At 35.8% G+C, this 144179-nt stretch overlaps 1 long non-coding RNA gene across 1 annotated transcript; it reads right to left on the bottom strand.

Annotated features, from left to right (window-relative positions):
- Nucleotides 1-90290: 90290 nt before the first annotated feature.
- On the bottom strand, nt 90291-141405 carry LOC102724214 (uncharacterized). The gene is made up of 3 exons (XR_932105.3): nt 141075-141405; nt 139083-139162; nt 90291-91122 (listed from the first exon to the last, which is right to left on the bottom strand). It is a non-coding gene; the product is annotated as an uncharacterized LOC102724214 (long non-coding RNA).
- Nucleotides 141406-144179: the final 2774 nt, after the last annotated feature.

Raw genomic sequence — 144179 nt, 5'->3', positions numbered from 1 at the left:
TGGTCAGTGTTGTACACCTCATTTCTAAAAAGTTTATTTCCACTCAGATAATCAATACCATTGCCCCTTGGAGTATGAAAATAAAATTAAAAATAAAAAGCATAAGCATAAATATTCTTTGAGACATAAAGTCTTAGGTGTTATATTACATTATTATTCCTTATTTTCTAGATTCTGGTGAAATATGCTTCTTCACTATTTGTTAAAAGTTATAAGATAAAAATTTGACTTTTTTTTTTTTTTTGAGTGGGTTCTTGCTCTGCCACCCAGGCTGGAGTGCAGTGGCCCAGTCTCTGCTCACTGCAACCTCCACCTCCCATGTTCAAGCAATTCTCCTACCTCAGCCTCCCAAGTACCTGGGATTACAAGCGTGCACCACCATGCCTGGCTAATTTTTGTATTTTTAGTAGAGATGGGGTTTCGCCATGTTGGCCAGGCTGCTCTTAAATTCCCGACCTTGAGTGATGCACCCGCCTCGGCCTCCCAAAGTGCTCACAGGCATGAGCCACCGTGCCTGGCCAGGATTCTTAATTCAGAACATTTTCTGGTTAAGAACAGAAGACCAAAGATCTGAGTGTTAACATTTTGTCTCTTGTTTGGATCCAACAACTGCAGTTGACATGTTATCCTGAGGTCATTATGCTCTTATTCCAACTCCTTATGAATAAAGAATGTATTTATTTGGTGGTTATCATGATCTTTGCAGTGAGTGAATCTTCATATTTTGTCATATATTTCCTTTGAAAATCCAATATTATAGTTGATTGCAAAAGAAATCCAAAGCCTCAAAGGCTTATAACAATCAACCAATCATAGAGGCATATTTTTGCAGAGGATTGAGAAAGCAACTAAACAACAATTCATCGTTTCTTTTATCTTCTGCTGCATTTTTAGGGTTTACCTATAAATTTGGATTCTAGATGAGGAATTTCATTTTGCCTTAAAGGTGGCATAGGAATATCAAAAAAATAAAATTTCATAGCAAAAAATAATTTTCGTATTTTTCTTGTTGTAAATTTAAATTTTGCATGTTGTCATTTTTTGGTCTATTACGTTAATGTATTCTTTTGTGATACCTAAATGTATTTTTTTAAATATATAACAATTTGTAAATTATATTGTCTTCTTGAAAAAAGAACTTCTGTGAAAACAAAGACGAAGAAGGAAAAAAATAACTCACAGAGAAAGAAATATTTCTCCCCTCATCTTTTTCTGATATTATCGATCACAGTTTTTTACTTGAGCAATGACGGAAATGTGATTTCTCTTTCTATTCTTAATATGATATTTACTTTCAATGTGAGTTCACAGTTAATTAAGCACAAATATTTTACTCTTGCTCATCATATTATTTCACTGTTTAAGTACATAAACCCTTCATTACAAGTTTAGACAACATTGCTCATATTCACCATTACTATTTTTACTCAGATGAAAAAAGATATTAGATTTTCCACCCATTATCTTTAGTGGACTTAATCCAGTTTTCATACCTTTTGTACCTTGTATGTCTTATGTGTCTGATCTTACAATGCTGTAATAACACAAGCTAACTTTTTGCAACATTTTGCTTTATAGACATATACCTTCCCCCATTTCTTCTTTTGTTGTAAATTTTTAATCTAATCATAAGTAACCTTAAGCACAAAAATGACCCCAAATATTCACCTGTCCCTGTGAATACACTCGTCAAGAGGTGGAGATATTTTGAATCTGGATTGGCCCTGTTAAACTGTGACTTCTATTCATCTAATGTCCAGTTCTGAGTCTAAGCCTTTAAAGATCTTATATACATATCCACCCTTTTTCTTACTCTTCTTCGTTTACTGAGAGAACATACCTGGACTAATCTTCTAGATGACAAGATGCAAATGCCCATTTATCCACATTGTCTCATCAGACATTTCAGTGAGCCTCTAGCCTAGACCAGAAGAACCACCAGCTGAGCCAAACCTAATCCTGTACCCCACAATATTGTGATCCAAAGAATTGCTGATTGCTTTAAGCCACTATTCATGATATATTTTGCTATGCAGCCATAGTTTTAGATTCAATTAGATTTAGGTTCATTGTTTTTTGGCCTTTTGGTTAAGATCAAATATAGATTTAGATTCAAATAGATTTAGAAAGAAAAAAATGGACATCAATTATAGTCAATATGGAGCTATCTACGTGGTAAAGGAGCTTTTGATCCAGTTGACACTGTTGTGCTTTGCTCTACGATGCTCTTTTTGGGGGGCCTACAATTTATTTGCCAAGGTTATTCTTTTAAATGAATATATATTACTTATCTTCTCCAAAATTAGCTATTAGTGTCCAGAAAGGGTTGGTAAGGACAGGGAAGAAGATTTTCCTTTGAGGGTCTCCTTATTTTTAATTTGAGTAGTGATCACCAATATTTTGTAATTAAAACAGATAGTTTTTTGCTTTCAGTTTTTCTGTGTTCTTTATTTTCTTCATAGATGGCTGTTTGATGTCCTTGCTTTATAAAATTAGGCAAATTAAAATTTATTTATTAACTTATTTTACATTTAGCAGTACATGTGCAGGTTTGTTACACAGGCAAATTTTGTGTGACAGGGGTTTGGTGTACAGGCTATTTTATCACCCAAGTAATAAGCATAGTACCTGATAGGTAGTTTCTTGATCCTCACCCTCTTCCTACTCTCCATCCACAAGTAAGCCCCAGTGTCTTTTGTTCCTTTCTTTGTCAGCATATGTACTTGATGTTTAGCTCCCACCGATAAATGAGAATATGTGGTGTTTGGTTTTCTGTTTCCGTTTTAGTATGCTTAGGATAATGGTCTCCAGCTCCATGTTGCTGCAAAGGACATAATCTCATTCTTTTTTTATGTCTGCATAGTATTCCATGGCGTATATGTACCACATTTTCTTTATCCAGTCTACCATTGATGGGAATTTAGGTTGATTCCAAGGCATTGCTATTGTGAATAGTGCTACAGTGAACATACAAATACATGTGTCTTTATAATAGAATAATTTATATTCCTTTAGGTATATACCCAATAAAGGGATTGCTGGGGCAAGTGGTAATTCTGTTTTAAGTTCTTTGAGGAATCGCCAGACTGCTTTCCACAATGACTGAACTAATTTACATTCCCACCAACCATGGTGTATAAGTATTCTTATACACTGCTACTCCACAACCTCACCAGCATGTGCTATTTTCAGACTTTATATGATAGCCATTCTTACTGGTGTGAGATGGTATCTCATTGTGGTTTTGATCTGCAATACTCTAATTATGAGTGATGTTGAGCATTATTTCATAGAACCATTTTTGTGCCCTTGGTGTGTTATCTCTTGGGACTTCAAGCTTAAAAACTTTTAATACTCAGAGCCATGGCAACTGGCAGATGAAAATTTGCAAGTGTACCATTAAATATAATCATGAGAGGAGCTACTCTTCCTTCTATCCTTTAATTCTTATACTTACAAATTCTAAATATGGGAGAAAAGACACTATATGTTGGTTAATGGTTAAGAGCATGTACTACATCCTACAGGACAGAACCTCAGCCTTCCAAGGTGTGGCTCCTCAGTTGGTTGTCATATCTGAATCTTTGGTGGGTAATTTCCCCAGTCTATAAGATCAGCTGCTTCTAGGTGATAGGCAACAAGAGAAGACCAGTGAATCCATTGAGTACTCACCCATCATCTCATTTTATCAATGTAAAGTGAATCTTTGATGAGAGGTAATACTTGTAGGATACAATGATAGGATATAAAGCATTCAATAAGTAAATGGATGGCCTTCTTTTAAAAGTATATTAGATCCCATTTGTCAATTTTTGCTTTTGTTCCAATTGCTTTTGACATTTTCATTTTGAAACCTTTGCCTGTGCCTATGTCCTGAATGGTATTACATAGATTTTCTTCTAGGGTTTTTATCATTTTGGGCTTTACATTTAAGTTTTTAATTCATCTTGAGTTAATTTTTATATAAGGTATAAGGAAAAGGTCCAGTTTTAATTTTCCACATATGGATAGCCAGTTTTTCTGACACCATTTATTAAATAGGTAATCCTTTTCCCATTGCTTGTTTGTATCAGATTTGCCAATGATCAGATGGTTGTAGGTGTGTGGACTTATTTCTGGATTGTCTATTCTGTTCCATTGGTCTATGTGTCTGTTTTTGTACCAGTACCATGCTGTTTTGGTTACTGTAGCCTTGTAGTATAGTTTGAAGTCAGGTAGTGTGATGCCTCCAGCTTTGTTCTTTTTGCTTAGGATTGCCTTGGCTATACGGGCTCTTTTTTGTTTCCATATGAATTTTAAAGTAGTTTTTTTCTAATTCTATGAAGAATGTCAATGGTAGTTTAATGGGAATAACATTGAATCTATAAATTACTTCGGGCAGTATGGCCATTTTCACGATATTGATTCTTCCTGTCCATGAGCATGGAATGTTTTTCCATTTGTTTGTGTCCTCTCTGATTTCCTTTAGCCGTGATTTGTAGTTCTCCTTGAAAAGATCCTTCATGTTCCTTGTTAGCTGTATTCCTATGTATTTTATTCTCTTTGTAGCAATTGTGAATGGGAATTCATTCATGATTTGGCTCTCTGCTTGTCTGTTGTTGGCATATAGGAGTGCTTGTAATTTTTGCACATTGATTTTGTATCCTGAGACTTTGATGAAGTTGCTTATCAGCTTAAGAAGCATTTTGGCTGAGATGATGGGGTTTTCTAGATATAGGATCATGTCATCGCAAACAGACAGTTTGAAAAAGCTATAATCAGAGCAAACAGACAACTACAGAATGGGAGAATTTTTTTTTGCAATCTATCCATCTGACAAAGGTCTAATATCCAGAATCTACAAGGAACCTAAAAAAATTTACAAGAAAAAAAACATTAAAAAGTGGGCAAAGAACATGAATAGACACTTCTCAAAAGAAGACATTTATGAGATCAACAAACACATGAAAAAAAGCCCACCATCAGTGATCATTAGAGAAATGCAAATCAAATCCACAATGAGATACCATCTCACGCCAGTCAGGATGGCGATTATTAAAAAGTCAAGAAACAACAGATGTTGGCAAGACTGTGGAGAAACAGGAATGCCCTTACACTGCTGGTGGGAATGTAAATTAGTTCAACCATTGTAGAAGACAGTGTGGTGATTTCTCAAAGACCTAGAACCAGAAATACCATTTAACCCAGCAATCCCATTACTGGGTATATGAACAAAGGAATATAAATTATTCTATTATGAAGATACATGCACGCATATATTCTTTGCAGTCCTATTCACAATAACAAAGACATGGAATCAACACACATGCCCATCAATGATAGACTGGATAAAGAAAATGTGGTACATATACACCATGGAATACTATGCAGCCATGAAAAGGAACACAATAATGTCCTTTGCAGGGACAGGAAGGGAGCTAGAAGCCATTATCCTCAGCAAACTAACACAGGAACAGAAAACCAAATACCGCATGTTCTCACTTATAAGTGGGAGCTGAGCAGTGAGAATACATGGACATAGGGAGGGGAACAATACACACTGGGGCCTGTTGGAGGGTGCCAGGGGAGGGAGAGCATAAGGATAAATAGCTAATGCCTGCGGGGCTTAATAGCTAGGTAATGGTTTACCTAATAGCTAGGTAAACCATAGCACACGTTTACCTGTGTAACAAACCTGCACGTCCTACATATGTGTCCCAGAACTTAAAATTAAAATATATATATATATATATATATATATATATATATATATATATTAGGCAAAGCAAGCAATTCCAAACTCAAAATAGGTACCTATTTTAGTGAACTGGAAGAGGTTCTATATATATAATTAACTTGCCACCTTCCAGGTAGTTAGTTGACTAGTATCCTGTGATGTATGACAATATATTAAGGTTCTGGGTTGGTCATAGTTTCTTGCAAATTGATTTCTTCAGCAGTGATGAAAATTAGGTAATAGGTAATTAGCCTTGGTAAGGGAAGTTCATGTTTTTGGGTATCCATCCTTGCCCTCTTCAAGGGTTCACTGACCAGGCATTGGACCAGTTGAGAAGAAGATTTATTTATGGCCAGATTTTCTTGTCCTTTTAATTGTTATGAGACCCCTTTAAACTGAGGCCTTTAGGTCCTCATATGGGATGAAATTGTTTTTATATTCTGGGTTTATTCTGAGGTATCTGTGCATATATCTGTTTCTCAAACATTATTGGCACCAATCCTCCAATCTTGTCTCTCTACTTAGCCAGCCAAACTAGTATCTATTATAATTTGGTGTAGGGATAAGTATTCATCAAGACAAAGTTGCATTTAAAATACTGAAAGTTTCATATACTGAGAAATTTTTTTTCTCAACTGTCCTTCAGGGGCTCCTTAGCGGGCAATTGCAGTCTACTTCTGACTGATACCATGCAATCATGTGGGGTCATTTATGTGCCAGGCTCAAATATATTTCTTTGAGTCAACAGGATATAGATAATTGTTTGTAAGGTCATAGATAGGAGTCAAAGGAGAACTGGCAGTTCTATAAGTGTCAGCACGTGGCACTGTGTGTAAACTACTCATGGAATTTATTCGGGTTCAGGAACTACCTGCACTTGGTCAGATATATATTACTTTGACCTGATGATGGAGTTCTGAAGTGTATATCTGGCTTTATGACTGATTTACATCTAATCTATATCATCTACTTCATATATGTGGCTTGGGTCACATGATCACCTCATGTGCCATCCTCATGAGGACCATCTTAACAGAATTCACGACCTAACCAAAAGTTGCTTTTCAAGAGTAGCCATTCCAATGAAGGAATGGATGGTGAGGTTTTGCCTTCTCTTGGTTCCATATCAGATACCAATTTACCACACATACTTTGAGCATAATTTAGTCTTTGTATCATTGGGGATGAATGGCAATACAACCTGGAGCAGCTGGAGTGACTTTTTTCTCCAGACCCCACAGAAAGGAGGTAACCTTTAAGGTCCCTGCTGTAATAAAACAAGGCAACGCACCGAAATGTTGCGTAAGCTGCAACAGTATTCAAAGCACTCTGTCTCTTTCTTGGTGATACAGAATGTAATTCATCATTTATCAACATGTTTTTCATTCCGGAAGGGTCATTCCAGGTAGTGAACATTTCTTAGAATTATTGGTTCTTCCAATTATTGGATGTTTCATTATTTAACCCCAAAACTTTAGGTGGCGGGTCCATGATTTTCATGGGATTTATCTGCTTCACTTAAGTGTGTCAGATTGCTTGCCACTTACTGCTCTTCAGGTCCTATCTGCATTATGTCTTCAATGTAGTGAACCAGGGTGAGATCATGTGGCTTGTTGACATAGTAAAGGTTCCATCAGACAAAATTCAGCCAAAGATTAAGAGGCTAATGTGATATTGAGGCAAGATTTGAAGGTATATTGATGTCCCTGATAAGAAAAGCAAATTGCATCTGGTGCTATCATTTATTGGAATAGAGAGGCAAAAACACTTGAAAGATCAATTATTATATGCCAGATGACATAGACTATATAAATTAGCTTTGTTATCTACTTTAACTATACTGAAATATTAAATGAGGGAACTGACCACAGTCATCACTCCTTCATCTTTCAAATCTTGGATGATGCACACAGATCCTTGGAATAAACCCAGAGATGTAATTTTGCTTTAAATTTTTAGGAAATGGTGATATAATTACTTTTATTTCACCATTTTAAATGTATTATCCCTATTCTGTGAGCCAGGGAGCTAATGTGAGGATTATGTTGGTGGCTGAGTTCATCTATCATAACTCTGTATTCCAGAAAATGGGAAACAATTACAGAATGGTTCTGTTTCTACTGCCTCTGCTCTGCCTCTGCTCTAAGATAGACTTTGTTCAAAATTTTATTTGTTGCCTGATTATCATAAATCTCTTATTTTAGGCTGAATTGGGAATTATGTCCTCCAATAAATTACCTTTAAGCAAGCCTCTGATTCAAAGGCTGATTCAAAGGCTTGGATAAAGGTAATCTACTCGGGGACATAACTCTTTGGGAATAGGTGTTGGGAATGAGAGAAGAATGTATAAAATATTTACAATATTTAGTTGGTCACTATTGTGGGCAATGGGACTCAGTTCTGCTAGGGCCTTCTAAGTGGCTTTATAGAATGTACCTCAGAAATGTCCACCCACATATTTTAAGAAAGTATTTATGCACTTGTTCACTTCTCCAAATATCTGGGTTGCCCTGTGGCATGGTAAGTCCCTGGTGCTTTCAGTTCATGTATGTGTGAAGGTCAAAATAGTTCACACAAGTGTTCCACCATGTTGCCAGACTAATGCTAGTCCAGAAAGTAAGAACAATACATGGACATGGTACAGCTGTAGTGTCAGATGACACCTCCATGAAGCTGCTGCAATAGTGACTGGGGAAAAACACGGGAAAAGAAGATGAAAGAACACAGTGATGTATTAAAGGCCCCTTCTCTGACCAGTGGCATTATGGGTCCCCAGAAACTAGTGAAAGCATATTAATAATTCCCAAAAGGTCTATGTTGTTTTTCTTGGGATCTATCACAATGCTTACTCATAGTATTATTATTGGAAGCTTTTCCTTAATAGTATCTGGCCTCTCCTTTGCTAAAGCTTCTCTGGATCTGGGAATTGACTCAAGTAAGGGAACAGGTTGAGGAAAACTTGCTTTGCATTTTGGTAGTTAAAACTAAGACTTTATTCACTAGATCTGGAGTTTTGATTATACAAAGAAAGTAGGACCTGAGTGAATTTCTCATCTATTTCATTTGTAGGGATCTCATGGTAACTAATCACCACCAAAGGTATCTCCAGTTTGGAACATTATAATCATCACTATGGCCTTGCTGCTTATTACAGTAATCATGTGGTTAAATGTTCCTGCTTGTCCATGGGATCCTGCCATCTCTATTGAGGTTATCTTACCAAGATTTCTTTGAGAGTCATCTATAGATTCTCTTGGGAGATATAATTAGCTTTTTGGAAGGTACATGACACATGAAAAACCTACTCCAATATTTCTATCTTTTTCGTTCCTTGGATTTCATCTTCTGTTTTTTTGTTTGTTTTTTTGAGATGGAATCTCTCCTTATTGCCCAGGCTGGAGGGCAATGGCATGATCTCGGCTCACTGCAATCTCTGCCTCCTTAGTTTAAGCAATTCTCCTGCCTCAGCCTCCTGAGTAGTTGGGATTACAGGCACGCACTACCATGCTTGGCTAATTTTTGTATTTTAGTAGAGACGGAATTTCACCATGTTGGCCAGGCTGGTCTCAAACTCTTGACCTCGTAGTCCACCCGCCTCAGCCTCCCAAAGTGCTGGGATTACAGGCATGAGCCACCACACCCGGCCTCATCTTCTGTTTTAAACCAAGAGATTTATGGCATTTTGTCTTAATTTAAAGGCGTTTATTGTTTTAGAAATTATCCCCATTCTTAATAAACCAATTAACACATCTATAATAGCTCAAATAAGCAAATTTATTTTATAAAATAAGGTAAACTCAAAATCTGTTCTTTTCTCTATCATGCTCTGAATCTATTTCCACACAAACCTCAAATTTCAAATACCTCCAAATAAAATCATGACGCTCAAAAACTTACTTGGAGTATAAGCCTTCTTTTTCTGGGTTTGACTTTGTAATTTCTTTCTGAGGATTTCTGGGTTCTGATTTAATTTATAGTTTAGGAGATGGTAATGGAGAATTATGTGTGTGTGCGTGTAGGGGGGGTGTGGGTGAGGGAGCGGGGCAGAGAAGAACTGATTTCTTCTTAATAGATAACTCCCTCAGCGGAGGGTAAAAGAGTCCCCAAGGAACTCTGGATTGTAACTGTGTTTAAGTTCAACTAGGCTCAATAACCAGTCCAAGGTTCTCCTCATTTCCTTGAGGTTCTCTTGTCTGCATCTGATTTCCTCTTAGTAGTCAAGAATTGTATTCCTGAACAACAAAAACTGACTGTGATTAAGTTAGTCAGGAAAAGACTTTATAGCTATCTGGTAACTCACAGAATCCATAGAAAGGCTGGAGAAATAGTCAAGGCAAGGTACAGCCACAATCCCACATCCAGACGCCACAGCCAGCATCACTGAATATTTGTTGCTATCATTGCTGCCCCTGCAACCACTTGGTATTCATGGCCATGTCACTAACTTCTCTCTTTTTAAAAATAAACACTTTATTTTAGAATGGTTTTAGATTTACAGAAAAATTGAGGAGATAGTAGAGAGAGTTCCCATGCTGTCCTTGCAGTTTCTCCTGTTATTAAGATGTTACTTTAATATGGTGTGTTTGTCACAATCAATGAATCAATATTGATCCAAATTAGCTAAAGTTTATCACTTACTCAGGTTTCCTTAGTTCCTACTTATGCCCTTTTTCTGTTACAGGATCTCATCCAGTATAATACCTTATATTTATTTGTGATATCTTTTTAGGCTTCTCTTAGCTGTGACAGTTTCATAGATATTCCTTTTAATAGCCTTGACAGTTTTCAAAAGTAATGGTTGAGTATATTGTAGAATGCCCTCCTATTGGAATTTGTCTGAGATTTTTCTCATGATTAGACTGGGGTTATCAGTTTTTGAGAGGAAGACCCCAGACGTAAATTGCTATTCTTATCACATTATATCAAAGGTACCTACTATCAAAATGATTTAAGACTGTGATGTTAATCTTGATTGCCTGGCTAAGCTAGTGTTTGCCAGCTTTCTCCACTGTAAAGTTAATATTTTCCCCCTTTGCCATTTATACTTTATGGAAAGAAGTCACTATGTGCAGTGTCTTCCTAAGGAAAAGGGAGTCATATTGCTCTCCTTTAGAATGGAGTATCTATAGATGTTGTTTGACACTCTTCCGCACAGGGGATTTGTCCCTCATGCCCAATTTATTAAGTTGTTTGATCACTCATTTATAGCAATATGGACTCACTGGTATTTATTTTATTCTTTGGGTTATTACCTAAAGCTATTTTCTTTTCTTTTCTTTTTCTTTTTCTTTCTTTCTTTTTTTTTTTTTTTTTTTTTTTTTTGAGATAGAATCTTACTCTTCACCCAGGCTGGAGTACAGTGGTCTGATTATGGCTCACTGCAGCCTTGACCTCCCTGGGCTCAGGTGATCTTCCCACCTCAGCCTCCCAAGTTGGTTGGACTACAGGCACATGCCACGATGCCCGGCTAATTTTTGTATTTTTTGGTAGATACGGGGTTTCACTATATAGCCCAGGCTGGTCTCAAATTCCTGGGCTCCAGCAATCCACCAGCCTCGGCCTCCCAAAGTGCTGGGACTACAGGTGAGAGCCACCATGCCTGGCCTCAATACTTGATATGGTTTTGCTGTGTCCCCACCCGAATCTCATCTTGAATTGTAGCTCCCATAATCCCTACATGTCATTGGAGGGAACTGGTGGGAGGTAATTGAATCATGGGGACAGGTTTTTCCCATGCTGTACTTGTGATAGTGAATAAGTCTCATGAGATATGATGGTTTTATAAAGGGCAGTTCCCCTGCACACTCTCTTGCCTGTCACCATGTAAGATGTGCCTTTTCTCCTTCTTTGCTTTCTGCCGTGATTGTGAGGCCTCCCCAGCCATGTGGGATGGTGAGTCTATTAAACCTCTTTTTCTTTATAAATTACCCAGTCTTGGGTATTTCTTCATCACAGTATGAAAATGAACTAATACAATACTATTTTCTTTACCTCATTACTCAAATTTTTCCAGCTTTGGGAGCTCTTTCAGTTGGCTCCTGTGTCCATTTGACATCTCCCTGTGAATATGTGTGTGTGTTTTAAGCACTTCCTTACTTTTTGACACTACAGAATGCTCTGTGTCATTTTATTTATTTCCTGCTCCAGCCCTAGAATCAGCTGCTTCTCCAATAAGTCTTGGTTACTTTTATTAGAAAATGGCGTTAGAAACCAAGATTTGGATTCTAGATATGCTTATGGCTACTGGGATATCATTTATTTTCGGGTATCTCAGCTGACAGAGCAGAAAAATATATGTGTATAAACTAACCCTTGTATATGTACATTTATCTATATATGTTATATTTATCTGTGTAACCATCCATAACTATAGTATGGTAAACTTGAGTTTTCTGATACCAACAAATCTAATCAATTACTGCATAAATATTTCTAGCCTTCTCCCTTTGCTTATCTGTAAATTCTGACTGCAACAGTGAGAAAACTGGCTCATACCCATCCATTTACTTAATTGTTCGATTCTCATATACATGTAAAATAATATCAATTTTTAACCCATTTCCTATTGTACATTTATCAAATACAGTGCTTATATGTAGTTCCTTTTTTTTAGTCTTACAGATTCTGCTCATTTCCAAAATTACTTACTTCAACAACTTTTCCACTCACCTTCTTCAATGAGATTCTTTGTTATCTTTGTAATACATTTGAAATCTCTTGTCACAGTTGTCTTCATTCCTTCCTGGAATCCCTGATCTTCTAAATGATTTTTAAAAAAATATACACTAATGTTTACTTCTGGTGTTATAAGGTTTTATGTTGTTGGTTTTTGTATGTGTTTTCATGGTTTTCTTTCTTTTTCTTTTTCTTTTTTTGAGGCAGATTCTTGCACTGTCACACAGGCTAGAGTGCAGTGGTGTGATCACAGCTCACTGTAGCCTTGACCTCCCAGGCTCAAGCAGTCCTCCGGCCTCAATCTCCTGAGTAGCTGAGACCACAGGCATGCACCACCACTCCCAGATAATTTTTTTATTGTTTGCAAAGGTGGAGTCTCACTATGTTGCCCAGGCTGGTCTTGAATCCTGAGCTCAAGCAATTCTCCTGCCTTGGCCTCTCAAAGTGCTGGGATTACAGGCATGAGCCACCATGCCTGGCCTTTTATGGGTTTTGGTAAGTGCATAATATCATGTACTCATCCCTGCAGTATCACACAGAATAGTGTCACCACCATAAAGTTACCTTGTGCTTCACTGATTCATCCTGCCTTTTCCTCCTTGATAACCACTCATCTTTTTTAATTTTAATGTTATTTGTAATAATTGCTTCTCCTAGAGCAGGGCTAAGCCATAGGCAATGTGTCCAGAGTTGGCCCACTAATCTTCTTACTGTCTCTATAGTTGTCCTTCTCCAGAATGTCATATAATTAGAATTATATACTGTGTAGCCTTTTAGACTGATTTCTTTCACTTAGCAGTTTGCCTGTATTTAATATTCTGCCATGTCTTTTTGTGGTTTCATGGTTCATTTCTCTTTATAGATGAATAATATATTATTATATGGGTGTATCACAGTTTGTCCATCTACTCACCTATAGAAGGGTATCTTGGTACTTCCAGTCTTTGATGATTATGAATAAAGCTGCTGTAAACCTTTACTTGTGGGGTTTTATGTGGACATAAATTTACAACTCATTTGAGCAAATAGCTAAGAGAGCAATTGCTGGATCATATAATAATAAGACTATGTTTAATTTTCTAAGAAACTGCCAAACAGCTTTCCAAAATGGGTGTACCATACCTCATTCCCACCAGCAATGAATGAGAGATCCTGTTGTTTCATCCTTGTAGCATTTGTTATTTTCAATTTTTTGGATTTTAGTCATTCTAATAGGTGTGCAGTGGTGTCAGACTGTTGTTTTAACCAACAATTCTCTGATGACAAATGAGGTTGAGCATCTTTTTACATGTTTATTTGCTATCTGGATATCTTCTTTGAATTGATGTCTGTTTAGAGCTTTTGCCCATTTAAAAATAGGATTGTTTGTTTTCTTATTATTGAGTTTTAAGAGTTCTTTGCATATTTTAGATATTGTATCTAAAACACACCAGATATGTGTTTTGCAATGTTTTTCTTCAGTCTTTGGCTTTTATTTGTATTCTTTTAACAATATCTTTCACACAGCAGAGGTATCTAATTTTAATAAAGTCCAACTGACCATTTTTCCTTTCATGAATCATACTTTTGGTGTTGTATCTAAAAATTCATCACCAAACCCAAGGTCACCTAGATTTTCCCCTATGTTTTCTTTTAGAATTTGTATATTTTGTGTTTTACATTTAGGTTTATAATGTATTTCACATTAATTTTTGCAAAAGATGTAAAATCTATGTCTAAATTCATTTTATTTTTGCACATAAACCTCCAGTTTTCTAGCACCATTTCTTGTAAAGACTATCCTTTCTCCATTGAACTGCCTTTGCTCTTTTGTCGATGATCAGTTGACTAAATTTGTGTGGGCCTGTTTACAGGCTTCCTATTCTGTTCCATTGAGTCTATTCTTTCATCAGTACCACACTCTGTGGATTACTGTAGCTTTATAGTAAATCTTGAAGTTTTGGGATGTCAGTCCTCCAACTTTGTTAGTATTGTGTTGGCTATTCTCAGTCTTTTGCCTTTCCATATAAACTTTAGAATTGGCTTGTTGATAGCCACAAAGCACCTTGCTGGGATTTTGTTTAGGATTGCATTAAATCTATGAATAAAGTTGGGAAGAACCAATGTCTTAACAACCTAAGATTATCCCAGTCTCTGAACATGGAATATCTCTCCATGTATTTAGGTATTCTTTGATTTCTTTCTTCAGCATTTTGAAGTAGTCTGAATGCAGAGCCGTATTTTATTAGATTTATACCTGAATACTTTAATTTTTGGTGCTGTTGTAAATGGTAATTTTAAAAATTAAAATTTTAATTATTTATTGCTGTTACATAGGACAGTAATCGACTTTTGTATGTTGTGCAAGTCTGCTATAATTGTTATTCTTGTTCCTCTAGGTAAGGTGTTTCTTTTCTCTGATCCTCAACTTTTTTCATGATTTTCTCTTTGTCTTTGGCTTTCTGAAATTAGAATATTACATGGCCAGGTGTGTGAGTGTGTGTGCACTTATGTGTGCATGCATATGTGTGTGTGTATTGGGTATATTTCCTGTTTGGTGTTGTCTGAACTTCCTGGATCTATGGTTTCTGTCTGTCATTGATTGATTTTGAAAAGTTCTAAGCCACTATTACTTCAAATATTTATTCTGCTCCATGCTCTTTCATTTCATATATTCCAATTATGCATATTATAACTTATTAAGTTGTTCCACAATTCTTGGATGTATGTACACTATTTTTAATTATTTTTTCTCTTTGAATTTCAGTTTGGGAAATATCTACTTACTTTTAAGTTCGCTAATTCTTTTCTAAGCTGTCAATTTTATTGATGAACTCATCGAAAGCTTTCTTTATTTCTATTATAGTGTTTTTTGTTTCTAGAATTTCCTTTCAATTATTTCTTAAAGTTTCCTTATTTCTTCTTACTTTACTTATCTGTTCTTGCATATTGTCTACAGTTTCCATTAGAGCCCTTAATATATTAATTGTTGTATTTTAAATTCCTTCTCTGATTATCCTAATATCAGTATCATGTCTGAGTCTGACTCTGGTGCTTGCCTTTTCTCTTCAGACTGTGTTTTCTCTTACCTTTTAACAGACTTTGCAAATTTTTATTGGAAGCCAGGCACGTGGACTCAGGTAATGGGGACTAATGTAAATAGCCCTTGTAGGAGTTATGTTAATGTGACTAGGACTTGTGTTGTGTTAATGTTTGCTGTAGCTGTAGGTGCTAGAGGCTTCAAATTCTCCTGGTATCCTTGTTTATCTCTTCCCTCTTAGGGCTTCCCTAAGTATTCCTCTTCAGAGATAGTGTGTGTCTGGCAGTTTGCTCAGCTGTAAACCACTGTTATTTTACTGAAGCCCTATTGTGGTTGTGAATTGTGGGGGAGAGGGAGCATCCTATTCCAATTAACACTCAGTCTTTTTGTTGGCTTGTGTCTTAAGGCTGACCTTCACAATCTTTTTTTAATTCTATTTTATTTTTTTTTTTTGATGGTACAACTTTTACCCCCTGCCTCCTACTTCTTTCTTGGTGGCAGTATTTCCTTTTTATATCCTTCAGATACATGACCACAGTTGAGTAGTTTTCTGCCTCCTGCTGAGGTGAGATAGAAATTTGAAGAGAGAGAAAGTAGCAGTAAAAATTATTATTATTATCAACTAACTAATCTTCTCTCTTCAAGTTTCCCAATGGTTGAAATGAACCATGAGAAAATGCCTGAAAACCACTGATGGTGGAATGGTTCCCTGGGCCAGGTTTGTGGTGATCTTGAATCTTCTGAAGTCATCTCAGGATGTCATGTTTGAAGATGGCCTTTGACAGCTGCTTTTGATGAGCATCCCGCTTCACTCACTTGTGCCACAAGCATGTACCTCACAACTGTGCTTTTAATAATATAACTGTGCTTTTAATATAACACATGGTTTAATTAGAGACTTAAATCCAGGAAACCTCTCAAGTGACTACATTGTATTAGGTGTGTTCTTATATATTATCCCATTTACTTATCATTAAAAGCTTAATTGAGTAGGCATCATTATTTCCATTTTTTACAAATAACAAAACTGAGGTTTAGGGCGATTAACTACAAACTGTCTACAAATTCTTTCCTTCTAGCTGAGAGAATGCTCCAGCAAAGTCTTTTCCTCTGGAATACAGGTCTTGGTTATAACAAAGCTGTGGGCATATTTCACGATGATTACTCTTCTCTTTCTGCCAGATTCAGGAGGGCATCTTTCTCAGATCTTTACCATAAAAACCTTTTAGACTCCCTGGAGATAAAGCTGACAAAAACATGGGAGCACCCTTAAACCTGTGGCTCCCAGAATTTTCTCACTCTTACAGTAGCCTCAAACTAAGCCTCTATTCCTAGGTTAAAATTACCATTTAACTGTTTCTACCAGTTAATGACACGAGCAGCTTCTGTTCTGGGTAAGCAGATCTCAGCTGCGATTGCCTGGATATGCCTCCAGATTCTGTTGCAGCTGTTTACATGGAGACCTAAGTTCTCTGATAGATATGAGAAATAATTCATTTTCATTTGTCCAGCTCTTTTTTGTTTTAAGGACAGAATTAAGACTGCCATGCTATTTCTATGTCAGAACTGAAACTGTAAGTTCGTCATTGAACTCTTGGATCCATTGAAATAATTCCTGATGATTATATAGTAAACTGTCGTGTCACTTGGTCAGTATAGAGTCCTCCCTTTCAACAGGCTTCTCTAACAACAGGACACTGAGCTCTGCCTCTCACATAAAGATTCCTCTGAAAGAGCAAAGGTGTTTTGGTTCTGCCAGCCAATCAAAAGACTGTCTACAAAATGTTCGACAGCAAAATTCCAAGAATGTTTCCTCCAGTTGAGTATGTACAATTAAATCAATCCACTCACAGTGCTGGCTGTTGTAAAATATCACTGAGTGATCTTTTAGATGATGTCACACCCCAACCTAAATAAACATAGTTGCTCCTCATTTTTTTAGGACACAGACCAAAACCCTTAGTCAGGCAAATGAGTTATTCCATGATCTGCTCCTGACTCCTGCTCCGGTCAATTCCACTGTTCCTTTTATTCAATAACCTGTATCCATACTGGCCTCCTTAAGTCCTTAAACATCTTTTCCCATTTCATAACCTTCACATGTGCAGTTGCCTATGACTATAACATTCCTCCTTTCCCTGGGTAACTTTAGTTCATACTTAAACTTGCAGCTTACTAGTTTTTCAGGGAAGGCTTCTTGGGTCTTCAGATCAAGATTAAGTCTCCTTCATTGCAAGCGTTCACAGAACACTACATATTTTTTGGCAAGTATCACAACTGTCATTAATTATTTACATTATCATGTAATTCTTTGTTTAATATCTATCTTTTCAATGGACTATAAACTCCAGGAGGTTAGGGACTGCCTGTCTTGTTCACTGTTGTACCCCTTGTACCAGCAGAGTTCCAAGACAATATTTTTGAATGGATAAATGATGAATAAATAAATTCAATCTTTAATTACATTTATGGAAAACTAAATCCTTGATTTAGAATTAGAAGCTACAGAAACATATAGAGGCAATAATGAAATGAACAAAGATTGCCAAGGAGAAAACTAGGAGAAGATATTTAATATGAATAGTAATAAAAAATTTCTCCCCTAGAGACACTCAATTAATACTTGTATGGAGACTAGATTTCTTACAGTTTTCCAGAGGTGGATGTGACTTAATATTTTTGGATACCAAAGGAAAGGATGAACTCAGAATGGTGGAGAACTCATGGCCACTCAGATTACAGCATCAGTAAAAATGATTACTATTATTATTATCAACTAACATCTTTTCTCTTCAAGTTTCCCAGTGGTTGAAATGAACCATGAGAAAATGCCTGAAAACCACTGATGACGGAATGATTCCCTGGGTTTATGAATGTCACACTTCACTCACTTGTGCAGCAAGCATGCACCTCACAACTGTGCTTTTAATAACACATAACATAAATGGTTTATTAGATAGCAATTTAAATCCATCAAACTTCTTAAGTGACTACATTGTACTAGGTATTCTTCTATATTATCATATTTAATTATCATTAAGAACATCATGAAGTAGGCATCATTATTTCCGTTTTTTACAAATAACAAAACTGAGGTTTAGGATGATCAAGTAGCTTAGTCATGATCATATAGTTAATTTAGTGTCATGAAGAATATATGAATCTTAGCTTTCTGAGACCCTTGAGATTATAAGCCTCATTTTGTGAACAGCTTTATAGTCATTATCAGTATCTATCGCATTTCTGGAATTATGTTATTATTTGGTACTGCCTTTCATATGTAATTACTGCCCAAATTACCTTAAACAATGATGATATTAAACCTGTGCATTCACTGAGCAGTGACACAGATGGATACTGTGTTTTTGTTTCCAGTTGTATAACTATTGTCCCACACCCAATCCGAAGAAAGAATCCTGGACTCTCAAAACCAAAGCTCTTCATAAACGTATATTTAACAAGAAAAAAAATGGAAGTGTGCAGGATATTACGGTTCTGCAAGCAGCTGTTATGCATAGAAAGTGAGCATACTTTATGGCGGTTTTTAGTATCTACTCCAGCTGCAAAAGTGTAATATAATCTAAAAATTATACAGAGTAGTATTCATTGAAATGTGTAAACTTTATTGACAAGAAGACAGCTTCAAAAGAAATAACAGAGCCCATTTTTTTGTCAATTTTGTTTGGAGGGATTTTTTTGTAAATAACAGAACAGAGCATGATAACTTATATGACACTTTAAATTGCATCTCAGGGCACCCAGCCAATTTTGCAACTTGCATAGCATGAGAAGAAAGCAATTTTGTCAAACCAGAACACAAGACAATCTTAATAAATGTGTTATGAGTTGTTACTTATATAGATGATGTGTATATGTATTATACATACTTGTTACATAGATATAGGCACATACACACATACATACATGCACTCACACACAGTTTGTTTTTGTTGTAACGAAAACCAAGTGAGAATGCAGGTGACACAGGGCAAACCATTACTGGAATAAATGGAGAGTTTATTCTTAGAGCAATGAATATTGTACCTCACAATCTATTTGGTATGTGACTGTTTCCACACTGAGAAATTTTCCTTTTACTGGTTTGCTAAGTTTTTTTCTGTTGTGTATATATTGAGATAATCATAATTTATCTTCTTAATATATTAGCATCATAAATTATTTTAATAGGTAGTTTTTCATCTTTGCATAAAATAGGAATTACATATTATCTGTTCCTTGAATGATTTATTGAATTTACTTATAAAACAATTGAATATAGGTTTTGAGGTTATTGGTCTATGCTAATAAACACTAATCCAAATTTTTTTTCTTCTTGGACTATTTTTGTAAGAAGCATATTATTTCTCTCAGTTTTCAAACTTATTAGCCTATGGGCTTTTGATAATATTATTTTTATTATTTTAGAACTACCTTTTTGGTCTGGAATTTTTTTTTATATAATTGGAATTTCTTTCATTTGCGTCTTCTTTTATTTTTTGTTGAATCTGTCTTGCCAGAGGTTCATGTGAGTAACTTTAAGTCTCAGTTTTCTGTTTTACAAATATTCTCTACTGTTTTTTGTTCTGGATTTATTAATTTTTCTTTTATCTTTATTATTTCTTTCATTTCTATTTTTAGTTTTTCTCTGTGACTATCATTTAATCTTTTTGAGTTGAATGGTTAGCTTCATTTTATTTTATCTTTCCAGTTTTTCAACTTTGTATATGTAACACACATTGTGGATTGCAGGGTTTTTACTATTTAATTCTAAATATTTTATTTTTTCTTTAGTATTTACTTTTAAATGCAAAGAAGTATATTACTTATATGTCATATATATGGGACTTTTACTTAGATTTTTTATATTGATCTACAGTACTGTCTTCAGAGAACATAAACTGTATGATTTCATCCTCTGGAATTTTTTTTTTTTTTTAAGAGACAGTGTCTTATTCTGTGCCCAGGCTGGAGTGCAGTGGCAAGATCAGAGCTCGCCTCATTTAATTATCATTAAAAACATCATGGAGTAGGCATCATTATTTCTGTCTTTTACAATAACAAAACAGGTTTAGGATGATCAAGTAGCCTTGAACTCCTAGACTCAAGCAATCCACTTTAGCCTTCCAAGTAGTGAGGACTGTAGGCACATGCCACCACACCTGGCTGATTTTTTTTTTACTTTTTTTGTAGAAATGGGGGGGTCTCGCTATGTTGCTCAGGCTGCTCTTGAACTCCTGGTTTCAAGCCTTCCTCCTGCCTGGTCTCCCAAAGTGTTGGGTTTAGAGGCCTGAGCCACTATGCCTGACCTTCTCTGGAATTTATTGAAGTTTCTTTTGTGGCCAAGTTCAGAACCAATTTTTGTAATGTTTTGTGTTTGCTCAAAAATAAAATGTGTATTCTATATTTTTAAGTAAAAATATTTTAATAAATAGTATTTTGAAGTTATTAATTGAATTATTTAGGTGGTGTATATCCCACCTAGTATTTTCTTGGATTTATCTATTTTTTTCTGAGAGGGATACATTAAAATCAACAATAACAATTATTGATTTGCGTGTATATAATTTTTTAAATTTACATATTCTTTTTGTCTCTCTGTTAATTTATTTTGTTTTTAATTTTTTCTTTGGTAATTTCAACTTTTATTTTAGATTCAGGAGGTACATGTGCAGGTTTGTTACCTGGGTATGTTGTGTGATGCTGAGGTTTGGGGTATGAATGATCCTGTCACCCATATGGTGAGTATAGTACCCAATAGTTAGGTTTTCAACCCTTGCTCTCCTCCCTCCCTCTGCCCTCTGGTATCCCGAGTGTTTACTGTTGCCACCTTTATATCTATGTGCGCCCGTTGCTTAGCTCCCACTTACAAGTGAGAACTTGTGGTATTTGGTTTTCTGTTCCTGCATTAATTCACTTAGGATAATGGCCTACAGCTACACCCATGTTGCTGCAAAAGATGTGATTTTGTTCTTTTTTGTGGCTATGCAGTATTCCATGGTGTATATGTCCCACATTTTCTTTATCCAACTCACTGTTGATGAGCACATTGGTTGATTCCATGTCTTTGCTATTGCGAATAGTGCTGCGATGAACATACAAGTACATTTGTGTTTTTGGCAGAAAGATTTATTTTCTTTTGGACATATACCCAGTAATGGGATTGTTGGGTTGAGTAGTAGTTCTGTTTTAAGTTCTTTGTGATATCTCCAAACTGCTTTCCCCAGTGGCTGAGCTAATTACATTCTCACCAAGAGTGTATAAGCATTTCTCTTCTCCACAGCCTTGCCAGGATCTATTGTTTTTTGAATTTTTAGTAATAGCTAATCCGACTTGTGTGAGATGGTTTTGATTTGCATTTCTCTAACGGTTAATGAGGCTGAGCATTTTCCTATGTTTGTTGGCAGCTTGTGTGTCTTCTTTTGAGAAGTGTTCAGTCATGTCTTTTGCCCTCTTTTTAATGGACTTACTTGTCTTTTGCTGTTGAATTAAGTTCCTTATAGGTTTTGGATATTAGACCTTTGTTGGATGCATAGTTCATAAATATTTTCTCCCATTCTGTAGGTTGTCTGCTTCCTCTGCTGATAGTTTCTTTTGCTGTGCAGAAAGCCGTTTGGTCTCACTTGTCAATTTTTGTTTTTGTTGCAATTGCTTTTGAGGACTTAGTCATAAATTCTTTCCTAAAGCCAATATCCAGAATGGTGCATCATAGGTTTTCTTTTAGGATCCATATAGTTTGAGGTCTTACATTTAAATCTTTAGTTCATCTTGAGTTAATTTCTGTATATTGTGAAAGATAGTGGTCCAGTTTTATTCTTCTGCACATGGCTAACCAGCTATCCCAGCACCATGTTTTGAATAGGAAGTTCTTTCCCTATTGCTTATTTTTGTTGACTTTATTGAAGATAAGTTGTCTGTGGGTGTGCAGCTTTATTTCTGCGTTCTCTATTCTGTTCCATTGGTCTATGTGTCTGTTTTTGTACAGTGCCATGCTGTTTTCATTACTTTAGCCTTATAGTATAGTTTAAAGTTGGGTAACATGATGCCTGGGGCTTTGTTGTTTTTGCTTAGGCATGCCTTGGCTATTCTGGCTCCTTTTTTGGTTCCATATGAATTTTAGAATAACTTTTCCTAATGCTGTGAAAAATGATGGTAGTTTGATAGGGATAGCATTGAATTTGTAGATTGCTTTGGGCACTATACCTGTTTTAATGCCATTGATTCTTCCAATCCATGAGCATGGAATATTTTTTCCATTTGTTTGGGTTATCTATGATTTCTTTCAACAGTGTTTTGTAGTTTCCCTTGTAGAGATCTTGGTTAGATGTATTGCTAGGGTTTTTGCAGTGTGGCTATTGTAAATAAGATTACTGCGTTACATAGTCTAAAACAATATTGTGAGGTGCAGGTATGTTACTTTTACTCCATTGTTTCTTTGACCAGTAAGTAACATATTTTGTGCTTTATGATACCTTTTTGCCTTGAATTCTATTTTGTGAGAAATATTCACTACTCCAACTTTCTGTTGACTTATGTTTGCCCGACACATTATTTTCAGTCTTAAGTTGTCAACTTTTTGATATTCTTTAAGTGTGTACCTTAAAGACCAGTGCTTCTCAAACCAACTGGGGGAAAATCCAGGTTTTCTAAATTTTCTATTCTATTTCTGTATCTTCCTTTGGTAAAATGCAATAAGTATGTTTTCTAAAAAAGAAAATAAGTAAAGCCATTCAAAATACAAGCCTACTTGTTATTATTAGCTTAGACAGACATGGAATTACTTTGTCAAATTTCTGTAACATTTAACACATTCTAACTCAATTTCTACAGTTATTTTGTCACAGATTAGTAACAAATAGGTTACAGACAGTTACTAATCTGCATGTACTTTGTATAGCCCCTTTGTGGGAAACTATTGCTAGATCTTGGTTGTTTTGTTGATCTAACTGGAGAATCTGCTTTAATTGGTGAGTTTAATCCATTTAAGTGCATTACAATTACTATTATGTTAAGATTTATTTCTGCTATCTAAAGTCATAATTTTTATTTACCTTTAAAATTATAAATATGACAGTTTCCAATTCAGACTGATATGTTATTGTATTTGTGACTCAAATACCACAAATTGTTTTACTGATGCAATATTTTTAAAATAGTTAATAATTCTGGGTAAAATTGTGAATAAAAGAAAGCATGCTTATTCCTGGAATATATCAACATATATTTAAAGCACAACCATACTTTATTTTTATATAAAACAGTTATATTCTGGGCTCAGATAATCATACCAGTGACTAAAAGAGATTAACGCTGATTCACAGAGGGAATGAGAGGCAACAGAGAGCCAGACTGTATTGATATTTCCCTGCCCTTCCCTTGATTTGGTGACTTTCGTACTTTTTGCTTTAGTTGGTTCTAATTGAATTTCTGTTTCTTGCTACTAAAACAATCTGAAAAATAATATGGTTATTTATCAGCACAATATTATTTTACATCAAGGATAATCAGGTATCATTACAGGATGCTAGAAGGAGCAGAACAAAGATGTTTAATAAAGCCAAAATAATGAAAATTATAGCAAACGGAAAATTATTTAAAATTACGATGGATTATACTATTAAAATAAACTCATAGGAACACTCACTGTGTGAAATTGAAACCTCGTGTATGTATTTTTAAAATGAAAATAGATTAGATAAAGAAATTGTGTGCCAAGTTTAAGTATTAAAGAAAGTGTCTAATCATAACTAAAACATTAAATCTATTCCATGTAAATTCCCTTTCTGAATGGAAAACTAGGACACTTGCTTATCATATAATCTTTACTGGGTATTATTAGGTGCTCTCTGACAAGACAAATGTTTTCATTGGAAATGGCTACCTTATGATATAGTAGATGTTTTCAGGATACCAGCGTGTAATAATTTTGTCTTTGGTTCAGCTTTGGTGTGGATGTTCTTTGTAAAGTCTGCAGAAGAAGAAATTTCCATTACAATTGAATGTTTCATTATATAGAGGTCAGGTATAAAATGTGTGCTAAGATGTCTCAGGTAATGGAACATTAATTCAAAACAATGAAATGTTAAAGAATGCTAAATACCACTACTTCTGTCTTGTGTTGTTCCTTCAGTAGAGTATGAAGCATGTGCTCTTTGATAATCAACTATAGTTAGAGATGAAGGACACGGAAATTAAGATGTAAGAGGACAATCATTTAAGGGAAACTTTAATGAATAAATCAATATATTCTCTCAGTTTTTAAAAGTTTTTAAGTTTTTAAAAATATGTGATACTCATATACATGCAAATATTGATGCATTGAGCCTACAAAGTAAAAAATAAAAGCTAATATATGTTTAATTTTTGGCTAATTTATCCCTTTTTTTAAATTACAATTGCTCTTTGTCATTATGGGAACCACCAGTTTCCCAACTCTCCCCTGTTCTGATCCATAACAGTTCTCCTGAGTTCATTTGCTGGTCCACCCAGCCTGGATCCCAAGGTTAAATTTTTAGAATTGATAAACGAAGAAGCAAAAGAAAAGTCAGAAAAATAGTAGGTGTCAAAATGAGGACTCAAGATCAAGTGCTACTGCTACCAAGGCCTTAGTAAAGTCTGCTATTACTGCCACTTCCTTCCTTAATATAACAATATATTATAGCGTTAACTTTAAAATAAGAACTTAGTATTCATTTTTATCTTTTTCTTAGAGCAGAACAAGCACCTGATATATACTGTAGTAGGAAAAAATACATATTTTGTGTATGAGAATGATATTGCCTGTTCTCTTTTAAATGTACACTTTATTAACATTTTTTGATGTTGATTAATAATCAAGTTCTGATTACACAGACACAAGTGTATATATATTCATTTTATCTACTAGAAAATTTATTAATACTATAAATTAAGGCATTGGATTATAGAGAAAAGTGCCTTTATTTATTTAGCAATGGATTATGAAGATAAAAATAATATTCTAGTAAAAGTGCACATATAAGCTTTTAAAAATGTTAGTTAAACAGGAAGGAAAACAGGAGCAGTATAGGATCCATACTGCTCAAAAATACTAAAACGGATATATTATCAAATTTGGTGGTAGAAAAGCAAAGCAAAAATAGTTTTAAATTATTTGCTTTGATAGAAAGTGTTATTCTCTTTTATCTTTCATCAGTTTGTTTGCTTCTCTATGTAATCCAATGAAACCAACAGTTTTTATTGTGTGTCAAACTGACATTCAGGTAATGAAACAAATCTGCAATTCTGCTGGAAGTTATGGTCTAATTCTTGAACAAAGAGCATTTTAAGTCTCATTATGTATTTTACTGAATTGTTGATTAACTTTTAAAATTTTATTGCTGTTATTAAGTATAATACAGAATGATTTGCAATATTTCAACATAACTCTATTTACTACAAACAATTGGAAATTATATGAATCAATATATCCTGTATATTCTTTGCATTATTAACAATGTAACATAAAGAAAAATCATAATGACACAGGATTTTCTTCTCAGTCACTGCAAGCCAGGGACCTCTGGCTGGCAATGCCTCACCTGGGCCTCACTCAGCCATGCTGCCTGCTGCAGGAGATAGCCACCCACTTGGCCCACCTGGTCTGAGTCTGGCCTGTGCACTGGCTCCCAAGTTCTTGTCCCACGCCCAAGAAGAATGAGGATGCACTGACAATCAAAGCATGAGCAAGGTGGAGAATTCTATTGGGTGATGAAACAGCTTTCCATGGAGAGAGGATGCAGGGGTGGTCCCCCTACCTCAAGGTGTAAAAGTCTCCTTAACATGGCTGAGTGCATGGCTTTTTATGGGCTCAGAATGGGGGAGGGGTAGCCCATAGTTAATATTGAAAAAGGCAACATTCAATTGGTTAGAAGGCATTATTCAGAAAGAATCAACTGGGAAAGGGTGGGCAAACAGTAACAGAAGTTCTCACTCTGGGTGGCAGGTTTCATCTGGGACCAGCAGTCTGGTCTCTTTCAGCATTCAGGCTGTTTTTGGCTTGAAGGTGGGGTTTCTCTGGGGATGTTCCTATCTGCCTAGGCATCTGGCTGCCTCCTGCCACTCTCAATAACAGTGAAAGTATCTAAATAGAATGACAAAATGACCAACCATCATCTCAATTTTAAAATTTATGGCTCAGAAATAACACCACACATCTACAACCATCTGATCTTTGACAAACCTGACAAAAACAAGCAATGGGGAAAGGATTCCCTATTTAATAAGTGGTGTTTGGAAACGGGCTAGCTATATGCAGAAAACTGAAACTGGACCCCTTCCTTATACCTTACACAAAAAATAACTTGAGATAGATTAAAGACTTAAATGTAAGACCTAAAACCATAAAAACCCTAGAAGAAAACCTAGGCAATACCATTCTGGACATAGGCATGGGCAATGACTTCGTGACTAAAACACCAAAAGCAATGGCAACAAAAGCCAAAATTGACAAATGGGATCTAATTAAACAAAAGAGCTCCTACACAGCAAAAGAAACTATCATCAGAGTGGACAGGCAACCTGCAGAATGGGAGAAAATTTTTGCAATCTATCCATCTGACAAAGGGCTAATGTCCAGAATCTACAAAGAACGTAAGCAAATTTACAAGAAAAAACAAACAACCCCATCAAAAAGTGGGCAAAGGATACGAACAGACACTTCTCAAAAGAAGACATTTATGTGGCCAAAAACATATGAAAAAAAGCTCATCACCACTGGTCATTAGAGAAATGCAAATCAAAACCACAATGAGATGCTAACTCATGCCCGTTAGAACGGTGATCATTAAAAAGTCAGGAAACAACAGATACTGGAGAGGATGTGGAGAAATAGGAACACTCTTACACTGTTGGTGGAAGTGTAAATTAGTTTAACCATTGTGGAAGAGAGTGTGGCAATTCCTTAAGGATCTAGAACCAGAAATACCATTTAACCCAGCAATCCCATTACTGGGTATATACCCAAAGGATTATAAATCATTCTACTATAAAGGCACGTGCACACATATGTTTATTGCAGCACTATTCACAATAGCGAAGACTTGCAACCAACCCAAATGCCCATCAATGATAGACTGGATAAAGAAAATATGGCACTTATACACCACAGAATACTATGCAGCCATAAAAAGGATGAGTTCATGTCCTTTGCAGAGGCATGGATGAAGCTGGAAACCATCATTCTCAGCAAACTAACACAAGAACAGAAAACCAAACACCACATGTTCTCACTCATAAGTGGGAGTTGAAGAATGAGAACACATGGACACAGGGAGGGGAACATCACACACCAGGGCCTGCTAATTTTTGTATTTTTAGTAGAGATGGGGTTTCTCCATGTTGGCCACACTGGTCTTGAACTCCTGCCCTCAAGTGATCCACCCACATCAGTCTCCCAAAGTGCTGGGATTACAGGCATGAGTGAACACGCCTGGCACCCCTATCTTCTAGCTCTTCTAAACATTCCCCACATCTGCTTTCTCTAGTGGCAACTTTAATGATTAGCCCTCACTGGCACCACTGTGTCCAAAAGAGAGAAAGTAAATGGCTGGAATAGGAATGAGGGACAATAAATGAGAAGAGAGGCAAAAATACAACACATTTTCTTAAAAAAAAAAAAAACAGATAATTTCATTCCTTTCAACAAATTATGGGCTATTTGCCTACCTAATTTGATCTTCCTCCAAGACCCCAAATTCACTCACACTCATTAATCATTTTTGAAAATAAAAGAAAAATGCATACTAAATACACACCAAGTCAAGTTATGTTGATGTTTTTCTCTCTTCACTCCTGTAACTGATTTTGGCACCTTAATACAGTGATGATAACACGCAAATCCTTATACAATAACCTAGTTAGTATTCCTACAATAAATAATTCCCATTTCCATCACTTTTAAAGCATCATTGCAAAAAGTAGAGCACAGCAATGTGGCCTTATGTTTCTTATTTTCCAGATCAATTTGTTTTTTTTTTAATTTATAATCAGCACAACTGACACTTCCTAATCATATCAAACATGCCAATCCTTTCAGAAGCAAATCTGATTTAACATCAAGGAGCCTGGCTTGTGCTCACAGAGGAGATTTCCCCTGACTGATCTCCAGAAGTTTTTGGCTGCTACTTAACACATTTACAGAGTTGAGATTCAAACCAGTTTCCTAATACTTGACGGGGAAAAATCTCTTTCGACTGAGCCAAGGAATCTACTCTCTGGTCAGCATAACAGAAAGTATGTGCGGGCAGGTGACATTGGAGTTTCTTGTTTGCATTTTTGGTAGAGAAAAGAGAATCATATGCACACAAACGGAAATTGATACTGAAAAACTCTGGAATAAAATAGAAACTGCTGCTTTGAGGGTAGAGATGTATTCACCTTAAACTTTCAAAGAGATATATGGAGGGGAAAAGAATATAGGCTTACCTTCCTATTTTGTTTTGCATCTCAGAAGAGTTTAACCTAACAGACAAATACCACTGATCCTATCTTAAGGGATACATAATTTTCCAATAAGGCACTTTGTGGGTATTTTTGGCCTATAAAACAGATAGTGGATGAGCTCTCCTTGCTAGCTGCAAGCTGGAGCTTGTGTCAGGCTTCACTAGGCACACAAGGCTCTGATTTTGTATCATTAAAGACTCATTATCTCTTTTAACTTCTGTTGAAAGCATTCATCCATAGCTCTAGCTACTACCGAAACAATAGAGACTCCTAGCACAGTAATAATGCCTTTTTTTTTGGCCAGTTTAAAGAGACTTTAAGGGATGGTTTGGCTTTCACAACGCAGAAACAAAAAGCTACTGCTCAGGAAAATATGAGAGGTTGTTTCTATAAGTAACTTCAATTTTAAAGAGTGGCAGAAAATCTTCTGATGTGAGTGTCTCAGAGTTAGGAGTCTGCGTATACCTGAATGCTAAATTCCTATTGGGGAAATATTACGTTTTCCAAGGAAGAATGGCATGCCTTACTTATGCTTAACCTCAAAGAGAAAAAATACTTTAATAAGAATGAAACGGGCTTGGTGTATTGATCTTGCCAATTTGTTGGATATTAATATATATTTGGCAGTGAGCTAAACTCTCCATTGAATTCAACAGTGGATTATATGAACAGTAATTTCTACATTTGCCAGCTTTGTTTACACTTTCATTATACCTCTACTGCATTATCTGATGCCTTCATACAGTTTTCAATCTTATAGCCACTTTAATCTCCTCCTGCACTCAGCATATCTCAGTGAGTTTGTTGGCATAAGGGAATTTTGAAGGTTATATTACAGTACATGAATCAACGGAAAATGAAATGCACTGGAGACACGATCAGCCGGTTTTAATTCATTGCAGAAAGTTATAGATACCAAAATGCATTTAATGTAATCTGATCTCTTTATTCAGTCCTGAATTTATGAGCAATTCACCAGGAGTCAAATGACAACTTTGTTTTAAAAATAGTAGTCTATATTGAATGCCATTTTAATATATCTCTGACATATTTACATTTAAAAAGTGGGAAAAGTGGGATGTTTGAACATAAATTTCTCTTTTCATAGAAAAGAAAAACCTGAGACAGATGGTACTTTTGTTCATTGAAACATTATCTGTGATTATGACATAGGTCAGCTTGGTGATAACAATTAAATAAATCCAGCTCATCAGTCCATCTGATAAACAGATTAGAAACCCCCAAGATTACCAAGTGTTTCATTCATTATAAGGAGGAGGCCAATTGCACCATTGTACTCGGCTCTATAAACAACATTTATGGAAACAAGACTGCTCTTTGCCTAGAATGATCAAATAATGTTCTTGGTTCAAACTGGTCAACAAGAAGATATGGAAAGGGGTTTCCCAAACAGCTTCTCCAACAGCGATGTGAATAGATGAGAAACTTCAGTCAATTATTGTTTGGTTACAAGATGTGGCCCTTCATTCTACATCCTAAATCATTTTTGGTAATTTTGACCCCATCAAAATCACTAGTCTTACCTGGGGAAAAAATAAGGTAACCTTTTCTGACTCATATTTGAGAAATCTCCTTTTCCTATATACCATAGCACAGGCATTTAAGTTGAAGGAAAAATGTGAAAATTCTACTTGCTATTTATATTTCAATATACAAAATTTGTCATCTACTACAAACAAATAAATTTCCCAACTTGTGTCTCTGGAAACTTCTTATTGTTTATATAGAAAAGCTATGTAATTTTAATAAATCCAAGGAAATAATGCTATTTGTTGTAACAACTATACTTACAGAATTTTAGCTTATTAAATGTGGAAATTGTTATATATTATTGTAAAATAATATATAGTACTTATAGAAAATAAAAATATATTTTATGTATTCATATTATTTATAAGTATAATTGTATAAATATATTTTTTACTACATATGTGAAATAAAAATTGAGGTTTTACCATAAATTTTATGGAATAACAAGAGCATTTGAATGGAGGGTGTTCTGAGTGGTTGGTTGAATAGAACACTTTTGTAATTAGAACTGAATTCTGTATTACTTTAGAGTTACAATAATCATAGTAAACATTTTCTTAACAAGGCTCAAACAGCTAGTTCTTATTTAATAGATACAAATTTCCATTCCAAGAATATTCCAAACTACAACTGGACCACATTTAAATACTCTTATTTACTCAGTTCATTTTACTCTGTCAAAAGAATGATATAGTACATTTTCCTGATGTTTGTTTTAAAAGTAGGTCAAAGAAATGGTAGGAGAAAAAGGAGATAGAGGGTTAGAAGGGGAATAACTTATTTTCAGAATCAAGGACCAGATGACTTAAAATGTTTGGTTCATAGAAATCAGGAGTAAAAACAATTTATTAGAATCATCTACCTACAGTTGTCCAAATAGGCCTATACCCACAGAGGGAAGCTTGAGCCAATCTAGTTTAAATGAGGTAAGAAAAAGAGTTTCCACCATTTCCTTTGAAAGGGTAATTTTCCCAGACTCCAACAAACCTCAGTGTTAGGAAATACTTCTTAATATACAACTTAATATTCTCTTGCTCGATTTCATTCAATTATTCCCAATTATTCACCCTCTGCTACATTTCTTATGTGTTTATTTCTTTTAAAAACTAGTTGCCTTCTCATACACTCCCTTAATGTCCACCCATTCAAGCTACATTTAGTCCTTTATGATTTCATTATGATTGAATTCCTCCAGTCAAAGGTATTTATTTTTCTTATATCAAACTGATTTTTTTGGTGGAAGGTAGAGCTGTGAAGTGAGTGTTTTAATTATGCTCTTATAAGTTGTATGAAGAAAGTGTAAACACTGAATGTCTCACATTGTAGCCTAAGACAACATACTCCTGAAAATCAGATACTGAGAGCTTTCTAATGTTAACCATTTGTTACATCTCTTCCTTTTGAATATTCAAAGACTTTGAATTTTTGGTGTAAATTTCAAGTGACCTTTGTTGTGCAAAAAGTGCAACTTTTCATGATGATGCTGGGTTTGCCAAATAGAATGAGAATTACATGTTATTTGCCTTTGAGCTGCTATTTTTCACAAGCTTTGTAACTATTTCAATTATATTTAAATTACAAAAATGATCACAACAAAAATACAATACACTTAATGGAAAACGGAAGAACTAACACTGTCTTTGGGTGCACAGGCTTACAATAAAACAATAAATGGCCGGGCGCAGTGGCTCACGCCTGTAATCCCAGCACTTTGGGAGGCCGAGGCGGGTGCATCACGAGGTCAGGAGATCGAGACCATCCTGGCTAACACGGTGAAACCCGTCTCTACTAGAAGAAAAAAAAAAAATAGCTGGGCGTGGTGGCGGGCACCTGTAGTCCCAGCTACGCAGGAGGCTGAGGCAGGAGAATGGCGTGAACTCGGGTGAACCCGGGAGAGGGAGCTTGCAGTTAGCTAAGATGCGCCACTGCACTCCAGCCTGGGCGACAGAGCGAGACTCCGTCTCAAAAACAAAACAAAACAAAACAAAAAAACACACAATAAATGACTTAAATTGTCATTATTTTGTGTTAATAGAACCTTGGACTGAAATGACAAAGATAGTATTCGAAATTGATTTTCTTTTACTTCTAGGTAAGAAGACTGGTGGTGCTGCTGGAATAAAAGGAGTGATGGAAGACAGGTGAGGGTGTGAGGAGAAAAGGTAAGAACAAAGTCTTTAACAGCAGTTTGGAGGATAAAATGCCCTTTACTTAGGAGCGAGGTCTTAGAACGCTGAAATCAGTGTTTGCAAAGGACAAGAGACCCAGAGGAGGTCCGCTTAATGCTATCCCAAATCCCAAGCCAACAACCTCCCACCCGCTTGATATCTTTCAGCATTCTTTCCTCCTTCTCAGCAGTTTCTTTTTTTTACCTGTATTTGGAGCTGGCTTTTAAGAGATTGAAGTTTTATCCTTTGTGGGAAAGTTCAAATTTTAAAACATTTTGAAGATAAAAAGACTTCAAGTATACAGAAAATACCTTTAAACAAAATGTTATTTATGTAGATAATTATATAGATAATTACAGTGTTGTTGGGGGTGGCTTGTATTAGTTAGGGTTCTCTCGAGAAAGAACCAATGGGATATATATGTGTGTGTGTATGTTTGTGTATATGTGTATATGTATATATACACACGTATATCTTTTTGTGTGTATGTGTGCTTTTGTACACACACACACACATAGACACACACATACACAGACATATATGTATATATACACCCAAAGATATTTATTATTAGGAACTGGCTCATGTGATTCTGGAGGCTGAGAAGTCCCACAATGTGCCATCTGCAAGTTGGATGCCCAGGAAAGTGGATGGTAGAGTTTTAGACCAAACCCAAAGGCCCAAGAACCTGGAGAGCCAATGTCTAAGGGCAAGAGAGGATGAATGCATTAGCTCAGAGAGCAAACTTGCCCTTCCTCTGCATTTTGTTCAGGCCCTCAGTGGATTGGATAATGTCCAGCTGTATTGGTGAGGACAGTCTTCTTTATTCAGTCTACCAGTTCAAATGCTAATCTTTTCTAGAAACACTCTTATGAACATGCCCAGAAATCAAGTTTAACAGTTCTTTGGGCATTCAGTTAAGTTGATACACAAATTTTAACCATCACTTGGGGTCAGCCCACCTCAGCCACCCAAGTTTCAATTGTCTCCTAAATGTCCAAAGTTATATATATAATGAAAAAAATGTCTGCAATTGTCAGAAATGTGTAGAACTGATTTCAGTACATGAAACCTGATATGGTTTGGCTCTGTGTCCCCACCCAAATCTCATCTTGTAGCTTCCATAATTCTCACATGTTGTGAGAGGCACCCGGTGGGAGATAATTGAATCATGGGGGCAGGTCTTTCCCATGCTGTTCTCTTGATAGTGAATGGGTCTTACAAGATCTGATGTTTTTAAAAACAGGAGTTTCTCTGCACACACCCTCTCTTTGCCTGCTGCCACGCACGTTAAGATGTGACTTGCTCCTCCTTGCATTCTACCATGATTGTGAGGCCTCCTCAGCCATGTGGAACTGTAAGGCCAATAAACGTCTTTCTTTTGTAAATTGCCCAGTCTCAGGTATGCCTTTATCAGCAGTATGAAAACAGACTAACATAAAACCAGTTATGCAAATTGGCAAGTATGTTTGAGTAAGGATTCTTTGTTTCCCTAACAGTCTTAACATTGAAACTTTTTCATCTTGGTAGGAAATGGAAGCAAGAAAAAATTATGAGGATCAACTTTTTTGAAAGATCAATCATTGTCTTGTCCTGATATTCTTTGCCTTCTTCAACAATTTTTGTTTTGTTAAACCTCTGCAGTAGTATACTATCACAACCCTTAAATTTGCCATATGAACAAATTTATTTATGTCTCTTCTTGAAAATCATGAGTCTACTCACCAGAATAAGTATTAAGAACAATGGTGCTTTTGAATCGAATGAATAGTGCAATATTTTACTGGTGACACTCATAATAGGGTGAGCATTGCAAATACTACAAACATTAATATAACCTGTGGTCCTCACACTACACTTTGAAATTTGTTTTTGCAATTCACCAGTAATTGAATACAATCAATCAATCATGTTCCATTACATATGTTAATTCAAATATTTGTAACTTTATTGCATTTTGAAATTTGCTGTCTAACTAGATTGCCAGTGCTATCCCAGAATGCACAAAGAAAAGAAAGCACTGATACAGAAATCAAAATAGAAAGTAAAAACTCTGAGTGTAGTTGTGGCTGAGGGTTAGGGGGCAATAGTGTAGAAAGGAAAGCTGGGATAGAAATGGTGCATGTTAATTCATATAGCAACTGCATTCATCCATTTGAGGTAATGCAAACTCATGATAAAAGTAAAATGACCAAATCCAATTATATGCATCAATTCTATCTTCTTGAGCAATTATCATTCTTTTGTAAACTGCAATTTTGGCCACTTGTGTGTACCAACCCTTAATTGTCAGTAATTCTCTAGTTTTCTAGCATTTTGTAATGAGATATTTAGCACACAACACTGCTGCTGCCAGCTATTTACATCGTGGAATTGAATTATCGAATAGACATTAAAAAAAACCATGGGAGGCAGCCACTTACAGCATTCTTAAATATTTTATTCTTTTATTTGATATTTAAAGACGGCAGATTCTTGCCAGAATATGTAGTGATCTTAAGGTCCCAGACCATAGCTGCTACCTTCCTTTCCATGTCACAGTCTCATCAAGAATTACAGAAAGTTCTCTCTTTTATTAAATAATCCTGATACAGACAGGGAAAATATGACTGCATCTACTGGTTATTTACGTATTATTAAAACTCTTCATTTTTCTCAGAAATAGTAGGAATAGATACTGGTCATAATGTACAAACCAAGCTTTCAAAAGGTGTCTGTATGTACTCCAAAGGACTGTAGTCTTTAATGTGTTTCTCCATATAATTGAGTCAGCCGATGGGTGAAAATGTTGAGGGATTACTAATGTCATGGGAATCCAGGGTGGGTATGGTGGGGAAGATTACCTAGATGATTTCACATTTTCTTTCAAAAGAAGGCCGTGTCACCCATTCTTCTCAAAGACACCTAATGACTTTCCAAGAGCCACTTTCAGTGGCATTTTAAATTGGTTAGTAAAAGTGACGCTGATGGTAGTGGAGGAGAGCTGGTCCTGGGCATGGGACATTTGGCTTCTCCTGTGCCTCTGCTCCTCGCTAGCTATGCAATTCATTTACATTGCCTGGGATGTGAGTTTGATGTTGAAGAGATTGAGTTCAATTTGTAAATACTTTCAAATCTCAAATTTTCTTAACTGCTAGTAATCTATGAGTTGTGTATTTTCGTAAGCATTTCCCAAGCTTTCAGATGAGCTCGTGGTTACTCGAAGCTAATTTTGTGTAGTCCTTACCATTTTCTGATTGCCCATTCTTGTGTTTGTTGCCTTTTTTAAAGTGAATTTTAAAAAGTCTGAATATGAGCGATTTTGGAATTAATCCTTTTCTTACTTCTTTTATTGTTTGACCCTATTTTTTTCTCCTATTATTTTTGGACTGCTAAATTGAAAACACATTTAAAAATTTTTTGTTTCCTGATCTCTCCAAGTTTGGAATGCCTTATGTTAGACTTTGATCTTGTTTGCTTGATCTCATAATGTTCCATTTTGTCCATGGTCATCCTGAGAAGATCTTTCTGAAATCAGCATTCTGCTCACCCTATTCTTTTTGCATTTTCTTTATTGCATATTCATCAAGGCCTAAATTCTCTATTCAGATTTGGAATCTCTTCCAACTTACATTGTAATTCTTATTTATTTCTTAGGTTTAAATAACATTCCATTTAGTCCATTTATGTCTGGATGTCCACTACCTTATGTCCAGAACTAAATGTATTCCCTTCCCTCCCATGACATATGGTTATATATATTGGTTTTCATCCACGGTTCCTGGCTCATAACTTCCATAGCCCTTGTTGCAGTCTGTTGTAATGTTGGGGGCACTTTAGGCCCCAGAAGGAGGCCTTCGAAAACATAACCTCTCTCTCTCTAAACTTTTGCTGCCCTCCTTTTGCTTGCCCAAAGCAGGACTCTAATCTTTCTCTGACTTTCTGATTGTGAGTAATAAGACCCTCATTTCAGAAAGGGTCCTTCCCATGCCCCAGAGGAAGAAATGCTGCATAGAGAGGCCAAGAAGAATCTGGACAGAACTTGCTGGGTTTCCCCACTCAGCCTATGAACATTAGATCATACCCTTTTTGTTCAATCATTTCTATGCAGTGGTCAGTCATGCCTATCCAATGAGGTCTCCATAAAAGGTCCTGGAGTGTGGTGTGCCCAGGTGCATAAAAGCTCTGTGTCCCTTCTCTCATACCTCACCCCATGCATCTCTTCATGTGTATACTTTGTAATAAGCCAGTAAACATAAGTGTTTTTCCTGAGTTCTGTGAGCTGCTCTAGCAAATTAATTGAACCCCAAGATGGGGTCATGGGAACCTCAACTTGAAGTAGGTCAGTCAGTTCTGGAGAATGCAACTGGTACATGCAACTGGTAGGAAGTGAGGTAGAGGACAGTCTTGCAGGACTGAGCCCTCAACCTATGGGATCTGACACTATCTCCAGGTAGATAGTGTTGGAATTGAATTGGAGGACAACCAGCTGGGTGTGCTGCAGAACTGATGGCTTGCTTGGTATATGGGGAGAAACCCCTGCATTCAGAAGTCTTTTGTGATGATTTTTGTGGTGTGAAAGCAGAAGAAAACAGCTCATTTTCTTTTTAATTTTTTCAGACTACCCCAACATTTCTTTTTTTCTTAGATAATAATATCATTATCCACAGTCTTTGCTGCTAGAAATTTTGGCAGCACCCTCAGCCTCTCCTTTCCTATTCATCTTCCAATGGGTCAGCATCCCCATTGCCACAGCCTTGGCTTGTACATTCCCATTTCAATTCATATCCTTCCCTCACTTCCAGAGATGTAAACTTTATAGAGTTAAGCTGTGTAAAGGGAGTTCCAAAAGATTGAAGATGCTTGTGGGAGGGATGTTGGCATCTCTTTTCTCAGCTGGTCATTTGGCCAGGCAGCTGACTTGTTCATTTGCCCTGCATCTACCTGGGCAGAGCAAAAGTAATTTGAGAGAAAGAGATGACAGCACAGAGCAAAAGAAGAGTGGCAGAGCAGCCATCACGAAAGTGCATGAGTTCTCTTTGGGTCAAGGGGCATCACAGAGGCCCGGAGGCTGGAGCAAATGACTCACAAAGGGACTGTGATAATTTGATGGGGGCAGGAGCTAAAAGATTTGGAAGACATTGAGATGGAGCTGTTTGGTGTCTGTACACAGAGATTCACAACAGCCAGAGGAACAGAGACCAGCAGCCCCAAGAGATGTATATAGAATTAGGCCTTGAAAAGGGAAGGTGCAGGATGTGTCTGTGGGTGGAGCTGTGTCTCTGAGCATATCATAGCCCCAGAAACAAGATCAAAAAGGGGACTTAAGCTTTCCTTCTTCAGGTCTCTGCAGCCATACAGCTGGGCTGCAGTGGATCTCTTTAAATGTGGTAGAAAAAAAGAAGTTTTAAACTGAAAATGAAGAATTGTAACTTTAATAACTGGAAGTGCTTGGGAGATTTTGAAATCTGCCCAAGATGTGATTTAGCATAGGTCCACGAGATAGGGAAACTTGACACAGTGCGAGGAGCAATGATAAAGACAAAAAACTGTACTTTCACCCCACCATTCTGAGACAATTGAAGAAACTATCTAGTTATCACTTAACCACACTGTATGACGTTTTTTTACTTACGTGTCTATTTCCCTAGCCAGGGTCTCTGTATCCCTAGTACTTTGCATTTCATATATGCTCAAAAATATCTATTGAATTAATGGGGGATAACATGTACAAATAAGTCACTCTTTGAATCAGTATACCAAGGGAGATGTGAGGGACACAAAAAGGGGAATAATTAGGCAAAAATGACCTGCAATTTTTAAGGTGATAAGTGCTATTTAAGTAGTGAAACATGTATATTCATAGCTAAAAATGACATTCATAATTAGTTGACTGTATGTATCCCATCCTTCTTCCCTCTCTATCTTCACCTCCCTTTTAATCTAAAATCTTCCACCTCTACAAAAGACATGCAATTGCTATTATGCTTTAGAATGCCATTTACTTTGGTTGTAGTCTCTTGACTGGCTATTTTTGTATGTTAACCAACACTTACCTGTGTGAAGATGATATGTAAAACCGAATTAAAAGAGGCCATTGTTTCTTCTAGGTCAACATTTTCCCTTCTTTACATTTTTTAATGCAATATTCTCAAATCATCTGACATAGTTCCCTTATTTGGTTTTGAAACTGCAAATATGAACTTTTCATGATTTTAGACTCATGTCTGTGTGAAGCTCTTTCAGAAGATCGAGTATATGTTACTTTTCTTCTTTAAAAAATTGTACTTTCCATTGCTTTCTGCTTTAGAGCAGCAAACCAATACTGCCATCCACTGTTTCTTTGAATAATCTTTTCCCCACAGTTCTCACCAAGATGTTTTGAAGAAAAACCTGACAATAAAATTAAATCCTTTGCAAGGAAGGGGAGTTTGTTAATTTTGAGCAAGCACTGCCTCAACTATCATAAAGGAATCAAACATGACTTATCTTCTTTTTCCAAATACCTCCTTGGAGGAGAAACATTAAAAAATGTGACCAAGACCACGAGCAGTCTGTAGAGTCAACTTTTTTCTGGGTAGCACAGGAGGGAAAAATTACCTAGTTCCTCTTTGCTCACTGTTGAACTTTGCTTCATTCACCCCCGGGCTCAGGGCCATCTCTCACCCCAGTCACATTCTAATGCTTCAGGAGGAAAGCCAGTCTTCTCCAAGCCAGCAAACAGGGTGCCTCTGTCTGTCTTACATTCCCATCAAAGAGGTTCCAGAGAGGAGCACATATTCCTCATATATAAATGTCTAACTGATTTTATTCCTTTCTGTTCTGCTCCACATCTATTCCACCTTTACTGTGTATCTCTTTTTAGTCTTAGTCTTTTCATTTCAACTAATACATTTGTTACTAAGATTATGAGAAATTCTTTATTTTCTTCCCATATGAAATAGAATGGACCCTTTAAATGACACAGCTCAACTCAAGGGGCCAAGATTTAAGGCAGATAAAGTCATTGCTACAAGGCCTTGAGATGACCCGGTCCAATTCCCTGATTCTACAAGTGAAGAAACTGAGACCCAGAGAGAAGTGAAACATCTAGAGCCATGGAATCAGTCAATAGCAAAGCCAGTAACAAAACCTGCCTCTCAACCCGTGGTCAAATATTATTTTCCTGCAAAATGCACCTTCTAGAAGCACAGTTCATATTTCTGCCCCTGGGCTACAGACATTTTAAATGGCATTTAAAAAAACATAAACCTCCCTGCAGGCATCTTTGTTCCTCCATGCCTCTCATCACTCCTCTTGCCTCTCACCTCCTGAAAAAGCAAGTTGCCTAGGTTGAGAAAGGATCGGCAACAGTCAACTTCTTTGTCCATTTCCCTCAGGAGAGGAGAAGGTATGGGAACTAGTGGCCTGGAAAGGGGAACAGGGAGGAGGACTGTCTGTCTTTTTGTCCTGTTTTAGTAAGAGGACAATTGAATGTTATTTTACTTATCTAGATTTATAGCTTCTGCTCTAGGAGACATCAATTCCTTCATTCACTCAGGCACCATTTACGTCCGAACTGTTCTTTAGATTTATGCAGGTCATATCTCCTTATTATCTTTGAAATAGCCCTAAAGCAGGCTGAGTGGTAATACTAGAAAGCTGAGCATCTCACTCAGTGTTTATTCAATGTTATTCATTCAGAAAACATAACCTGCTTTAATAAACACACAAATATGTGTTTCCTGTTCCCATCAGATGCCCATTCAGTGAGGGGTTACAACTTTTGTCTTTATGGATTGACGTTGTATGGATGTGAGACTGAGCCATACAAAGCTTTACTGCAAATGATGATGGGACTGGAGTGCTTTAAGAAAAATCATTGTTTTCTCTTAACAGTTTTTTCCTAAATAAGTGAGTATTAAAGATGAAAGTGATTTAGACAATCTATTGGAGGCTGGTAGGTATAAAATACATTGTGAAAGGACCACAGTGGGTAGAAAAGGGCACCAATTAGTTTGGTTGTAAGGTAAAAGGTAGGAAGAAAATGACTATTTACCAAAATCCTATTATGTACCAGGCATTGTGTAAGAAATTTTGAACATGTTATCCCATTCTTCATAAAGCTGTGGAAGTCATTCTAATTATATTCACTTTTCCGATGAATAAACTAAGACTAGGAGAACAAGGGACTTCCTTGAGGTTACTTAGCAGATAAGAGTCAAGATGAGGAACGTGTCCAGGTGTGTCTAAAGAGATGGCTTACAGAAGCAAGTGAGCTTAAGGCACACACTGGCAACAGGAAGTCAATTTACTTGTCTGGAGGGGAGATTTCATAAGGAATATTGAGGTAGGGGCCTAGTAAGATTGAAACCCTGAATGCTACATTAAAATTACTTGATTTTATTCTGTACACAATGAGGAATTATTGGTGCTTTTTAAGATTGGAAGGGTCATCGAAGTTGTGTTTTAGGGAAAGAAGTCTGGGAGTCTTGTGCAAAGTGGACATTGCGAACAATAAGACCAAGTTAAATACTATTACAATAGCCCAGAAATGATACAACAGTGGCCCCCCTTATCCATGGTTTCGCTTCCTGTGTTTTCAGTTACCCTTAGTCAACCACAGTCTGAAAACAAGTGACTACAGCAGAATAAGATATTTTCAGAGAGCGAGAGAGGCAATGAATTTCATTACAGGATGTTGTTATCATTGTACTGTTTCATGATTAGTTATTGTTAATCTTTTATTGTGCCTAAATTAAACTTTCTGTAGGTATATGTGTATTGGAAAAAACATAATATAAACAGTCAACTCTTTGTATCTGTGGATCCTACATCTGCAGATTCAACCAACTGCAAATAAAAAATATTTTTTAAAAAAATTCAGCAATAAAAATCATACAAATAAATAATACAGTATAACAACAATTTACATAGCATTTACTTTGCATTAGGTATTATAAGTAATCTAGAGATTATTTCAAGTATTTGGGAAGATGTACCCTAGGCTATATGTAAATAATATGCCATTTTATATAAGAGACTTGAGCTGTTTTATATTTTGGTATCTGCAGTGGGGGGGTCCTAGAACCAGTCCCCTCCCCAGGATACTGAGAGAAGAATGTATAGGGTTTGGTACTATCCTTGATTTCAGGCATTCACTAGGGTCTTGGAATGTATTCCTAACACATAAAGGGGGACTACTATAATAGGAAGATAAAAAGAAATGATATAGGGTGACCTACTTCTTAGTTTGTTGAACCTGCTATAACAGAATACCATAGACTGGGTGGCTTATACACAATGGAAAACTGTTTCTCACAGTTCTGAAGGCTGGGAAGTCCAAGAACAAAGCTCCAGAAGACTCAGTATCTGGTGAGGGCAAGCTTCCTGGTTCATAGACAACTGTCTTCTTGCTGTAGCTTACATGGCAGAAGGGGCAAGTGAGTTCTCTGGGGCCTCTTTCATAAGGACACTAATCCCACTCATAAGGGCTCTTCATGACCTAATTCCCTACCAAAGGCCCCACCTCCAAATATCACATTGGGCCTTAGGATTTAACATATGAATTTTGGAGGGACACAAACATTCAATATAGCACCTTAAATTAACACATAATGACCTGACAATGTCATTAATTAATTAATTCCACAATATTTATCACTGTTGTAGGTATTGGCATCTTACACTTCAATAAGGAACCTATTTTTAAAGATTAAACATTTTATTTTGAAACATGGATCTATATGCAAGTTATAGGAAATAATGAAGAGAAATTCTGTTTCCTCTTTTCCCAGTTTCTCCTAATGATAATATCTTGCAAAATTATTATACAATATCACAACCAGGATACTGACATTAATACATTCTCATGATCTTATTCGGATTTCCCCAGGTTTACTTGTACCCCTATGTTTTTTTAAAATTCTTATTTATTCTACAGGCCTAGTACTTGTTACTATGTTTAGTTAATCCGTTTCTATCATAAATCCTCATCAGTTCTCTAGTTCACCACAAAGAGAGTCTAAGAACCTTGTTAAATGCACCACTGATCACCCTTTCCTTCACTCAGGTCCCAAACCAATATTCTCAAACTGTGTTTAAAACTTACTTCTTGTAGTTAAAACCTGCTTCTGCTTTCCTTCAGCTGGTTTTTATCTATCCTGAAAGTTTTGGAAAACTTGTTAGGCTTTTTCCTGTCATTCCAATAAATACAATCCGTTAATTTACTGGAATAGTGTTCATCTTAGAAAGCCATGTATTCTCTTGGTCTCAAGACACATTCTTCTCTCCTGCAAGGATCTGTCTATATTATGGCCTCCAAATGCAACATACCAGACTGATAGATGTTATTTCTTATTCAAATTGAGCATTGTGACTTTGGGTGTTATTTCTAATGTCTCTGGGCCTCTCAATATTATTGCCAGATTTTATTGAGGTATAATAGGCAAGTAGCAATTTTATGTATATATGTAAAGTAGACAATGTGATATTTTGATATACACATACATCATGAAATGATTACCATTATCAAGATAATTAACATATCTGCCACATGACAAAATGCTTTTTTTTTGTGGTGACAACATCTAAGATCTACTCTCTTGGCAAATTTCAAGTATACAATACAATGTTATTAACTATAGTCACTATGCTATACATTACATGTCCAGAATTTATTCATCCCATACAACTTTGTGCCTTTTGACCAACATCTCCCCCTTTCCCCAACCCAGCTTCTATTAATCACCTTCATATTCTCTACTTCTGTAAGTTCCATTTCTTTAGATTTCACATGTAGCTGTGATCATGCAATATTTGTCTTTCTGTGCCTCACTTATTTCACTTAGCAAATGTCCTCTAGTTTCATCCAAGTTGTCAAAATGACAGGATTTTCTTTTCTTAAAGCTAAATAATATTGTATTGTGTATATATATCACATTTTCTCCATCCAGTCATCCACTGATGGACACTTGGGTTGATTCTGTATCTTGGCCATTGTGAATAATGCTGCAATGAACATGGGAGTGCAGATATCTTTTCCACATGCTGATTTAGTTTCCTTTGGATATAAATCCAGAAGTAGGATTGCTGGATCATATGGTAGTACTGTTTTAAATTTTTTGAGGAACCTCCATACTGTTTTCTATATTGGCTGTACTAATTTACATTCTCATTAACAGTGTACAGGGTTCCCTTTCTCTACATACTCACCAACACTTGTTAGCTTTTGTCTGTTTTCTAATAGCTATTCTACCAGGCATGAAGTGGTGTCTTACTGAGTTTTCAATTGGCATTTGCCTAGTGATTAGTGATGTTGAACAGTTTTTTCATATACCTATTGGCCAGTTGCATGCCTTCTTTTGGGAAAGTTTGGTTAGACCCCTTGCACTTTTTTAAATTGAGTTTTTGTTTTCTTGTGATTGAGTTGTTTGAATTCCTTACACATTTTGGATATTAACCCCTCATCAGATGTGTGGTTTGCAAACATTTTTTTCCCTATTTTGTAGGTTGTCTTTTCAGTCTCTTGATTCTATCCTTTGCTGTGGTAAGTTTTTAGTTTGATGGAATCTAATCTGTCTATTTTTGCTTTTGTTGTGTATGCTTTTGGGATCATATCCAAAGTAATCATTGCCCAGATCAATACTAATAAGTTTTTTCTTATTTTTTTTTTCTAGTAGTTTTGCCTTTTTAGGTCTTACATTTAAGTCTTAAATCATTTGGAGTTGACTTTTGTATATGATGTGAGACAAAGGTCCAGTTTCATTCTTCTACAAGTGGATATTCAGTTTTTCAAAAATATTTATTGAAGAGACCGTCCTTTCCCCACTGTATGTTCTTGGCATCTTTGTTGAAGATCAATTGATAATAAATGTGTGGATTTATTTCTAGGCTCTCTATTCTGTTCCATTGGTCTATATGTCTGTTTTAATGCCAGTATCATGATGTTTTCATTACTATATCATCATAGTATGTGTTTAAATTAGGTGGTGTGATACCTCTAATTTTGTTCTTCTTGTTCAAGATTGCTTTGGCTATTATGCATCTTTTGTGGTTCTATATGAATTTTAAGATTTTTTTCCCATTTCTTTGAAAAATTTCATTGAAATTTTTATAGGGGTTGCATTGAATCCATAGATCATTTGGATAGTATGGAAATTTTAATATTAACTGCATAAATTCTTAGAAAATTTCAACCTACCAAGACTGAATAATGTAGAAATAGAAAATATGAACAGAACAATAATGAGTAAGGAAATTGAATCAATAATAAAAAAATCTTTCTACAAAGAAAATCCCAGGAACTGATGGTTTTACTGGTAAATTCTGCCAAACATTTAAGGAAGAAATAATCCAATTCTTCTCAAACTCTTCCAAAAAATTGAAGAAGTGGAAACATGTCCAAACTTATTTTATGAGGCATCACCCTGATACCAAAGGCAAACAAGGACATTACAAGAAAAGAAAATTATAGGCCAATATCCCTGATGAACATAACTACAAAAAATACTCAACAAAATACTAGCAATTCAAATTCAACAGCACATTAAAATGATCATACACCATAATCAAGTAAGATTTATCCCTTGGATGCAAGTATGTTTCAACATATGCAAACCAAGAATTGTGATACACCATAACAATGAAGGATAAAAAATTTTATGATCATTTCAATAAACATAGAGTAAGTATTTGACAAAATCCAACAAACTTTCATGATTAAAAACTCTCACAAATTAGATATAGGGGAAATGTACCTCAACATAATAAAGGCAATAGTGACAAGCCCACAGCTAACATCATACTTAGTGGTGAAAAGCTGAAAGCTTTTCCTCTAAGATCAGGAGCAAAACAAGGATGCCCACTCTCTCCACTTCTGTTCAATATAGTATAAGAAGTCCTAGTCAGAACAATTAGGCCAGAAACAAAAAGACATCCAAATTAAAAAGGAAGAAATAAAATTATCTGTTTGCAGATGATGTTATTTTATATTTAGAAAATCCTAAAGATTATACAAAAATTGCCAGAACTAATAAACTAATTAATTAAAGTTGCAAGATGAAAAGTTAACATGTAGGCTGGGCGCAGTGGCTCACGCCTATAATCCCAACATTTTGGGAGGCCGAGGCAGGTGGATCACCTGAGGTTGGAGTTCGAGAGCAGCCTGACCAACATGGAGAAACCTCGTCTCTACTAAAAATACAAAATTAGCCGGGCGTGGTGGCACATGCCTGCAATCCCAGCTACTCAGGAGGCTGAGGCAGGAGAGTAGCTTAAACCCGGGAGGCGGAGGTTGCAGTGAGCCAAGGTCACGCCACTGCACCCAGCCTGGGCAACAAGAGCGAAACTCTGTCTCAAAAAAAAAAAAAAAAGTTAACGTGTAAAAATCACTTGTGTTTCTGTACATTAACAACAAACTACCGTCTCCTCCCAAATTAAAAAAAAAAAAACCTACCCCATTTGTAAGCATTAAATAATTAGGAATAAATTTAACCAGGGAGGTGAAAAATCTGTATACTAAAAATATCAAAATATTAATGAAAGAAATTGAAGAAGACACCAATAACTGGAAAGCTATTCCTTTCACTCAAAACTGGCATGATGCTGTGGGGCACTGACTGCATCTTCCACCCTTTCACTCTTGTTTTCTACTACTTTTTGTCCCGTTCATCATCCAAGGCTCTCATTTTTCTGCTGATATCTCCTAAGACCTTCTTTTCAGAGAGGATCTACAGGCTCCTACATGGTTCATGCAGCTAACAAAGAGAAGCAAATACATGGAACTGGTGGCAACTAGGGTTTCCTGTCTATGGGAAGCAGCATAATGTGAAGAGGACTAGTTCAGAAAGCAGACTGTCTGGATTTGAACCCAAGCTCTGGCACTTACTGGCTATGTGATCTTGGGCAAATTAATTTCCATCTCTGAGGCTCATTTTCTTCATTTGTAATATGAGGATAAGTAACAATACCGTCCCAGGAGCATTAATTTAAATATTAGATAAGCAAATATAACTAAAGCACATAGCATAGTGTTTGGTACAAAATAAGCATCAACTTTTGTTGTCAGAATTTTAAGTCATAGATATGCATGTCATATGACATTCATATGGCACCTATAGGCCTCCCGATGGCTAGATTATTTTTAGAAATTGTCTTTTCTTATTTACCAAGTCTTTTTTACCCTGTGTCATAATTGCTGCTTTGCTAGATAATATGGTAAGATTTTTTTTTTCTGTAGAGAATTTCAGATTGGAATTTTTTTTTCTGTCCCTAGCTTAATTTTATTTTATTTATTTATTTATTTTTTTAATTTTTATTTATTTATTTATTTTTTATTATTATACTTTAAGTTTTAGGGTACATGTGCACATTGTGCAGGTTAGTTACATATGTATACATGTGCCATGCTGGTGCGCTGCACCCACTAACTCATCATCTAGCATTAGGTATATCTCCTGATGCTATCCCTCCCTCCCTACCCCCACCCCACAACAGTCCCCAGAGTGTGATATTCCCCTTCCTGTGTCCATGTGATCTCATTGTTCAATTCCCACCTATGAGTGAGAATATGCGGTGTTTGGTTTTTTGTTCTTGTGATAGTTTACTGAGAATGATGATTTCCAATTTCATCCATGTCCCTACAAAGGACATGAACTCATCATTTTTTATGGCTGCATAGTATTCCATGGTGTATATGTGCCACATTTTCTTAATCCAGTCTATCATTGTTGGACATTTGGGTTGGTTCCAAGTCTTTGCTATCGTGAATAATGCCACAATAAACATACGTGTGCATGTGTCTTTATAGCAGCATGATTTATAGTCCTTTGGGTATATACCCAGTAATGGGATGGCTGGGTCAAATGGTATTTCCAGTTCTAGATCCCTGAGGAATTGCCACACTGACTTCCACACTGGTTGAACTAGTTTACAGTCCCAAGAACAGTGTAAAAGTGTTCCTATTTCTCCACATCCTCTCCAGCACCTGTTGTTTCCTGACTTTTTAATGATTGCCATTCTGACTGGTGTGAGATGGTATCTCTTTGTGGTTTTGATTTGCATTTCTCTGATGGCCAGTGATGGTGAGCATTTTTTCATGTGTTTTTTGGCTGCATAAATGTCTTCTTTTGAGAAGTGTCTGTTCATGTCCTTCACCCACTTTTTGATGGGGTTTTTTGTTTTTTTCTTGTAAATTTGTTTGAGTTCATTGTAGATTCTGCATATTAGCCCTTTGTCAGATGAGTAGGTTGCGAAAATTTTCTCCCATTTTGTAGGTTGCCTGTTCACTATGATGGTAGTTTCTTTTGCTGTGCAGAAGCTCTTTAGTTTAATTAGATCCCATTTGTCAATTTTGTCTTTTGTTGCCATTGCTTTTGGTGTTTTAGACATGAAGTCCTTGCCCATGCCTATGTCCTGAATGGTAATGCCTAGGTTTTCTTCTAGGGTTTTTATGGTGTTAGGTCTAACGTTTAAGTCTTTAATCCATCTTGAATTGATTTTTGTATAAGGTGTAAGGAAGGGATCCAGTTTCAGCTTTCTACATATGGCTAGTCAGTTTTCCCAGCACCATTTATTAAATAGGGAATCCTTTCCCCATTGCTTGTTTTTCTCAGGTTTGTCAAAGATCAGATAGTTGTAGATATGCGGCGTTATTTCTGAGGTCTCTGTTCTGTTCCATTGATCTATATCTCTGTTTTGGTACCAGAACCATGCTGTTTTGGTTACTGTAGCCTTGTAGCATAGTTTGAAGTCAGGTAGCATGATGCCTCCAGCTTTGTTCTTTTGTCTTAGGATTGACTTGGCGATGCAGGCTCTTTTTTGGTTCCATATGAACTTTAAAGTAGTTTTTTCCAATTCTGTGAAGAAAGGCATTGGTAGCTTGATGGGGATGGCATTGAATCTGTAAATTACCTTGGGCAGTATGGCCATTTTCACGATATTGATTCTTCCTACCCATGAGCATGGAATGTTCTTCCATTTGTTTGTATCCTCTTTTATTTCCTTGAGCAGTGGTTTGTAGTTCTCCTTGAAGAAGTCCTTCACATCCCTTGTAAGTTGGATTCCTAGGTATTTTATTCTGTTTGAAGCAACTGTGAATGGGAGTTCACTCATGATTTGGCTCTCTGTTTGTCTGTTGTTGGTGTATAAGAATGCTTGTGATTTTTGTACATTGATTTTGTATCCTGAGACTTTGCTGAAGTTGCTTATCAGCTTAAGGAGATTTTGGGCTGAGACAATGGGGTTTTCTAGATATACAATCATGTCGTCTGCAAACAGGGACAATTTGACTTCCTCTTTTCCTAATTGAATACCCTTTATTTCCTTCTCCTGCCTAATTGCCCTGGCCAGAACTTCCAACACTATGTTGAATAGGAGTGGTGAGAGAGGGCATCCCTGTCTTGTGCCAGTTTTCAAAGGGAATGCTTCCAGTTTTTGCCCATTCAGTATGATATTGGCTATGGGTTTGTCATAGATAGCTCTTATTATTTTGAAATACGTCCCATCAATACCTAATTTATTGAGAGTTTTTAGCATGAAGCGTTGTTGAATTTTGTCAAAGGCTTTTTCTGCATCTATTGAGATAATCATGTGGTTTTTGTCTTTGGCTCTGTTTATATGCTGGATTACCTTTATTGATTTGCGTATATTGAACCAGCCTTGCATCCCAGGGATGAAGCCCACTTGATCATGGTGGATAAGCTTTTTGATGTGCTGCTGGATTTGGTTTGCCAGTATTTTATTGAGGATTTTTGCATCAATGTTCATCAAGGATATTGGTCTAAAATTCTCTTTTTTTGTTGTGTCTCTGCCTGGCTTTGGTATCAGAATGATGCTGGCCTCATAAAATGAGTTAGGGAGGATTCCTTCTTTTTCTATTGATTGGAATAGTTTCAGAAGGAATGGTACCAGTTCCTGCTTGTACCTCTGGTAGAATTCGGCTGTGAATCCATCTGGTCCTGTACTCTTTTTGGTTAGTAAGCTATTGATTATTGCCACAATTTCAGATCCTGTTATTGGTCTATTCAGAGATTCAACTTCTTCCTGGTTTAGTCTTGGGAGAGTGTATGTGTCGAGGAATTTATCCATTTTTTCTAGATTTTCTAGTTTATTTGCGTAGAGGTGTTTGTAGTATTCTCTGATGGTAGTTTGTATTTCTGTGGGATTGGTGGTGATATCCCCTTTATCATTTTTTATTGCGTCTATTTGATTCCTCTCTCTCTTTTTCTTCATTAGTCTTGCTAGCGGTCTATCAATTTTGTTGATCCTTTCAAAAAACCAGCTCCTGGATTCATTAATTTTTTGAAGGGTTTTTTGTGTCTCTATTTCCTTCAGTTCTGCTCTGATTTTAGTTATTTCTTGCCTTCTGCTAGCTTTTGAATGTGTTTGCTCTTGCTTTTCTAGTTCTTTTAATTGTGATGTTAGGGTGTCAATTTTGGATCTTTCCTGCTTTCTCTTGTGGGCATTTAGTGCTATAAATTTTCCTCTACACTCTGCTTTGAATGTGTCCCAGAGATTCTGGTATGTTGTGTCTTTGTTCTCGTTGGTTTCAAAGAACATCTTTATTTCTGCCTTCATTTCGTTATGTATCCAGTAGTCATTCAGGAGCAGGTTGTTCAGTTTCCATGTAGTTGAGCGGTTTTGAGTGAGATTCTTAATCCTGAGTTCTAGTTTGATTGCACTGTGGTCTGAGAGATAGTTTGTTATAATTTCTGTTCTTTTACATTTGCTGAGGAGAGCTTTACTTCCAAGTATGTGGTCAATTTTGGAATAGGTGTGGTGTGGTGCTGAAAAAAATGTATATTCTGTTGACTTGGGGTGGAGAGTTCTGTAGATGTCTATTAGGTCTGCTTGGTGCAGAGCTGAGTTCAATTCCTGGGTATCCTTGTTGACTTTCTGTCTCGTTGATCTGTCTAATGTTGACAGTGGGGTGTTAAAGTCTCCCATTATTAATGTGTGGGAGTCTAAGTCTCTTTGTAGGTCACTCAGGACTTGCTTTATGAATCTGGGTGCTCCTGTATTGGGTGCATATATATTTAGGATAGTTAGGTCTTCTTGTTGAATTGATCCCTTTACCATTATGTAATGGCCTTCTTTGTGTCTTTTGATCTTTGTTGGTTTAAAGTCTGTTTTATCAGAGACTAGGATTGCAACCCCTGCCTTCTTTTGTTTTCCATTTGCTTGGTAGATCTTCCTCCATCCTTTTATTTTGAGCCTATGTGTGTCTCTGCACGTGAGATGGGTTTCCTGAATACAGCACACTGATGGGTCTTGACTCTTTATCCAATTTGCCAGTCTGTGTCTTTTAATTGGAGCATTTAGTCCATTTACATTTAAAGTTAATATTGTTATGTGTGAATTTGATCCTGTCATTATGATATTAGCTGGTTATTTTGCTCGTTAGTTGATGCAGTTTCTTCCTAGTCTCGATGGTCTTTACATTTTGGCATGATTTTGCAGCTGCTGGTACCGGTTGTTCCTTTCCATATTTAGCACTTCCTTCAGGAGCTCTTTTAGGGCAGGCCTGGTGGTGACAAAATCTCTCAGCATTTGCTTGTCTGTAAAGTATTTTATTTCTCCTTCGCTTATGAAGCTTAGTTTGGCTGGATATGAAATTCTGGGTTGAAAATTCTTTTCTTTAAGAATGTTGAATATTGGCCCCCACTCTCTTCTGGCTTGTAGGGTTTTTGCTGAGAGATCTGCTGTTAGTCTGATGGGCTTCCCTTTGAGGGTAACCCGACCTTTCTCTCTGGCTGCCCTTAACATTTTTTCCTTCATTTCAACTTTGGTGAATCTGACTATTATGTGCCTTGGAGTTGCTCTTCTCGAGGAGTATCTTTGTGGCATTCTCTGTATTTCCTGAATCTGAACGTTGGCCTGCCTTGCTAGATTGGGGAAGTTCTCCTGGATAATATCCTGCAGTGTGTTTTCCAACTTCGTTCCATTCTCCCCATCACTTTCAGGTACACCAATCAGACGCAGATTTGGTCTTTTCACATAGTCCCATATTTCTTGGAGGCTTTGCTCATTTCTTTTTATTCTTTTTGCTCTACACTTCCCTTCTCGCTTCATTTCATTCATTTCATCTTCCATTGCTGATACCCTTTCTTCCAGTTGATCGCATCAGCTCCTGAGGCTTCTGCATTCTTCACGTAGTTTTCGAGCCTTGGTTTTCAGCTCCATCAGCTCCTTTAAGCACTTCTCTGTATTGGTTATTCTAGTTATACATTCTTCTAATTTTTTTTCAAAGATTTCAACTTCTTTGCCTTTGGTTTGAATGTCCTCCCGTAGCTCAGAGTAATTTGATCGTCTGAAGCCTTCTTCTCTCAACTCGTCAAAGTCATTCTCCATCCAGCTTTGTTCCATTGCTGGTGAGGAACTGCGTTCCTTTGGAGGAGGAGAGGCGCTCTGCTTTTTAGAGTTTCCAGCTTTTCTATTTTGTTTTTTCCCCATCTTTGTGGTTTTATCTACTTTTGGTGTTTGATGAGGGTGATGTACAGATGGGTTTTTGGTGTGGATGTCCTTTCTGTTTGTTAGTTTTCCTTCTAACAGACAGGACCCTCAGCTGCAGGTCTGTTGGAATACCCTGCCGTGTGAGGTGTCAGTGTGCCCCTGCTGGGGGGTGCCTCCCAGTTAGGTTGCTGGGGGGTCAGGCGTCAGGGACCCACTTGAGGAGGCAGTCTGCCCGTTCTCAGATCTCCAGCTGTGTGCTGGGAGAACCACTGCTCTCTTCAAAGCTGTCAGACAGGGACATTTAAGTCTGCAGAGGTTACTGCTGTCTTTTTGTTTGTCTGTGCACTGCCCCCAGAGGTGGAGCCTACAGAGGCAGGCAGGCCTCCTTGAGCTGTGGTGGGCTCCACCCAGTTGGAGCTTCCTGGCTGCTTTGTTTACCTAATCAAGCCAGGGCAATGGCGGGCGCCCCTCCCCCAGCCTCGCTGCCGCGTTGCAGTTTGATCTCAGACTGCTGTGCTAGCAATCAGGGAGACTCCGTGGGCGTAGGACCCTCCGAGCCAGGTGCGGGATATAATCTCGTGGTGCGCCATGTTTTAAGCCCGTCGGAAAAGCGCAGTATTCAGGTGGGAGTGACCCGATTTTCCAGGTGCTGTCGTCACTCCTTTCTTTGACTAGGAAGGGGACCTCCCTGACCCCTTGCGCTTCCCGAGTGAGGCAATGCCTCGCCCTGCTTCCGCTCGCGCACGGTGCGCGCACCCACTGACCTGCGCCCACTGTCTGGCACTCCCTAGTGAGATGAACCCGGTACCTCAGATGGAAATGCAGAAATCACCTGTCTTCTGTGTCGCTCACGCTGGGAGCTGTAGACCGGAGCTGTTCCTATTCAGCCATCTTGGCTCCTCCAATATTAAGATTTTAAAAATATAAATTTGTCATCTAAAGGGTAATAAAACACACATTTGCAGGGCTTTTCTAATAGATTGTCATGCTAGAATGATATCTGCATGTGTTTGTGAAAAAGGGAATAAGTTTAATTGAACAGGTATTATGTGTAGTCTTGTATTAACATTATAAAACTGTTATCTCAATCTTTAAAATAACACTTCAGAGCCGTATCAATTTTTTTTCCTAATTTTATTTTTAAAATTTGATTTTTTTAACTTTTTAAACTATTTTAGGTTTGGGGATACATATGCAGGCTTATGATGCAGGTAAACTCGTGTCACAGGGGTTTGTTGTTAATCAGAAGAGGATACTAGGATGGAATAAATAACTTTCCCTAGGTCATAGGTCTAATTTCTGGCAGACCAAAAGTAGAAAGAATACAGTGATCTTTATACCTTAGTATATTCCTTTCTCTTTTTATTGTGTACATTCTTGGAGAGTCTGTAGTAAAAATAAGTGTCTTCTACTTCTTCCAACAAAAGTGATTAAGAAATGATGGGTTAATAAATATATTAATGTAATAAAAAAATGAAGATTTTGGTCGCCAAATTCTTTTATGGGAAAAGAGTTTTTAGAGGATCATTGGAAGTGAGTCTTCCAAGCCTAAATTTTCATTGCCAATTCCAGAAAAAGCTCAATTAAGAGCCTTAAAATAATATTAACTGTTTTTAAAAATTCTTACTTTTTTAGTGTTTTAAGAGTAAATCAAACTAATCTTAATAACTCAATGAAAGTGTTTGCCTTTAATATTTTTGTCTTTCTTTGCATCTTATATCTATGTAGCTGTTACAAAATAATATTTTGAGACAGAAAGTGAAAACAGTAGAACCAATGATTTGGCGGTCTTTAAGAGTGCCAAAATGTTGTCAACAAAATGTTGATTCTCAGTGTGTCTAGTCCTCTTCCTATTCCCCACCCATCTAGATTTCTCTGCTAACAATCAAGCTGGCTAAAGTTGGGAAGATTACCAGATGCAGCAAATGCCACCAAAAAAACAAAGAACAAAAAACAAAAAAAAACAAAACCCTGAATTAATAGCTAGGGAAAATGTCCTCTGAATAAATTCTTGTCAAAGGCAGAGGGATTCTCAGTTCAGGGAGGGTAAAGGTCCCTTGAAGAAAGGAATGGAACAGCCAGCAGTCCCTGAATCCATACCTCAAAAGGCCACAGCCCTGCTTTCAATCACAGACAAGCACTATTTATCTACTTGTCTAAGTTCTTATTTCTGGAAGTTCTCAGCAGCTTTGTCCCACTTATTAATGATTGGTTCTTGTGCTTTGATATGGTTTGGCTGTGTCCTCACCCAAATCTCATCTTGAGTTGTAGCTCCCATAATCCCCACATGTCATGGGAGGGATTCTGAATCATGGGGGTGGGTCTTTCCCATGCTGTTGTCGTGATAGAGAATAAATTTCATGAGATTTGATGGTTTTATAAAGGGGTGTTTTCCTACACAAGCTATCTTGCCTGTGCCATGTAAGACACGCCTTTGCTTCTCCTTTGCCTTCCGCCGTGATTGTGAGGCCTCCCCAGCCATGTGGACCTGTGAGCCCATTAAACCTCTTTCCTTTATAAATTATCCAGTCTTGGGTATGTCTCTATTAGCAGTGTGAGAACAGACTAATACAGGTTCTGATACATGTTTTCTTTCCCCATTGATTATTTCATCTTTATTTTTTACATATGACCACTGTATTTTTCATATATGACCACTTAATTTTTCATGTATGACTTGATGACCACTGGTTTTGGCTATTTGTTTTATAAATGACAGAAAATCAAAGCAAATTCAATTTTGTGAAAAGAATTTGTTGGGTTTATGGAATCTAAGGAAAAGTTGATCAACAATTGAACTTTGAATCTAGCTGAGAATCCACGGGATTCAACAGTCACATTTGAGTTACTTACTGTATCTTAAATATTTAACTGGTAGAACACAGTCTGGCTAAGATTTCTAGGAAAATAAATAAGTAATATGTTGCTTATTTATTTAGCTGGTTTGACATAGTATTCTAATAAGGTCTAACCAATTGCCAGCTACCACCATCATGTCATTGGCCAAATGTCTTGCCACATGATTGAGATCTCAACATTTTTGTCATATGTTCAAGCTTAATTTAACTGAAGCTCCACACGTAGTTAAACGACATTGATCCATGGCTGTGTCTTCAAATTTAATAATAATGAATTTATTTAGTCATCTTACATCTGGACTCCTGCTTACATATCTAATTCTGAAAAATGCCATGAATGTGTGCCCATTCAATTATTGCTTAAGAATGTTTAGTCCACCTGACCCCATAGCTTAGTTAGCACCTAGGAAAGCTAAACTGCTAACACATATTCAGAATATAAGATGATATTCTCACAAAATAAGCCTTTACTTCTGCAAATGCTTTTGCTGCTGCTCTGTAAGTGAGTGACAAAGTAGAATGAAAAAGAATGAGAGTTCTTGACTTCTTTACATTTTTGTTTAATATTTAATTTTTAAAAGCTCATTACTTTTGAGTTAAAAAAAGAAAATATTTTACTACCACTGTACATTCCACATCAATATTTCATTTTCATATGGACAGGCATTATCTGCCAAGTTTTCAAATAAAATTTTATATTTTAATGAAAAGGTATTTTAATTCATTCAAAAACATTATTGTATGGGCTTCCATATATGAATAAGTGGAATAGGTGTTGCCATACCAAAGCTTCCACCAAAAACAACTAGAAAAAATAGATTCATTAAAATATCACATGTTTAACAGCATCAGAGAGCTGTTGAAATGATAAGAATAAGGGAGCTAAGGAATATGGGGAGAAGAGGGTCATAGAGAAGTAGGCTGGCATTTTGCAGTTTCTTTTCTATAGTTATATTTGCAAACTCTGGGTATGAGCAAGAAGTCAAATTTCTGGACTTTGCCCATGCAGAAATCAGCAGCTGCTAAATGGAGAAGTCAACCAAGCATTTGACAGTCTTGCAGGACCACATTAACAAAATTTGACACTTGAGAGACCTTAAATTTATGGTTATTTTTCCTCTAAAGATATTTGCTGAATTCTGAAATTTGGGGGTGTGAGAAAATCAGAATAAAATGGGAAAACAGTAGAGTTTTCTTCAATCTCCTGGCAAAGAGATAAAGACTTCATGTCCTGCCAGGGAAAATGACTCTCATTTGAAAGCCCTGTAGAGCTATGCCACGTAAAGAAGTGAATGAAAATTAGACTGAATTCAGTTAACTCCCAAGCTGGTAAGTCTTCACACTGCCTAGCTGAGGAGAGGGTGAAACCACTCTGAAGGATGAGCTCATCCATAGCCTCTGCAATGTCTTTATGAAAAATGTATGGCATTAAATCAAAAGTCATTAGGCCTGTTAAAAGATGAAATCATGAGACTAGAAATCAAGAGAATAATCAGAATATAAGAAACATAACCAAAAAGCAATCTATCTATTGATGTTAGCAGATGTGAACTTTAAAGTTAGCAAAGATTAACAGTTTCAAGGACATCAATAAAACAATGAAGAAATATGGATTAAAAGAAAGGGAATTTTATGATAGAATTTAGAATATATGAAATAAAATAAATAGATATTCTAAATATGAAATCACAGTATCTGAAATGAACTCAACAGTTATATTTAGCTGCATATTCAACACAGCAGAAGGCAGGATTTGTAAACTGAAAGATAATTTAATAGAAAATATCCAAATTGGAGCATAGAAAGACAAATAATTGAGAATATGGAAAAGAGCATGAGAGACATTAGGACAATTTCCAAAACTCCAGTACACATGTAATGACAGTACCTTAAGGTAAGGAGGGAGAGAATGAGGCAGAAGCATTATTTGAAGAGCTAATGGTGGAAAATATTTCAAAACATACTAAACATAATGACCCACAAATTCAAGAAGCCCAGCAAAACTGCAAGCAAAATAAATGCAAAGAGAGCCCAACTCAGGAATGTTACAATTAAATTGTTTGAGACCAAAAATAAAGATAATATTCTTTAAAATATGCAGAGAAAAAAGACATTACATATAAATAACAAGCTTATAGTTGACTTCTCGACATGAACTATGAAAGCTGATAGAAATGGAAAGTGCTGAGAAAAAACTGCCAAATCCTTCATCAGAAGTAAAAATAGAATAAATGTAATACAAGGTCTATCAATTGTGAAAGTAAAATGTAAAATTATAGTTGAAAAGGTCTTCTTATCATTAATGACATGTTTTCTCAAGAAAACAAAAATTCAGAGATATTTTCACCAGTAAACTTTACTAAAAACAACTACTAAAGGAAATTCTTTGACTAGAAAAAAATTGTCTCAGATGTAAACATAAAAATGCAAAAGACAGGAAGGAGATAAATAAATGTAGTATATTCTAAAGTTCTAGCATTTGCAGACAGAGGTAAAAGTAATAATTTGCAATATTTTGTAGTAGGTCAAGAATATATTAAAACATTACATTCTTTAATATCATCACTAAAATGGTAATTAAAAATACATAGCAAACAAATTAATATTGCAGGATGAATAAGAAAAAATTGATTAATCCAAAGGAAGACAAGAGAAGAGAAAAAAACATAGGACAGGTAGGTCAAATAGAAGACAAGTAACAGAATGGAAGAAATAACTCTAAATATATCAGTGATTACATTATACACAAATAATATCTATAACTCTGTAAGAAAAGGGAAAACAACCCAGTAGGCAAATGAGCAAAATGTTCAAGTAGGCACTTCACAAAAGAGAATTAACAAATGTTGAAGAGACATAAGAAGTTCTCAATTTCATTAGTCATTATGGAAATGCAAATGACAAGTACATTGAGATACCATTACACATACTATATGAATGGCTAAAGTATAAAAAAGACAGGTAAGGCCGGGCTCGGTGGCTCACGTCTGTAATCCCAGCACTTTGGGAGGCCAAGGTGGGTGGATCATGAGGTCAGGAGATTGAGACCATCTTGGCTAACACAATGAAACCCTGTCTCTACTAAAAATACAAAAAATTAGCCAGGCATGGTGGCGGGCACCTGTAGTCCCAGCTTCTCGGGAGGCTGAGGCAGGAGAATGGCGTGAACTCAAGAGGCGGAGCTTGCAGTGAGCCGAGATAGTGCCACTGCACTCCAGCCTAGGCGACAGAGCAAGACTCCGTCTCAAAAAAAAAAAAAAGACAGGTAATATTAGGGATTGATGACAACATGGAGAAATTGCAATTCTCGTTCACTACTAGTGGGAATGTAAATTGGCAAAAGCAATTTAAAACCTTTTTCTTGTAAAACTAAACATACGAAATTACATTAAGTAGTAAATATAAACATAATAATTCACCAATTCCTCTCCCATGCTTATATTCAGTAGAAGTGTGTATGTGTGTGTATATTTGTGTGTGTGCATTCACCCAAAAACATGTTTAATAATATTCAAAACAATCTATTCATGACAATCCAAATATCTATAGAATGGATACATAAATTGTGCTATATGCGTAAAGTGGAATAATATACAACCGTATGAAAGCAAAAAACAAGCCCATGGTTACATGCAAAATTATGCATTAATATCACAAATACTTGAATGAAAGGAGCCAATCCTGAAAGAGTACTTATGATATGATTCCATTTATGTAAAGTTCAAAAACAGGTAAAAATTATCAATGCTATAAGAAGTCAGGATACTGGGTTATATTGATAGGGGTGTACAAGAGCGGCTTTTTAGGTGCTGATACTCTGTTACCTCATCTGGTTGCTGACTACAGATGGGTTTACTTAGTGATCATTCATTGAGCTGTGCACTGGAGGTACCTGCATATTTCTGTATGTCAGTTATTTTTCAATAGTTTGCTTATAAATTATTATGTAAGCACTGAAAACACAAGACTGAACTATGCAATTCTCCTTTATAAATTGCTTTTTAATTATAAGTACTCTGCTAGTAACTGCCAATTGTTACATGTACTGAAAACTGAAGTGCTCAGAAATAATGGCAATGACATTATGTCAGTCACCATACTGTGAGATTTTATATATCTCTCTCCAAATCTCATAACAATTCTGCTTTTAATAATATTACACAAAAGCAGTTTGTTTCATCAGATAGTTAAAGTTATCTGAAAGTTAACTTTAAATAAAGTAAGACAATAAAGAAAGTAAAGAGGACAAAAATTTTAAAGAAAATAAGACAAAATAAAACAAATATTTTATAACAAAATAATAAACCACACCACACAGAAGCTGTATGACTATTCAAAAGGTTGAAAGCTACTAAACCAAGTAGCCTAGCATTTAAAAATTTGTGAATTGCATCTTTTTCCAGGCACTTAAGGCATTTAGAATTTATTGAAAATTTACTAGGTGTCAGACATTTCTAAGAACCGTGGAAGTTACAAAGGAAACATATGCCTTGGTTTCATCCCTCAAGAATCAAACAATATACTCAGGGATATAAGAGTTAAATCTGCAAAACAATGAAGAGAATAACACAAAGAAATATAGTTTAAACTACTAAATTATCTCAGGTATTCCATGGGTAGTCTAAAATGAAAGATACTGATGCAGGATGGAGTGATTGGAAGGCTTATTGGAGGAGGTGGGGCAGGAGCTGGGTTTTGTGAAGGTGATTGACTAGCAAAGTTTCTTGGAGATCTAATTAACACATGTTGTGTTGGACAGCTGAAGATTACCTGTTCTATAATAGTATGAATTGATATCATAAATGGTTCTGATGCCATTATGATGTATCATGTGTGAATAATTCATGCATAGACTAATGGAGCCATACAATGGAACTGCAGGGGTGTTACAAATTAGAATTTATGTGCATTGACATAGCAGTGGGTAGGAGCTGGTATAGTGTTTGCCCCCCTCACTATTCCAAGCTGTGCATTGAATTCACAAAAATCTTTCTCAAAATCATTTATACAAACAGTCTTACAATATATGTCCAAAGGAAAATTGGAGGAAGGGGGCAAAATCACTTGATTTTGAGTTTTACAATGGACCCAACTTTCTGAACATTATTTTTAAACTTTTCTTCAGTTGAAATTTTAGTTGATAATATGATTTAATTATCTTGAAATTCTAAGTGTTACAGTATTAGAATATTTCTTGAATAAGCCCACTGTTCCTTTGCTATTGCCATTGGATTTTTCTTTTTTGCCTCTGAAATTACCAAAATTAATACACAGTTGGCCCTCCATATCCATGTGTTCCAGCTCTGCCCATTCAACTGACCACAGATTTAAAATATTTGGGGGCTGGTTATGGTGGCATATGCCTGTAATCCCAGAGCTTTGGGAGGTTGAGGTGGGAGGCTGCTTGAAGCCAGCAGCTCAAGACCAGCCTGGGCAGTATAGCAAGGCCTCATCTCTACAAAAAACAAAAACAAACAAATAAAAAAAATTAACCAGGCATGGGGGCATTTGCCTATAGTCTCAGCTACTCAGGAAGCTAAGGTGGGAGGATTGCTTGAGCCCAGGAATTTGAGGCCACAATGAGCTATGATCATTGTTACTGTATTCCAGCCTGAGTGACAGAGACCTGTCTCAAAAAAAGGGAAAAAAACACAATAAAAATAATACAAATTGAAAACATTATGTCAAAAGAACTGTTTACATAGCTTTTACAATGTATCTAGAAATAATTTAAAGTATATGAGAGGATGTGCATAGGGTTATTTGCAAATACTATATCATTTTATATCAGGAACTTGAGCCATCCATAGATTCTGGTATCCTCAAGGGGTCCTGGAACCAAACCCCCACAGATACAGTGTATTAGTTTTCTAGGCCTTTTATTGGGGGCAGGGGTGCAGCATAATTTAACCTATAACTAGTTACTAAATAACTAGTATTTAACAAGTTACAGTGCTTTGTGTTTTAGTTTCAACTGCTACTTGCATGTAAATGAGTTTATTTAAAATAAAGAATTTATTTGACAGAGCATTTTGAAGATAACTTTTACCTTTGTCCAATCATTATTGCATACCTGGAAGATGGACCCATTCACACTTTGTTATTGTCATGTTCACTCAGTGCTTCAGAGTCTTAGAATTGAAAGGGACTTTAAAGGTTCAATAATTCTCACATGATGATCAAGCAACTCATACTAATCCATAACAGATTTTGCTGTTCTATACCAAACTGAGAAAAATAAAACCCGTGTCATCTCTTGATTTAGTTAGCTAGATATTTACTTGGCAAAGTTAGAAACTGTTTTTTATTTTTTTTTGCAAGACTGCCCTTAATTTCAATATTCAGTATTCAGTATTCAACTTCCTATATTTTTCTTTAAAATATGTTTATTTTATGAGATGATTCTGGACATTGGTATTGTTTGAAAGTCTTTACTGGGCATTATAAAATTTTAGTAAGCATTTTTTTCAGTTTCCGATTGAAAAACATTCCTGGTCTATGAAATTTATGTCTGGGAACCATTGACCTAACCTAATGACCCTTTTATTACTGAAATTCTCTCCACAATATGCCCAGCATATTATGATTAAGACATTCTACCACTTCTTAATATAGTCCTTTCCATTGTCAGGCAATTTTTTAGAGAAGACTTTTTTTAAAAAAAAAAATTCACTGAGATTTTCTTAAAAATTTTCCTGTCTGATTTTTACCTCTGAAATCATATCAAGAAAGTATAATTCCTGTTCTAAATGTGGCCCAACAAATATATAAAGTATTATTTCCCCCATGACCATACAACCCTGTTTTCTTTGACTTCCTCACACAATATTATTGCAAATTACTCAACTTCCTTCCTGTCCTCTAAATCTGTTTTGTCAGTGATACTCAAATCCTGGATACTCAAGAATGAATACTGTATCTAGTAGAGAATAACTCATCTTCAAATCTCTAGATCTTACGTCTTTGTTAGTACATCTTACTATTTAATTAGACAGTTTGTCAATCATTTTGAATTTTGAATTTAATGTTTCAAATATTTTTTCTACCTGTGGCTTACTGTTCTCACTCAGAAAACCAGAAAGTAGCATATTAAGAAATAGCAGGTAAAAATTTACTTGTAGACAACTCACTTCAGGCAAATTATAGAGCTTTCATTTAAAGAAAAGATAAAAACAAAACAAAAACAAACTCTTCCTTCAAAGTCCAGTACCTCCTGAATGGTCATCTTGTTAAATTCAGTTCTCTGTAAGGAATAATACTGATTGGTAGTTAAAGAGTTAATTCTTCTGTGGACTGCTCCATTTTAGCAAAGATAGAACCATAAAGTAAGTTCAGCAAAGTTCAAAGTTTATAAATAAAGTTTTATTGGAACATAGCCACACCCATTCATTTTGTGTTATCTGTTTACTTTAGCAGTATAATGGCAGAGCCAAGTAGTTGCTACTGAGGTCATATGACCACAAAGCCTAAAATTTCTACTATCTAACTCTTTAGGAAGTTTATTAACCTCTGAGTGACAGGACTATTTCTACTATGCATTTTGGGGATAAGAAACAAGTCAGAGAGAGTTGAAGGGAATAAGAAAAGGTGAGAGAAACTTTCATGGACACCTGTAATTAGAGCAGAGCTAGTTCTCAACCTTCTCAGCAAGAGGTGAGTACTGGTTGGGAGGAGAAATGAACAGCACTGACCTGATTATTATAGATTTGACATTTGCTTGAGAAAAGATTAGTTCCATATGGTAAGGCTAAAAAACTAGATGCCACAGTGCTGAATTGCTGCAGAGGAGTAGGCAATTTTGCAGTAGTATATGTAATGTTATTTATGCATTACATTAAAGCTCTTTTTGTCACGATGTTCAGACCCCTCTCCTCCACCTTAAGTTTGAAAATAAGGCAAGCCAAAGGATCCTATATTTCACTATGTAGTATTCACCAAAGAGGAGATTTTAAAGAGCTGACTAAACAGATTCAAAAAAATTAAAATAACTTTCATATATACCACACTGCTTTAGGAGCAGTGAAATAACACCTGAAGAGAAACCACCATTTGTAGTGAAATTAGTTTCTGTTTTATCAAATACATAGCAACAGGAGGCTGATCGTGCAGATGTAATTCATATCTTGGTGGTGATTTAAATCCTTTTATATTATAAGAGGTTTGTTTTTGTTTTTGCTTTTAATCTGGAAAACAAAAGAGAAACCAAGCAAACCTCTATTTTTAATGTGTGTGAAACATGTTGGGCCCCCACAAAGGAGATTGAAGAAAGAAAGAAAAAGACAAAAAAGGCATCATTTCAATGTTAAAAATGTCTGTGTGGTAATTTTTCATTTGTGAATTAACAAACAGACAAATGAGAAACTATTTTTGTTGTGCAATGAATTTGCATGGAAGACCATAAAATTTAATCCACAGTGCTGTGCAAGATGCTTTTGCGTGTCTATGGTGCTGCTGATCAGGCTTGATCTCCTTATGGGTTCTAGATATTTCTTTTTCATCAGAACTCTCTGCCCTGTGTTACATTCACTCAAAGCTTCAGGATGATGTCATGGATCCTGCTTAAGAAACTTCAGAAATAAAAGCCCATCTGTGGTGTCAACTTTACGAGAAAACCTGAAAACTCCTACTCCTACTCCCACAGAATACAAGATACCTATATCATATAATGTACCTTGACTGGAAAGGTTACTGGCCTACGATGCCCTTCTGAGCCCTGTTGGAACCTAAGCAAAAGGGAAACTACGCGCTTCTATCCACTTACCAAAATATTTTTTTCATAACTTGAACCAAGTGCAAAAGTTAATAGAAACTACATTTCTAAAAGTGAATATATGTAAAACACTGTATTGCCAATCTCTTTGCACACTATTGTTAAATTAACCTGACTGGAGGGGAATGTGATCACGATGTGGACAAGGAATCAGGACTGATCAGAAATAACTGTTTTCATTGCATACTAATGCAGGATCATAAGACAAACCAATGAAATAACATTTGACTGATTTTAAATTAGCCTTTATTTAAAATTTTGATATTTTGTTCATCATGGATTTTCATACATAAATTTTGGTTTTAAAAAAATGTTGCAATACAGTATTTTTATTTTGACTACTGAGCTTTTTGTCATTTCTTTAAATGTGGTTACTGAGATGAGTACCTCACTTGTGTCATCCTAATCCTGGACCTGTTAATCTGTTATTCGGATTTTTACCTAAGATATGATGTTGCTCTTTAAGAAGCAAAAATGTCCCGGGTAATCTTCTCCAGTACATGTATCTAGTCTAGAGTTTTTCAAATGTCCTAGAAACACTAGAATTTCAGAGATATTAATAGGTTTTCCATGAAAAATAAAGGCATTTTTTTGTCAAAGAAGTTTAAGAAATTGCATATTACATCTGTCTCTCTTTCTCTGTGTCTCTCTCTTTCTCTCCCTCTGGAAACTGACAATTATATTACCTTTTAAGGTTCTGAGAAGTCCCATGATAAAGATAGCTGCTAAAACATGCTTAACCACACTTACCTGACTTGTTTCATAGAGCATCTGTTATCATCTTGGGGGATACCCATGTATTATTTAACTATTACTGCACAACAGATGACCCTAAAACGTAGTGATTTAAAATGACAATCAGTATTTACTATTCTTACAGTTTCTATGGATCAAGAATTTAGAAGCAGTTTTACTGGATAATTTTAGCATGGGCTCTCTCATAAGGTTCAGCCATGATGCTCACCATGACTGTAGTCATCTGAAACCTCGATTGGGGCAGGAGGAGCAGCTTCCAAGGTGACTTCCAAGGTAACTGGCAAGTTGATGCTGACTTTTGGCAAAAGATTTCAGTTTAGAAAGATTTACATGTGGATCTGGCCACAAGATGCTTGAGTCGTCATGACATGATAACCGGCTTCTCTCAAAGCAAGTGATAGGAGAGAGACAAGCAGAAACTATCCTTTTTTTAATGACTTAGCCTCAGAAGTCAAATAGTATCATGCTGACAACATTCTGTTTATCAAAAGTGAGTCATGAGGTCCAGCCCACCCTCAAGAGGACAGAATAATGGTCCTCTGTTGGAAGGGAAGAGTGTAAAAGAAATTGTGAATCTATTCTTAAAACATCATAGAACATAATCTGGGAAATTTTGCTGCAATCTTCTGTTTTCTACCCAGATATTTTTACTCATTGAGGGCAGAAATCCAAGCTTAATCCTAGACTCCCAGCTGGCTAGCTATGCACTGTAATGTACAACAAGCTTAGGTAATTGTAGGGAATATCTGTTGTTTTTGCCTACCTTCCTCTCTGGTTACAGCAATTCACTTTTCTTTTGAGTTCCAGCCATCCACTTTTCCACAACTCCATGTGGGTTTGGTGAGAACATCAGTCATGGTGCCACCAGTGCCACCATCATCATAGAGGTGGGCATAGGACCAGGTGGCCAATCAGAGACCCCCTTCTCTTGTTTCCAGTGATTGCATTAGTGATAGGCACATGATCCAAGAAAGTTCTCTAATAGTTTATATTTGTTGCTGAGGAATAACAGATGCAAAATCACAGAGAGGAAAGCATCTGTAGGAGACATAAAGAGAGCCAACAGAGATGACAAACAGAGTAAGAAAATCCTAATGGTTTACTTTAGCCACTGGATTCAATTGTGCACGAAGCCATATAAGTTATGTGGACCAAGACATTTGTCTATTTTTAAATCTAGTTTGAGTTGTTTTTTGTTTTGTTTTGCAACTGAAGGAGTTCTGATAGTTCAGGTATGATGGCTCAGCATAGATAATTTTTTTTTAACAGTGCCTTCCAAGCATTAGACAAAACTAAGAAATAAATACAACAAATTTATGGAACAAACTGGTGTATTAGAGACAAAATTCCAAAAGTGCTTTATTTCTTTTTTCAATATCATTTGGAGCTGCTTGTTCATTTTTCTCTACCCATGAGTTATCTCTTGCAGGTCCTCTAGCTTTTCCAGTCACTCTCAGGTATGAATAAACAGTAACATATTTTAGTTAATAGAAAGAGTAGTTCTGTTTAATATTCCACACCCAAACTCTCATTCGAATGAACATTTCTGATTTCTTTGCTTCCCTATCTTAGGGAAGACACAGTTCAACTTTTACCAATGTCCCCACTCACTTTTCCACACTTTTTTTTTTCCAACATCCTGGGCCACTGGCTTCTCCAAAGTTGGAAACAGGTTCAGAGAGAGATTTATGAGACAGAAGTGACCTTTGGGTTTTATTGAATATTCAAATCATTGCCTTCTTCCCTGAATCTTTGGGGAAGTTTTTGGAGACTCACACACACATGCACACACTGTTACACATTTCCTGAGACTTCTCACTGACTTTTTCCAACATAGGTGCTGCCTCTTTTGGCCAGTTGCTTATGACTTGATGCCTGAATTCTGGAAGTCCACTTCCACAGATGTTATTTGTTGGATTCACATTGTCCTGTGGCTGTTACTTTCATGCAAAGTCCAAGAGAACCAAAGTCTTCTTTGAGGTCACCCTTTCCAAAGGAACCACCCATTGTCCTGCTGCACCAAACTCTGGCAGTGTAGGTTTTTCCTAGGGTAGGTGATACCTAGGAGTCACCAAGGCTGTTTGGAGTCTCCTTCTGTGAATGCCTGCAAGGACTCTGCAACTCATTTTAGAATGTGAGGGTACTTAGAGTTCTTGGCTCTGGAATTTCAGCCCAAATTAGATAGCAAGAAAGGTTCTCATTTAATATACTTCACAAGTATGTCAGCCATAGTTTTTAGGATAGATTTTGAGCAGAGGGCTTTGGTCACCACTTCTCATGATACTCTTTTTTTTATTAACCCGTCAACATCTGCTGCTTTCAAGGCCGGGCCTGGTGGTGACCTGGCTAAGCTAAATGTATGAGTCAGGAAAATGTGTTTTAAACATACTTTCAGAGAAGTTGACAAGAAAGCAGTTAGCGTTCTTGAACTTGAGTCGTTTATTGTCAAATGGATGTGGCAGAGCTATCACGAATGGGTTCCTAGGAATAAGACTGACAGATGCATACATACAACCACCTGTAGCTCACCTATAAAATATATTCTTTAGTTGAAAGGGGAGAAATGCAGAACAAAGAGTCAGAAAGCCTGAGATTTAAAAAGCTTCTTGAATGAATATAGTACAATTCAAAGTAGGCATTGTTAGCCTACCTTGTACAAGGATATGGCATTAAATTTTATAATTTATATAACACAAGAGATCCTTCTCCTAAGAAGTTTATAACTGCATGACAGTTAGACTGTTGATAAATGCTTGAGGGGATGGATACCCCATTCTCCATGATGTGTTTATTTCACATGGCATGCTGTATCAAAACATCTCATGTACTTTACAAATATAAACATTTAATATCAACGCATAAAAAAATTTTAAAAATGATAATAAAATTTATACTGTTCAATAGCTTGCAAGAAGGGACATCAGAATTACAACCACAGGTAAAAATGGATACATTAGGGATGAATTTTGGAAGAAGCAAAAAAATAGAAAGCAGTTAGAAGGGGAGCACATAAATTAGGCATGAATTGTTATTAGAAGATAACAGCATGTAGTAAAATATAAATAAAAATATAATTTTCACATTAAGTATCAAAATTTTTAATATAGCTTGCTTCTTTAAAAAATGACTGGAGCAGATCATTAATGCTTGATTTTAGACTCTAAATTGTAGTTATTTGCTTTATTTTTAAAAAGGAGATGGAACCACGCTTTTTACCTGTTAGGGCAGAGGCTTCTGACTTTTGAACTGAATCAAATGGTCTTCCCTGAAAGTTCCTGAAAGCTACTTGGTACAAAGTGTTCTTTTATTGATTTTTAAAATGCTTTAATCAATAGCATAAACCATTCATACCTAATTTAAGTGCTCCCCTTATAATTGCCTTCTACATTTTTATTTCTTCCAAAATTCACCTCTAATATATCAATTTTTACCCGTGGTTATAATTCTGGTTTCCCTCCATGCAAGTTATTCAATGGTATAACTTTAGTGCAATCAATGAATCAGTTCTGTAACTCAACAAATGTTACCCTGAAAGATGACATTCTATAGTATTATCATTGTTTTATACATAAATATCATTTTATTTTCCAGTGTCACTGTTGCTTAAACTCTTACTCAGATAACAGATAAGATTAAGTCACAGAATTTCCAAATTCATCAAAATTACTTGTTTTTGTTTTTTTAAAGCAAGTTTTCTAAAGGTGAGTTTTAAATGCAAGGTCTAGCTTTATGATATAAGTACAAACTTAAAATTTTAGGAATTTTGTTGGAATAATGTTCAAAATCTTAAATGAGGCCCACTAGGTCTTGTGCAATAGAATATGATTCTTTTGTGGTAGCGAAAGATGGTCAATGATAAAAGAGACTCAAGATAGGCCTAGAAAACCAGTTTCTCTCCTGCTTCAGAATCTTCACTTAGGTCAAGTGCAGGCATTAGTGAAAAAAAGCCAATTAGATCTGAAGGGAGCATGCATGCAGTAGGAAGATCGTGAGGTAGGTTGGGGTAGGATTGTGTCAGCATTCAAGGAAATGCCTGAGTGTGGTCTTCATCCTATAGGCAGTAAGTTGCATCCAAAGAATTCTGAGCAATGGTGTGGCGTGATCAAATCTGTGTCTGACTGCAACGTAGAAGAAAGATCTGAAAAGTACAAATTTGGGGGCCCATAACCTAGTGAGGAGGCTGTTATAATTATCTCACTTACATAGGACATGTTATTTAGTAGAATGTTTCCCTGAATTCTTAGTTGATAATCTAGAATCAAAGCACATGTCAGAAAGTTTTACTGGTAGTTGTTAGGTCAAGTATACTTAGCGGCATCCCAGAAGATTGTCAGTGGCTGCATTTTGTCTGGTGCTAATGGCTGATGATAGTCCATACTTGAGTCAGAGATTCCAAGGCTAATTCTGATAAATCTTGCTTCTATCCAACCTCTCCTGGTATCCTATGCTTGGCTTCCAAATTTCATGGTCACAATAGTCTAGGCAATGAGAAAGTCAAAAGTCAGGATATTTTATTCACCTAAAATCTGATAAGTTTCAGAGTAAATGTCTCCTCTAAGGAATATTTGGGGTTTTAAGGTTACACATAAGAAAAATCTGAAAACCTGGAAGATGTGTATCAAGTATTTTATTGATAGATGGACACAGTATTCAAGTGGTTAAAAGAAGTCCTATTTTTGGCATAGATTCCTTTCTGTTGTGGATAGCGGTCTACTTTTATTCAGTTTTGTGCAATGATCACCCAAAGGAGTGTTAAGAGAAACGTGATTTAGAGAATGATAGAACAACCTTCTGAAACACACAATGGATATGGCTTTAATATTACAAATATTATGGATCTAGATAAGGCACTTAAATAATAATGAAGGCTTCAGATTCTCATGCTGAGTGATTCAATGAAGCACTATGAAGTCTCAGGATATTCTGGCTCTTATCACTCAAAGTTAGTAGAAATGGTATTAGAGAGATTCAGGTTTTGGATTTATACTCAAAATCGTTGAAATTTTATCTTCCAAGAATAAAGAGATTTAGATTCAAGTGTTTAGAAGGCCTGTGATATGTGTGTGTGTGTGTCTGTGTGTGTGAAGTATCAGCTTTTAGTTGGTAAAATACTGATCTTTGATGAGGGAAACCAAAATTCTTTCAAATTATATGTAATAGACATCAGTTGCCCTACACAACTATTTTCCAGTTTGGTGAGTTACCTTTTTCCTTGATTCCTGTTTATACTTTCCAGTCCAGCTAGGGAAAATGAGATGGATCCTATTCGGCTAGAATTCTCTCCTGAAGTCTTACAAACTCAGAGGTTTGTTAATTGTGCACTAACACAAAGCAAACCAGTTTGTCTGTTGGAACATTTCTAAGCGGGCTTCATCTCAACTCTGTTCTATTGAGAGGACCCATAGGCATTTTCAAGGAGTGTGGATTTTATGACTGCAGCTTGAGTGCAGCTGTGTCTTTTCCAATCTAGGGCCAAGAGACAAAATGCAACATGAGATTTTTAAACATTCCAAGGCCCATCTGCCATGTAACCCACTTATCTTTGTGGCTGCAAGTTCTTTATTGATCCAAAATGGTAAAGAAAAAAAAATGGTAACAAAGGGGGAAAATGCAGGGGGAGAGAAAAGCCATAATTCCTTTCTTTTGTTGTTCTTCCAGCAGCATCTGTGAGCAATTGTCACAATTACTAGTCAAACTGTATTTGACTTGTTGCCAACATGAATTTTCCAAAAACCCAGTGTAAACAAACTCTGCAAGTACTTCCTCATTTGCCAAGCCAGTAATTATTTACTTTGTTTGGGCCTAGCATTAATGTCAGTTCAGCTTTACAGCCTGTAATGTGTTTGTTAATGAAACTGTGAGGTCTAAAGCTACATATTAACCTTGCCACCCTTCAATTTTGAGCTCAATAAAGTTGCACCATGGTTTTGTAAACTAGTGTTGGGGACAGGCAAATGATTAATTATATTTTTTCCCTTTTCCTTTATCCAAGCAAATTGTTAATCTTTAAGCCTGCCTTGCATTTTAAAGTTAACAAACTAAAATCCAGCTGCTGGGAGATATGATATTATTTAGACAAGTCTCTGTGGCTGTTTTGATGCCATATTTGGAAGTCCTCAGCAGTGATGCTTGTGTTGATGTTTAGTAACCTTGCAGGCACTGTGTGCTTCTTGAAAGGAAGGAAAATGCCTTAGAAAATCTGGGAATATCTATTTGGTAAAAAAGTGATGGAATGCATAGCTGGGACCCAGTATTCATTTCATGGAACTAAATCAAAGTCAGGTGTTTTGAGGATATTCGGGTAATTCAGCTAATAAAATAGACAAAAATTCCTGATAGGGGAGGAAGCCGAGAGCCGAGGGAGAAGGAGACTTCTGATTTTAAGGATATGATATTTTTCCCTCAGTCACAGTGGAATCTGCTCTGTCTCTGGTGTTAAATATACACTGTGCAGTGACTGCGCTCTGGAATACAACAGAAGGCAGGTAAAAAGCTCGATTCTCATAGAATTTCTATTCCATGGGAATTGGGAGGACAGATAGTAACCAAGAAAATAAATAGGCAAATTCATTTCAGATCAGGATAAATATTACAAAGTCAGTAAAATAAAGGGATAAAGCATGAAGTCACTGGTTTGGGTGGTCAGAGAATGCATCTTTGAAAGGGAGACATTTGAGCTCATACCTGCATATTGTGACACAGCCCCCGTTAAATGTATGGGGATAAAACTTTTCAAGAAAAGGGAACAGCAGCAAGTATTTGAGCCCTTTGCTAGGTACCAAGAAGAGGAGGAAAGCTGGTGCTGGTGTTGCTACCCAAACAACTTTAGATGTGAAAGGAAAGAAGTGATAGATTTTAGGATTACACCTTCAAGAACAGAAATTCTTCTGAAGATTACTGGGGTAGCCTTGATTTGTTTAGGAGAGGGACAAACATGAAGGGGAAAGCACCTGGCTGATACTAGATAAAAATTCCCTGTAAAAATATCCCTTTTTATAAGCGCCTTCATGACCACCTCCTTTTCCGAGTGTTTGAAGGCTTAAAAGCCTCAGTAACTGTCTACAGATTTGACTTACAGATGAAATTTAGTTCTTTACTGGGGAGCTATGACTATTTGATTTACCTGACATGGAAATTGACTCTAGATAGAGGTGTCTATTTTATCTAATATAAAACTGTAACGTTTCAGGAAGTTAGATGATTATTTTCTCCTTTATCTCTGGAGAAGGTGTGAGTAAATCCCCCCAAAGGAATAATTTTGTTTAGCATCAGAAACTGATGGTTGTGTTTGATTATGTAGTTCTGAGCTCAGAATAGGCATTTTATGCAAAAATCAATATGAATTATGGAAAGAATCTAGCATTTTAGTTACACAGTGTAGAATTTTATAGTTAGCTACAGTGAGGAAGGAAACTACAGAAGGCAATTTCAAGAATCTTTCAGGAATCCTTTTTCTGGGGAAATACTTTACACTTAACAGTATAAGTTGATGAAAAATGCACAAATTGGATATTCTCAAAATAAATGATGAGAGAGAAAATGTAAAGAATCTTATGAAAAATGTCAATTCCTTATGAAAAATTATATTTTAACTTCCTTGTATGCCCAGAGTCCTTGCATTCATATCTTATTTATTTTATTTAACATATTTTTTTGAGGCAATCTTAGCTTATGAGCTAAAAATTTCAACTTGTCATACCAAAAATATTTTTAAAATAACAATCCTCCAACCCTGGTTCACATAAATCACAAACAGAACAGAAATTGGTGGATAATTGGATTGAGCTCTGAGCTTAAAGATGAAGGAGACAAAAGCATGCCCCAAAGAAGCATTTGATAGTCTTATCTGTGGATGTTTTACACCAGGCGTGGAGGCAGTATTGTTTACAATAATTTGTGCTATCTGCAGTGACATTTTATTTGAGCTGGTATCTTGTATCTAAGCCAGAACATTCATGTATAAGGGTTTGTTTTGCTCTCTCTCACTTTGGTTCAAATGTGGTACTAAAGCAACAACGCCTCTTTTGAAGGCTGAGCTGGCAAGCTGAGGAGCTTGTTTCTAATACAGGGACACAGGCTGTAGAGCAAGAATGATAACAGAAGACAATGACATGTCATGGGAGCTTTGCAACAGCTGTAGTCTTCAGAAGGTCAGAAACAGTGCTGCAAGCTACCTTTGTAGATAGAGTGTACAGAACTTAATAAACTTAAACTCACTGGATTTGGAGTAATCGTAAACCTGCTACCCCTCTGCTCATGCTTCTCAAATAAATCTCGTAAATCCCCAGCGATAGCTGAGTTTTTAAGAGTGTCATCATTTGTGATAATAATCACTGAAAGATACACAGAGGCTCTTCCATATTGTTTATGGCTGGAATTTTAAAGAGCCACTACATAGACGAAGAATGAGGTATGTTTCCTTGTTAATGATCCAATGAGCCACACGTGTTTTCATGCATATAATTTAGCCATTCTGCGCAGATGCACACTGAATAATGTTCCAGGCATTTCCACTTTTTTCTTGTTCACAGTCTTCCTTCTCCTCCTTTCTCTCAGCCCTTGTTTCTAGAATGTGCTCTTCTACGTCAGTGATGATGAAGTTGAGACTAACTTCAGTAGACATTGTGAAGCTGAGTGCTCAATGAATTGTTTTTAAAATACTTTAATTTATGCCGATGACTGCAAATAATTTTTTAAAATTTATTTTTATCTATTTGTAAATGTTTGTGCCCATCTCTGCAGAGTTAGGAATATGGAACAGAGAGAAAGGTTCAAAAATGTGGAAAGGATACTATAATAAAAAATAAAATCTATTCAACAAAAATGCTTGCTTATTTTAAATATTGTACTTGTGGAAAGCAATGATGACACTCATATTTAAAGTAGATTGAGAGTCATCCCAAGATCCCAAGATTGTAACCTACTGTATGAAAGACAAGGACTTGGTTTAACCAGTTTTTTAAGCTGGAAGAAACTTCTGGAGGCAATATAGATATTTCAGACTTTTTTTTTTATTTTGGCCTATGGATTTTACTGATAAACCTACATGTAGTTTAATTACTTTATGGTTATTTTAATATCAGGGTGATGGAACAATATATCTTATTCACCACATACTCCAGTTGTATGTTTCGTCCGTTCATTTGTTGATTCATTGATTCACTTTTACTAAGTGTCTGCTATGAGAAATATTGTGAGGATGAAAGGAGAAACAAGATTGAGCCTCTATCCTTGAGACCTCCTTAGGGCACATTTGCCTGTGCTCACACATACATATTCACATACACTTTCACACATACACAGGTTGACAAAGTATTTCATGTGCCAAATAATGACCTTGCCTGTCTACTTGGAATCTGGCGGTCAGAGTATGAAGAAACACTTATTTTCAGCCTGAGGCCCAGAGAGTCACTGAGATTTCTCTGACCAGATACAAAACAGTAATGAGGATGACAGAAATAATTTTTTTATGCTTTTAGAATAAACTGTATTGAGCCTAGTAAGTTGGGTAAAATCTCAGTTTTCTTAAACTATTCAGTTCTCAACAATAAACTTTAATTGTAGATGTTAATAAGCCATTACGTCCTTCTCTGAATGCAGGCATGGCACACAGAATCCCACTCCCAATTCTTCTCTACAACCAATAGGAGAAGAAACCAATATCTCAAATCCCACAGATGTCCTCATTGGTATTTTGTGATTTTCATAGTCATTTTGTGTATACCTTCTGAATTGCAATTTAGAATTAAATTATCTCTTGTTATTACTGGTGACCCAATGTTCTGAATAAAAATTTCTTTTGTTCAATTAAGTGACAAATATATTGAGAAGTACATTTGAAGTACTACTCAAATATTTCTCAAATATTTGAGAAGTATATTTGTTTATACTTTGGATTCCTCCAAGTAGTATTTGAGGATGCTGGGCTAAGAACAATCTTTAGCTCATATTATGCCTATATCTATTTAGGTAGACACCGTGGCTTCTCTGTGGATGTGCTTGTGGGTTCATTTGATTTTAAAAGCCAAAGCATCAGCTCATGTTTTAAGATGAATAACCTTGTAATCATACCTTATGCTGTATTATATCTCTACTTATACCATCAACAAGACAGTGAGCTTCTTGAGGACCAGGATTATTATTATTTATCTTTATAGCTTCAGTCCCTAACACTGCTGAACTATAGGAAAGCCTTGAATAAATAGGACTTAAAACAGAGATGAGGAAGGGTCAGTCATGAAGGTGGCAGCAAAGTGTGATTCCAAATGCAAAGCATATTTTTGAAATGCAAATGCATACTTTCAATTTCTGAGAAGGAAATTCACCCTGGAAAATAACATCTACTGAACATACAGAATTTAAATATTAGCTACCATTTATTGAGCTCTGAGTGTGAATTAGAATCTGTGTGCCAGGCTCTTTGTATACAATATCTTATTTTATCCTTGCAACCACAGGAGTGATAGGTAAAAGCAACTACCATACAGCAAAATAAATGTGATTGTGCGATAGAAACTACCTGGGAACAAGAATGCTTTCTGTTTCCTATTCTGTTACTGATTTGTGTCTCTGGTATTAGAACCAGGCACCGTTCTAAGTACCAGAAGTGGATTTAACAAGAAGGAAAATACTGTATTTGGGGCTTAAGGTGAATCTGAAATGAGTAAGACAAAGTGTCTACCCTAAAGGCCTATAAAGAGCTTGTTTAATGTATTTGGCATTTGGAAGAGTATTTGTACACTTAGTGACAAAAGTTGCATCAGAATATTTGGGACTAAAGCCAGACTGCAGTGGAGTGAGAATGAACACAACCTATGGAAGTGAGCAGAATATATGACATGTTCTTCCAAGAGGTTGATGAAAAGGACAAGAAAGGGAAGGGTAATCTGGGGGAAATTAGGGTTGAGGGAAGGTTTTCTTTCTGCTTGTTTCGTTCAGAAGAGTTGAGTCCACCATCATGCATAAATAAGATAAAGAAATGACAAAGAGGAATGCTCTTATAGTAAAAATATAAGAAAGGTAGAAGGCAGGTACAGAAATAAGCAAAAAGAAATGAATGCAGGATAACTGATGTACAATTCTGTACATCTTTTTGAAAATTTGAATAAATTTCCCCTTTTTTATGTACATGTTGAAATTCTATGTGTTACCTAGTGGAATGCTTTGCTTAGACTTCTAATCCAGTTCTCATTAAGCTTATTATTATGTTTTCACTCACTTTTCCAAGACAGTTAATATTCCTTTAAACAATCTTGTATTATAAATAACATTACTGACAAAAGTAATACATGTTAATTGTAAATAATTTGGAAAATACAGATGAGCCAAATAATTTTGTATTTTAAGTTCATTCTAAATATACTCATTATCTTTCCATCAGTAGGAATTATGATGATCATGGCCACCACTGAATCAGTCTCTCTCTTTTCTATATTTTGAAAATGTATATTGCTTTTTTTGAAATACAGGATCACATAGCCAAAACTATTATAAAATCTGCATTTTAAAACAATATTTCTTACCAATATTTCTTTTCATGTCATTCCTATAAATATGTCTCAACATTTTATTGGCAAAAGATAATTCAATTGTAGGAATTTATTATAATTCATTGAATAATCCTTTACTGTTAGATAAAATTTTAGTGCTTTTAGATTTTACTATTATAAACAAGTATCCATGACTGCCCTTAGAATCCTAGAAGTCAATTGTTGAGTCAGAATATGCACTATGTTTTTGTGACTTCTGTGATGTTTTTCCTGATTGTCTTCCATAGAGGTTATACTTAATGTACATGATCAACAGAAGAATATGAGAGGGGTTATTGTCCCTCACCATGGCTAATGCTAGAGATTAGCATTAAAAATCCTTTTAAATATCAAATTTTATTTCATACATACTTCTTTAGGGTGCTACTTTGTATTTTTATGGTAAGATTGGATTTACTTCTATTGACTCTGTCATTCCGTGGTCGTTTACTTATATGGTTATTTGATATATTTTTGTTTTGGGGCTGAATTTCTCTTAGTGTGTGGCAAGCACGCTTTTAATGTTATGTGTTGAAATATGAGCCACTTGTTAGACATTTATATTCTGTAAATATTTCCTCTTTTTGTCATTTGCAATTTATAATAATTTCAGTCGTGCATACATTTCAAAAATTTGAAGTATTAAGCATTTTTCTTTATGGCATTAAGGACTGTATAAATATTCACCTAGTATGTTTATGGTTTCACTTTTTATGTTTGAATCTTTAAACACTTGGAGTTAATTTCATTGTAGGGTATCAGGTGTGTAGTATGGATTTAAGATTATTTTTGTGTTTGGCTAGTTGTCTAAACACCACTAATTGAGTAATCAATTTGAGGTACCATTTCAAATCATATATTAAGTTCTTATAAATGACTCTAGGTGTAAATATTATAATTTTCTCAATTGATATGTCTGGCATTTCCTGCAACAATATCACATAATTTATTTTATCATACTTCGTATTGTCACTTGGATGAGATTTTCCTGTCTTTTACAATTTCAAAATATTTTGGCTTTTTAAACATATTTATTACATTGTTATCCTCACAGTTATTTTGGCAATTATATCCATACAATGGAATACTAGTAAGCAATAAAAAGGAACAAACTACTGACACAGCTACACCATCGATGAGCCTCTAAAACATTACATTCATTGAAAGAGCTAGACACGAGAGATCTAATAATATATGATTTGAGTTATATGAAATGCCTGGAAAAGGCAAATTTATAGAGACAGAAAGTCGATTAGTTGTTACACGAGACTAGCGATGGAAACTGGAAATAACTGTAAATGGCAATAAGGGATCTTATTTGTAGGGATGAAATGCTCTAAAACTAATTTAGGATTTTGGCTAGACCATGCAGTAAGGTTACCAAAATTTATTTTATTGCACTGGAAAGGAGTGATTTTTATGATATGTAAAATACAATTCAGTAATGTTGTCATTTTAAAAGAATTATTCTAGCAAGTTAATAAAAATTATCACTGTTTTGTTAGAAATTGGACTATATTTATATATTAATTTTATAACTGATTTCTAAGAATATTGTTTTCTCTTCTGAACTATGATATTTATTTTCTAGGGAATTTCTAGAACTTTATTACTATAACTTCACAGTTTTACTATTAATCCCCTAGATCATTAGGTTTGTTTGTTTGTTTTATTTTTAGGAGGTTGCTATTGTTGATAATTTTCCCTCATTAAATAAAATAAGTGCTTATTGATAATATAAATAGAAGACTGCTTGGTTTTTATGTATTTACTTCATAAATAGTCCCATTAATAAAACTGATTGTTAGTTCTAACAAGTAAGTGATTCTGGAATGCATGGAAAAGTGTGAGTTACATTAGCAATCTGACTGACCTCTGGACCAGAGATTTTAGAACAACAGATTATAGATTTAGCCATAACTTGGGTAATTTCACTGTGAGTTTTCTTCCCCCAGAAGTTGTTAGGTGGAGGTCACTTGGTCCTGGAAATTTATCAACATTTAGTTTGTCAATTTGGTTTAAATTGAGAATATCTACTACCAATATCAGACCTTGAACCTATGGCCTACCAATATGAAAATAGAATTTTAGAATGGGGATTTTTATAACAGCATGCTTAGTAAATTAACTATCTAATGTGTAACAGTGATTAGCATTTCACTGAATTCAAGCATATGTTAGGAGATCACAATCAGAATCCTGGCCATCAGGTAAATTAAGAAACCATTTGGCTGGGAATAGAATGATTAGCATAGGGATAATCTCCTCTGTTGCTGATGATTATTGGGCTTGAGACAGTTATCTAATATCCACGTTTCAGCAAATATTGAGCAAATCTTTACCACTAGGAAAAAAAAATGAAGATTTTAGTTGCTTATATTCAGTTGCTGACATATTTACCATTTAAAGACACTCTGTTATACTAATGTACACTCTAATTACCAGATAAAGGTGTATGAGAGGAAGTTAGAAAGGTCAAGTTGTGGTAAATTTATGAAAAAAAACGAAAGAGAGAAGGTGGCATGTTGGAATTCACTTAGAAATATGTATCATTGTGAGGAAAGAAGTAAATTTTGAAAGTTGCCCTGAATTATTGGAGCAGAGAAAGTATGACTTACAAAGATATTGTGGCATGATATTGCTGTTCATTTAGAGTTGTAGCAATTTTTAATTTTTATTACTGGATGCAGTAATATCAAGAGGCATTTGAGATATCTGCTGGTTCCATTGAAACACCTCCTATTGTATGACAGTTACAAAATGTTTTTCTGGATAATCAGGATTATCCCCCAGCCAATATTGTAAATATTAATTTTTGCCATTTACCTTTTGGCACAAAGACCCCCAAACTGCAGTCTCAATTTATCATTAAGTTGGCATTGCTCCATCTTGGAAGCACAAATCTCACAGGTACAAAACCTTCAAACCAATAGAACCAAAAGTTAAAAAGATGGAGTAAAAAGTTATTAATGGGTTATTACTTGAACAAGCAAGTAAATTTGGAAAGTGGCTCTGAAATATTTGAGCAGAGAAGGTACGCATTACAAAAATATTTTGGCATGATAGTTCTGTTCATTTTTTCACTCTTATGTCAACTGCTTGGTTTCCAGATGCTTGGGATATGGCTATAAAAGAAACAATATTATTTGTTGTTTCTGGTTTGGAGCATACATTGTTATTCTAAGCGGCTTACTTTGCAATAAGATAGATGATAAAGTTAGTGAATCCCATGAAATTTAGCCCATTGTACATCTTATTTTACCAAAAGTCTGCTCCTTGTTCAGGAGCAATATTGCATAAGATTCCACGATGAAGTTTTCAGAAACACCACAGATTGTAGAGTTATATATAGCATGACAGATAGAGAAATAAAACTCAAATCCAGCTTGTGTCTAACCTGTGTCATAAATTAGATTCCTTGAAAAGTAGACTTGGAGATAGGTTTGTGTGTAGGATGTTCATTGAAGGGTGCTCTAGGAACCATCAGCTCTGGATGGGTGAAAGGATGAGAACTGGAAGGAAGTTGTGAAACAATCATGCAAAGTCCTTGGCCAGCCCCTATAGGGAGTTCTAAATCTGGAATGGCCCTGCAATTTTGTCTTGAAATGGGGACACAGGGACTGGGCCTTTACATAGTTCCATCAACAAAGTCTTTAGAGTACAGAACATAAGAATTAATCCATGTTGGTGGATCCATGAATAAACTTTCCTTTATTTCCTGGTGCTTTAATTCATACTCCTAGGGCATACCATCTTTTATCTATCTGGTTATGAAGAACCACTGTACTAGAGGCCTTCTGGTGAGAATTTTCATGGGATGTATATATGCTCATACTTTAAGCTTATTCTGAGAGGTCTTCCCCAAACCTGTTGGCCGCAACCCTTCACACGTGGTCTAGTCATAGAAAACTCCCAGGAGTCTAGGTGTGTTGGAGGTAGTTACTATTGTGGCAGAAATGCACATATACTAAGAGTGGGAGCAATCCATTTTGAATCTTGGGACCTACTTGATCCTATTGCCTATTGTAATATCATTTATATCGCTACATTACAGGAGAGAAACCTTGATCGTAAGGAATTTAAATCTTTTATAATGGTCAGAACCACACTTGTCCTGCATGTTTGCCTTTGCTCAGCAGCAAAATTGGTATCAGGAGGAGATACCAATTCTATGTTCAAAATTTTTCTCTTGCCAAGATAGCCTGGAAAAAATGTCAGTCAGTACTTCTATTCATAAGACATGCATAAATGGAAGAGACTCACTGAGAATTGCCCCCCAACAAATGCATTATCATTTTATATATTGCTGAATTAGATTGCTAATATTCTATGTAGAAATTTTGCATCCATTTTCACATTTGTGATTGGTTACACTTTTCCTCTCCTCTAATGTTTTAGTCAGGCTTTGGTGTCAAGTTTTGTTGGCTTCATGAAACCAGTTGGGAGTATTCTTTCATTGTTCTCTTGAAAAATTTGCATAATATCGATATTATTCTTTGTTCACATATTTGGTGGATTTCACCAGTGATGCCATCAGAGTTTGGAGTTTTCTAATTGAGAAGGTTTTAAATTATACATATATAATCATTAGAAGATTATATAGAACTGTTCAGATTATCTATTTTTGTGTGTCAATTTTATTAAGTTCATGACTACCAATTTGTCAAATTTATATAATGATAAATTTATTGGCAATATTTTTATAACATCCTTTTTGAAATATTGGAAAATCTTTGTTCCAAGCTCTCGGCAAATAATTAGGAGCCAAAGGAAATGTTCTTAAATTGTTAAAAGAGTTTTACAAAAAAATCTAAAATGAACATCCTACTTAATGGTAAATATTTTAAAGATTTTCTTTTAAGATAAAAAGCAAAACAAGTTTGCATTTTATTACTATTATATTTAACATTATACTGGGGTTCTTAGCCCATGAGCAAGGCAAGAATAAATAAAATAAGTTCTAGAAAGGGAAGAGTGCAATCATTATTATTTGCAGATAACATAATTGTCTGTGTAAAGCAGCTAAACATTTACAGACAAATTATTAGAATAAAAGAGCTTAGCAAGGTAAATAAATATAGATTTACAAAAATTTCTCTATACAAGTAGCAATTAATAAAAATGATATTTTAAAGTATATACCATTGGTAATAGAATCCAAAAAAAGAAATAAAAGGCATACAGACCAGAGAGGAATAAATACAACTATCTTTATAGGCATGTAACATGATTATCTAAGATAAATATCCCCAAGAAAATTTTTAAAAATTCAAAAAAAGTGAGTAGATTTAGCAAGGTCACAGTATACAAGACCAATACACATGCATTAGCTGAATATCTGCATTCTAGACATGAGTAACTGAAGTTGAAAGAAATAATACCTTTTACAATGGCTTCAAATCATAAAAATATTAAGGGATGAATCCAACCAAATATGTACATCACTTATATGCTGAAAACTAAAAAATTTGGATAAATCAAGGAAAAGATAAATAAGTGGAGACATAAACCATGTTCATGTATTTGGAGAGTCAATATTTTAAAAACATTCATTATTTTCATTTTAATCTAGCAATTCAATGCAATCCCAATTAAAATCACAGCAGGCTTCTTATATACATTGACAAGATAATTCTCACTTTTATATGGAAATATAAAGGAATAGAATAGAATAGAATAGAATAAAACAACTTTGAGAGAAAGAGAAAGGTTTGGAGGACTCATACTACCTGAGTTAAAGACTTAAAATTTCTGTGGCCTAGACAGTGTAGCACTAGAGGAAGAATAACATAATTCAACAGAAAAGGATAAGGTACAGAAATAAATCTACATACAGATGCTCAATTGATTTTTGAAAAAGTGTCAAGATAATTCAATGAACAAAGAATAGTTTTGTCAACGAATCTTGCAGGAACTCTTGGACATCCTGATATGGTTTGGCTGTGTTGCCACCCAAATCTCATCTTGAATTGTAGCTCCCACCGTTCCCACATATTGTGGGAGGGGCCCAGTTAGAGGTAATTCAATCATGGGGGCAGGTCTTTCGCATGCTAATCTCATGAGGGTGAATAAGTCTCTTGATATCTAGTGATTTTATAAAAGGAGTTTCCCTGCACAAGTTCTCTTCTCTTGTCTGCTGCCATGTGAGACATGACTTTCACCTTCCACCATGATTGTGAGGCCACCCCAGCCACATGGAACTATGAATGAGTCCATTAAACCTCTTTCTTTTGTAAATTGCCCAGTCTTGGGTATATCTTTATCAGCAGCATGAAAACGTACTAATACACATCCACATGCAAAAATGAACCAGTCTGTACTCCACACCATATACAAAACTTAATTTGAAGTAGACTTAAATGTAAAACCTAATCATGTGAAATTTCTAGAAGAAAACATAGAAGAAAATCTTTATGATCTTGTGAGAAGTATTGGTTTCATAAATAGGGCACACACATACCCACACAACAATAAAAAAACCACAAAAGATTACTCTTCATCAAAATAAAAATCTGCTGTTCACAATACATTGTTAAGAAAATTAAAATACAAGGTAAAAACTAGGAGAAAATATTTGCAAAACACCTATTTGTGAGGTCTGGTATCTAGATTACATAAAGAACTCTCACAATTATATAATATAACAATAAACAACCCAATCAAAAGAAGCAAAAGATTTGAGTAGACACTTCACCAAAAAGAGGTATGCGTAAGCACATAAAAACATGCTCAACACTATTAATCATAAGAGAATTGAACACTAAAAGAATAAATGAGATTTACATACTTACTAAAATGACCAAAATTAAGCAAACCGACAATGCCAAGTCAAAGATGCAGAGCAACTGGAACTCTCCTATGTTGCTGTTGAACAAGCAAATAGCTATAGTTTCTTTGGAAAACAGTTCGGCAGTTTGTAAGGTGGTTAAGCATCACCTTAATATATGACCCCATAAGTCAACCCTTAGGTTTACACAAGAGAACTGAAATCTTATGTTCACAGAGAGGACCATTTGCAAATGTTTATAGCAGCTGTATTTTTAATCACTGAAATATGGAAACAATCCAGATGTCTATCACCTGAGGAATGGATAAATAAATTGTGGTACCTTTATACAATGGAATACTATTTAGCAATAATAAGAAATGAATTGTGATATATACAACAGTATGGTGAATTTAAAAAGCATTATGTTAATTTTAAAAGCCAAACACACAAAAAACTACATTCTGTATACCATTTATATGATATTTTGGAAAAGACAAAATGTTGGGGACAGAATTTAGATCAACTAGAGACTAGGAGTGGAAATGATATCACAAAGTATCACAGGTCAATTTTAGGAAGCAACAGAAATACTTTTTTTTTTATCTTGATGGTGACAGCTCTGACTATATTTGTTAGTTAAAATCATATATTTAAAAATAATTTTTATGTAAATTATACCTCAATAAAAATAGATATATACTATTTCAAATAGCATCCAGACACTAAGAAACTAGTAATAAATTTAACAAAAGATGTGCAAAATATATGAAGAAAGTTATAAAACTTTACTGAGCAATATTAAAAAGACCTAAAAATGGAGAAATATATAAATTGAAGGATGGAAATACTAAATTTGGGTCAATTCTCCTCAAACTGTTTTATAAATTCAATGTAATATGAATTAAATCCCAAAAGGATTTTTAAAGTACTTGACAGCTAATTCTGAAATATGTATGGAAATATAAAGTAATAAGAGTAGCTAAGATGTTGTTGAAGAAGGAAAACAAGGTAGCAGCTCTGAAATTCTAGATACCAGACTTAAAGCTATTCTAACCAAGACAGCGTGAATTGACATAGAGATAGAAAAAGAGAGGCGAAATGAAGAAATGTGTATGTGGGAGTATTGACACTTGCTGTATGACAGATGTGACACAGTATATCAGTGGAGAAATAAAGGCCTTTCAATCAATGGAAAAACCGGAAATTGAGCATCTGTATAAAAAACAGGGCTGGGCACAGTGGCTCACGCCTGTAATCCTAGCACTTTGGGAGGCCCAGGCGGGTGGATCATGAGGTCAGGAGATCAAGACCATCCTGGCTAACACGGTGAAGCCCTGTCTCTACTAAAAAATACAAAAAATGAGCCGGGCATGGTGGCGGGCGCCTGTACTCCCAGTTACTCGGGAGGCTGAGGCAGAATGGCGAGAACCCGGGAGGCGGAGCTTGCAGTAAGCTGAGATGGCGCCACTGCACTCCAGACTGGGAGAGAGAGCAAGACTCCGTCTCAAAGAAAAAACACACACACACACAAACAAACAAACAAAAACAGAATTAGGCTCGCTCTTGCATCATAGTCAAAAATACATTCCCAATGGAATAAATAGTTACATATGAATGACAAAGCTAAACAACCTCAGAAAGGTGCTATAGGAGAACAACTTGCAGTCTTCAGATTGGTTAAGAGTTCTAAACTTCAACAACATTAATGTTGGCAAGCATGTGAAGCAATAGGAATTCTCAAGCTGCTCATCAGAGTGTAAATTTGATTTATCCAGTATGAAATATCGTTTGGCAGTATGTGTGAAAGTTGACTGTAAACATGCCCTATAGTCCAACAATTCCACTGTAAGCAGCAACATTTGTAGTAGCCAAAAGCTAGAAGCACCCCAAATGCCCATCAAGAGAATGGCTAGATAAATTGCAGCAAGTTCATACAATGGAATATTATATAGCAATGAAAATAAGCAAACTAGAACTACATGCGACAGCATGGATTAATCTTAAAAATACAATGTTAAGTGCGAGTGTCAAGATGCCAAAGAAACCATACAGTATAACTGTATTCAAATAAAGTTCAGAAGTCAGAAGAGTGGCTACTTCTGAGGAAGAAAGGGGTTTTGATTTAAAGGGACACTTTGGTGAAGGGTTTTTTTATGGAGCTTGTAACATTCTATATCAACCTAAGTGGAGTTAATGGGTGTTTGCTTGAAAATTATTTAGCACAAATATTATTGTGTCTTTTCTGTATGTAGGTTATATTTCACATAAACATAATTTGAAAAGCAAAGCACAAAACAGAAATATTTGGGCACTTACCCCATAATTATGCAGTCATGTGTACTTTTCCTAACCTTTGAGATGGAAGATGAAATGTATAGCACTGGCCTTTGACTGTCAAATCTCTCTAGGAAGTTGGCATCATGGGCAGTTACTCAGTCTGACTTGTCATAGCAGCCACACAGTGGGAATAGACTTTATGGTGCTATGATTATAGTAGTCATGCCTATTTATATCCTCAGCACTATAACTCATTGATTAGCAGATAAAAACTGTTCAGTGCATGTTTTCTGAATGAACGACTAAATAAATGAAGAAGTGAATGAATTAACAGCACCTCTCACTGAAGCCTACCACCTCACTGCAGAGCCTGGAAAACCAGTTGACTTCCCTGGAATAATTCCTTAATGGAAAACTATAAATAAATTTTAAGGAATAATTACCCTCAACTCTTTGGACTTGGGAGTAATTTTTAAAATAATCTATGAACCTTTAAAAGTCACGAGGAAACTGAGACTCATCTAAGAACTACTGAATCAGTCTGCTGAGGTAGGACCCTACCTGGTGTTTTAAGAAAGCATCAGAGAATATTCTAAGTCATTCCCCTGAAATGCTACATAAAGAACACTAAATAACCAACTCTACTAACTTCACAATTATCTAAAACTTTGAGAATATCTTTTTTTCCCCTTTTCAAATACAACTTCTGATAGATTTCTGTAAAAACATACCAAATCAACCCACTTTCTACCTTTTATCGGTTACAGATTCCCATTCAGAAGCAAAAAGGCTCTCCATGGTAAGCAAATATGTAATTAAGATTTACTTTGGTTCAGTGAAAATATGCCTTCTTTCTAAAGAAGTCCCCAAGGCTAGGTTCAAAGTAGGCAAGGTTAGATATGGTGGATTTATCGGTAAATTTAGCCCAATGTAAGAGGCATGTCTTCAAACCTATTAAAGATGGTGCTTATGTGATAGTCTGTGATGTCTTCCGCCTAAGGATTTGGGCAATCCGTGCACTTTACTTCAGCCTTGAAAGTGGATTTATAAGAGAGAAAAGGAAAGTGCTGGGATTTTTTGTTTTCTTGGTTTAACATCCTCCCTTTGACCACATAATAGTCCCCAAACTCACACAAGCAGTTCCATATGGAGATGAGGAATGTCTAGCCAAAACAAGTTGTTCAGCTTATTAGCCTTGGGCTGAATAAGTTACTCAGAATATCTGGCATGACAACCCCATTTGAAAAGGAGGGGTGGGATGGCTGTGTTTGCCTTTTCATTCTCCCCCTAGAGTTTTAGAGGAGAAAACAAATAGTGAGGCAACACTGCAGGCCAGAAGCCCTGTGCTCAACTGTTTTCTCTGACCATTTGAAAAGCCTCCCAAGAACAATGACCCAGATTTCTTTGCACTTGACTGGCTGCAGAGAGACGGGCACATTGCACAATTTTCATTGTTGTCTAGTTTCACATTTGATCCTTCTTGGACAAGACTATCAAGTTGCTTTGGTGTGAATCTTGGCAGAAAAAGCTTCTTCTCTACACGAATTTGAAATACTGAGAAAGGCTAAATAAATTGGCTCCAACTGTAAGCTCTATCGTAGAGGAGATGTAAGACCACAGGAGAATTAGAATACATCTTATTTTTGAGATCTTCTTGAGATGAAATTAATTTTTATAACATATAGGGAGTGTAAAATTGTGTTTAAGTGTAATTATAATGTTATTTGAGGTCCCCCCCCCACCGCCGACACCCCAATCAGTTGGGTAAGAAACTCAGTTAATCCCTCTGTCTGTAGTTCAAGTATTAATTGGCACATCATGCAGTTATTCTGCTTATCCATTTTGGCATCATTCAGATTTACAAAATAAAGGACATGTAGTTTAGTATTAATTTAGTATTAATTTTTCCATCAGCTCTTACACATCATGCCCATCTGCTCAACCTTCTCTCTTTTCTTTCCTTCTTTCTTTCTTTTCTTTCCTTCTTTCCTTCTTTCCTTCCTTCCTTCTTTCCTTCTTTCCTTACTTCCTTCCCTTTTTCTTTCTTTCTTTTTCTTTCATTTTCTCTTCCTTCCTTCATTTTCTTTTTCTTTCATTTTCTTTCCCTCCCTCCCTTCCTTCCTTCTTTCCCTCCCTCCCACCATCCTTCCTTCCTTCTTCCCTTCAGTCTTTCTCTACCCCTCCCTGTCCTTCCTTGTTCTTTCCTGCTCTCCATCTCTCTTTCTTTTTTTAAAAAAGCACATGCATACCTTAAGAGAATCTTTGAAACTAGTTCTGAAGACTGTTAAATGTAAGTAATAAAAGATTCCTTCTACAAATATAATTCATAAAAGAATAAATTTTGAAAAAAAATTTAAACCACAAAATTTCTAGTCTCCCTGTCTTTTTTAGAAAAAAAAATATTGACTTTTTTGAGGAAGATGATCTAGTAAATAATGCTGAATTCTGCAGCATTTTAACTAGGTTAAACCCCATGACAACTAAGTGGAAGACCCCTGTGGAAAAGCATATGGTAAATTACATATCCACTTGTTCTGTAAAATAATTTTATGTCCCATTAATTCAACATAACAAAACCCAAGAGACTAAGTGACACTTCTAGGCAGCAGTGAAGAGCAATTGTGGCAGCACCCTACAAGAATGTTCATTTTGCATGGCTGCAAAACATTTGCATGATATACAATTTGCCAATAATTACCCTGACATTTTGATGGAGCCTGACTTCCATATTTGTAAATATTTGTGGTTGCTAAGTAACCAGTTATACTTATTTACATTTGTGTACAATGTCATTTTGTGGCAAAGGAGAGTTTTAGACTTTACAGCCAAGGGACACTACCTTCTAATAGATGCCTTCTAAGGAGTTTCTAATAGAAATCTTTTATGTAACGTATTTATGTTGAAAAATTTCAACCCTTTTCACAACTGAACACTTCTGGTTTATTATATTGCTTTTTCTAACACAGACTGTTTATATGGAACAAGATATTCTCTTCTACTCTGATTCATTCATTCTTTATTTCAACATACTTTTAAAAATTATTTTGTTTTAGATTCAGAGGGTACACGTGCATCTTTATTACATGGGTATATTGCATACTGGTGGGGATTGGGTTTCTAGTGTACTCATTAGCGAACACTGTACTCAATAGGTAATTTTTCAACCCTTAGCCCTTCCTGCCCTTTCTTCTTCTGGAGTCCCCAGTGTCATTTATCTTATTTTTATGTCCATGTATACCCATTGCTTAGCTCCCACTTGTAAGTGAGAACATATGGTATTTGGTTTACTGTTTCTGAATTAGTTCACTTAGGATAATGTCCTCCAGCTCCATCCATGTTGCTATAAAGGACATGATTTCATGCTTTTTATGGATGCATAGTATTCCATGGTGTGTATACATATATATATATATACACACACACACACATATATATATATATATATACACATCACAATTTATTTATCCAGTCAACTGTTGATGGACACTTATATTATCAACAGACACTTTTGCAAGACCATATATTAGGTCCTTTGGGCAATTTGAGGATTGTCCTACCTTCTCCTAAGAGTTTAATAGAGAAGATAAGATCCATGAAAAAAACTCAAGTATGCATATAACCTAATTGCCCCCAGGTCTCCCTAGCCAATGAGGACTGAAATATCCCACCTGCTCTAATAGGAACTGCACACAGGAAGCATCCCCATCAAACATTTCTGGGAGATCCTAAGGAGTGCTTTCCATATGTTCACAAACCAGGTTGTCAGCTCATGTTACTATGAGGTATTGATCCTGCCTTTCTTCTTCTATATTGGCTTCCTTTATTTTCGTCTTCTTCTTATAAAGCCCCTTGAACAGTCTTCACATTTACTCACCCCTCAGATACTTCATGAGTACTTCCTGTAAGACAGGCACCCCTTTCTTCTAGAGGTAAGTAATAAACACTTTGGGAAAAGCCCCTGACTCTTGGCACTTTGTGTATATGTGGTTGGGGGAAGGGTTAAGGAAAGGCAAATCAGATGATTTCAGATAGTGACAAATAAGGGAGCAGGCATAGTGATACATGCCTGTAGTCTTAGCTACTCAGAAGGTGGAGGTGAGAGTACTACTTAAGCCCAGAAGTTGAGGCTACAGTGAGTTATAATTGCACCACTGCACTCCAGCCTGGGTGATAGAGCAAGAGCAAGATCCTGCCTCTTAAAAAAAAGTGACAAATAGGGTAGATGACACAGAGGTTGGTGAAAGGGGTTACAAAAAGTGAGCAAGACTCTCTGAAGAGGAGGCATTTGACTTGATGAGAAGTTGCTACTGATGTTAGCATCCATGAAGAGAATGCCAATTGCATGTCCAGGGTATTGTGGATATTGTGGTTCTGTCATTGCTAATCCTCAACTTTTGGATTGCAGATATTCCCTCAACTCCTCAACTTTTGCCATACTTTGTTATCCAGACCCCAAAGAGCACACTTGTTTCCAATACCATTATGTCTTTCATCCATACAACTCCTTCAGCTCTGCGGATATGGACAGACACCATGCCAGTAGTTCCATACCCTCATCTCCCTCCTCCCCAGGTGCTAATCAGGATTTGGGGGGACTGACACCTATAAAATCAGGGCCTTCTTCAAGAAAAAGAACATAATATGAATACAAAATTATGTACAGAGAATTGGAAAGGAGCCAAGCTTAGTCCTTTTTTGGTTGGCAACAGGAGGCTCCATGCAGAGTAACCCATACACACAGAATCCCAGGAAGCACTCTGCACAAGCCACATTCAGAGTCTCAGTTTGAGACCCTGTGATACAAAATAAAAAGACGCACTTACTATATGATTGATAAAGGCAAAGAGAGATAGGAGTTGAGAAGAGGGAAAGATTGCATCCCAGTGGAGGCAATCAGTAGACACTTTATGCAAAAGGTGCTATCTGGGCTGCAACTTAAAGGATGAATAAAATTTGCGTACTCAGAGATGATGGAACAACTTTACTGAGAGCCTCATCTGTGCATAGTGCTTCCATATCCTATAACACCCTTTTCAAGAACATCCCACAGTGGGAAGCTTCATTTTACAGATGATTATGCTAAAGGCTCAAAGTTATATAAATGATATTGCATAAGTTGCTAACTTATTTAAGTCATGTTTCCCACTCAGGCTCGTCTGAGTTGAGTGCTTTTTCCCTTATGCCAGGCTGACTCTCATTTTGAGCAAAGGACTAAGGATTACAAACCTTGAACAAGCATAGAAACAAACAGTTGAGGTACTGGCTGAATCACAAGGAGTAGGGATCAATGGAGTTGGAAAAATAGTTCAGGAACAGGTTAATGAGGGCTTAAATGTTACTTAGCACGTTGCATTTTATTTTATATTAATACATGTAAATAAACAATATCACAAATCATGGCCAAGTTCCATCAGCATAACCTCTCGCTGCATGTGAATACAGTAAGGGCACATTGCAGTGAAAACACAGCTTGCATTAATTTCTACAAGAGCTACTCAGATATAATATCAAGAGTGCTGAAAAATAATCAACATTTTACTGATGTTTGAAATGCCATGATGGAAAATTCGTCCTTTGTCCCCTGTTAAACTCTTACCTCTGAAAGGGGCAAAAATTACTGTATTTGAGATTATTAACTTGTTCCCTGGGAGCAGCCTTAGAGAAGCAGGCAGCATGAGGGTAGAGGCTGAGGGAAATTTAATGTCATAAACAAGAGGAAACGCCACAATTTTTGGTTGTACCTTTACTTTCCATCATGTGGCTCAGTCACACCCTTGTTCTCCTCTAAGTAGAAAGACAATCCAGAGCCAAAGCCACAGGTACAATGGATCTGTGTTTCAAGTAAGGAAGAGCCACTCTGTTCTGTTGAAGTCATCTCTGGAGCAAGCTCTAGAGCAGGGAAGCAGTGTGTAACAAGCAGAGAGGAGGGAGAACTCTAGCAAGTGGAGGATGACAGCAGACTCCCTCCCGGGAGCAGCAGCTCCTGTGGTCTCATTGCTGGTGGGCTGTCAGCCTCTTCCCAGCTGCTTCCTGGTGACTCCTGCTGGGTGTGTCTGGGAGGCTTCATACACTTTGATTCCAACTGCATTTTGTTATTCTCCTTGAGAGGTTTCTCATCTGGGATCCCATGTGGGGACTGGCAGAGGCATGTGTTTCTGTTTGTAAGGCTAGAGAAGATGTTAAGAAAAAATTGTTAAAGGAAATGCAAAGTCCATATTTTGTTCTAGAGAGAACCTTTGGGCTACTTGGTCATTAAATGTTGCCAAGCTCCATCTGGCAACTCAGCCTTGATTTTGCTATTAAGCAAAAATAAGCAACATTCCACAAAGTTGTGCAATCTGTTGACTGGACTTCATAGGTTTGTTAAGAATGTCAGGGAGGGTCCATCAAGGACTGCACATTGTACTTGTTTCTCTAGAGCATGAGCTTCTGAGGATAGGAGCCACATCTTTCTATCAATTACTGAAGCTAGTTTAGTGTTTTGATTTAAATTTGTGGAATGAGTGAATGAATGACTAGATTTAATCCCTGATTGAAATGAATCTTGACATGAGGCTCTTCTGTAAATGATCTTATCTGTGATCATGCAAACCGAGGAGTCCAGAGTGCATGTGAGATAAAGAAATGTAACCTTGAAGGAAGAAATGTATAGCTGAAGTTTTGTTTTTTTGTTTTGTTTTGTTGTTTTTCTTTTTTTTTTTTTTTTTGAGATGGAGTTTCACTCTTGTTGCCCAGTCTGGAGTGCAGTGGTGCAATCTCGGCTCACTGGAACCTCTGCCTCCTGGGTTCAAGTGATTCTCCTGCCTCAGCCTCCCTAGTAGCTGGAATTACAGGTATGTGCCACCACGCCTGGCTAATTTTGTGTATTTAGTACAGATGGGGTTTCTCCATGTTGGTCAGGCTAGTCTCAAACTCCTGACCTCAGGTGATCTGCCTGCCTCAGCCTCCCAAAGTACTGGGATTACAGGCGTGAGCCACCGTGCCCAGTCTAGCTGAAGTTCAATTCTGAGTTTTGCTTGTAAGTAGAAAAGAAATCCAGCTGGCCAGGCGTGGTGGCTCTCACCTGTAATCCCAGCACTTTGGGAGGCTGAGGTGGGTGGATCACCTGAAGTCAGGAGTTCAAGACCAGCCTGACCAATACAGTGAAACCTTATCTCTACTAAAAATACAAAAATTAGCTGGACGTGGTGGTGTGCACCTATAATCTCAGCTACTTGGGAGGCTGAGACAGGAGAGTTGCTTGAACCCAGGAGGCAGAGGTTGCAGTGAGCCGAGATCGCGCCACTGCACACCAGTCTGGGCGACAGAGACAGAGCAAGACTCCATCTCAAAAAAAAAAAAAAAGAAAGAAAGAAAGAAAAGAAATCTACATACACCATCAAGTGATGATGATTCGTGTCAGACACTAATAACAGAGTAAATGCCATAACAGAGTAAATGTGGTGAAATGATCATATGAATTTCATTCGTGCTCCTTTCCTCTTCAAAATGCTTTGATAGCTGCCCAAACCACCTTCTGGAAAATAACAAACACATTGGCCAGATTTGCATCACCTTCTCTTAGAAACTGCTTTTCATCTAAAGGAACATGTTCAATTGGACAAACATGAGCTCAAATCCCACCTTCTACTACTTCCTAGTTATGTAACCTAATTTCCTTTTCTTTTTAGGCCTCAGCTGCTTTATCTGAAAATCATTGGAAAAAATAGCCGTTCTTTATCAGAAAATTTGACTTTAAGAGGTTTCATATGGCAAAGCCTGGAAGAAAAAGACATTTTCATAAAACCCATCTAAACCCATAAAACTCAGAATTCACCTCATAATTATTCTCAACTCCATTCATTTGACATTTACTGTGGATTGTCTGATTCTTAATTAATACTATGCAATGACTGTTTATGTTACCCCAAAATTCATATGTTGAAACCCTTATCCCCATTGTGACTGTATTTGGAGGTGGGACCTTTGGGAGGTAATTAGGGTTAGATGAAGTCATAAGAACAGAACCCCATAATGGGATTAATGCCCTTATATAAAATGGAAGAGACACAAGACTAATCTGCCTGTGTATACCAAGGAAAGGCCATGTGAGGACATAAAAGGGAAAGGGCTGTCTTAGTTCACAAGAATACAAGATTAATCTTGTGTCTCATCTGTTTTATATAAGGGCACTTATTTATCATTTATTCTGCTATTACGGAATACCGGAGACTGAGTAATTTATAAAAACAAAAATTTATTTCTCATATTTCTGGAGGCTGGGAAGTCCAAGATCAAGGTGCTGGCATCTGTTGAGGGCCTTCAGAAGAGAAAGAGCGAAAAGGAATGAGTGTTGTGTCTTCAAATGGCAGAATACAAGGTGAAACCACTCCACTAAGCACTTTTAATAGCAGCATTAATCCATTCATGAAGAGAGAACCCTTATGATCTAAACATGTCCCAAAAGGTCCTGCTTCCCAATACGACTGCATTCGGTATCAAGTTTCTGACATGAATTTTGGGGGCTACATTCAAACCATAGGTAGGGCCCTCATGAAGACGCTGACCATGTTGGCATCCTGATCTCAGATTCCCAGCTTCCAGAACAGCAAGAAACACATTTGTGGGTTAAGCCACCCAATCTGTTGTATTTTATTACAGCAGCCTGAACTAAGAGTATCAGTTATTTTTCAATAAGAATAGCTACTATATACTAAAATATGTAGTACAATAGTCACAAGTACTAGACCCTAGCTCTGCTGCTTGCTAATTGTGTACTGTGGGCAATCACTTTACTATTTTATGTCTCAGGCCTTCACTGAAAAAATGAAGATAAAAATATAATGGTTGTTTTAGTTCATGTAAAGTGCTTAGCAAAGTATCACATAATAGTAAATATTCAATAAATGTTAGCTACCATTATCACCTATTTACTATGCATCATCAGGTATTATACCTTACATACCTTATCTCATTTAACCTCACAACCACACAATGAAATAGATACTACTATGTCGATTTCAGAATTAAAACAAAGCAAAACTATAACTTACAGAAGTTGAAGAACATGTTTAATGACACTATTGTTAAATGGTGGAGCCAGGATTCAAGACAAGATGCATATAAATTTCAATGCCTATATTCCCAAACATCCTGATTTTATTGGTCTGGGGTAGAGCCCAAGAATTGATATATTTAAAAATGTTGTTGATTTCCTATATAGCTGGGGTCGAGAACCCCACTAATCTAGAGATTTTCAGTTTTCACCTCCTCCAACCGCCTCGCCCTCACCCAAAGTAATGAATTAGAATTTCTCAGAGTACTGCTTAGAAAACTGCATTTTAAACAACCATTCCAGGTGATGGTCAGACTATCTTGGCCATCATTACTCTGTGTATATATTTTTTCCTCTAACAGATGGCCAATTCCTTAACATCACTTATGTCTTCCTCATAGGAGTATTTTTAGCATTTAGTTCAGTGTGTTACAGTCTTAGCAAAATAAGTTTCTATTGGTTGTTGAATGGTTAAGGACACTGTAAGAATGAGGTTGCTGAGAGAGGTTTAGAGTGTGAAATATGGCTGAGAGGACAACTCAGGTGTGGTATACAGGTGAATGATATTGAAGAGTTTTAAGGCACCTGTATTCCTGCGCAGAAAGATACAGAAAGCTGGGCATAGGGCTTAAGCCATGCTCTCCATAGTACTGAACTATTTACTATGTAAATCAAAACAGTAGATAATTCAGAATAGTGCCTTAAACCAGTCATAACAACAGCCTTCTTAGTTTACAGTCGGGGCAAATGAACTTTCTTTCTTTCTTATTGTTATCTTCTCAAATACATTTTCTTTCTGCCACTAAATCTGTTATGCTTTCAATCACCTGCATCTTTCATCTGAATACTGAGAATCCATAATAGAAGCAAGCCCACATTGAAGGTTAGGGCTTAGCAGAGGTGGCCTGTGTGAAGTCCAGTAGATCCTGAGCTTAGATCACAAAAATAGCTGACTTGAAGTTAGGACCTGGCCAGATTTCCCAGCTTTGAGAAATATAAACTGAGTGTACACTTCATCAACAAACTTAGCTCTTGCTTCAGTATGAAGCTTTAGACATGGAGCACTCTTCTACATATGAAGCAAAGCCTTTTGGGTTTTTGCTTAGTTTTCAATTGCATTGGTTGCAGATGACTGTTAAAAACAAACAAGAAACCAATTCAGTGCTCTCTGGGAAAAGACCAAATATGAATGTTCTGTTTTCATTCACATATGTTTTCCATTTATTGGAAACTGTAGAAATTCATCTATGCTATTGATTCTGACAATGAATATTAGGAGATCTTAAAAGGCCTTTGGAGATTGAAGCAGAAATAAAATTGACACATTTTTAAAGGAGTTCTTCATCCCTGTTCCCTTCTCAAATACTTTCCCTTATTTTATTAATGTTTTCATGATCAGAAATGGAGGAAAAATCACGAATGTATTAGACTTTTATACACATTTCCATGTCTTTCATCTCAATTATCTCTAATATATGTGGGTGATTTTATTCATCTGGACTTGCTATATGCCTTTTTGTTATGCTTTTGCAGTTTGTCCATTTATTTATATTTTTCTCTTTATTCTTTTTTGAGTAAGACACTGCCAAGAGAGTCTAGTACCTAATTAATGAAAAAAGAGTCTACAAAGGTTATTTGAAAACACTCAGGTTGTTTGTAAACATGAGTTGTCATGAGGTATTGTTTTGAATGGCCAAATCAATCATAATTTTAAAGATTTATTTTAGTCAAATTTGGGGTTTGTTTATATTTGTATAGATTTATAGAAGAAAATATTCTATTCAAGCTATTTTGATTGAACTGAAAAGACCCATCTTCACCCATCTCCCCTGTGACCTTTATTTCTTTGGAGGAGTTTTCTAGCAAGTTAGTTGCTAGTAAAGGTCTCTCTCTTTTTTTTTTTTTTTTTTAAGAGATGGCATCTTGCTATGCTGCCCAGGCTGGTCTTAAATTCCTGGCCTCAAGCAATCCTCCTACCTCAGACACCTGAGTAGCTGGGATTACAGGTGTGAGCCACAGCACCTGGCTCTTTTTTAAAAGTTATTATGGTAAAAGAAACATAACACAAAATTTACCATCCTAACCATTTTAAATGTACAGTTCAGAAGTATTAAATACATTTATAATGTTGTGCAACCACCACCACTTTCCATCCACATAACCCTTTTCATCTTGTGAAACTGAAACTGTGTACCTGTCCAACAATAACTGCCTGCCCCTTTCTTCTCTCCAGACCCTGGCAATCACCATTCTATTTTTTTGTATCCATTTTGACTGCTCTAAGTACCTCATATAAGTGGAATCATATAGTATTTGTATTTTTGTGACTTGTTTATGTCACTTAGCATACACAAAGTTCATTCATATTGTAGCATATGTGAGAATTTTCTTCCTTTCAAAGTCAACACTCCATTGTCTGTATATGCAAAATGTAAATTTTGCTTATCTTTTCATCCATCAGTGGATACTTAGGTTGCTTCCACATTTTAGCTATTGTGAATAATGCTGCGATGAACATGGTTTTACAAATATCTCTTTAAGATCCTGCTTTCAATTCTTTTGGGTATATACCCAGAAGTAATGTTGCGAGATCATATGGTAATTCCATTTAAATAATTTTGAGAAACTTTCATACTGTTTTCAAGAGCAGCTGTACCATTTTATATTCCCTGCAGCAATGCACAGGGGTTTCAGTTTTTCCACATGCTAATCAACGCTTGTTATTTTCTATAGTTTTTGAAGGTAGCCGTTGTAATGGTTGTGAAGCAGTATCTCATTATAGTTTTTATTTGCATTTCTTTTATGATTACAGATTTTGAACATTTTTATGTGTGTATTGGCCATTTGTATATCTTCTTTGAAGAAATGTTTATTCAAGTTCTCTGTCCATTTTTAAATCTGGTTGTTTATTTTGTTGTTATGTTTTAGGAGTTCTCTCTATACTATAGATTTTAATTCCTTATCAGATATATGATTTGCAAATTTTGTTTCTCATTTTATGTTTGCCTTTATACTTTATCGATATCATCTCAATGCAGGAATTTTTACAATTTTCGTGAAGCCCAATTTGTCTGTTTTTTCTCTTGTTGCCTATGCTTTGCTGTCATATTAAATAAATTACTACCAAATTTAACACCCTGAAGTTTTTGACCTGTTTTCTTGTAAAAGTTTTATAGTTTTAGGTCTTACATCTAGGTCTTTGAACCAATTGAAGTGAATTTTTATATGGTATTAGGTAATGGTCCAACTTCATTCTTTTGCATGTGGATATCCAGTTTTCCAGCATCATTGTTAAAAAGACTGCCTGTCTGCTACCCATTGAATGAACTTGACACTCTTGTCAAAAATCATTTGACCATACAAAAGTTTATTTCTGGTCTTTATATTCTATTTCATGGGGCTATAATTGTTCCTATACCACTGCCACACTGTTTTGATTACTGTGGCTGGGTAGTAAGCTTGAAATCAGAAATTGTGAGTTCTCCAATTATGTCCTGTTTCAAGATTGTTTTGGCAATTTTGGTTTCTTAAGAATTTGTATGATTTTTAAGATTATTTTATTTCTGCAAAAAAAGTCATTGGAATTTTGATGGGGATTGCATTGAATTGATGGATTGATTTGAGTAGTATTTTTATCTCAACAATGTTAAGTCTTCCAATCCACTAACTTGAGATGCATTTTCATTTATTTTATTCTTTATTTTAGCAATGTTTCATACTTTTCAGTGTACAAGTCTTTCACTTCCTTGTCTAATTCCTAAGTATTTTATTATTTTTGATGCTATTGTAAATGAAATTGTTTTTGTAATTTCCTTTTCAGAGTGTTTATTGTTAAGTGTACAGAAATGCAATTGATTTTTATGTATTGACTTTGTATCTTGCTACTTTGCTGAATTTATTTATTAATTTCAACAGAGTTTTTGTGGAATTTTTAGGATTTTCTATATGTAAGACCATATCATCTACAGAGACAATTTTACTTCTTCCTTTCCAATTTGTATGCATACTATTATTATTATTATTCAGCCCAATTCCTTTAGCTGAACTTCCAGTACTATGTTGAGTAGAAGTGGCAAAATTGGGTACCCTTATCTTGCTCCTTATCTTACAGGAAAAGTTTTTTCACCGCTGAATATGATATTGCTGTGAGTTTTTCACATATGGCTTTTATTATGTTGAGGTAGCTTCCTTCTATTCTTAGTTTTTTAAGTGTTTTTATCATTAAATGGTGCTGAACTTTATCAAATGCCTTTTCTTCATCAACTGAGATGATCATGTTTTCACCCTTTAGTATGTTAATATAGTATATTACATTGATCTATTTTTATATGATGAACCATCCTTGCATTCCAGGAATAATTCTGCTTAATTATATTGTATAATTATTTCAATATGCTGCTGAATTTGGCTTGCTAGTATTTTGTTGAGAATTTTGCGTCAATGTTAATTAAAAATTTTGGTCTATAGTTTGTTTTTCTTGTAGTCTTATCTGGCTTTGGTATCAGGATCATGCTCACCTTATAGAATAAGTTAGGAAGTATTCCCTGCTCTTCAATTTTTTGAAAAAGTTTAAGAAATATTGGTGTTAGTTCTTATTTAAATGTTTGGTAGAATTCACAAGTGAAGCCATTGGGTTCAGGGCTTTTCTTGGTTAGGAGATTTTTTATTACAGATTCAATCTCCTCACTAGTTTTAGGTTTATTGAGATTTTCCATCTCTTGCTAACTTATTTGTATTTCTAGGAATTTGACTATTTCATTTAGGTTATTGAATTTCTTGGTGTATAATTGTTCACAGTACTCTCTTATAATCTTATTTCTGTAGAATTGGTAATATTATCTCCACTTTCGTCTCTGATTTTAATAATTTGAGTCTTCGATTTTTATTAGTCAATCTAACTACATGTTGTTAATGTTGATCTTTTCAAAGACTGAACTTTTGGTTTGATTAACTTTCTCTACTGATTTCCTATCCTCTATTTTTTTTGTCTATGCTGTAATTATTATCATTTCTTTCCAACTGCTAGCTATGGGTTTAGTGTGTTCTTCTTTTACTAGTTCTAAAAATTATAAAGTTAAGTTGTTGACTTGAGATATTTTTGTTTTTTAATGTAAGTATTTATAGCTATATATTTTCTCTTAACCATTGCTTTCACTATGTCTGATAAGTTTTGGTGTGTCGTGCTTTTGTTTTCATTTATCTCTAAGCATTTTCTCATTTCCCTTGTGATATCTTCTTTGATCCATTGGTTGTTTAAGGGTGTGTTGATTAATTTCCACAAATTTTTGAATTGTCCATTTTTATTTCTGTTATTAATATACAACTTCATCCCATGTCATCAGAGAAGATATTTTGGATGTTATATATCTTTTTCAATCTATTCAGACTTAATATTTGGTCTAACATATGGTCTATATTGGAAAATGTCCCATGCAAATTTGAGAAGATGTATGCTGTTGTTGTCTGGTAGAGCATTGTGTATATGTTCATTAGATTTAATTAGCTTATCGTGTTGTGTAAGTCCTCTATTTTCTTATCTTTTGTCAGGTTTTTCTATCTGTTATTGATTGTAGGGTACTGATTTCTTCAACTATTTGTAGAGCTGTCTACTTCTTTCTTCAATTCTATTTTTCTTCATATATTTTAATGTTCTGTTATCAGGTGTGTAAAAGTAAATAATTGCTTTATCTCCTTGCTCTATTGAAACTTTTATTAATATACGGTGTCTTTCTTTATCTGTTTTAATCCTTTTTTATTTAAAATCTATTTTGAGGCCAAGCACTGTGACTTATGCCTGTAATCTCAGCATCTTGGGAGGCTGAGATGAGAGAATTGTTTGAGACCAACCCGGGCAATATAATGAGAACCCATCTCTACAAAAAATTTAAAAAATAGCTAGGCAAGATAGTATGAGCCTATAATCCTAGTTACTGACGAAGCCGAGGAAACAGGATCATTTAAGCCTAGGAGCTATGATCATGCCACTGTCCTCCAGCCTGGGCCACAGAGAGAGACCTTGTCTCAAAAAACAAAAATGAACTTTGTCTGATATTAGCATGCTGCTCTTTTTTTGGTTACGATTTGCACAGAATATCTCTTTCCATTCTTTCCATTTTAGTGTATTTGCATCCTTGGTTGTAGAGTCTCCTATAGACAACATATAGTTACAGCATGTTCTCTTAGTCCCTTCTGTCAACGTCAATTCTTTCATTAAAGAAATTGATTTATTTACATTTAAACAAATTACTGATAAGGAGGAAGTTACTTCTGTCATTTTGCAATTTGTTTTATAGCATTTTGTCTCTCATTTTCTGCATTTATTGTCTTCTTTTATGTTTAGTTGATTTTTTTGTAGTAAACACTTAAATTCCTTTCTCATTTCCTTTTTTTGTATATTCTATAGTTATTTTCTGTGTGGTTACCATGGGGATCACATTTAACATCCTAAAGTTATAACACTCTAATTTGAATTTATGCAAGATAAACATCAATAAAATACAAAATCTCTGCTTCTTTAACAGTTCTATCCCCACTCCTTTTGGTCATTGTCACAAAATTACATTTTTATATATTATGTGCCCCAAAACATGAACTAATAATTTGTAATACATTAGTCTCTTAAATTATGTAGAAAAAAATGTGGAATTACAAACCAAAGTTACAATAATACTAGCTCTTAGAATTTTTTTTTAATGTATTAGTCTCCTAAGTCATGTAGGAAAACAAAAAGAATTACAAACCATTGTTATAATAGTAATAGCTTTTATACTTGCCCATGTATTTATCCTTATTGAAAACTTTAATTTTTCATACAGCTTTGAGTTACTACATAGTGTCTTTTCATTTCACCCTGCAGGATTCCCTTGAGCATTTCTTTCAGGGCAGGTCCTGTGGTGATGAACTCTTTCAGCTTTTGTTTATCTGGGAATGTCGTAATTTCTCCCTCACATTTGAAAGACAGGTTTGCCAGATGTAGTGTTCTTGGTTGACAGGGCTTTTTTCTTTTTGTACTTTAAGTATATTAGTTCACTGTTTTCTGACCTTCAATGTTTCTGATGAGAAATCTGCTGATAATCTTATTGAGGATTCTTGTATGTAATGAGTCACTTCTCTCTTGCTTCTTTTAACATTCTCTTTCACTTTGGCTTTTATAAGTTTGATTATATTATGTCTTGATGTGGGTCTCTATGATTTCATCTAACTTGGAATTCATTGAGATTCCTGTATGTTTATATTCATGTCTTTCATTAAATTTGAGGAATTTTCAGCTATTATTTCTTCAAATATTCTCTCTGACCTTTTCTCTTTCTCTTCTCCATCTTGGACTTCCACAGTGTATATTTTGGTCAGCTTGATGGTGTCCCAGAATTCCTTTAGGCTTTGTTCACTTTTCTTTATTTTTCTCTTTCTATTCCTCAGGTGTGATAGTTTTCCTTGTCTTATGTTCAAGTTAACTGATTCTTTCTTCTGCCTGTTTAAATCTACCTTTGAATTCCTCTAGTAAATTTTCTAGTTCAGTTATTATATTTTTGAGCACCAGAATTTCTTATTGGTTTCATTTTAGCTTTTCTACCTCTTTATCAATATTTTACTTTTACCTATTCATTGTTTTCTTGACTTTACTCACATCTTTCTTTAGTTCTTTGAGCACCTTTAAGATAAAAGCTTTAAAGCCTTTATCTAGTAGATTTGCCATCGGGTCTTTTTTCAGGGAATGTTTCATTTGATTTCTTTCTTTCTTTTTAATGGACCATAATTTCCAGTTGCTTTGTATGCCTTGTGATTTTTTGTTGTTGTTGAAAACTGAACATTTAATTTAAATATGTGATAATTCTGGAAATTCTCCCTGTTTCTCAGGGTTTGCTGTGAGGTTTTGCTTTTGTTTTTGTTTTTCCTTGTTTTTGTCTTTGTTTTGATAACTATAGGCTGTCTCTGTGCCAAGGATAAGCCTGAAGTATAAGCATAAGTTCTTCTCAGTACTTTTCTGAGCCTACATCTTTCCCTAGGTATGCATGGTCATTTTTATTGTTTTCCAGTAGATGCAACTACTTTCGACTATCCTAGTCTTTAATGTCTCTCGAAAGGAGAAAAAGAAAAGTAAAGAGGAGAAAGGAAAGGACACTGAACCCTTAAATCTTATGGAATCTACTTTAGCAAGAGAAGGGGCTTGCAACAATGGTAGGAGATGCAGCAACAATGATTGCCTTTCTCTTTGTCTACAGCTCTGTGATCAGAAGCAACAATCAGTGATCACAGCACATATCCCTGATATTTGCAGGACAGAGTCCTTTTTGTTTCACCATCACCTCCTGGACCATGGCTCTTACAAGCTGTGTGCAGGTTGCTTTAGGAATGTGTGCACAGCTGGCTGCCATAGGGATAGAGGTAGGGGATGGGTAGCTGTTATAGCTGACGTTGATTGAAATTAACTATAATTTACTGTCCAAGCATTACCATGGAAATTTCAAGCCTTTAATAGACCCAAGAGTTCCAAACTACTTATATTAGATATATTCTGTCAGTGAAGTGTTGTCTCAGTGGAAAGATAGATTCCTGGTTCTTCCTTCTCCACTATATTCCCAGAATCCTATAATGTTGCTTTTACATTGCTAAGTATTGGTCTTTATTGATCTTTCAAGAGACGTTCCAAATTTAGAGGCATGTACTGATTTATATTAGAATAAAATAAGGAAAACACTAGTGGGAGAAGCTTTATGTTCAAGGATAAGAAAACAGAAGGATTGACAAAATAACAATGGCATATGAGGACACATGCAACATTCACACAAGAATAGAATATGCATAATATCTGAATAAAGTAATGTTCAAACATTTGCTGCAATCTCTGTTGGCATAGCTGACTTTACTGCTCAAAAAATAAACTGAAATGGCCAGGCATGATGGCTCATGCCTGTAATCCCAGCACTTTGGGAGGCTGAGGCGGGTGGATCACCCGAGGTCAGGAATTCAAGATCAGCCTGGCCAACATGGCAAAACCCTGACACTACTAAAAATACAAAAAATTAGCCAGGTGTGGTGGCACGCACATGCAATCCCAGCTACTCAGGAGGCTGAGGCAGGTGAATTGCTTGAACCCAGGAGACGGAGGTTGCAGTGAGACAAGATCACTCTACTGCACGCCAGCCTGGGCGACAAAGCAAGACTCTGCCTGAAAAAAAATAAAATTAAAATAAACTGAAAGTTTGGAGATATCATTAAACATGAAGTAATAGCATTTTTACACTATACATCTTTTTGAAATCCCCTGAAAACAACAGAAATAACAAGAGAACTACCACAGTCCCAAACCACAAAATTGAAACATATCAGCAAAATGCTATAAAATCTAAAGCAAGATGAAGGAGGAATCTGAAAGCCGACATATAAGTCTCTAGACCTTGAGCAGGACACAAATCTTTTCTAACTGTATCAGAATCCAGAACAGTTCACCTAAGAATCCTAATATTAACATGGTTAAAGAAGGAAAGGATGTGAGTGCGCCATTGAAGATGTACATCAATTCTGTGTAAACTGATTTTTGACACCTCAGACTGGCCAAGGAAATAGGATTTAAAGAATAAAGAAAGCATGATGATACATTTTTTTCTTGTCCCTTTCCAGTTTCCTAAGTAAGTGAGAAAGAGGGAATAAAGGACACAAGAGCCAAAAAAAAAAAAAAAAAAGCCTAAAGAATATAAAACATGAGGCATTTTGCCGTGAGCTACTCCAGCCAGAGGAAGAAATAGGTTGAGTGAGAAGGTGTTCAAAATCCACAAATCATGACACTGTAGCAATTCCTATTAAACAAGTTTCATGGTGGTTGATCCAAGGGATTGAGTCAGTCTTTGTTTTGGCAGCTGAGAATCCCCAAACTGCATATTGGGAGAATATATTGAATTTTCCTTTTTACTTCTTAATTGTAGGAATCTATATAATGAAATAAAACATTATAACATAATTAAGTATGTCATGTATTTACTCAAAACATTAGTTCTTCTGAATTAGAACTGATTGACTTCTTATGCAAATCTCAGCACAGATCTTAGGAGATTTTTCTAGAGATATTTTAAAGTTAATTCATAGAAAATTCTTTTTAAAAATGGAAATAATAAATAAACATTCTATTAAGGGAAGTCTGCAAAATGGTTCAGAATGTACCACAGCCAAGCAAGAGAATAAAGGGCCATTTCTTTCTCTTGATAGAAAACAGGTGTCAATACCTGTTTAAATTCATAAGTCAAAAGCCTGGAGATGAGACTATAATTCTCTCCTAAATTCTTGAGATACTCCTTTTTCTTTATCTATCCACATACTCTCTAAGTGTTTAGCTGCTACAAGTCTTTCTGCCCATTTATTTCATATTTTTATGAACTCATAAAGCATTTAGCAAATAATGTACATACTTCATTACAAGTGTATCATCATTTGTGTCATCATTTAATTGCTTCATATATATCAAGAAATTTGTTTTTCAAACAAAATTAACACATTCTTGTGTTAATTATAAGCTCATATTATCATTAATAATTCCATGCCATGTTAAATTGGGAATACCTTGGTTGTACTTTTATCTCAATGGCCAGTGAATATGCATTGTCTTTATTTTTTCACAGATTTTATTTTTTAGACCAATTTTAGAATCACAGTAAAATTGAGTAGAAGGTACAGATAATTCACAAATACCACCTGCCCCATACAAACACAACCTCCCTCATGATCAACATCCCATATCAGAGTGGTACATTTGTTATAATTGATGAACCTACATTGATATAGCATCACCCACGTCCATAGTATACACTAAGGTTCACTTGGTTTTGCACATTCTATGGTTTTGAAAAAATATATAATGACATGTATCACCAATTTAGTAAAGTACAGAATAGTTTTGTTGCCCTAAAAATCCTCCACTCTTTGTCTGTTCATCCCTCTATCACCCCTAACTCCTGGCAACACTGATTGTTTTATTGTCTTTATAGTTTTATCTTTTCTGGAATGTCATATAGTTGGAATCACACAGCAAGTTTTCAGATTGGATTCTTTCATGTAGTAATATGCATTTATTTATTTAAGTTGCTTCCATATTTTTCCACAGCTTTATGGCTCATTTCTTTTTAGTGCTGGATAATATTCCATTGTCTGGATGTACCACAGTTTATTTACCCATTCACCTACTGAAGGACATCTTGGTTGCTTCCAAGTTTTGACAATTATGAATAAAACTGCTATCAACACTCATATGCAGGTTTCTGTGTGGACATGTTTTCAACTCTTTTGTGCACAATTGGTGGGTCGTATGGTAAGGATATGTTTAGTTTTGAAAGAAACTGTCAAAATTTCTTCCAACTTAGCTATACAATTTTGCATTCCCACCAGCAATGAGTAAGAGTTCCTGTTGCTACACATCTTCAAGAACATTTGGTATTGTCAGTATATTGAATTTTGGCAATTCTAATAGGGTTATAGCCGTATCACATTGTAGTTTTAATTCACAATTATGTTAAGCATCTTTTCATATGTTTATTTACCATCTGTGTATCTTCTTTGGTGAGGTGTCTGTTCAGATCTTTTGCCCATTCCATTTTTTAATTGGGTTGTTCATTTTATTGTTGTGTTTTTAAAGTTCTTTGTATATTTTGGATAAGAGTCCTTTACCATATATGTCTTTTGCAAATATTTTCTCCTGGTCTGTGGCTTGTCTTCTCATTCTCTTGAAAGGGTATTTTGCAGAGCAGAAGTTCTTAATTTTAATAACGCCTAACTGATCAATTATTTTTTTCATAGATCATGTCTTTGATATTGTATCTAAAAAGCTATTGCCAAACCCAAGGTCATCTAGATTTTCTCTTGTTATCTTTTAGGAGTTTTATAGTTTTGTATTTAACATTTAAATATATGATCTATTTTGAGTAAATATTTGTGAAGAATATAAGGTCTGTGTCTAGATTCATTTCTTTTTTGTATCTGGATGCCAAGTTGTTACAGCACTATTTGTTGAAAAGATTATTTATGCTCCATTGTATTGCCTTTGATCCTTTGTTAAAGACCAGTTGACTATATTTGTGTGGGCCAATCTCTGGGCTCTCTATCCTGTGTCTTTAATTTATATACCTATGTATTGTCTTTTCAAAAGTAAAAACAAGTGCTGTGAGTTATTCAAGGATGGATTGGCAATTTTATCTTTGAATTGACAGTGTCTTATGCATGATAAGTGCTCACAATACTTCTACATTTAGTGATATAATTATACCTAAAACATGGATTCAAAATAAGTACATTCTGACTGTGCCTTTCATTTAGAATGTATAATTTATATATGCTAGGTTAGATTTGTTTCAATTTTGTTAAGGAATTTTACATCCATTTTCATGAAGAATTTTTGTCTGTAATAATCTTCCTTTTCCTTCCCCTTCCTCCTCTTTCTTCCTCCTTTCTCCTCCTTCCTTTGCCTTAACTCCCCCTCTTCCTCCATATCCTCATCCACCTGCTCTTCCATATGTGTGTGTGTGTGTGTGTATACATATATATAACTCTTGATATAAAGAACAATTTTGAAGGACTCACAGTGTCTAATTTCAAGGTTTATTACAAAACCATGTTGACATAATGTATTGGTATAAAGACTGATAAGTCAATAGAACAGAGTAGAGAATTCAGAAATATACCCATACTTATGTGGTCAACTGCTTATCAACAAAAATGCCAAAGAATTTCAATGGGAAAGAAAATACTTTCAACAAATGAATTTGGATTATCTAGATACTCCTATTTAAAAAAAAAAAAAAACCTCTGAACGTCCTACACATTCTACTCAAAATTAGTTTGAGATGGATCATAAACAAATATAAAAGCTGAAATAATGAAGCTTATAAAAGAATATATCAAAATATATTTTCATCATCTTAGAGTAGCAAAGATGTATAAGATATGACAAAGAAGCACTAATCGTAAAAATTTGAATTTCATCAAAATAAAAATCTGCTCATTTATAAACACCATTTTGAAAATGCATAAACACACCATGGACTGGAAGAAAATCTTTACAATAAAAAAATGAGACAGAGAACAATGTTTAGATTATATAAAGAAATACAACAACTCAGTAACTCAAAGACACAACCAGTATGCAATGACAATAGACTTGAAGAGATATATCACAAAGGTAAATTTATAAATATTCTATAAGTACATTTAAAAGTGTTCAAAATTATTACATTTCAAGAAAATTAAAAACAAAACCACAGTGAGTTACTACCACACACCCACAATAGAGTTAAAATTAAAAAGACATCACCAAATGTGGATAAGGATGTAGGGCTACTGGAACTCTCATACGTGTCTGGTGATAATGTAAAATGGTATAGCCACTTTGGAAAATAGTTTTTAGTTTCTTATTGAAAAAATGAAACTTCTCTATGACCCAGTAGTTCTATAATTTTATCAATTTGCCTGTAAGAATTAATGACATATTTTCATAAAAATCTTTGTATGAGAATACTCTTAGCAACTTCATTCATAAAAGTTCCCAAATGTAAACAATAGTTATATAGAATGGAATACTACTTGACAATGAAAAGGAATAAACCACTGACACATGAAACAATATGGATAAATCCCAAAATAACATACTGAGCAAAATAAATCAATTACAAAACATATATAATCTATGGTTTTATCTATAAGAAGTTTATAATAAGAAAAATTAATTGATGGGGAAAGAAATCAGAGTATGGCTGTACATTTTGGAGACAGAAGTTGTCTGTGGGGGGAAGAAAACATGAGGAAACTTCTAGGTGATAGAAATTTTGTACATCTTGCTAGCACACATTTTTCAAAGCTTATTACACTTACACTTAATATCTATGTATTTAACTGTATTTGAGTTAAACTTCAATATAACAAAAATACATATATTCAACATGTATAGATATATACACATATATAATGTGAATATAATATATGGTCAATGCAAAAACAACATGAGTATCTCAATAGATGCAGAAAACATCTTTGATAAAATTCAACATCCCTTCATGTTAAAAAACTCCCAATAAACTAGGTATTGAAGGAACATATCTCAAAATAATAAGAGCCGTCTATGACTAACCCACAGCCAATGGTGGCAAAATGAAAGGGAAAAAGCTGGAAGCATTCTTCTTGAAAACTGGAACAAGAAAATGTTGCCCTCTTTCACCACATACTACCATTAACATAGTATTCTGCCCCATAGTGTTCTGGCCAGGGCAATCAGGCAAGAGAAAGAAATAAAGGGTATCCAAACAGAAAGAGAGGAAATCAAACTATTTTTGTTTGCAGATGACATGGTCCTATATCTAGAAATCTCCATCATCTCAGCCCAAAAGTTTCTTAAGTTGACAAGCAACTTCAGCAAAGTCTCAGGATAAAAAATCAATTGTGCAAAAATTGCCAGCATTCCTATACACAAACAACAGGTAAGCTGAGAGCCAAATCATGAATGAACTGTCATTCATAATTGCCACAAAAAGAATAAAATACCCAGGAATACAGCTAACAAGGAAAGTGAAGAACCTCTTCAAAGAGAACTACAAACCACTGTTCAAAGAAATCAGGAATGATACAAACAAATGCAAAAACATTCCATGCTCGTGGATAGGAAGAATCAATATTGTGAAAATGGCCATACTGGCCAAGCAGTTTATAGATTTAATGCTATTTCCATTAAACTACCATTGACATTCTTCACAGAATTAGAAAAAAAAGTATTTTAAAATTCATATGGAAACAAAAAAGAGCCCAAAAAGCCAAGGTAATCTTAAGCAGAAAGAACAAAACTGGAGGCATCACGCTACCTGACTTCAAACTATACTACAAGGCTACAGTAACCAAAACAGCATGGTACTGGCACAAACACAGACACATAGATGGATGGAACAGAATAGAGAACCAGAAATAAGACCACACACCTATAACTGTTTGATATTCGACAAACCTGATTATGGGGATAGGATTTCTTATTTAATAAATGGTGCTGAGAGAACTGGCTAGCCATATGCAGAAAATGGAAACTGGACTTCTTCCTTAAACCATATACTAAAATCAACTCGAGATGGATTAAAGACTTAAATGTAAAATCCAAAACTATAAAAAACCCTGGAAGAAAACCTAGGCAATACCATTCAGGACATAGGCACAGGCAAATATTTCATGACAAAAATGCTAAAAGCAATTTCAAACAAAAGCAAAAATTGACAAACACGTTCTAATTAAACTAAATAACTTCTGCATAGCAAAAGAAACTATCAACAGAGTAAACAGACAACCTAGAGAACGGGAGAAAATTTTTGCAATCTATGCATTTGACAAAGGTCTAATATTCAGCATCTATAAGGAACTTAAATTTATAAGAAAAAAACTTTACAAGAAACAACCCCATTAAAAAGTGGGCAAAGGACATGAACAATTCTCAAAAGAAGACATATCTGTGGCCAGCAAACATATGAAAAAGAGCTCAGTATCACTAATCATTAGAGAAATGCAAATCAAAACCACATTGAGATACCATCTCACACCAGTCAGGGTAGCTACTATTAAAAAATCAAAAAACAAATGTTGGTGAGCTTGTGGAGAAAAAGGAATGCTTTTACACTGTTGGTGAGAGCGTATGTTAGTTCAACCATTGTGGAAGACAGTGTGGCAATTCCTTAAAGACCAAGAGGCAGAAATACCATTCAACCGAGCATTCTCATTACTGGGTATATACTCAAAGGAATATAAATTGTTCTGTTATAAAGACACATGCATGTGTATGTTTTTTTGTTTGTTTTGTTTTTGGTTTTGTTTTTGTTTTGACAGAGTCTTGCTGTCACCCAGGCTGAAGTGCAGTGGTACAATCTTGCAAGCTCCACCTCCCGGGTTCACACCATTCTTTTGCCTCAGCCTCCCAAGTAGCTGGGACTACAGGCGCCTGCCACCACACCTGGCTAATTTTTTTGTATTTTTAGTAGAGATGGGGTTTCACTGTGTTAGCCAGGGTGGTCTCAATCTCCTGACCTCATGATCTGCCCACCTCAGCCTCCCAAAGTCTTGAGATTACAGGCATGAGCCACTGTGCCCAACCAATGCATGTGTATGTTTATTGCAACACTATTCACAATAGCAAAGACATGGAATCAACCTACATGCCCATCAATTATGCGGTGGATAAAGAAAATATGGTACATATATACCATGGAATACTATGTAGACACAAAAAGGAATGAGATCATGTCCTTGGCTGGGACATGGATGGAGCTGGAGGCCATTAACCTTAGCAAACTAATGCAAGAACAGAAAACCAAATACCACATTTTCTCACTTATAAGTGAGAGGTAAATGAGAACACATGAACACATTGTGGGGAACAACACATACTGGGGCCTGTCAGAGGGTTGGGGGTGGGAGGAGGGAGAGGATCAGGAAGAGTAGCTAATGATGTCAGGCTTAATACCTGGGTGATGGGATGATGTGTGCAGCAAACCACCATGGCACGCATTTCCCTATGTAACAAACCTGCACATCCTGCACATGTACCCCTGAACTTAAAATTTGGAGATTAAAAAAAGCTTTAATTTGCCAAAGACCCTAGATACAATATTCACATTTAATGTTTACTTAGACATTATATGGTGAAGACAACTAAGATAAAGGGATCTCAAATTTTTAAAAAATATGCTCAATGAATAAACAGTACAAAATTCTGTGGATGAAAAATTCACTCATCTTTAGGTTGAAATGGTCCACTGAATATAAAACAATGAATTAAATTGACCCACACATCCACACATATTTTGATCATAGTTCAGTACATTAAAGACAAAAGAGAAAATTCTAAAAGTTCCCAAAGAGTTTTTATACCTCAAAAAAGCAAAATAGATTAACATTAGATATTCCATCAGTAATGCAAGAAATGGTAAACTTAGAATTCTATACTAGACAAACTAACGTTCAAGTGTGTATGAAGAATGAACATGCTTTTTGATGTCTAAGGACTTAGAAATTTTAATATTCACAAACTGTTTCTTGAAAGATTACTCAGGATTGTCTTCTACATAAAAAGCTGATTCATTAACAAAAACAAAGCACAAAAAGGTCAAGCTAGAGATTTAGGTTGCCAGAGACTGTAAGGCAAAAATAAAACTAAAAATTAATATGAAATATATATTAATGTAAATGGTACGATAATATATCTGGAAAATCAAAGAAAATCCATAAGAGATTTTATTATAAAACCAATAAGAATGTCAATATTAAAAAAGAATGTTTTTAATATACCAGCAATAACCATCTAGAAAATAAAATGAAGAACCTCTTTTACAATCATAACAACAAAATACATAGAAATAAACTTAAGACATGTACAGAATTTATATGAGGAAAGCTGTAACTCAATTGGACATGAACAAGAACTTGAATAAATGTAAAGAAATATCTTTTTGTTGGTATAAGAATCAGCATTATCAATATCTAACTGATCCTAAATTAACCAAAAATTTCAACAATATTTTTAAAGATTTCGGTGACATAATGTTTTAGGAACTTGACTAAATAATTCTGGTATTCATATGTAGAGTAAACATGGAAAAAGTATTTAGAAGTGTAACAGAAGGAATTGCTCTATCAAATATTAAGATATATTACAAAATTATAGTCATTGAAAGAATATAGACTTGTGGTATTATAGATTGGTTGCTGTTAGGGATTGAATTGTGTCTTCCCAAAATTTATTTGTTGAAGTTTTAACCTCCAGCCCCTTAGAATGTGACCTTATTTGGAAATAGAATCATTGCAGTTGTAATTAGCTAAGTTAAGATGAGTACTAGAGTAGTGTGGGCCCCTAATCCAATATGACTGGTGTCCTTATAAGAAAGGGAAATTTGGACATAGATAGGCACACAGGGAGACTGTCATGTGAAAGCCAGAGCTCAGTTCTACGGTTTGAATGTTTTTGTCTCCTCTCAAGATCATGTTGAAATTTAATCTTCAGTACAACAGTATAGGGAGGTGTGGCTTCAACAAGTCATTGAGTCATGAGGGCTTCTTCTCCATGAATGGGATTAAGTACACTTATAAAAGGGCTTGATAAAGGGAGTTCTCTTTTTGCCTTTCTGTCTTCTGCTATGTAAGGCACAGTGTTCCCACCCTCCAGAGAATGCAATGTTTAAAATGCCATCTTGGAAGCAAACAGCAGCCCTCACTTGACACCGAACCTGCCAGCACCTTGATTTTGGACTTCCAGTCTCTAGAATAGTGAGAAATATATTTCTGTTTTTTATAATTTACTCAGTCTCACATCCCATGTTATATGGCAGTACAAAATAAACTAAAACAACAGAAGTGACACTTCTACAGCCAAGGAACACAGAAAACTACAGCAAACCACCAGAAGTTGGGGGAAAGGAATGGAATAAGTTCTTCCTTACAGCTCCCAGAAGAAACCAACCTGCTAGTACCTTGATCTTGGACTTCTAGCATCCAGAACTGAAAGGCAATACATTTCTGTTATTTAGGTCAGCCAATTCGTGGTACTTTGTTCTGAAAGCACTAATACAGGTGGGGGAAAATGGACTATCAATAAATCGTGTTGAAATAACTAGCTGGTCATTTGGATAAATGAATCGGGTATTTACCTTTCTCATACTAAGTTTAATTACAACTTTATCAGTGTTTAATATTAAAAAAGTACTGGAAGAAAATAATGGTGAATATATTTTAAAATCTTAGTGTGAAAGCATTTTTTAGCATTATACAAACTCCAACAACTGTAAAAGACTAAAAGTTACCACTTTTTTAAAGCCTTTAAACTAGTATAAGTTGTAAATATTGATAATATAAAGTATTGGCAAAATTTTTTGCAAGTGGCACTTTAATACACAGGAGATATTTTCCATCTAACAAAATATAAATTATATATGTTATAAAAATAAATGGTATATATTATGTAGTATATATATATTCTTTAGCTCAGTAAATGCACACACAGACACAAACACACATACACATATATATTCTTTAGCTCAGTAAATCATAAAAAATTTATTTCAGTACATAATTGGTCAAATACTCAGCATTATACATTATACACCCACACACACACACACACACATGCACACACACAGTGTGTGTATCCATGCAGCATTATGTAAATAGAGAAAAACTAGAAATAAACTAAAGTTCATCAGTTGAGAGTGGTTAAATAAATTATTCTTCATTAATAAAATAGAGTTGTCTTCATCCATTAAACATGTGGCACATCTCTATTTAACAATATGGAAAGATCTCTATGACAAATTGTGGAGTGAAAAAGCAGGTTAAGAATGAATGTGTAGTATGATCTTCTACACCTTCTGCACACACAGAAAGTTTCACCATCTGAAGTCTAGAAAAATAATGAACAAAATTGTAATATTGAACACAATAGTGATAGAATTTAAGATGACTTCTAATTTAGTTTCCATACTTTTTATCTTATTTAATATTTCAACATGAGTGTCCATTAATAATAATTCTGAGGCTATTTCCATTATTAATATAATTTTAAATAAACATATGTTTTAAATATTTATTCTTTTTCCCTAGGAATTCTATTCTATGAATGTATCTTAAATAATTAGAGTTGTACCCATGAATTTACATGCAAGGATAATATTTGTTTTTAATTTTGAAAATTAGGAAATTCCAGAAATATATAACAATGAAAAAAATTTATAACATAAATTTTGCCGTATTCAAGCAAATACTATGCAGCAATAAAGTATAGTATTATATAGGTCAGTATATAAGATTAAAATTTTGTGGGAAAACATGTATATATGTACAAATACTTAGAAAAAAGCATTGAAAGACATATACCAAATCATTAGATGTGTTTTTTCCTCAGGTACAGAATTACATTATTGATATTTCTTCACAATTCTTTATAATAATTACATATGACAATAAAAATATACAGTATGGAAACCTTTTGTTGTTGTTGTTACTGGTGCTGATACATGTGTATATGCTAACAAGCACAATGTACATATTTTAGGGAAAAAAATGTTTGAAATAACATTTTCTTTTTCCTTTTCTTCCCAATCCATCTACTGTTCACCACATATCACTCCTACAAAGGCGGTTTTTCTGGGCTCCTTCACTCTGAGATCAGTAAGAATGCCTTGTACTCACAGGAATCAAAGAAGTGTACCATCGAGGAGACAGATTGCCCTTTCCGGGAAAGGAATCTCTGTCTTCATCCTTCCTTGTTCCTCCCCCCTTCTTATTTTAGTACTTTTGGAGATTAGAGATGTTAATTGTATGACTTGTGGAATGCAGCTTTTCTTCCAACAGCTGTGTTTATGGTATATAATCTATTAGCTGCTTATATGCCAACATTTAAAAGCATTCTGATGGATACTACTCAGCAAGGGATTAATCTTTTCCAGCATCACCCTCTTGACCTGCAAATGTACATTAGTGAGGGGGTATAATGCCTGCTCTGACATTTGTTTGCAATGCATCCAAACACATTCTGGGATGTACATTCAGGTTTCCTGGCATTGAGACAGACTGGCAAGTCAGCACTAAGACATATAGTTCCCATATGCCAGGGTTAAGAAAACTAGATCTTCTTGAGCATTTCCATTGAGCTTTGTGCTATATATTTTCATGTAGACCCTCCCCTTAGGTTTACTCTGCTCACATCAATCATACCACTTCAAGTGCAGTGGAGGACATAAGGTAAATAAAATCTAAGAAGAACAGGTTTTGATTTCCTCTCATGTGCTCTCTGCACATCATTTGGTCAGGACCACCCTAAAAAAACAAGGGAAGTAGAGGATTGCCTTTCAAAACCTTCTTCACTTCTCTACCCAATGGCTTCTCTCGTGATATCTGAAATTTTAGTTTCAAATCCTGGCTTTATCATCTACTAGCTGTATGAACTTGGGTAGATTACTTAAGGTTCTGAAGCTCTGTAATGGGTATCATATTACCTCTATCGCAGGTATTTGGGGAAGATAAAATAAATCATACATGTGACCCAGAAGAGACCTGGAATATAAGAATTACTCTATGCATGTTTATGGAAACAAAGTAATGTTTTATATTTTAAGGCTGGTTCTTTTGAGTCATAAAAGAGTGTTTTATAGTTGCTGTTTATGATTTCTCTGTTAAGATAGGACAATTCTTGGGAAGAGCAGTATCATATGCAGAGAATAGATGACATATAATTCAGGTTACTTGATAGCTTCCTGAAATTAATAAGACCCACTGGGGAAGGATCACAAAATAAGTGTGTGAGAGGGTGAAAGAGGCAAAGTCTTTCACTAGTCAATGGATCTGATCCTCTGCCATCAATTATTATGTTTTGGCCTGGGTAATTTTTTCACTAATGTTTCTACTAAATATAAGCAATAAATTTCATCTGAAAACCAGTTCACATACTCTTTTATTTACAGGTGTCTAATCTCCTGGCTTTTAAATCTCCTTTTATTAAACATTTTTTTAAAATACAGTATGAACAATCCTAAGAATTTAGGTCAAAATGTAATAGCGTTTTCTACCCTTAGTCAGCTTTGGAGTTTGAGCTTGACTTTCCTCACTATGAGAAAGCAAAGGGAATGGATCAGCATAAACCTTGAGAACATTCAGATCTTGGATCAAATCTTGCTCTGCCACCTTATTAGGTGAGTGCTTTGGGGCAAGTCACATAACCTGAATAAAATACAGGTCAGTATAGTTGGCATTATTGTTATCTTATTATTTCTTTAGCTGCTGTGACATCATTCATATTTTCACTGGAAATGCTTTGAGCAGGAGAAGGGACTAATATAGGCTGCTCATGAGTGAGGGTGAACACTGAAGTTGTTGTCTGAAGTAGCAACTGGTTTACTAGGTGGACTAAAAAATGCTTCTACAAATAGTTATAAATGTTAGATATTATTTTTCTGTTTAGATAATTTATTTATTTTTTCTTTGAGACAGAGTCTCGCTCTGTCACACAGGCTGGAGTGCAGTGGTGCGATCTTGGCTCACTGCAACCTCTGCTTCCCGGGTTCAGGCAATTCTTCTGCTTCAGCCTCCCAAGTAGCTGGGATTACAGGCACACACCACCACGCCCAGCTAATTTTTGTATTTTTAGTAGAGACGGGGTTTCACCATATTGGCCAAGCTGGTCTTGAACTGCTGACCTCATGATCCACCTGCATCAGCCTCCCAAAGTGCTGGGATTACAGGTGTGAGCCACCATGCCCGGACTGTTTAGAGATAATTTCAAATTGTGATTCATTTTTGAGAAGGACTAATATTTCAATCCCTGTGATGGAACACAATTGCTACAATGTGTCAGTGCCCTCCAGCTGAAGAACACTAGGAAGATAATTCTACTTGAACAAAGTTGGGTTTATGAGCTCATTGCAATGAAGGAAAACACACCATGGAGACCCTTGGGCCTCTGAGAATGATGGTGTTAGCAAAGGACTCTGGGACTTGAGCTTGTGTTAGGTGATTGAGGGTAGGTTCAAGAAAGCAGGGCTTTGCACTGGATTGGATGCTGCCAGGAAGGAAGAATACTTCTATGATTGCGTATCTTAATAAATCTGATTATAGAAGGTGAAAGGAATAAAGCAAGCCTAAAGCAGCAGTCATTCATAGCAGCCAGGATAGAAAGATATTTGGCCATTTTTGTGGTTGAGTCTTTTGGGAGAAGTCTTCTTTCTGTCTTGACCCATCACGGTCACAGAGCAGCCTTGTATGATATTAGTGCTTTGTGAAATTCAGTTTGGTGTGTTCAACAGGAAAACACTATGGACTGTGAGTGCCAGGCTAGCTCCTTACATTACCAGGACCTAACTGATAGTGGCAGGCCAGGTCCTGCCTGTCAAGGTTTGCTTTTCTGTCTCAGCTTCTCATTCTCAAAGTTATTTCAAGGAAAATTCCAGTCAAAATTTTACCAACACCGCGATTACCCAAACTTCATTCCATGCTGTAGTATATAATTACTTAATATTTTCAATCAATTTATTTTAAAATTAAATGAATATATTTTATAAAGAAACTTTATATTATTATTGTAAGTTGATACTAGTATTACTCAAAAAGAGTGACATATAAAAATAAAGACAATATAAATTCTAGCCAGATGACTTTGCCCATTGGCATCTCTCTTCATTATAAAGGGAGTCTTGAACATGTAGAGACATGTGAAAATATTACTAAACTGAAACTTTGTGTTTGACATGATGTGAGGGACTAAAAAAGAAATAGAAAATAATGTATTGCTATAATAACCAACACTATTTAATACCAAGTCTACATGACTGCTAAAATAATGACAATTACTACCTATTTTACTGCTGTTGTACACCTCTCACATTTTGGGAGTCACCAACTCTTGATTCTGGACATGACTAGCTCTCTGAGTCCAAAATATACGGAAAAACATTCTTTCTTTCGGTGATTGATTCCAGCTGTGTTATTGAAAACAGTGCCTATGTGACTTGAGATCATAAGAAAAAGAATTGCTCTAATTCATTTTATTAACTGTTTAGTGCAGGTCGTTTTGCCCAGAGAGGGAAGGACCTTGTACACTGTGTGAGGATTTACATAAAATCTAGTTTTAATAAACACTATCATGCAAATGCTCTTGCTTTATTTACAATTGCCTATGCTTCCTTTCATTTCTAAAGTAGCAAGATCAAATTTTTCCGAAAAAAATTGAATCAAGAAACAGGATATTTGCATCTCCTTTCAATAACTGTGTGACATTGGGCACATTGCTTACCTTCATTTTTCTCATCTCTAACTGAATAGGAAAGGCTCACCTCAAATCAGGTAATGTTGCAAGGATGAAATAAAATAATAGGCTGAAAAATAATATTGTTTTCAAATAAGAATCAAAAGACCCCACTCATCCACTTTAATCAGCATATGCTGAACAAGGGCTTTTAGCCCTAGAGCTCTTTCTTTCTATGAAAAGCTCAACATAGCAGTTTTGATCACACAATAGTTAATCTTAAGCATGTAACTTTCCATGATCATCTGAACTTTAGTTGTAGATTGAATGCTAAGTTGTTTTCCTTTCTTTTGAACTTTGATGGCCTTTTTCCAGATGGTGCCATGTAGTATACTGCTTGTGTTGTAGTTCCTGATGACTTTGAAAGCTCTTTCCATCAGAGATGGCTCGCCACCCCACCGGGGACCCAGAATGACCAGCCTTCCCATATGTTTCTCGTCCCTGCACTCTAAATTCTTTTGCTGCCTTGCCTGCATAACAAATATCAACATGGTTCTGGACCTGGATTTCTCCCAGGTGAGCAGCCTTCAAAGTAAGTGTGAGGTCTCCAGGAGAAGCTTTTTCTTTGTCCATCTGTGTGTCCATTGCCAGCTAGCGTCTGGTTTCCTTGGTGATAGTGTGATTAAAGGAGGTGGCAAAGATAGGGAGAAAGGGGGGAAACCAAAGAGGCTTGTGATTATCCAGATCTGGAAGTGAGTGAAGGAAGGGAGACAAAATTAAAATTTCCATGTGAAACAACAAATGAGGTTGAGAATGACAAATTTAGTGCAAGTAGCAGGTTAGCAGTGACATGGCATCAACACATATACCGTAACTTTGCATGTCATTATTTAACATGTTAATATATCACTATTACATGCTCATTACTGGTGGCAGCATCACACCAAAGAGTAGATCATTATTTACTGGAGGGCCATGGCAGTGACTGATGAGAATCATATAATACAGCAGCTATCTTAGGTTTTTCATGATGGAAAGAAAGTAATACTTGTTTTTTCATGCCTGTGGGTAAGTAGAACTTGACATATGATGGGCTTAGGTAGAATGGTCTTTCAATTCTTTTGCCAAGGGCTTTAATATCATTCCCAGCCTGAGTATATAAAATTTACCTGTGTTACCCTTTCAGTTATACTTTTTCACTGTTTTCTTTTCTTTTTTTTTTCATCTTTCTTTTTAAAGTCTTTTTCCATTTTTTGCCTCTTTACCTCTTTTAGTCTCTTTCTTCCGGGCTAAGTAGTATGTCCTCATAAATGCTGTACTTCTTTCTTTTTTGTAAATTTTTAGTTGCTACCTAATGATTACACACATTTTTGTGTATATGTGATATTTTGATACATTCATGCAATGTGTAGTAATAAAATCAGGGCAATTGGGAGATCCATTATCTCTAACATTGATAATTGCCTTGTGTTGGGAAAATTCTTAATCTTTCTTCAAGCGATTTTGAATGATACAATAAATTGTTGGTAACTACTGTACAATCAAATAGTAGAACTCTTAAGCAGTCTATAAGTATTTATTGAATACCTATTAGATTCTCAGCGTTTGCCTGTTGATCCCAATTTGGTGGGGTACAAGTCCAGCTATGTTGGTCTAGTGTTGGCTGTTAAATCTAAGCTGCCTTCTTCAGAGCATTTCAGATAATGAAATAATGAGATCAATGGCCTGCTTTAATGTAATGGTATCTCTTTGTGGGAGAGGGGATAAAAGGCAAAATTAACAGGTGATGGGGGAAATTTTATCAGACTGTGACCTCTTTGCAAGCAAGACACATTAGCCTTTTCATCGTGCACCATTTTGTAGAAAGGTGTCTGGCATGTAGAAAGTGTTCAATAAACAATGCTCACAGAAAGAGAGCCATTCACACTCCATGGAAGATGTTCACTAACATTTTGTAAAATGAACAAATGAATGGAGGAAAAAGGGGGGTAGGTCTTGCTGTCTCAGAGGTGGCAGAGGCAGAAGAATGTCCATGTATGAGTGGACCCACACAATTCAAACCTGTATTGTTCAAAGGTCAGCTGCATATTTGAGTACAGTGCATAGTTGAGTACAGCAGTTACTGCCATATACTTGAGGAATCTCATCCTCTTAACCATCTTGACCATATTTGGCCCTGAGAAAAATAGACTTTCTAGAAAATTACTTTTAGAACAACATTTCCTTTTGCCGTTTTCATATCGTTGCCTGTCAAAAGCACACAAGTTACAGATTTGATCTGAGAACAAAGGATCCCGTAAGGTTGGCTATACGGTAACCAGGACCATTTGGGGATATCAGCTCAAAATCAAAGTTCAGGAAATCCTTTATCAAGCTAATATCTAATAATTTCTGTTAGGTCATTTAGTTTTGGAATTTGCTTTAGGAAGCTCAAGTAGAAAAATCTAGTATAGTATATGAAGTTGATATCAATTTGGAATATTAACTGCTTTATCATTTTTTCATTTTATTAGCCATTTTACTTTAAGATGTTTGCAATGGTATATAACCATTTCTATATTTTTATTTTTCTGGCCTCATGATCAAGATCATCCCCAATGTAAAAGTTATTTGGTATTTACTAATCTAAACACTAATATTACTGCTATCAAATCTTAATAGTAATATTTTATGATTTTGTTTAAAGAAGTGTATCAAAAAACAGATGATTGGTGGCTTATAAAAGGCTAAAGAAATACATTGCTCATTTTGAAAGATGTAAATCTTATATTGCTCCCCATGAATTTACTGACAAAACCTTCTGCTAGAATTGTAATATTGGAAGGGAAACCCTTTTTTATTGTTGTTGCACTTGGAAATTTAATGAACATTTAGCCATATTTGAAAAAAGAAACCGTTTACTTATTAAAAGATTAAATTAAATTAAAAATCCTTTTTAATTGAGTGACAAGGAAGCAATATGTAGTTTTCTTTAGCTACGTTGCCAAATCCTACTGGAGTATGTTAATTCATTTCACAATACATGGACACATTGAGGACAGAGCCAATGGTAAAGCCTGCCTGCAGAGAGCTTGCCCTAGTAGTGAGGTCGACTGGAGGTAAACACCTGTTCTCTTCGTCTGATATGGAATCCTTGCCAGCAGATTGTACCTGATAGATTATTTAAACTGCTCATTATTTATTTTATTCTTTCAGAGGATGACAGAAAGGTCTAAAGAAGTCATTAGAGAAATTTAGGCTCATGTGTGATTTATTTTCTCATAACCACTTCAGTGAACCCAACTCATCACCCCTATTTTATTGAATTTTGGTGAAACCTAAAATGTATTTTGGCAGTGGCACTTTTTATTCTTTTACTTCTCAATTAATATGCAATTTAAAGAGAACACAGTCCATATATGTTATCTTCATTTATTCGAAACTCCCCTATGTAGTATTTTGTAAAGTAAGTTAATGTTCAGAAATTTGTTGGATATGTCATTTTTAAATATAGAAGAAATATCGTCAGAAATAAATTAATATTCCTAGGAAGTTTAACTTTTACTCTAAATTATAAAATAATAATCATTACAGATTCCAAATATGAAAGGGTTTTATTGAAATATTTCAACTACAGCAGGTATTAAAAAGAGACTCTCTACCAGATGTAAAGCACTAGGCAAATATGAATTAGTTAATTTAAGTACAGTATATATAGAATTTAAGATTAATTTATATATAATATATAATAAATATAATTATATAACAATATGATTATATAATTATATATAATATATTAATGATAAATTAATTAATATATATATCTTTCTCTCTGTATGTACTATTGATGTAGATAATATACAGGCTAACACCAGTTATCTCAAGGCTATGTTTATCTTTGAGATTTATCAAATCTAACATGGAATGGGATTTCTGAATAGTTTTAATGCATTGAATTTTGGATACAGAAAATTTTCTTTTAAACTCACTAAGGATGTATATCAGTCAGTAACTAATCAGAAAAATAGAAGTAACTCTAGAGATTTCATCAGAGAGATTTAATATGGGACTCCAATATACTGGTTTTAGGAGGAGCTTATAGGAGGGGTTTATAGAGCCAGAGCTCGACCTCTGCAGAAGTTGCCCAGTGGAGCTGGTGCCTCTGAGCATGTGCAGTGGAGCTGGTTCTGAAGCACAATGTGCCAGAATGAAGGGCCATTGTTCAGGCAACTCAGACAAGTCTGATAAGTAAAACAGAAAGAATCAAATCCCTTCCCTCATCCTGCTGCCCGCAGACCTTTCTCTGGTGTCCCTTAGTAACTAAACATACAAATGAGAAATAGAGTTTTTAGAATCCCATTCTCAGCATCACAAAGCAGAGAAGAGAGTTGGGGTCCACCAATAGCAGAATAGCTGAAAGAGGGGGCAAGTATCAAAAGAGCACCTTAGCTGTTTATCTGTCTTGTAATGCAAATGATCACTCTTCTTCAATGTCTTTTGTAAATTTCTTTTTAAAAAAATATAGATTTTCTTAGATTCACACAAAATCTTTTCTTACAACCAGGCACTGAACCCCGGATCCATGTCACTGCCTTTCGTTCCCTTGCTGCATCCTACAACAGATCCTTTCAACACACACGTTCTTATTTGCACATAGCACTTAGCCATGGAAAACAAACACAGCATTACCCAAAACACTCAGTCTCAGTATGATCGAAATATATTTTTGCAGCTATAGGTAGTTGAAGCGTATGTTAAGAAAAGCAAAGTGTGGGCTTCCCAACAAAACATGGTGCTCCAGAATTCACTTGTAAAGCCCACTTCCTGCCAAAATGATGGCATTCACGTAGGAGCAAACAGGGTTCATCACCTGGATGCCCCACGGAGTTTGGTGGGAGGCAGTCTTGTCTTTCATCACTTTTTCCTTCTTCAGGCTCCAAGTAATTTGAAGACTGCTTCCTTTGTTATTAAAGGAATTCCTTACTACTTTTATTCTATATATGTATGTGTGATATTCTATGCGTATGGAATCCTTTTACTTAGTTATCTAAAATAAACTTACCTCTTAAATAATCGATGGCTCCATTCTCAGCAAACTAACACAGGAACAGAAAACCAAACACCGCATGTTCTCACTCCATAAGTGGGAGTTGAACAATGAGAAAACATGGACGCAGGGGAAAAAACAATACACACCAGGGTCTGTCAGGGGGTCGGGGGCAAGGAGAGGGAGAGCAGTAGGGCGAATACCTGACGCACACAGGGCTTAACACTCAGATGACAGGTCAATAGACGCAGCAAACCACCGTGGCACATGTATACCTATGTAACAAACCTGCACATTCTGCACATGTATCCTGGAACTTAAAATAAAATATAAATAAAGAAATAAATAAAGTACAGCTTCCCACCCCCCCAAAAAATAATGAATAGAAATCTTAAGTAAATTTTCACCATTAGAAAGAGATTCTATTTCATTACAGCTATTCATTTTCAATGTATAAATAAAATCACAAAAAGTCCTAAAAACTAGTTGATGGCTCAAGATAATAAAATAATCAAGTTCTGATTTTGTAAATTTTGTTCTTTAGATGGTGAAGTTTGCAGGTATGAGCAAAAATGGTAAGTTAAAAATGGAAATACATATAGAATATGGCCAGTGCTACAAGTAAAGGGAGTTGGCTAGGGTTGAAGTTTAAAATAATACTCTCAAGCAGAAATCCCAACTTTGCCACTTACTGGTCATGTACTATTGGCCAAGATCTAGACCTAAGTGAGCCTCAGTTTCCTCATTAGGAATATTATTACTATCTACTTGGTACAATTATTGTGCAGATTAAATGAGATTTTGTATGTAAAAGAATTTAGCCTAAGACCTGGAATACAATATATGCTCAAGAATACTAGAGGGTGAAAAACTTTCCTGGGCCATGTAAACGTTATAGTTCTTTGATTAAATATGATCAAATGTCTCTGTTTCCTTTCAATCTACGTAAAACATACAAAAATTAAAATCCAGTTTTCTTTCTGCCATAAGCTCGCAGCACAGTGGTTCTGGCTGTGTGAAACTGTCTTTTTATTTAAAGAATTACTGAATTATTTTAAAGTCATTTTGTAGAATATTTCTCTCTAGATGTTTCCCCCTTTAAGAGAAATTTAGAAGAGGTAGATGATGGAGAGAGGGAACTCTAGAAGACAGCAAGCCAAAACTGAAAGAGCCCTTTTGACTTAACTATGTATTCTACCCCTTCCCTGACACACTTACTGGGTTCCGAATCCAGCATGCTAACCATTACACCATGGAACCTTACAGTCCGCACACACATAATCTCATGGCAGTGAGATAGCAGATGAAAACAGACTGTTTCCTTTAGGGAGCATCATTCTATTTCTTCTAACCTACCTCCCCCTTACTTGTTCATTGAATCAGAATCTGGTAGACAAATTGCTGTGGACACAATAGAAACAGGTGATATTGCACCATGACCATTAATATTATTTTGGATTTTTTCTCTTTTTTGTTCCTTTGGGAATCTGAGGATACTACTCATTGGATAGAAAGCTTTAAAAGTTAAGACATTACTTTAAAGTTAACTTAGAATTTTGACATGAGTCTTTGTTCTTCTAGCTGTATTTGTTCTGTGTATAATCAAACACTTAGAGGCTAATATAGAAGGACTCAGGTCCTTCTCATAGGGTCTATTGAACAGTGTACATCTATCACCTGCACCCCCAGCAATTTTTAAGCCAACACATCCTTTAAAGCTCAGTTAATATGTCTCCTACTACCATGACAAGTTTTATCATCACTATGCCTCGCCCTGTGTGTAGGCCTGTGTCACACTCTCCTGAGTTTACTCTTTGACATCTCCTTCTCACACTGAACCATAAGCTACTTGAAGGTAGGACAATGTCTCATTGAACTTAGTACTCCATAACCTAGCTGTAACTACCACGGCAAGTATTCCATAAATTATATATTAATAAGCTAGTGAGCCCAGTTCAAATGGCTGAATAGAAAGTCTGACACTGAATTAGGAAACAGGAATAATAAAGAACACCAGAATTGAAAAAAATATTGTCCGGCTGGATAGAAAGAGCCATAAACCTTAAATAGAGATGGTGATGAGAATGTTTGTGAAGATAAGTTGACAGAATCTCTGCCTTTTACTTACAAACAGATTTTTTTTCTGGCTCTAATAACATTCCATGCTTAAGTGAAGGTCAAGTTGAATTAGAACAACAGAATTGTTCTAATAGGTCATGAAGGAAATAGAATATTGTCCAAAACAGTAATTAAGCAACTTTCAATTTTGACCACATTTTGCTGATTAAAATCTCTTAAAAGATAAAAATTGAATAAATAAAAACATCAGCAAACAAACAAAATACACATTTGTGCTGTATGCAACTTATGGAGTACCTGATATGAACTAAAGAATGAGTACACTGAGTGGAGTGATGGAATTATAAAAGTTTCATGTAGACACAGAATCAGTTTGGGAAAAAAATGTAACAAGTGTTTTATAAAATTCAAAATTTCTTGGCTAGACATGGTAGGTTCTTTACGATGTGCCTAACCCTCCCCCAGACTCTACTCATTGGTTCAACCTTATTTCCTTCCACTTTCCTGCAGACCTCACCAAAGACATCACCATTCCCCACCAGTCTTTTGCGCACATGTCCTTCTATCCCTGCCACCCTTCAGCCTCTGCTTAAATGCCAGCCCCTCCATGGTGTCTTCCCTGGCTCCCCCAGTGTGAGTGATTCCAGCATCTGTGCCCTAGCATTTCACCATGTCGTATAATTTATCTCTCTGTCTCCACGACACGAAAAAGTGTATCCTTGAAATGAGGGGTCTTGTTATGGTTGTGTTTATGTTTCTACCACTTAGCACCAGGCCTGTTAAAAGAGCATGTGTCCAATGGATAAATTAAGGCTAAATGAGATTTTAGAAAGTTTTAGCACTTAAAAAAAATGAATTGAGGAAATGTAATTTTTAAAGATTTGGATGTGAATGTGTTACATCAATTAAGACATATCTGGGGAAAAAAAGAGGAGAAAACTTGGCCCCAGCAAACAGCTGAGGCCTCAGAATGACAGGGCAGACCTGGGCTGCGTTGCAATTTTTGCCACAGTATAAATCTTACCAGGTGATAAACCCAAGGAGATGTACAACAGAGCTTTCACAAATCAACATTTTCTCGGTATGTGGAAGATCCATTTGGAGTTCAGGCCTACCAGTTCAATACCTTTTCCCTCAATAATCATAGCAAGCAGAAGGTATTTAACTTCATGAATTATAAAATGACAAGAAACATTTCTGTATTGGTTGTAGATTCAATCCCACAACAGGTTCAAAAGTTCAGAAGCAGCTAATACCCAAATTTATCATACTATAGGTTACTACAAGGGCAGCAGTTTTAGATAATATATACTCTAAATTATTAAAGGTAAGCAGCAACAGGTAAGAACATGGTATTTTTAAGTATCCTCTTGTTTCCGAAAATGGTTTAGCACTTTTCAAATACTCCTCAGCATAGTAAATAATAAAACAATGTACACTTTAATATTAGTGAATAGCTGCTTGGCATGTTTTCTTGTAAATAGATATTTTATGTACTATTTTCTATAAATGTGATCATTATAATTGAACATTTATTGAATGCTTATTCTTTGGAAGAAACACTTTAAAATATTAACTACTCAAATTTTGCAATCATATAAAGTGTTTCTGTTATCAAGCTCATTGTACAGATAAGAAAACTGTATATGGGAGAGCATCAAAAACAACATCTTATTTTTATTTCCAAGTCTAAATTTACTCTGTTGCCTTTGCCTGGAAGGTTTTCTCCTCTTCAACTTGCTGCTCTATTCTATGCTCTCTTCAAGACTAATGTAAATCTTTCATGCACTTTCCTACAATCTTCTCTGATTTTTCTAGTCCTAATTTGGCTCCTTCTCTGTAATTATTCACTCATTTATTATTTTATTCATTCATCAAAACATCCACCCATCCATCAAACCTTTACTAGATTTTGTTATGTGAAAGGCTATGAGAGTTGCTGGAGATTTTGCATTAGATTTGTGTTTTTGCTTCACATAGTGGTTTTGTCGTCCTAATTAGATCATAAACTGCTTGAGGGTAAGTACATCAGCTGAAAGCCTAAATGAGTTAGGAGATGACAAAGGATAAATTCCAAAGTATAGTTGGGGTCAGGAAGTCAAAAAAAAAAAAAAAACTAGAGCAAGAGAAAGAAGTGTTTGGGTAATTAGGAGAACTAGGAGAATTTTCTGTACTATTCAGTTTTTCAGAGTGGTCTATAAGATGAAGAATAAGAAAAGACAACTGCCTTTGGGTAGAGTTAGTTGGAATTGTAAACTGAAGTGCTCAAAGAAGCATGCGACGTAGAAGTGACAGGCAGCCTGATACAGAGCTATCAGGAGTGATCTTGCCGAAGGCCCACTGGTGAGTGCCTCCCTATTTACAAGCACTCAATTCACAATTTTAAAAGTAATAAAAAGCAAAACATTGCTGTCTAAGCAAGTACTTCTGGAAGATGGGTTTAGCTAATGAAACATCAGTTTAAGGCCTCTGGGTAATATTGAATATTTACTGAACATTTACTAAGTATTGAACACCTACTGTGATTTTTATGTATCAGCTTGTCTGGGCCACAGATGCTCAGACATTTGATCAAACATTATTCTGGGTGTGTCTGTGAGAGTATTTTTGGATGAGATTAACATTTGAATCTATAGACAGAGCAAAGCAGATTGCTCACCCTAAAGAGGGTGGGTTTTTTTTTTTTTTATTATACTTTAAGTTTTAGGGTACATGTGCACATTGTGCAGGTTAGTTACATATGTATACATGTGCCATGCTGGTGCGCTGCACCCACTAACTCGTCATCTAGCATTAGGTATATCTCCCGATGCTATCCCTCCCCCCTCCCCCCACCCCACAACAGTCCCCAGAGTGTGATATTCCCCTTCCTGTGTCCACGTGATCTCATTGTTCAATTCCCACCTATGAGTGAGAATATGCGGTGTTTGGTTTTTTGTTCTTGCGATAGTTTACTGAGAATGATGATTTCCAGTTTCATCCATGTCCCTACAAAGGACATGAACTCATCATTTTTTATGGCTGCATAGTATTCCATGGTGTATATGTGCCACATTTTCTTAATCCAGTCTATCATTGTTGGACATTTGGGTTGGTTCCAAGTCTTTGCTATTGTGAATAATGCCGCAATAAACATACGTGTGCCTGTGTCTTTATAGCAGCATGATTTATAGTTCTTTGGGTATATACCCAGGAATGGGATGGCTGGGTCAAATGGTATTTCCAGTTCTAGATCCCTGAGGAATCGCCACACTGACTTCCACAATGGTTGAACTAGTTTACAGTCCCACCAACAGTGTAAAAGTGTTCCTATTTCTCCACATCCTCTCCAGCACCTGTTGTTTCCTGACTTTTTAATGATGGCCATTCTAACTGGTGTGAGATGGTATCTCATTGTGGTTTTGATTTGCATTTCTCTGATGGCCGGTGATGATGAGCATTTTTTCATGTGTTTTTTGGCTGTATAAATGTCTTCTTTTGAGAAGTGTCTGTTCATGTCCTTCGCCCACTTTTTGATGGGGTTTTTTGTTTTTTTCTTGTAAATTTGTTTGAGTTCATTATAGATTCTGGATATTAGCCCTTTGTCAGATGAGTAGGTTGCAAAAATTTTCTCCCATTTTGTAGGTTGCCTGTTCACTCTGATGGTAGTTTCTTTTGCTGTGCAGAAGCTCTTTAGTTTAATTAGATCCCATTTGTCAATTTTGTCTTTTGTTGGCTTTTGGTGTTTTAGACATGAAGTCCTTGCCCATGCCTATGTCCTGAATGGTAATGCCTAGGTTTTCTTCTAGGGTTTTTATGGTGTTAGGTCTAACGTTTAAGTCTTTAATCCATCTTGAATTGATTTTTGTATAAGGTGTAAGGAAGGGATCCAGTTTCAGCTTTCTACATATGGCTAGCCAGTTTTCCCACACCATTTATTAAATAGGGAATCCTTTCCCCATTGCTTGTTTTTCTCAGGTTTGTCAAAGATCAGATAGGTGTAGATATGCGGTGTTATTTCTGAGGGCTCTGTTCTGTTCCATTGATCTATATCTCTGTTTTGGTACCAGTAGCATGCTGTTTTGGTTACTGTAGCCTTGTAGTATAGTTTGAAGTCAGGTAGTGTGATGCCTCCAGCTTTGTTCTTTTGGCTTAGGATTGACTTGGCGATGCAGGCTCTTTTTTGGTTCCATATGAACTTTAAAGTAGTTTTTTCCAATTCTGTGAAGAAAGTCATTGGTAGCTTGATGGGGATGGCATTGAATCTGTAAATTACCTTGGGCAGTATGGCCATTTTCATGATATTGATTCTTCCTACCCATGAGCATGGAATGTTCTTCCATTTGTTTGTATCCTCTTTTATTTCCTTGAGCAGTGGTTTGTAGTTCTCCTTGAAGAGGTCCTTCATATCCCTTGTAAGTTGGATTCCTAGGTATTTTATTCTGTTTGAAGCAATTGTGAATGGGAGTTCACTCATGATTTGGCTCTCTGTCTGTTGTTGGTGTATAAGAATGCTTGTGATTTTTGTACATTGATTTTGTATCCTGAGACTTTGCTGAAGTTGCTTATCAGCTTAAGGAGATTTTGGGCTGAGACAATGGGGTTTTCTAGATATACAATCATGTCGTCTGCAAACAGGGACAATTTGACTTCAAGAGGGTGGGTTTTATCCAATGGGTTAAAGACCTGAATAGAACTAAAAGGCTGCCCTTCCCCTAGTTCCTGCCTTTGGTCTCAAACTGAAACATCAGCTTTTTCGAGGACTCAAGCCTACTTTCCTGCAGACTATAACTACACCATCAGCCCTCCTGGGTTTCCAGCTTGCTGTCTCACTTTGGGACTTGCCAGCCTCCATAATCATTTGAGCCAATTCCTTACTTTCTCTCCCCTTGCCCCACACAAATCCACATGCAAACACACACACATGCACACATCCTATTGGTTCTGTTTCTCTGGAGAACCCTGACTAATACAGCATGATATGGAATTTACACACAATTTGTCTGTTAATCTTGATACCAACCTATGAGGTTGGTCCCATTGTTAGTCCCACTCAGGTGAGGAAACTGAGGCATGGTATGTTTAAGTAACATCCTAGTAAGCAAAAAAGCAAGGATTTAAATTAAAATCTCATGCCAGGTGCAAGGTTTTTATCCACAATGCACACTTCTGCTGCCCCAAAAAAGATCTCTTGTGCCTAAGAAAGTTGTATCCGTGTGGGGATAAAAGCCAGATTGCAGAGGGGTTAGGAGGTTGATGAGAAAATGAAGGCAGTAGCTTTAGATTTCTCATTCAAGTATTTGGCAGCAGAAAATAGAAAAGAAGTAAGGTGCTAATTATTAAAGGAAATAAGGTCAAAGGATGAACATTTCAATGCATGAGAACCTGTCAATGTTAGAAAGTAAAAAGATGCAGAGAAAGGGACTGAAGAATGTCCATGGTTGGGAAGAAATTGCTGCCTTCCTTTTTCTATGAAAAAAAGGAAAATAATCCCAGTCATGCTTCTGACCTCTAGGCAAATATCAGGTTACCTTCTGGGCCATTTAAATTTATCCTTCATTCCTAGCTACCAGACAGAGTATTTCCTTGCCTTGCTGATGAACAAGGCTCTCTGACAGATATTGACCATATAGTTGCTTTTTTCTTTCATCACCATTCAATTTGCTTAAATAAAAAGTCCAATGAAATATGACTTCCTTGAATATATCTACGCAGCATCTATCCTCTCCCGTTATTTTTGGATGTCCCTCTGGAGTGATTTGGCTATATGCATGTAACTCCCCATTCACCACATCTAACATGCAAGTCTTAAATTTTTAAAATTGCCTGGGCAGTCTATGGACAGTACAGTGCAGGTTGTCCATCTGTGACTTGAAATATGATACTCTGAATCGAAAGGAATTAGTCATCATATCCATCTCTATTGCATTTCGTGTCTCCTTTTCCTCCCCGTCGTTCACTAGACAGCAATGTTCACTGATCAAATATTCTCTGTAAATTGAGAGAACATTTAGCTGATTTATGGGGCTTTTAGCTATTATATACTTACCTATTCAATAAAAGTAAGTACTTACATCACATGACACATATGCTACCTTCACAATATAAGATCTTTCCTTCAAGGGATTCAGGCATCAAATTGTAATGAGATTTCTTGTAGCTAATACATCACTTAAGGGCAAACTGACATTCTGAATCTTTTTTTTTTTTTTTTTTTTTTTTTTTTTTTTTGCTTTTCATCAATGGAATTAAGATCATGGCATTCTTTGTAAGATCCCTAAAATTAAGATTTTTTTTCATGTAAATCTGTTGAATAAATTAGAGTAACAATTTGGTTTTGCACTTAAGGGAGAAAAAGGGCTACTGACATGGTCTTTTTTTTTCAAAATTGCCAATTTCCAGAACCAGAAGCAGAGTAAATGCTGCCAATGCATACATACCCTGGAAAAATCTTGAGGGAAAATACATCTTATGCTGATCTAATTTTTCCATATCAATAAATCAATAATTAATGAATACATATTTACTTTGTATAAATCTTTGAGTGTACAAAGAAGTATAAGACATAACCAACTGTATATTCCTTGAAAATCCATCTAATTCAGAGTTTCTCAGTGTTGGTACTATTGACACTTTGAGTCATTTTTTGTTGTCGGGGGCTGTCTTGTGCATTGCAGAATGTTTAGCAGAATCTGCCTTCTACCCAACAGAGGCCAGTGGCACTCTCTCTCTTGTGACAACCAAAAAATGTCTCTAGACATTGCCGATAGTCCCCTGGGAGGCAAAGTTCAGGTTGACTAGACTCTGTTCATCCTTATTTGCATTCTGGTCCCTTTAATCTCTGTAGCTTTTGGTTCCTGATCTGGAATGTTCTTTCCACCTTGCTGCAAACCCAACTTTATACATATAATAGCAAATAACTACCATTTATTGAATGTCTACTCCCTGCCAGGTATGGAGTTAAGTGTTTTACATACATGAACTCAGGTACTCTTGTTCCCACCTGTAAAGCTCTGAGAAGTTAAGTAATGTGACCAAAGTCCTTCGGCCAGTATGTGGCAGAATCAGCATTTGAATCCAGTGCCACCTGACTACAGCCCCTGAGTTCTCAACTATAAGGGCAGTGTGTTACATAGTTACTCATCACTTTGTATATCTGGTATTAAGTGGAAGACGGGTTAATACAATAGAGGAAGGAGAGTTTATTCTCTGGAATTGCCTTCCCTCCAAATAGAATGTCTGGAATTTAACTCTTCTCAAAAGTAAAGTTGTTAATCCATGAGTTGTTCATTGTGAAGAGAAATAGCCAAAACCTGTGACAAAGAGAAGCTACAAATTCACATGTTATAAAGTTAAGAACAAAAAGTCCATGCAGAACATCAGTTGGCTGATAAGTAAACCCCGAGGGCATAGGAAAGACCCACCACTAGTCAGGGAGGTCAAGAATGTAACCCCTAGAAAGGACACGGAGGTGGAGAGAGCCTGACTCTGAGTAACTGGAGGAAAAACATCATTTCCCAGCAAGGAACAATTAATGATTAAATGAAATTTCTACCTACATTATCAGGAATTAATTGGGTATAGATTATTTTCTTAGGTTGAATTTGATCAATTTTTATATGAAAAACAATTTGTCATTTTGGTTCATCTAAGCTAATTTGTATGTATTTAATATCTTTATAAATGGCTTGATTTAAGGTATTATTAAACCAGAAATATTGTGATGTGGGCATAAAAGTTTGAAAGACACTATCTATGTGTGCAAGATATGGTTTCTTTTGATGTTTTTAGGTTATCTATTACATAATAAATGACTTACACAATTTGTGCTCAAAATGGGACAGAGTTTGCTTACTGCCTGATTAATAATATTATATTAGACACTGTGGATAAGGCAGAAAATGATTATAACACAATTTCTAGTCCCCAAAATACTTAGAATCTAGTAGGGTAATTAAGACACATCGACAAGTAGCTATAACATAATGCAGAATGTGGTATGTGCAATAAGTGTTCTAAAAAGGATATCAGATTCTGAGGAGAGAGCATATTCAGTTTTAATATCAGAGAAGATTTCTGGAAAAGAAAACATTTAAAATGTGTCTTAAAAGAGTGAGTTGTAAGATGGAAAGAGGAGATGGAGGAAAAGATGTCATTTTAGGTATGGAGGGCAATGTAAGCAAAGATATGAGAATGGGAGGGGAGGCTGTTGGGATCTTTTTCAATCAATAGCTATAGGTAGCACATGAAATTTCAACATGTTTTCTTGAGCACCACCTCTGTGCCAGGCAATGTTATGTGGCACTCGTGAATTAAGGCTGGATAAAATGCAGGCCTACCCTCAAGGAGCAGGGAGAGCTAAGACAAGAAAAGCTATTTGAGGACAGACCATGGGGAGCTTTGAATCTGACCTCCAGACTAAGAGATTTGCACAATACTTAACCATTTAAACTTTCAGTCAGGGACCTCTGTTGCAATATAATTAGAATTATATTTTAGGCAGATGAATTTCATAGACAAATGAATATAGGAACATAGAGAGAATTCTTACAAGATTATCATAATGGTCCAGGAAAAAGATAGTGCAAGAATAGAAAACAGATTTATAAGTGAGAATTTCAGCAGGAGAGATCATCAGAATTGGGCATTTGATTTGTGGACATGTATGTGTTGGCAGTGGTTTATCCTTTTGAGTCTAACAAGCTAAATTTATCTGCTTTTTAAAACATGAGAAAATATGATTAAATAGTTGTCTTCACCATTGTCTGTAAACACAATTATACTAAAAACGACTTGATGGATATATTTCAGGAACAGTAAGGGGAGGCTATGATCCTTGGCTCAAAAAGAAAACTGAAGGACTAAAATAAAGATTTTCTGGGAATTCAAAAAAGCTTTGAAGATGATAATTTTTTTTAATTTAAACTCACAAAGCACAATAGAATTAAAATGCCTGGATTATCTGGACTAGTTACATTCCAGAAATTGAGTCAGTACACTTGATACAATTTCTCTCTTACCTTTGCATATTTATTTTAAATATAACTTAATGCAAACAACAAAAATCTACAACACCCATTTTTTAAATTAGTACTCCAAAATGTTCAAGGGGAAATTAGCTTAAGGAATTTGTCCTGGCATACCAAATCCTGTATACTGTAAGCATCAAGAAATTTTTATTCTTTTCCTCTAACACTGCAAAAACAAACAAAATTTGCACCCTTAATATCAACATCTAAAAAATGAGACTGCTAGAAGTGACATTGTCAATGCCAATACTGTATCAATACCATGCAGGCACACTGAATGTCAGCCAGTTGGGAGAAAACATCCTTTCAACAACATCCCCAGCCCAGTTCCAGCAAATTCCTATCGCAGCCAAGGGCAAAACTCTAAAGACATACCCTAATCTACAGTTCTGTCTGCCAGAGTCTAAACTCACATGGATTAAATTTACACCCTGGAAATTTTTCTTAAGAGGCACCGCCTTTCATGGCAGGTGATAGAACCGGAGGGCGCTGATAAAATCATTGCAAAAGGAGGACTCTGTTCTACTTGTGTTGTCTGGTGATCCCAATAGGAGAATTAAGATATGGCTGGTGTTCAAATAGCATTCCTTCACAGATCAATAGATGATGCCAAAAGAATCAGTCAATCCAAGGAAGCATCTGATCTCACCTGAGCAGGGCCTCATGTAGCTCAAACAGTGGGTGAAAGTTTTCTCCCTATTTTTCATCAGAGTGGTGTAGTCAAGGGTCACTGAGGCAAGAACAAATTATTCAGCATTCAGGTATTGTCTAGGAGAATGTTGCAGGTGTCTTCCCCTGCAAACCAGTTTTCCTGAATGCCGTGGAGGAAAACTTGAATTTAGTTTAAAAGCCTATCCCTTGTTCTAGGTGAGTCTACATTTAGGCAACATAAGAAAATTATCTGAATATTAGTTTTTATCCAGAATAAAAAGAATTAAGAAGAATAAAGACAAATCTTAATTTGGGGGTGGGGAGGGAGCGAGGAGAGTGATTAAAAAGTCAATGTCTTAAGATTTTTAATAGAAATGTATCTAAATGAATTTTTAGAGCCACATTATGACATATTCAATATTAAATCCATGTTACAGAGGCAGGGGCGGGCAGATCACTTGAGGTCAGGAGTTCGAGACCAGCCTGGCCAACATGGTGAAACCCCGTTTCTACTAAAAATAATAATAAAAAAAGTAGCTGGGTGTGGTGGCAGGCGCCTGTAGTCCCAGCTACTCAGGAGGCTGAGGCAGGAGAATTGCTTGAACCCAGGAGGCAGAGGTTGCAGTGAGCCGAGATCGTGTCACTGCACTCCAGCCTGGGCAACAGAGCAAGACTTCATCTCAACCAGGGGAGAAAAAAAAAAAAAGAAGAAGAAAAAGCACACAAGTGAAAAACATGACAATAACCATTTTTAGAAACCTAAACATAACTTTGAAATGATACGCCAACCTGTTTCTCACTCCTCTGGAGATAGGAAAAGATGAGATATTTTTATCTTTATTAAGAGAAATAAAAATGAGATGTAATGAACCTCTGGACCAGGAGTGTCCAATAGGACTGTCTGTAATAAAATAGAACTTTTACCCTGCTGTCCGATATGTTAGCCACCTGCCATAGGTTGCTAAGTGAGCACTTGAAATATGTGACTGAGGAACTATACTTTTAATTTTGCTTAATCTTATCAAGTATGCCTTTGAATTTAAATCCCTACATGTGGCTAGTGGCTATTGTGTTGGACAGTTCAGGTCTAGGCAATGCCAATTGCTAAATGTTAGACATGTGGTCCTGAATAAAGGTAGGAGAATCTTGCAAGACCTTTTGCCGATCATCTTCTGCATTTGGTCAGACCTTTCCTACCATAGCCGCATATTTGCCTTATTTATTTAAGTAGAATCTCATAAGCTAGAGTGGACTCTGGAATTTGAAAACCTTAAATAGCTAGATGTATGCTTCATTTTTAAAGCTTGTGAAGTAGAGAAGTCATGTCTAAGAAGCTATGTAGACAGTTATTATTTAGCTAGGTGAAGAGCTTGAGAAAGATTATTATTATTAACCAAAATGTATTTCCTTTCTATTGCCTCAGGTTAGAGGAAGAAATGCACCTCTTGCATAAATCACAGGTGGCAGTATAATATCATATCACAGATGGTGTCCAAAGTAAAAATCAGTTTGTGTTTCAAACTGATTTGTAATAGTAAAATAAAAGTTATAAATAGGAAAAAGAACTCAGAATTCTTTTCTCCAGGAAAACTTAAAATTAGATTCCAACAGCAGCCACAGAAACCAAATTAACCTCTCAGTGATATTACTACATAATACCACGGGTAATATTCCATGGCGTGAAGTGATACAACTGTACTAGAAGTTAAAATATTGAAATATTATTGTATACTCAAAAATTAGCCACTGCCTTGCCTGAAACCCTCACAGCCTTTACTGTTTAAGACCAGCATGTCTCCCATGAGAAAATCCAGAAACTAAAGGACTGAAGCTTGGACCAGCAAAGGGCTGCCTGGACTTGAACCGCAAAAGGCATTTTTCATCATTGGTCACTGCCTATGCTGTGTCCATTGCCAAATAGTTTCCATATAATCCCCAGCATGCTCTTCCTATAGTATTATTGTACTGGAAGGTATGTTAACTGTGGGACATATACAGATGATCCTTGACTTATGATGGGGTTACATCCTAATAAACCCATCCTAAGTTGAAAATACCATATATCAAAATGCACTTAATACTCCTAACCTGCTAAACATCATAGCTCAGCCTAGATTATGTTAAATGCGCTCAGAAGACTTTCATTAGCCTACAGTGGGGCAAAATTATCTAATACCAATCCTATTTTATAATAATATGTTGACTATCTCGTGTAATTTATTGAATATTGTACTGAAAGTAAAAAAAACGGAATGGTTGTGTGGGTACTCAAAGTAGATTTCTACTGGACGCACATCATTTCTGCACCATCATGGAGGTGAAAAATCATAAGTTGTACCATCCTAAGTCAGGGACCGTCCTTGCTTGATTTCTGAAAGATCACAAACTTTTAAAACTGAGTAGCAAAGGTGTAGAACTGTATAGAAAATATATATTTATATCCCAGATTCTAAGTTCTATGCAGAAGTATAGCTAACTGCCATGTTGTTAAACGGTCAAATACATACAGGTTTATGCCCTCTAAAATCCTACTTTGAGTAGCTCTGACCCAGCAATCAATCCCTTTGCCTAACACCTGTGGGTGAAGTGGTGTCCTTCTCCAGCTTTGTGCCTGCTAAGTAGAGCCCACCACTGAAAAGGTTTTCATAGGCTGAATTACAGTGAATTACTAAGAGCAATTTAAAAATGGAGATGTGTATTTTCCTAGAGGTCTGTTTTTCTAGGAAGCATTTTTGTTGGAACTATATAGTTTGGATGAGTTATTTCACATATGAAGATGACTCTTAATTTTTAATCCTAAAAAACTAGGAGAAGATTAATCATTGAGAGGAAAATTGATACATTAAAAGCATTTTAGCATTAGTGCCCTACATTTTTCTAACTTCTCTTAGTTTCACCAAATTCTAAACTTCTCAGCAGTGTATGACGAAGCCTATTATAACATTATTTGTTAGATAAACCTATGATGAGTGTTTTAAACAAGTCATGAAACCTTTTGGCTCACTTCTGACAGTTATAAATTTTTATTTAGTCCCTAATCTCAGAACATTTACAAAAAGAATTAGGTCATGTAACTAATGTGTTTTTAGATTTGAGCTATTCTTTTGCCCTTCTGCTCCTTTGAAAACCATAAAAATATTGCATACTACAATGTCAACTCAATCTTTTGTATACTTATTCTACTTATGTACATTTATTTGCCAGTGACATATTCTCTAGCCGTTCATCACCATAGAAGATATAGAGGTGATATATCATATGATTTAAATAGCAGTTGTCTTAAGAAATGAACTGTGCTTCACATTTTGCATAGTTACATGTTTTAACTTGTCTTACATACTATTCCTTGTGGATTCTGGGACTCTGGCACTAAGTTAATTAATATGATTCAGATAAAGGCGTTCCAAAGAAAATAAAGAATACCACTATTAATACCACAATCACTGTTAAGTGGGATTTTTCCATTGGGATACCATGGAAATTTTTTCTTGACCCTAAAAAGATGAGTTGTTTTTTTTTTTTTTTAATCCAAGAGAAAGCCAGAATCCTAAATAACAAGGGAGGATACTAGATACAATATTTATCTTTTCCTTTTACTTTCAAGTAATTACTTTGCTTTATGACCTTGCCAGCTGGACCACAACCAAGCTTCTTACACAGAGTGAGTCAAAACTAATCCATCCTCTCTATTAGAAAGGGTTATGAACTGTCCCCAACCACAACACTTTCAGAAGACAAATTTGGAAGAGCCTCTTTCAAGAGACCACCATCAGTTAGGAAGGGTTGGTGCCTTTCAAAGACTGCTCCATTCAATACCAGTCATCTCAAAGAGTAGGGGCAATTTTCATCCCCTATTGTCAACCATCTATAACACAGTCACTGCAACATGAAAGAGAAAGAAGGTTATTCCTTTGCATAGATGCTTGTGAACATAATCATCAGAGAGCAAATATATGGTGAGGCAGAACTTAGCACATCAAATTCATGACATGCAATAGGTTGGTTACCCTCAATCAGAAACAAATAAAACAATGTAAAACGTAATCAGCATCAGCAAAACTATCTCACATCTTGAGATTCTTTAGATGCATTTTTCATCTCCAAAATTTGGAAGATGACCTAAAGTTCTAAAAACATTCACACAAAGTCTGAACTGAAGATTCATAGAAGCTGAATTTGGAGATTCCAAATGGGGCAAAGCCAGGAAGTTAAATGGAGCTGATTTTAGTCCCAAGGACCTCACTAACTAGAAGTGGGAATTAGGCATTTTATTTCTTTGAGCTTAATTTTCTGTATCTGCTAAATGAGAACAAGAATATTCGTTATTCATCTTCCACTTAAAGGCTATAATGAGATTTGGAGGAATATGTGTAGCTCCCTGCCCCTCCAATGAAGTACACATACTCCTGGTTGCAAGGTCCTTGAAACCATGGGATACCAACATTGCATCTTCCTAGAGCATCAATTTTACTATAAGATTTTGTAAGATAGTCGAAACAGTTTTGAATTAGGCTTTTTTATTAAAATAAAGATAGTTATATCATGGATTTTGTGTGAATCATTAAGATAAAATGTAAAATTTCAAAAAAAAATCTTACTTTGGGGGAACTTCTTTGGCCCATACTCCAGGAACTCCAGCATTAATCATTCATTCTTGTCTGCTGTTTGTGATTCTTAACTGGAAAAATTTGGTAATCCCCATAAATGAAAGCATTTTAAAACTTAAAAGCTGTCTACGAACGCATGCTCTTCATAGCAGTCTCAATGGTAATTTTGTCAAATAAGGGAGCATCCTTGAAAACTGTTTTTATCTAGCATCTCTTTTTTATGCAGAGCTACCAGTTTGTTCTTCTGTTTGGGATGTTTGTCATCATCTCATGTATCTACTTACATATATACTTTTATTACACCCATTCCCCAGTAAAAGAAGCAGATCTGAGAAGCTCAATTGAGTAATCCCCAGAAATAAAGAGATTGATGAATAAACGCTGGCCACACCAGCCCAGGCTCCCCTAGGGCTCCTGAGACTGGCTGGAGCAGAGCGGCAGATGGGGTATTGTCTCTAGCCAGCCATGCTCAGCTGGTCCCCTGTGTCTCCCATTCTGACTATGATCATCATCTGAATATGCATTTCAGCCTCACTTTTCTAATGGATGCAGAATAGTTTTAACTAAGCACCATGAAGATTTCAACCAAATGAACAGAAATTCTGTAGATTGTGTCCTGTATTGGAAAGATACTGATATTTGTTTTAGTGCTTCCAGTATAAACTCAAACTCTAGGGATAGCAAGCATGCAAGAGGCAAGAATCACTCCGAATAGTTAAAAATCTAGCTGACTTCATTATAATGCAAGCCTAGTATGAAACCCATGGCCTCCCTCTAGCCAGTTTACAAAACTTTACAGAGTGCATTTCATCAGTTAATTTCACTTTTGGTCATGTCATATTTTTTCTACTCTAATTTTTCTTTTACTCTGACTTCTTCACCGCTTTTTATATTTTACCTTGTAATGTGTGTGCATGTGGTGTGTGTACTTGGCAGCAACCTTGTGTATGTGTGTGCATGTGTGTACTTGGAAGCAATCCTGAATGATATAATAAATACAATATTTTTATTTTTTATTATTTTGCCTATGAGGTTTTTTTTAAAATCTAAAAGGAAGCCAGAATCCTAAATAACAAGGGAAGATACTAGATACAATATTTATCTTTTCCTTTTCTTGAAAATGATTAGAGGAAATGAAGAAAATACAGTTAAATTCTTCTTAGCAAGGTTCTCCACATTATGATTTTACTCAAAATTCCTTTTCCCTTTCTACATCATGCATTCACACATAGTAAAACTTACTTTGCAGAATCTTGTTGCAATATTTGTATCTGTTTGCTGAATACCTCTTTGAAACAGGAATTTTACTGGGTTTTTTTTTTTGCATAGATTATTTTGTGTAATCCTCACAGATATCCCAATTTTAGACATGAGAAAACTATAATTTGCGGCCATTTTCGGCCTCTTAGCTTCAATCAAAATTCTCCCTGGTTCTATGTTATTTCTAGGAAAGCAAAATAATGCCATTGGAAGATTAATAACAATAATAGTAATTCCTTGAGTACCTACTACATGCCATCTGTAGGTATAATGCTGACCTGGCTACATCCGCTATTTTACTTAATTCCTACGGCAAACTTGAACATGGCCCTTGCTCCTTTTGTAGCTAGAGATTCTTAGACAAAGTGAGGTTCCATGACCTGTACAAGACCCCTTAGCTACCAAGCATTAGAACGAAAATTTCAGATAAGTTCTGCCTGTTCTAGTGTCAAATATAACATTCTTTAATTGCACCAACCAGTTCTTCATTATTTATAAGTTGCAGGTAGTGTGTCACCCTGATAATTTCTTTCCTAAGTTATTTTCCTGCTTGCAAAAGTTTCTCTTTATATATTCTCAGCCCCAATTCTTTTTTTTTTAAAAAAGGTAATCCAACATAAGAGAGAAGAAAAATTGACAGAGGATAACATAAATGAATGTAAACGAAGAAATCAGGCTAGGAGCTATTTGGCTGGGATTCCTGCTTGTTTGCTGGTAACTCACCTTTGTAAAGTGGCCATATGTTCTCTCCCCACTAGCTGGCAATAACAAGGGGAACGTGCTGCTCCCAGCCCTCTTAGCTGGCCTGCTTCTCATTTCGGTCCTCTTCAGTCTAGAGGCATCACTTACTGAACAGCTGTAATCAGGCTATTAAAAGCGGTACATATAATTTAAAAAACAAATCCCAGACACATGTAACTACTGTATTGCTGGCTCATCTGTCTAAATGTCATATTGAGTGGGGCTATGGTGGCTGGGGAAAATAAAAGTTGCTGTCTGCCACTGCAGTTCCTAAAGTCCAACATTAGGAACATATCTATAGAAGGACATAGAAGTGGTGATGAACAACTGTGGAAAGAATGTTAGTGATGTGGAGGTTCAAGCCAAGGAGACTACTGTTAACCCCAGCCCAGCCTCGGTTATGTGCAGCATGGGGAATCTTTAGGTCTGTAGGAGATTCAAATCCAGGTTTGGTTCACTGGGTTCCCATTGATCCGTTACTCCTGAAATCACTTTGAATTCTGCTGTTTAGTTTAGTGTATTATCCTACCTCTTTCTCTCCTCTTTGCCAGCAATAGTTAACTAACATAAAATGTTCTGATTTAACCCATCAGGCAAAGCCAGAGATCCAAACTAATGAGTCTCAGAAATGTGAATTTCATTAAATGTTGAACAGGCCACTTTCAATCAGTTTGGAAGCTTCTGGGAATCATGAGCTGAGGTTAGACTGTTCTCACAACTTGATCACACTCAGTTGTTTACTGTGGCCAAGCTAGAACAAAAGGTTTTGTTTTATTTTATGCATAAAATTTTTCTGGAACAGAGAAGTTAAATGAGTAGAAATATGTAATGGACATTAATGATGTGATTTTTTTTTCTTGTCCTGTATTGTTTTCCAATTGTTTCACTATTTGTGTCTTTTTCAATTAGTAAGTTGGAAGATGAAAGAAAGATAGGGGCTTTGTATTTATTATCCTTCATTCACAACACTTTAACATAAGCTATTTTAATTTCTAATTTCTTACATATCGATAGAGGCTCTTATAACATATTGTAACTGTTGTTCTTACAAAATGCTATGCCTGCTTCATAAATAAATGGTTGCCTTGAATTTTTAGGCTTCGCAAATTTATATCTACAGATGACATTTGATATCCTATTTTATTGGATAATTGATAGTGGGACAATTCTACAGCAAGAAGCTTTTATCAAACTCTCACGTGTGTCTGCTCCCTGCTGGAACAGATGCAGTCCTCTCTTCAATCAGTACCAGCTAAAATACTTAACTAGGCTGAAAAGCTAAATATGTTATCTAACTGCATAAATTGGGCGTTTGATTCTGTCTTTTATAGTACACTCAAGACTGGTTTAGAAATTCTAAGAGTCTCAGTCCTTGTGGTTTAATTGAAACTGACCCGTCTCTAGCCCTTGGGTGGTGCTGTGATACCTAAGGCATCAGATGCCCAGTGCTGCAGGCCACAGTGATTGGTCCAGGAGAACCAATGAGAAGCAAGGACACTCTTGCTGGCGATGTTGGGGTAGAACAGTTCCCGCACATATGCAGCGGCTGTTTCTGGGGTTTCTATTCCATTAATCAGTTTTTTGATTCCTGTGCCAATGCTGCCCTATCTTCAGTACAGTAGTCTATGAGAAGCCATGAGATATGATAAGACAATTTCCCCAAATTTATTCTTTTAGGCATGTCTTGGTACACTTTGTCCTTTAATATACATTTTAGAATCAGCTGGCCAGGTTTCTTTATAACTCTTGATTGGAATTTGCAATGAAGTCATAGAACATTTTGGGGATAATTAACATTGTTAAGATTTTGAGCTTTCTTAAATACAAACATAAGGTATCTCTCCATTTTTTTCTGAGTTACCTTAAAACTTTTAATAAAGTTGTATATATTTATTTATAAAGTTTATATATAGTTAGATTTATTCCCAGATACTTTATATTTTTGTTTCTATTATGAACTTTATCTTTCTAAAGTATATTTTCTAAGTTTTTCTGCTAGCATATTGAGATACAATTGATTTTTATATATTGATCTTAAATTAGGCACTTGAGTAAACTCTTTTAATTCTAAATTTTTGTGGATTGTTTTGGATCAGTGTTTCTCAGCTTTTTTATTATTGCCCCACCTCCAAGGAAACTTTTAGATTATTTTTTTCCTAATTGCCCCCTCACCCGAATCAATCAATTTTAATATCACAGGGTCACTGTGTGTCTGTTTAAGTACATCTATGCTTTATACATAAAAAGAGTAAGATTATTTTGCCTACCAAGAATAGATTTTCTCTCTTTATGGAGTGACATCACCTCATTGAGAATGCATGTCTTGATTAAAAGGAAGATCATTTGAGACCTGATGTATATTTTTTAGAAGTTCCTTGCTGTAGTTCTCTTGGCAGTACACTCTTAGTTTTGTTTATCTGAAAGATAATATTACCAGGCATAGTTCCAGGTTGACTGTCATTTTCTGTCAGTACTTTGATACTATTCTACTAACTTCAGGCTTCCATTGTTGATGTTGAGAAACCTGCTTGCGATTCCTTTGTAGGTGATCTGTTTTTCTGCTTTTTGAATGCCTTTAAGATCTTCTCATTGTTTTCAGTGGTCTGTACTTTCACCACAATGTGTCTGAATTTATTTTTATTTGTCTTGCTTAGTATATGTTGTATTTTATATTGCTGAAGATTCATGGTTTTCATCAGTTCTAGAAAGTTCTCAGCCATGTTCTCTTCAATACTGCTTCTCCTCCCAAAAGAAAATAAGTGCACTAATAAGCAAGAAAGGGAAACGAATGCCAAAAAATAATTGTCCACACATGCTGCAGACCAGTCCTCACAAAACTGACATCCTTAGTGATGAGAGGACATGGATGTTGATGCAGAGTATTCGTGCATGTAGATACAAAGTATTCAAGCATGGCCACACAGGCATGCAGACCTACACCCAAGGAGGGGGCTATCATGGCCTCGCCTCATCATCATGCTTTGCTAGCAGGGGCATTCCTTAGTCCTATTCTTGGTCCCTAAATCAGCATCTGAAAAACCATCTTTTTTAAAAAAAAACCCAAGCCTCTGACTTAATATCCCCAAA

This window comes from Homo sapiens, chromosome 15 (genome assembly GCF_000001405.40).
Source record: "Homo sapiens chromosome 15, GRCh38.p14 Primary Assembly".
Classification (NCBI taxonomy): domain Eukaryota; kingdom Metazoa; phylum Chordata; class Mammalia; order Primates; family Hominidae; genus Homo; species Homo sapiens.
The sequence above is the reverse complement of the archived record's forward strand: the minus strand, read 5'-3'. Positions and strand labels throughout refer to the sequence as shown.